The sequence below is a fragment of the Saccoglossus kowalevskii genome, chromosome 13 (assembly GCF_978046115.1).
Source record: "Saccoglossus kowalevskii chromosome 13, keSacKowa6.1, whole genome shotgun sequence".
NCBI classification, from domain to species: Eukaryota; Metazoa; Hemichordata; class Enteropneusta; family Harrimaniidae; genus Saccoglossus; species Saccoglossus kowalevskii.
Window position 1 is genome coordinate 22,928,528 of NC_140653.1, and position 144,179 is coordinate 23,072,706.

At 36.6% G+C, this 144,179-nt stretch overlaps 5 protein-coding genes, 2 long non-coding RNA genes and 2 other non-coding genes across 11 annotated transcripts in view; 4 read left to right on the plus strand and 5 right to left on the minus strand.

The window, feature by feature from the left end:
• The window catches only part of LOC144352342 (uncharacterized), a 17,734-nt gene extending 17,586 nt beyond the window's left edge, over nucleotides 1–148 (plus strand). The window contains exon 4 of the mRNA XM_078009413.2: nucleotides 1–148. This exon is cut by the window's left edge and continues 664 nt beyond it. Within this exon, the coding sequence (XP_077865539.2) occupies nucleotides 1–148 (148 nt within the window).
• Nucleotides 149–2,569: 2,421 nt separating this feature from the next.
• Nucleotides 2,570–45,188, minus strand: NEDD4L (neural precursor cell expressed, developmentally down-regulated 4-like). Its single transcript, NM_001171236.1, is given in 26 exon segments — nucleotides 2,570–5,094; nucleotides 5,452–5,621; nucleotides 7,975–8,082; nucleotides 8,317–8,376; nucleotides 8,485–8,545; nucleotides 9,216–9,289; nucleotides 10,589–10,684; nucleotides 12,119–12,189; nucleotides 12,365–12,486; nucleotides 12,799–12,867; nucleotides 13,339–13,499; nucleotides 13,813–13,878; nucleotides 14,404–14,462; nucleotides 14,784–14,838; nucleotides 15,337–15,420; nucleotides 17,516–17,710; nucleotides 18,928–19,057; nucleotides 24,978–25,138; nucleotides 25,610–25,715; nucleotides 26,350–26,405; nucleotides 26,872–26,922; nucleotides 30,444–30,497; nucleotides 34,430–34,468; nucleotides 35,530–35,614; nucleotides 44,929–45,014; nucleotides 45,111–45,188. Coding segments are annotated over 26 exon segments (2,355 nt in total). The 5' UTR covers nucleotides 45,144–45,188; the 3' UTR covers nucleotides 2,570–4,991.
• A 7,448-nt stretch (nucleotides 45,189–52,636) lies between these two features.
• Nucleotides 52,637–53,870, minus strand: LOC144359908 (uncharacterized). The gene is made up of 2 exons (XR_014931324.1): nucleotides 53,295–53,870; nucleotides 52,637–52,954 (listed from the first exon to the last, which is right to left on the minus strand). It is a non-coding gene; the product is annotated as an uncharacterized LOC144359908 (long non-coding RNA).
• A 100-nt stretch (nucleotides 53,871–53,970) lies between these two features.
• Nucleotides 53,971–60,080, minus strand: LOC146735085 (uncharacterized). Its single transcript, XM_085507361.1, has 4 exons — nucleotides 59,901–60,080; nucleotides 59,476–59,560; nucleotides 54,007–59,321; nucleotides 53,971–53,978 (listed from the first exon to the last, which is right to left on the minus strand). The coding sequence occupies exons 3-4, from the start codon at nucleotides 59,144–59,146 to the stop codon at nucleotides 53,971–53,973; spliced, it is 5,148 nt and encodes a 1,715-aa protein (XP_085363487.1). The 5' UTR covers nucleotides 59,147–59,321; nucleotides 59,476–59,560; nucleotides 59,901–60,080.
• A 1,765-nt stretch (nucleotides 60,081–61,845) lies between these two features.
• Nucleotides 61,846–88,426, plus strand: LOC102806091 (E3 ubiquitin-protein ligase MARCHF2-like). Its single transcript, XM_006816691.3, has 5 exons — nucleotides 61,846–61,970; nucleotides 62,991–63,238; nucleotides 77,105–77,318; nucleotides 83,344–83,556; nucleotides 85,383–88,426. The coding sequence occupies exons 2-5, from the start codon at nucleotides 63,033–63,035 to the stop codon at nucleotides 85,551–85,553; spliced, it is 804 nt and encodes a 267-aa protein (XP_006816754.1). The 5' UTR covers nucleotides 61,846–61,970; nucleotides 62,991–63,032; the 3' UTR covers nucleotides 85,554–88,426.
• A 4,230-nt stretch (nucleotides 88,427–92,656) lies between these two features.
• On the minus strand, nucleotides 92,657–108,209 carry LOC100378219 (prelamin-A/C). Of its 3 annotated transcripts, none has more exons than XM_085507081.1 (10): nucleotides 107,698–108,209; nucleotides 102,130–102,412; nucleotides 100,508–100,678; nucleotides 99,915–100,040; nucleotides 99,497–99,717; nucleotides 98,399–98,612; nucleotides 97,898–98,125; nucleotides 97,484–97,555; nucleotides 96,428–96,472; nucleotides 92,657–94,954 (listed from the first exon to the last, which is right to left on the minus strand). In XM_085507081.1, the coding sequence occupies exons 1-9, from the start codon at nucleotides 108,075–108,077 to the stop codon at nucleotides 96,440–96,442; spliced, it is 1,728 nt and encodes a 575-aa protein (XP_085363207.1). In that variant the 5' UTR covers nucleotides 108,078–108,209; the 3' UTR covers nucleotides 92,657–94,954; nucleotides 96,428–96,439. The 3 variants fall into 3 exon arrangements, with proteins under 3 accessions (XP_085363207.1, XP_085363206.1, XP_002734960.2); XM_085507080.1 differs by having other exon boundaries at nucleotides 97,454–97,555; XM_002734914.4 differs by lacking the exon at nucleotides 96,428–96,472.
• Nucleotides 108,210–116,655: 8,446 nt separating this feature from the next.
• Nucleotides 116,656–118,076, minus strand: LOC144352343 (uncharacterized). The gene is made up of 2 exons (XR_013420576.1): nucleotides 117,959–118,076; nucleotides 116,656–116,978 (listed from the first exon to the last, which is right to left on the minus strand). It is a non-coding gene; the product is annotated as an uncharacterized LOC144352343 (long non-coding RNA).
• A 2,296-nt stretch (nucleotides 118,077–120,372) lies between these two features.
• On the plus strand, nucleotides 120,373–120,473 carry sko-mir-79 (microRNA 79). Its single transcript, NR_037534.1, has one exon. It is a non-coding gene; the product is annotated as a microRNA 79 (primary transcript).
• Mir9 (microRNA mir-9) lies at nucleotides 120,385–120,463 on the plus strand. The gene has a single exon (NR_037526.1). It is a non-coding gene; the product is annotated as a microRNA mir-9 (primary transcript).
• Nucleotides 120,474–144,179: the final 23,706 nt, after the last annotated feature.

Sequence of the window (144,179 nt, forward strand, 5' to 3'; positions counted from 1 at the left end):
TAAGCAGTATCGTGAAGAAAAGTATGATCTCGACAAAACGCGGTACCATGATTCAGCACAGAGTAAAGATGCTTTCAGTGTGCTTATGACCAGTAGAAGCAAGGAAAAAGCATCTTTGTGGAAAAAACAAAAAGTCGGAAGAAACTGATGGGAGGTCTTTGTTGTGTGAACTGAGGCACATTTTCAAGTGACGATACAAGATTTGATATTAAGCCAAGGTTCCCCCAAAATTTTATAAGGTTTACTACTTTATAATCGTGAAAAATTTGTATCATTACATTAAATACAATAGAGATGATTAACATATTCTATTGTAGAGCTGAGGGGAACCATTATAACTTACGATATTGATAATGATTTTTTTAACCAACAAACCCAAAGAACATAACTGTGCAATTATATACTAGTATATATTGTTTCTATTCATTTTGCAAAGCCCAAGATGACTCTGCAACTATACTTTCTAATTTCATCTCCTTAGTTTTAACTTAACTAGAGATAACTTATAATCTATTCTATAGTATTTAAGTAACTTGTATAAAATTGATCATATAATCTGTGTTCATCAGACAACTGCTGATATTTGATTACAGATCTCAAAATCAACAGTAAACCAAGTTGTATACAGACATCCAAATCTCGTCCAAGGATACCATTTGCCAAAAACAGTAGCCCAAATGGACTAATGGTTTATTTAACCAGATTTGTCTTCTAAGATATGGCTGTCCTACAAAAAGTTACAAGATCAAGTTGGCCAATGCACACACCCCTCCTGGTACCTTGATTTAGATCTTTTTACTGTTTGTTTTGAAGTTGTGATTATCTAGATAAAGTGAGATTTTCAACTTGACTTGATTATAAATGCAAATAATTATTTTCAACTCTTGTATGTTCAGTTTTCAGTGCTTTCAGTTATAATTAATTTGACACTTTAGATCATTTTTCTACCTCATACCTATTACTGCGAAATACAACAGTACCCGGTATCAATTATTTTGTTGTTTTTTTCAAAAATTAGATTGCAGCAACTACCATACTTTAAAATACTTAATTTTAGCTGGAATTAATTTTTGGGTGTTTCATATGAAATTTATTTTTTACTGATTTTTGACAAGTTTGATGTAAAATATCGGAAAAAAGGTATATTCGCTGGATTTTATTTTCACTGAATCATTTCTTCAGCGAAAATTAATTCCAAGTGAAAATAAGGTATTCTACAGTATGCTGCTATCTTGTATAGCGCCCTCATATGTTGGTATAGAGTCCTGTACATTTTAAACTATTGTATATATATATATACACACACACACAGATAGGTGTGTTTTCAAGTGCGTGGCTTGTTCCAGCGTTTCTATTACTGTCAAAGCAATTTATTTTTATTTAAGCTTAAGTCACAACATTGTGACATTGCTAGCTAGTTCTTACTCATTCACATGTATCAATTTACAAGTTTGTTTTTTAACTAAGCCATTTTAAAATGTTAATCACCTGTTTTATGAACAATTCTTTTATCTGTAACTTTATGCTATTTATTTTAAATAAATGCATGTATAAAAACAGTAAATTCTATGCAGTGACAAAGTTCTCTGTGGCATTGTTTTCATTACTAGCTACAAATGTCAATACAAACAAGCGTCTACCCATGAGCCTTTGCGTTCTTAGCGTGTGTTATCGCTTAGGTCTCGATTCCCGCGTGTGCACAGGTGACATCCTTCCTACTTTAATAATCCAGATATGCATTTCACTACTTTAAGCCATACTCGCCTAACACCAATCAATTATTTCTAATATTCTGTAAAATACTTTATTTTAGCTGGAATTAATTCTTGCTGAAAAGACTTTTGTGGTGTTTTGCATGGAATTTATTTTTACTGATTTTTGACTAATTGATTGTAAAATAAAATAAAAAAATGTATATTCTTGGATTTTATTTTCACTTCAAAAACCGGTAGAATGCAAGTTTTGTAAGTGTGAACAAGCATCGTACGAATTGCACGATTTTGCTAAAGCTGGCTATTCATAACCAGCCCACGAATGTCTAGGCTTTGACTGAATAAATGGTCCTTGCCTAGCGAAGATGGTGAACAAATAGAACGAACCGTTAAAAACACTATTTTTAAGCAAAGTAATTGAAATCAGTATAGAATGAAAAGATTGCTGTTTGCACGTTTTACCCATGATGTGCAATACAGAAAATGTGCTTACAATACTTTAATATATGTACTTTGGACAACTTGTACTGGCTCTGCTCTATGAGAAAGCCAACCATATTTATAATATTTGGGAAGTTAAATACACTGTATTTAGAAATGAAAACTGCATTTCGGAGGGTTGGGGATGTTAAATGGAGAGACTACATTTGTTGTGCTCAAGTCTTAAGTTGTGGCTGGTCTGTCCGAGTTTGAAGATCAGCTACTCAATTGGTCAAAATCCTGTTTGAATAGTCCCCCTGAGACTTTTTCTTGCAACCAGAACCCGCCATGGAGGTAAAAGACAGACTTTTACCTCCATGAACCAGCCAATATGACTAGAGCAAATTTCTTTTGTGGATTTAAAGAAAACCAACTTATTTTTTTACTTGAGTTTTTATTTACACATTAGTAAAATTGAAAATAATGCAAGTATTGTTCACAATGAAAATAGTAAATATAGATACAACCATAAGTAGGCAATTCATTCTAAAATCATAGCTACCGGTAAATAACTAATGGAAAAGATTAGTAAAAAAAACAGAAATATACAATAATGCAGTTGTGACATTTGATACTTGCTGGGCAAGTTTATTTTTTTTTTATAAAAAAAAAATGATCAATCCAGTAAATGATTGATTATAGTTTACATATTATTACCCAGCCCAAAACTCGTCCCAAGTGGCTCATGATATCTAATAACAGTACACTATTCAGAGTATTTCTCTCCCTCCCCCCTCCAAGATGATTGAAAGGGGCGCATTTTGTAATCTTTCATTGTGTGCATATTTTACAGACGTTTTTAAGTTCAATTAAAGTTGTACTCTAATCATTCTTGTTGAAATTTTGGAACCACTATGTGAAATATTTGATGGAAATGTGAAATTTTCTGCATATCTCATTGTTGGTAATCATTAGGCCTGCCATTTGATTAATTCAAATCCTGTATTCGATTGGTGTTTCAATGTATGTGGATTTGCAAATTTTGGCTCTCTTACGAATTACTGTGACACAAAGTAATTTGAAATCATAATGAATCTGGAACATCTTCGGATAATGTTTGCTATTTGTACATTCAAGTGAATATTCCACACAACTGCCGCAAATGAAGCTCTAAAAATGATCATGCTGTGTAAATTAGAATACACATTTATTCTAATCGTACTAAATTTGCATTAACATCAAGTCATCACAGTTCAATATTAAATCAAAAAATATCTAGAAAACAGCATTTTAAAAGTGAATTCTAGGCTGAAAGCATGATACTCCCAGAGAAAAGAGTTCCATAAATATAGAGGAAAATACTGCTAGTACAAAAAATGAGCATTTGGTAGAAAAATGAATATTTTCAGTTCTATTGTCATTTTCCATGTATGGTTGACACCAGTATGCTACCATGTTCTAAACATTAATGCAATTTAAGGTAATACATGAAATCATTTTCTAATTTTTTCACAACAGTGGCTGTTATGTCTTGCTTTACCCATAATCCTTTGCTGGAGAATCAAGATGGCTGCCTACATATACCGATAAGCAGTTGAATGAATATCTAGAGGATGATATAAAAAAAACCTGTAAATTGCATTTCCCTGCATTCAGTGTTGAGCTCTTTCATCTGGAGCACCTATCAGCCTGGACTTCCCATTTAATAATGGAAGAAAACCATGATTTCTGCATACTGTTAAAACTAATTTAATTTCACTATTTTGAGCATATTCACTGTATTAATTTCACAAATTTATTGAAGAAACAATGAATTACATTGTTATTTTACTTGTTCACGTAGATTTAATTTAGTGGTAGTGGTGTGGGATTTACATCTATTCATTACGACATAAAACAATGTGTATTTAGAAGCACAATTTTTTTTTTGTAGAAAATTATTAAAAGTAGATAATCAACAAATACAGTTAAGCCTAAAAAAACTAAACTCCAAAAAGTCTTGAAAAAATGCTTAGTTTACAGTGTTGAGTTGTAAAGGCCTTCCACATACAGCTCTGATTTTGTTACCTGGATAATTATTCTGGAGTTGGCCATTAACAGATGGAGCAATTTATTTATTGGGACTAAAATTCAAAATACATCCACAGTAATTCAGAATGAGTAAATCAGCAATCTCGTATCAAATACTGTGATATACTTTATTTTAGCTGGAATCAATTTTTCGATGAAAAGACTTTTTGGGTGTTTTGTATGGAATTTATTTTCACCGGTTTTTGCAGAGTTGAATGTAAAATATAGGAAAAAAGGTATTTTCGCTGGATTTTTTTTTCACTGAATCATTCCTTCAGCGAAAATTAATTCCAGCTAAAATAAAGTATTCTACAGTAGTCCCAAGACCCCAATAAAGTTTTAGAAATGATGTCACAGAGAAACTATACATGATCATCAGCACCTGCCCCTTCAAATCTTTGTGGGTAATATTGACATATTTTTTTTAAGAAGTTCTTACATTGCCCATGTCAATTAATTTTTGACATTAGTCTCACTCACACAGCTTTGTATATTGTAAATATAGAGCACTTTCCCTACATTCAAATGTTGGGAGATTGTTTAACCACTGAATAAAAATGAATATTCGAAACCTCCACAAAATCCTGTGAGCCAACCCGAATTTGAAAAAAACCAGAGGAAACTCCTATAAGTGCATCAGTTTACCCTTGAATTTGAAATAAAGGCAAGACACAATCTGCAGTATGCAAAAAGCTGAACCTTTTTTTCGTTTTTAGGAAAAGTTCAAGTAATCTGGACACGTATAAAAATGTGATAAATGTATTTGCACCAGGATACCATAGTAACTAACTAATCAACTCCTTCAAATCCTTCGGTATTTTCTATTGCAATCAAAAGTTTATCGTGTAATTCTTGGTACGTTGAATAAAGTGGTAGATCCAATCTGTTGAAGCTGTGAAAGAAATAGCAATTAGAAATCTCTTTTGCATTTTCTAGCAAAGGTATGTGTACTACTAGCACAAGTATTATACATCTTTCTAAAAGTTACAATGTGCTTTCATTTTGAAGTATTGAACAGAGTATTTACATCTTAACTCATGGAATGCATTTCACAGACTAAGTAATGTCAAAGACTGTATTACCCACAAACAAAACACGAGAGAATGAACTACCCCCATGTACGTTAGAAAAAAAATAAACATCCGCACAAGACAGCGGTAACAGTATGTGATCTTACAAAATAGAGATCTCCCAGAGCCAATTTGTTCCTTTATTTTTCGAATATTGAATGACTTTGAGAGTGCCTTACCATGTATGTGCCCTTGGTAATGACGATGTGGTGCCCCATTTCTCAATACAGAACTTCTGTTGCCCGTTACTACCATACAACTCGGCAAATCCATTCATGGGAACTCTGGACGTTCCCGTCACAAACTGCAATACACGAGCTCTTTTCTCATTGTCAAATGACAATATTGCCTTAAAAAAAATTGTTGTAACATGAGTCCACATAAAACTCAAAATTGTCTCTTAAGGCTTTTTTTATTCCTTGTTTCTTGAGTTTTCATAAGGGAATTTTTTTGAGGAGGGCGAAAAATAAAATAAAATTAATTCTTTTTTTCCATTAGATTTGTGTGATTCTCAAAGAATTGTAAGTGAGATCATTGATTGGAGAGAAGAAATGAAATAAAATTTTATTCCATGTATAACCTTGTTTCTCATCTGCGCGAGACTTCGGTACTTTTGATCATGATACTCCCACGAAAATGCAACTTGGGTTTGTTATGCGGCGGGCGGTAAAAATACTTACAAGTCGGCGGGCGCAAGAAATTACGCTGTTCATTCTGCGGGTTCACGAAACAAGGGATAATAAAAGTCTGGCCTAATGAAGAGTAAAAATTATGTTTTCAGCTTCTTGGTTTGATACATCCAGAAGTTGTTCAGATGTAACATCATAGCTTGGATGAAACTTAATTAGCTAGGAAAACTCCAGTAAATTGAACAGAACTTGTATATACAAATTTTGCTTTCTATGTATGTGGTGTAATGGTTAGCATGTCCACCTATCATTGTTTGACTCTGCCTCGCAATACTTGTTCAACTTAATTTGAAATTTTCAGGGTTACAGATATCAGATGTGTACCAATAGGCAACCTCAGAAATTAAGAGATGTGACAAAAACATTTTCACTGCTGGAATCATCGCCTCACAACAGGCAAGTCACTAGTTACTAGGTTACTGACAACTGCAGTAATCAGTCTCACCTAGGATTCATAAGATGAGGATATAAACAATACACGGAAACTGAACAACAAGCCTGAATTTCTAGAAATACTAAGCAAATGAGTAAGTCTGTCAAAGACAAACAAAACATTATTCAAGATGAACCCTCCCATTGTGGAGTCTGATCTTTGTACTTTCTGTTCATCATGCTCTGAATCTCTTATCCATTTGTTTTACCAATGTGAATGCACCCAAGATTTTTGGGAAGCACTGTACATGCTTTTGGGTGGGTGGGGGGGGGGGAAGCTTAGTCTGAGGGCATTCCCGAATGCACAACAAATCCTTCTTGGGGATGAAAACTTTACATGTTTTGTCAACTTCCTCTTTCTGGTAACAAAACAATATATTTACTTGTATAGAAATAAAAATCAAAAGCCAGAATTCATGGCATACAAAAGATATGTAAAATATTTCCTGGAGATAGAGTACTTCATTGCTGTCCGACGGAATAAGTTGACTTCTCATAACAAGAAATGGGGATATTTCATGAAAAATTTTACCCAGACCACTTCACAATATGTAGATTAATTGCAACTTGTAATGTACAAACCTGGTATATAAGATGTTAATTTCAGTGCAAACTCCAATAAAAGTTTATAAATACAAAAAAAAAAGTCTGTCAAAGAACTGGTTTGTGTTCATTTTAACCATTTTGGATAGTGTCCTTGCTTATTCACAACATCTTGCTTAATTCTGCTAACCCAATCAAACCATTTCAAGTGCCAAATACATTCTGTGATACCGTTGTCTGGCGCCCTCACAGTTTCCTTTGAGGTGAACTCAGAAAGAGGCTTCTCGGTGAAACAATGACTCTTCCAAATACAAAAGAATTGCTGTTTCTTTTTAATTTAACCAATCAGTGTGTTCAGCTATGATGTAAGTTTATTAAAGCAGATTTTATTAGTAGTATTTCAGAAATTTTGAAAATGTTATAACATTAATTTACCATGGAAAACAGCCCCTTCAGTTGTGAAATCAACACTGGCTTGTGTGCTAAGGGACAACATCAATTAATTCCTTTAGTTTTTTTCCCAAACCCCCACACACCACCCCCCAATGAAACTTAATTGACAAATATTGATCATGGCGTCTTACCAACGCCCAAAAAACCCAGCAACCAAACCTTCAGCCGTTCAAGAGGAAATAATGAAGGGGAATATACACATGCGCAAACTATATTTCTGGGTTCTGTGCATGTTCTAGGTCCATGCCCTGAAATTGACCTCATTTGACGCACATATTTACAACACTTGGACCAAACCATTTGCTCGTCTTGGATGTGTTTTTCCATTTTTTGTTATTTTTGTCCATGATTGGATAGAAAAAAAAAAAAACTGCAAATACTCAAAAATTTTTTTTACTTCATTCAAAAATATAATCGTTTTTGTAGGATGGAAAGTTTTTGAGGTCAAAATCCCCCCACTCCCAAACTGAGGCAAATAATTTTGTTATCTGACATTGGTCTTTTGACGTCGTCCCTAAGTAACACAGCAACCAGAATAATCAATACTCATCAATCAAGTCCTACAAAATGTAGTTATGTTCTTACCCTCCAAAAGAATTGTATTACAAGATGGTTAGCATGGTATTCTCCGCGATAAACGGTGTTCTTCCTCCAGTCATTGACGTCGATATCACCAAGACCTGACAATAACAACTAGAATGAGATGGATTCAGTTAGTTTTCCAGAAACACAAATCCACAAAAAAATCACTTCCACTTTAAACTCTGCAATGAATTAAATTACCCACAACGCACCATGAATCACATTACCCACAATGCACCATGAATCACTTACCCATAATGCACTGTGAATCACATTTACCCACAATGCACTGTGAACCACATTTACCCACAATGTAACATGGAAACAGAATAATGGCATACTTACTTCAATCTCGTTCTCATCAAATATTTTCAGAAGATCTAGTGGAATAAGTTCCTGAAATCCCTACAAGAGAAGACCAAAAAATAATTAATATTATTATTTCCTGTCCAGTTATTCAGATTACCAATGACTTGGATATGGTACTGTAAGAGACTTAAAAGTTAAACTCACACTTGTAAATGCTGCCATCTGGTTTTGTACTCGATATGCAAACCTCCATTTAATCACCAAACTGAAATAAAATCATATTAATTATTAATTAGGTAATCAATTATATCATTACAACAGTCCCATCAACATACTGAGTTTATAATTCAGATTTAATGCATAAGCAAAAATGCTCATCTGTTAACCGTTCAGTTTTTGTACCAATTTCATTTTAAAAAGGTTTATCACACTTTTGGAAATCCCCCCCCCCAAAAAAAGAACTTCCTTGTTTGGTTTTATGTACAAGCTACACAGCAACTTTAATCTTTGTTTAGAGGGGGTCAGGGGTCAGATGTGTTATAATTACTCTGCACTGTGTATATAGTAAGTTACATTTATTTTGGTTAATAAAGAGACTACCAGTATGTTGGGCAAGTGGGAATGCATTTTTTAGCTTAAAGTATCCTAAATGTCTCAAGTTATCATATTTGATATAAATACAGTATAATTTGAAGTACTGAAAGAAATAATTTTGGGTATTCAATCTTTTTCAAGTTGGAGCATAGATCTTTCTCTAGAGCCTAGTTTTTTACCAATTTGTATTCAAAATTGTCACTATTTGGGGCTTAAATACAATGGGGAATAGTCTAAAAACAGTTTCCATGGAAACAAGTTGGGTGGTCCATCCATGTCAATTTTCAAAACCTACTTGACACAAAAAAAGTCAAGTCAGTAAAAGTCAAAGATATACTCACTCTACATATTTGCTCTTGTTATCATTTGTGACTTTTATATTGTTACCATTGGATATCAGCTCCTTTGTTAATGTCTAAGAAAAAGCAAAATAAATGAAAATGTCACATGCTTCATAAAACTAACCATTTGATGTCACATGCCTCCCTAACAAACTGGATATTCATATTTACCATAGGCCTGATAGGATAAAACTAACCATGTGATGTCACATGCCTCCCTAACACACTGGATATTAATACTTACCATAGGCCTGATAGGATAAAACTAACCATGTGATGTCACATGCCTCCCTTACACACTGGATATTAATATTTACCATAGGCCTGATAGGATAAAACTAACCATGTGATGTCACATGCCTCCCTAACAAACTGGATATTAATATTTACCATAGGCCTGATAGGATAAAACTAACCATGTGATGTCACATGCCTCCCTAACAAACTGGATATTAATACTTACCATAGGCCTGATAGGATAAAACTAACCATGTGATGTCACATGCCTCCCTAACAAACTGGATATTAATATTTACCAGATGCCTGATAGGATAAAACTAACCATGTGATGTCACATGCCTCCCTAAGAAACTGGATATTAATATTTACCATAGGCCTGATAGGATAAAACTAACCATGTGATGTCACATGCCTCCCTAACAAACTGGATATTAATACTTACCATAGGCCTGATAGGATAAAACTAACCATGTGATGTCACATGCCTCCCTAACAAACTGGATATTAATATTTACCATAGGCCTGATAGTATAAAACTAACCATGTGATGTCACATGCCTCCCTAACAAACTGGATATTAATATTTACCATAGGCCTGATAGGATAAAACTAACCATGTGATGTCACATGCCTCCCTAACAAACTGGATATTAATATTTACCAGATGCCTGATAGGATAAAACTAACCATGTGATGTCACATGCCTCCCTAACACACTGGATATTAATATTTACCATAGGCCAGATAGGATAAAACTAACCATGTGATGTCACATGCCTCCCTAGCACACTGGATATTAATACTTACCATGGCCTGATAGGATAAAACTAACCATGTGATGTCACATGCCTCCCTAACACACTGGATATTAATATTTACCATAGGCCTGATAGGATAAAACTAACCATGTGATGTCACATGCCTCCCTAACAAACTGGATATTAATATTTACCATAAGACTGATAGGATAAAACTAACCATGTGATGTCACATGCCTCCCTAACACACTGGATATTAATATTTACCATAGGCCTGATAGGATAAAACTAACCATGTGATGTCACATGCCTCCCTAACACAATGATTATTCATAAATACTATAAACACTGTTACAGAAAATTGAATTTTCTCACCTGACCATAAAGTTCTTCATCTACACAGAATGTCAAATCCAAATCCTCTGGATCATTTTCCATAATCCAATTCAAGGAATTATAATACTCAGAATCCTACGAAAATAAAAATATGATTTTCATATAAGACCATATTATATATTAGTTAGGAAGGCAATATATTAGTATATGCCCAGTGACCTAGCAAATTTTTTTCTTCTCTCTAAAGGAACTTATGAGCACTAAAGGTCTGATATCCTACCATTTTTTTAAGTTAGTGGCCATATTTTTTTAGTTTACAGTCACACTAACATATTTGTGCTGTGAACTAATGCAAATCGGCATTGAGTGAAATGTTTTGAGTCTCCAACACACCAAAATATTTCATTCCAAAGAAATGTAGTCAACAAAATGTAATGAAGAATTTGAATGCTTTTACTAGCTGTATTCCTGAATGAGTATTTAAATTAAACATTGATAAACCTGAGGTCAGTTGAGTCAAAGCATACAAGGCAGAATTTGTTACATCAAAAAAACTTGTCAACATGTAAGCTGCTCTCTGATTGATCTGACTGTTAGATTTTGGAATTGGGTAGCCAATCAGACACAATCTTGTAAATATCTTCGTTTTGACTTAACATTTACTAGGTATAGGCATGTTCTTAGCAATACAATGCTGATAAATAAAATAACACACTGAGGAATGTTAAAAAATAACAAATTAACAAACAAACAAATCGTATATACTTCATAACAAACAAATCGCATACTTCATAACAAACAAATCGTATACTTCATAACAAACAAATCGTATACTTTATAACAAACAAATCGTATACTTCATAACAAACAAATTGTATACTTTATAACAAACAAATCGTATACTTCATAACAAACAAATCGTATACTTTATAACAAACAAATCGTATACTTTATAACAAACAAATCGTATACTTCATAACAAACAAATCATATACTTCATAACAAACAAATCGTATACTTTATAACAAACAAATCGTATACTTTATAACAAACAAATCGTATACTTCATAACAAACAAATCGTATACTTCATAACAAACAAATCGTATACTTTATAACAAACAAATCGTATACTTCATAACAAACAAATCGTATACTTTATAACAAACAAATTGTATACTTTATAACAAACAAATTGTATACTTCATAACAAACAAATTGTATACTTCAAAACAAACAAATCGTATACTTTATAACAAACAAATCGTATACTTCATAACAAACAAATCGTATACTTTATAACAAACAAATCGTATACTTCATAACAAACAAATCGTATACTTCATAACAAACAAATCGTATACTTCATAACAAACAAATCGTATACTTTATAACAAACAAATCGTATACTTTATAACAAACAAATCGTATACTTCATAACAAACAATCCAGATGAATTTTTCTGCATGAAACCAAAATGTTTCTTATTGCCCATTCGTGTGATCATCAAGACATGGTGAACAAAAAGAAAAAGAAAAATAATAACAAAAGGAACAGTTCAATCACCTACCACTGACTCCATATCGTTAAGAGTTATGTTCTTGGAAATCATCATTTTGTAAAAAGGACGAATAAAAAAGCCTGAAAAAACAAACAAATTCAAATTATTTAGGTTCATTTGTCTAGCATTGTTGAACAAAAAAATATACCGTAGTCTTCGTCAAAAAATCGACAAACTCTTAGACAACTAGATTTACTCAGTCTTTTTTGTGACAGTGTAGCTAACAAAACAATTCATATATAGTGACTGACTTACCATCTAATAATTTACCATGATAGACCGCCATTGCAGCTACTCTACCAACAAACTTGAAATAAGATAAATGGTCTTCGTTACAGAGGCCGGAATTGGGGTTTATTTGTAAAGTATAGTTGTCCCTGTCAAATAAAAACTTTAGTAATAAAACTCTAAGCACATAAACCATCAATGCAATTATTATTAGTGCATACCCCTGTGAACACCATCATTTTCTCACCACAATGTTGGTGCAACTTTTTGCACATTTTTATAAACTTTTCCATAATTTCATTGTTAATTTTGAGTCAAATGGACAAAAATTTTCATAGTTTACAGAATTTTAAGAATTACAATATTATTTACAGATTTGTAAGCACAGAATTTGAATTTGGATATTTTGTGCTGATAGTTGGTAATACAATTGTATTTATGACGAAATAAAAATTACTTACGTTGCAGAATACTCAAACAGACCATAGTAAGGATTAAACATCTCATGTGAAAGTAAATAAAAAAACTCCCTGCAACAGATGATAAGATACATAAGACAACCATGTAGAATTTCAGTAAATAGCGCCCTCTGTGAAAGCCAAAGTATTTATAAATCAAAATCTGCTTCTGGGGGCGCTGTTTCAATTTTTCAATTTGTCAAAAACAAAAAGTTATGATGTGCACCTACCGGTATTAACATCAGTGATAAGGTCAAAACGCAAACATTTGAATAATCGTCTGGCCATGAGGTCATTAGCATATAACTACCCCCAAGAGACTGTAAGAACATATGCAGACAGAGGCTTTCCACACATAAGACAGTGATGTTTTTCCTATTTGATCTGAATTATATTATTTGATTAGAGTGACTCACAATACAAAATTTGAATTTTTAGATTGATTTGAAACATAAATTTTTGCACAAACCAAGCTGGTGAATGTTAATAATAGACTCACATAATGAAGGATTGAATTCTAATATAAAACTATCAGATACATACCGAGCAACACCACCGTAGTCAAGTCCTGTTTCTCCACTAAATTCAATCCATAACCTAGCTTTTAATATATCTGCATTTTTCACAGCCATGATTCCTCTATATGAATCCTCCAATAAGTTATTCCTGGAAACCTTTAATTCAAATCTATTTGGCACGCCAGTCTGGGAGAAAGATAAAACTTAAGGCTATTTTATCTGATTATATAAATCTGTTTTAAATTTTCAGCTAAGTCTGATGTCGGATTAAACAAATATAATTGAACTTTAGTGCCAGATTAATCAGACCGTGTGTCAAAATCTGATGATTGATCAGATGTTTTAAAATTCAAATGTGTTAATGTCCATCAGATCAATCCGTTCATATCAATACATATATTTGTATCTGGTAAATCAGAAGCAGTCAGATAAACCTGATTTAGTCATCCCGAATATCTGAAGTGAATAAACACAGGTTCAGAACTATTGAGTGACTTACTGGGGCACGAAGTCTTGATCGGAAATATTCATATTTTCTTTTGTAATCCCTTGAATATGGCACCGCCTGTAAAAAAAAACAGAAAAAACATGGACAATAGTAACATTGACAGCATGATACAAAATTTGGTGAAGTTGTCTGAAACTAACCAAGCAATGATAGTAATCCTATAACTTGAATTTCCATCATAAACATGACTAGGTTTTAAGTAGAATTCCTAAAATAAATCACAAGGTCCTCCCCCAAATATTTTTGTTTCTCATCATCGCATGCATCAGTTTAAAACCTGATCTAATTTTGTCACTTTTGCATATCAGTGAAGTACAAAATGAACAGTAGATTGAGAAAATGTTTATTTTCCGTTTCAGTGGATGTTTTGTCCATTCAAATTAATCTTTAATGTTGAACATGTAACTTTTTGTTGTGGTATATAATAATTTCAATACTAAAACTAATTTTAAGCCACGTCAATTTTCCTTGGGACAAGAAGTCAGGAAAAAAATTCACTTTTCATATGATTAAGATAAGGAAATGAGATGGTGAGGAGTTTTCTTTTTCAAAAGAAGAGAGAAATTATAACAAACAACTCACAGGACCAGCTATCTTTGGATTCTGTAACCGAGGATCTTCCCACTGGGTTGTTCTTCTGTCTAAATGGTTAAAAAAAAGCAATAAATTACATTTATTAATATTAACAGGTAATATAACGTAATGTTTTTGTTAATCTGGGACCAACTATATTTGAAAAACTATGACAAACTGTGTTGCACGTTTAAGAAAGATGTCAATGACATGCCTGTAAATATGACATACAGTTTCGAAGAAGTAATCAAAGAAGTAAAAGCTAATGGACCCAGGATGGACAAACAGTAATAAGAACAGTTCCACTACGTCAACTTTGTTGATGTGATATTATGATTTGCCACCTGACATGTGTACTCTTACATAACCCTGTTTGTTATGCCACTTACTGTGATCAATGTAAAATATTCTCCCATCAGCATGTACTCTTTCTTCCCAGCCAGCCTGCAAGTAAGAATACAACAATATAAACATGACAAGGTAACAGTACCATGACATGACAATGTAGTGATCACTGATATCGAAGTGATCACTGACCGTGTAGTGATCGCCGATAGCGTAGTGATCGCCGATAGCGTAGTGATCACTGATGGCATAGTGATCGCTAATAGCGTAATGATCACTGATATCGAAGTGACCACTGATATCGAAGTGATCACTGATCACGTAGTGATCGCCGATAGCGTAGTGATCACTGATAGCGCAGTGGTCGCTGATAGCATAGTCGGTCCTGGGTTGAACACCAAAGAAAGGGTTCAACCAAAATCCAGGAAGCATGTGCCATCGACTGAGTGGGAAGGCCCCTGCCATAGGCTGAATTGCAAGATGCTAGAGTTTGACAACGCCAGGTAGACACTGTGCTAGCACATTGGAGAGATGGCTACATAGCCATGTAACATAGTGCTATAAAGAGACTGTGCGCTTACAGTAATTGCTACTTACAGGTAACGGCCCTAATTCTGGGTTGGTCGTTGGTCTGTGTATAGCTGCTCTTGGATGTTGTCTATTGGAAACTCTAGGATCCGTCTGTTATAATAATAATAATAATAAGATATACTTTATTGCTTCGTTGTAAAAAAGTTTAACCATTTAACCAAACAGAGAAGAGATTCATTTGTTATATTATTGGTTCCATAATTGATTACAGAGAAACTGTTGACGAACAGTGGTTCCATGGAATGCTCATTTGAAGAAGCACTACCGTAATACCATAGAATATTTACGTTAGTTTGAAGAGTAGGACTGATACCATAGAATATTTACATTAGTTTGAAGAGTAGGACTGATACCATAGAATATTTACATTAGTTTGAAGAGTAAGACTGATACCATAGAATATTTACATTAGTTTGAAGAGTAGGACTGATACCATAGAATATTTACATTAGTTTGAAGAGTAAGACTGATACCATAGAATATTTACATTAGTTTGAATAGTAAGACTGATACCATAGAATATTTACATTAGTTTGAAGAGTAAGACTGATACCATAGAATATTTACATTAGTTTGAAGAGTAGGACTGATACCATAGAATATTTACATTAGTTTGAAGAGTAAGACTGATACCATAGAATATTTACATTAGTTTGAAGAGTAGGACTGATACCATAGAATATTTACATTAGTTTGAAGAGTAGGACTGATACCATAGAATATTTACATTAGTTTGAAGAGTAGGACTGATACCATAGAATATTTACATTAGTTTGAAGAGTAAGACTGATACCATAGAATATTTACATTAGTTTGAAGAGTAGGACTGATACCATAGAATATTTACATTAGTTTGAAGAGTAAGACTGATACCATAGAATATTTACATTAGTTTGAAGAGTAGGACTGATACCATAGAATATTTACGTTAGTTTGAAGAGTAGGACTGATACCATAGAATATTTACATTAGTTTGAAGAGTAGGACTGATACCATAGAATATTTACATTAGTTTGAAGAGTAGGACTGATACCATAGAATATTTACATTAGTTTGAAGAGTAGGACTGATACCATAGAATATTTACATTAGTTTGAAGAGTAGGACTGATACCATAGAATATTTACATTAGTTTGAAGAGTAGGACTGATACCATAGAATATTTACATTAGTTTGAAGAGTAGGACTGATACCATAGAATATTTACATTAGTTTGAAGAGTAGGACTGATACCATAGAATATTTACATTAGTTTGAAGAGTAGGACTGATACCATAGAATATTTACATTAGTTTGAAGAGTAGGACTGATACCATAGAATATTTACATTAATTTGAAGAGTAGGACTGATACCATAGAATATTTACATTAGTTTGAAGAGTAGGACTGATACCATAGAATATTTACATTAGTTTGAAGAGTAGGACTGATACCATAGAATATTTACATTAGTTTGAAGAGTAGGACTGATACCATAGAATATTTACATTAGTTTGAAAAGTAGGACTGATACCATAGAATATTTACATTAGTTTGAAGAGTAGGACTGATACCATAGAATATTTACATTAGTTTGAAGAGTAGGACTGATACCATAGAATATTTACATTAATTTGAAGAGTAGGACTGATACCATAGAATATTTACATTAGTTTGAAGAGTAGGACTGATACCATAGAATATTTACATTAGTTTGAAGAGTAGGACTGATACCATAGAATATTTACATTAGTTTGAAGAGTAGGACTGATACCATAGAATATTTACATTAGTTTGAAGAGTAGGACTGATACCATAGAATATTTACGTTAGTTTGAAGAGTAGGACTGATACCATAGAATATTTACGTTAGTTTGAAGAGTAGGACTGATACCATAGAATATTTACGTTAGTTTGAAGAGTAGGACTGATACCATAGAATATTTACATTAGTTTGAAGAGTAGAACTGATACCATAGAATATTTACATTAGTTTGAAGAGTAGGACTGATACCATAGAATATTTACGTTAGTTTGAAGAGTAGGACTGATACTGTAAAATATTTACGTTAATTCGAAAAGTAGCACTGATACCACTAAATTAAATTTTTTCTTTTACAATTTTCTTTGACTCAAATGGCAAATCAGCAAAAATGAAATCCAGATATGTATGGATCTCAAAGTACACACCAATAATTATACATACCCAGACGGTGACTCTTGTATTATGATCAATAAAAAACCATCGACCATTTGGAGCCTTCTGTGCCTCCCAACCTGGCGGCAGTGGACCAAGAGAACTGTTTGGTAACTGATCCAGCGATTGAGTTATAGGTGGGGATGCTTGAGAACTGTACGGTGTTGTGTTGGATACCTGAGTGGTATCTGAACGCTCTGTTATCTGAAACAAACAACATAAATACATTATATTAAATTGGAAACTAACAAAGTTTGTTACTGTCAAAAAGTTTTTGATTAACTGAGTGCTGTAATAATACACCCACCACCACCACCCCCACCAACACCCCCACCACCACCACCACCACCACCACCACCACCACCACCACCACCACCACCACAAATGAAAGGCAAAAGAATGTGTTTCCTGTCAAGCAACTTTTTAAATGAAAACATCCAAGTTGAGGCACAAAAATCAAATAGTTCAGGTAACCGGTTTATTTAAGCTGCACCAACCTATGGTTTTGGCTTTATTATCAAAACAAGTCATTGTCAATGACAGGAGCATCATTCTTTGAAAAAAAAATGCCCTCCAACGCCCATTTTTAACCAAATCACAAATTATAGCACAACTGAGATCCAGTCCCGGAATGGTAAAAATGTGTGATTTTGATGCAATTTTGGCCTTAAAATGGCTGTCAATTGGCCATCTTGAACAAATGTATTGCACATGTCTGATATAATGTCCGTGGTATGTGTGAAGTTTGAACTTCATTGTTCCAAGCATGTGTGAAATCTAACTATATACGGAGCATGCATGTACGCATGTCAAGTGCCCATTTTAGAACTGCCAAGGGAACTAACAAAGGCAACAAACACCATAAGAAATATAGAATTTAACACAGAACATCACTGAGATTATTTTTCATTTATGTTGATTATAGAATATGTTTGTAGAATACCGGTAGAGACAAAACAAGAGTAACAAATTACACAGTTCATCCATCCATGCCTCAATAAATTATCATTTGAATAGGAATAGTATTATTGATTTAACTTCTTCATCACTTTTTTTTCATCACAAATTCACAAAGTAGTCCCATTTATATTCTGCACTTTGCTTCAGAACATTGGGACACAAATAGCCAATTGTTTGGGGTACAAACCGAATCAAATTTTGTCTGTTGGCTGCAAAATTAGGGTTCATTTCCAGAAATATTGAAGAATATAAGAAAAAAAGTGCAGAAAAATTTAGGCAAAAAAGTCTGCTGGTGAAGAGAGTAAGGTAAAGTCAATGATGTCGCTGTCAGTGCTGTCGACCAGACAGTCAGAATCCAACACGCTTTAGAAACATACATGCTTAACAGGTGCCACAATGGACAGAGAAATCTTTATTCAGAACCGCCATCATAAATTTGTCGCTACCTTTAATAAACTCACCTGAGCTGCTTCTTCTAAATGAGAACTAAGACTATTTTCATCTTCACTGATCAAACGTCTCAACCGGAAATTGTCAAATTCATTGTTGGCTTGCTGTCGTGATTGCTCTTCACCTCCAGACTGAGTTGCACTGAAATGTACAAGAAATATTGGCTAATTACGTACAGAACAACCAGCAAGTAGCCTTTCATCCAAGTCACTAGACTGATTTTAACCAATCTCTCCAAAACATAAGCAGACTGAAATTGATAATAGAAAGTAATTAAATGACTAGGCTACTGCGAACAGAAGAAAAGACAGCATCAATGACAATAATGGTAAATTCTATATATTGTCATCTTCATCTTTAGATTTGTAATTCCTGTTTTAAAAAGGCAATGTGCACTAATGAGCATTTTCAAGCTTGTAGGAATAATTATGTTTCTACATTGATTGGAGAAATAGAGTATTTACTATAGAATAAAACAGTTGTCTAGGCAACAAAAATAATGGTATTCATTATATAAAGAAAACACTTGTATATGTGTTGCCTAGATTTACCTCTACATACAGGTAATTGGAAGTAATCACCAACTGCAGTGTTTGTTGCTAAGCAACACTTTTATTTTATCAAATTATATTCATGTATTATCATATCAAATTAATTATTTATGACGCAGACACTGTAGTACAATGAAAAAATATATTTATTGCCAATAAGGGGGGGCTCACCGAATCCCACCTAAGCTGCACTAAAGCAACGAATAACTAACAGTGAAATGCGAAAAAGCGGTGAGCCCCCCCAAAAACGTATCAGAATAGTAAAATGCATAAACAAAAGTATAACCATCAACACTGTATAAAAATGGGTTAAAATTAGTAAATGAGATGTCCTGGTAGATGTAGCATGACTACAACTACAATGATATATGGTAGAAGCAGCCTGAGTGCAACTACAGAGTAACGGTAGAAGCAGCGTGACTGCGACTACAAGGTAGTTACCGAATAACTGTAACTACAGGAATGTTAGATGGTAGAGGTAGCTCTACTGGTAGATACATTGGTATTGTACTACAAAGAATTTATTAGTATATGTAGGTAGCAAAGCTACAAGGTAGAAATGGCGAGCACCATAACTACAATGGTAAATGAAGTGATGGTGAAAAGTAGGTATTTAAAAAACAGTACTAAAGAAACTATAAAAACAATACAATAAAAATATGCATAAATTAAACCTGTTATCTTGGGGGGAAAATTGCCTTAAATAATAAGGCAAAGCCCCCAAAACTATGCCAATTAAATATGAAATTGGCATAGTGACCCCCAAGATAATAAAAAAAAAAAAAAATCTTGAATTATCACTACTTATTTTGTACAACAATGAGCAATTTTTTTTTTTTTTTTTTATATCTACTTCTATAACATACACTTATTGAGCAGATTAAAAACTACATATCTAAAAAAACAAAAATAACCCTGGCACTTGCCAAAATACAAAGTTCATTAAGATAACTTATATCTCTAAAAACCTGACGCTCCTGCCATGGTAGATTGTGCATTACCCAAAGACCCCTTAGAAACATGAATATAACGATTGTATGAATCCGATGTCCATCGCCCTAACGTCTTGATCATGTGATCTTGAACATCTGCCTGGGCAGCTGAGGATGCTGCTCCTATGCGAAAAGAGTGACCAGTATACAGTGATGGATCTAAGTGCAGTAATGTCAACAGATGACGCAAATACTGGAGGAAAGTTACACGTGTCAAAGGACAATTGTCAATTGAAAATAGCGGATCAGTAGACCTGGGGGTTGGCTTGCAAGCTAAACGTTTACCCAAGTACACACGAAGAGCAGTAACAGGGCACATTCGGCTGTTAGAACATAGTGTAATAGTAGTGCCATGTCGAACTAGGTCTGTCTTAGAAGTTTTCAGTCGTAAATGGGCATCCCCGTTTGACATGAAAGATACATCTTCAATACACAGATTGAAATTGGAGTCAAATTTGGAGTTATAAACAGTGAATTCTCCACAACGTAAGAAACCAAAAAATGCTACAAGAATAGCGGCTTCCAAAAGACTATCTGTATAGGGAGTGAAAACACCCTTCTTTAAAGTTGAGATTAACTGAAATGCCAAATCGGCAGTAATGGGGAGCCTCTTTTGAGTCTCACGTGCAAGATCACGTTTGATTGCTTTCATGAAAAGATTTAAACGAACCATGGGTCCTTCTTTGGATTGCCATGGATTAGGTAAGTCTGCCTGTAAGTAAGCAAAGCGTATACCAGCTAAATATAACTGTATTGTAGATGCACTCAAGTTTAATCGTTTGAAACAGTGTGTGACAAAAAGTAATAGAAGATTCTCTGAAATATTTGGTAAAGCTGAAACAGAACAATTAACATTATGCATTATGTTGAATCTAATGAAATGAGTAAGTCCGGTATGGTATGCCTTTCTAGTCTTCTCTGATATAGTTAACTTCCACAACAACCTTGTATCCTCAACTAGATGTGGATTACCGTTGAGTATGGTGGACACGGCATATTGCGACTGTGTGCTGTAGGTACTAAGGGACGGAACTTCTGTAATTGAGATCGAGAGAGGGCATCAGCAATATCATTATGTATTCCAGGTAAATATCGTGCTAAAACTACAAAGTTATTCTTCATAGCTGTCAAGGTTAAATGTCGCATCAGTTTGTTAATGACATGGCACCGTGCCGATGCCCTTCCCTTCTTGATTATCTGTACTGTCGCTTGATTGTCACAATTGAAACGAATACGTTTCTTAGACCAATATTTACCCCATAGCATTGCTGCAATCACTATAGGATATAACTCCAGAAGGGCCATAGAGAGTTCATCAGTCTGCATACCATTTAACTCTACTGGCCACGACTGACTGAACCAACTACCCTGAAAGAAACCACCAAAACCAACAGTAGATGATGCATCCGTGAAAATTTGCAAATCCGTGGCTTCTACAATATCTACATTCATGAACAGGTGAATACCATTCCAAGACTGCAGGAAATCTTTCCACATGGTCAATTCCATTCGACAGTCTTTGTTCAAAGTAACATGATGGTGTAATTTATGTACAGATGCTGCTAATTTTAGCATATGGGATACAAAAGAACGGCCCGGAAGAACTACTCTGGCAGCAAAATTCAAATGACCCAATAGAGATAGCATTTCCCGTTTAGTGACAGTGGTCTTAGAAGTCATGTCTGCTATCTTAGAAGTAATTCTTTCTTTCTTAACATCCGGCAAGAAAGCTACCATATCCTTTGAATTTAGCATGATCCCTAAATACTCTAATTGATGTGTTGGACCAACAGTTTTGTGTTTGGCCAGCGGTATGTTATAAGACGCAAAAAGCATAGTCATTATGGCCATGGTACGAAGTGCATCCTCTTCCTGTGCATCAATCGTCAGGAAATCATCCAGTAAATGGATAATAAAATTCACAGAAAGTCTAAATTCTGCAACCCAGCAAATTGCCTGTGACACCATATCAAATATTTTCGGGCTGGATCTGCTACCAAATACAAGTCGAACAAAGAAATAGTACTGATTGTCCCATTTTACCCCATGCAGATGCCAAATTGAAGGATGTAAAGGAACTTGTTTGAATGCATCTGTAATGTCAAATTTCGACATAAAAGCATTTGCACCAAGTTTCTTTAACTGTACAATAGCATCATCCACGCGAATGTACGATAAAGAATACAGCTCCTTATCAATGAGGTCATTCAAACTAGCCACCTCCGGGTTATCATGAGGAGCTGACAAGTCTATAATGAGACGTTTCTTTTTTGAATATTTCCCTTCTGCTATACCAAGTGGACTGACTCTGTATACCGGAAATGGGGATGTAACAAAGAGTCCAATCATATACCCCTTGTCCAATTCAGTTTGAAGTAATGCAGCAACTGCCTCCGGGTCTCTTCTTGCCGAAAGGTTGTTTCTACATTCAAAACTAACTGATGGAGAATTCTCAATAGCTGTTAAAAAACCATGGCGTAGCCCTGAGCATAGATTTGTAACAAAGTTCCTGTCAGGGTGCGTAATCAAGTCATGTTCAAGTTTATCCACATTCACTGAAGCTCCAGAAGTCTTAGGCAGTCATTGTACAGGTTTGTTAACAGATGGAGATTTAGGACATTTGTTTGCTGGATGTTTATCTTTGCAATTGTAACATATATGTAGCAAAGAACAGAAATTCCTTGTACAACCTTTATCCATGTTAAAATTGTTACAAATCTCCCTGCCACCTTGGTATACACGTGGTTGACCCCTAACATCTGTAATGCCCCGACCAGTATATTCCCGCGTATACTGATTGCGTGGACAGAAATCGTGGGAGTGCAAGGTACTCTGACATCTGAAACATGAGACAACATTTCTGCCAGCAGATAATCTTGAGAAAATTTCACTATCCCGTATTGACCAGTCTATTTTAATCTCACGCTGCAACCAATCCGCAGCACGAGTAGCAAATTCTTGGTGATATTCATAGAACATTGAACTCCCAAAACTGTTAGACATGCTAATAATATCAGTGGTATATAATTCAAGTTCCTCGCGCCTAGCCGGGAAAGCCTCACACATGATTGCTTTGTACTTTCCAAAAGCAGTCAAAAAATTCGCTTAAAGTTAAAATCTTATTTAAGCGATGATCAACGTTACCCCTAATTCTGATCTCATTGCCAAGTGAATCAGAAATTAGCTTGCTGCCCAACAACTCGTGTGACGGTATAAGCAAAGCCGCAAGATTGACATATTTCCCTTCAATAATGTTCTTTCTCAAAGACGATGAGACTGATATAAGACGCGGCAGATCGTTCGATGATTTTCCAAATTTATTTATCTCAGTAGAAAAACCTGAAGACTGACCTGAGATATTTGCTTGGGTGGTGTTGCCTGTTGTTAATCGATCCTCCGGTTGAAAATTCAAACGTTCGGGGGCCGTAACTATAGGCACACTACAAGATGATGCCACCGCCATATTGGAATTACGTTGTTGACACAGAAAGTCTAATCTTTCGTGTATACCATGCATGGACTGTTGTAACGCAACTATTTCGCGGCGATTGTCCATTTCGGTTGCCGATGCACTAGTAGTACCAGTATCTCTTTCCAAAGGCCGATTCCCAGACAAAATATCTTCATGTGGACACGTTTCCGTGCTAGCGATCCCATGCAAATTACTTGCACGCGGACGTATCTCTGTACTAGTTGATTGTGTTTGTTCATTGGGCTCAGGAATGTTGGCATTATTCGTCGATATAGAGGGAGCATTCCGTCTCTTATTCATGTTATATGTCTGAATCAGTACTTTCCTGGACGACGTGTGATGCATAATTATGCCTACCCCTTCTAATTTCTGTCTCAAAACCGCAGCCGACCAATTATTAGGATTATCTTGGTCCAAAACTCGAGGACGCCGCTGCCTTGCTAATGAGCGAGTCGAGGGCCCCGGACGACTTGGGGTAACTTCGACTCTTTCTTGACGAGAGTTTGCTACTTGTGGCTCTTGTTCACCGGCCGTGCGTCGCTTCCTGCCTCTTCTTCTAACGTTAGTAGTGTTCTCCATGACGTGGAATGAGGAATTAAAATTGTGATAAATTCCTGAAGAGTAGCGCGAACAAACTAGTGTTACAAGATGGCGAAACAACAAACTAATGACGTCATGTAATCAATTAGTCACGCGAGTCTATGAGATATAACGCGAGATAAACGTCACAAATAATGTTCAACGTACTTCGTACATTAAACACACAATTAAAAATGCCCAAAAATATCAAATGATATCTCTTTAAATATTTTAAGAATCATTCAATTTCACAGTTATTATATTTGACATTCGACCAATCAAAATCAAAGCTAAGAATGACACATGACACAAGGCATGACACATGCCCTCCACAGTGGCAAACCAGAAAACTATGATTGGGTAAAAAAAAATGTTTTTAAAAAATGATTTTTCTTTCTTTGTGAAAATGGCAAAACTTAATATCAATATTCATTTCACAGGCATGACATGTTGCCATAGCGACTTACCCTGTAGGTCTTACCCACTGTGTCGTTCTAAGATTATGATTAACAAAAAATACCCTGCCGTTGTTGTCCACTCTCTCTTCCCATCCTGCAGGTAGCGGTGGTTGTGTAGAATTCTGTTGTACCTCATTTTCGTTTTCTATTTCTAGCACCTCCCAACCAGGCTACTTCAACAAAAATAAATTATATCAGAATAGTAATTTCAAGAATTTTATTTGCTTCTGTTCAACTCTAGCATTATGCTTTATTTTACTTATTGATATTACAAATGCTTTATGGATATTTGAACTGGCTGTCACCTGACACTACTGGCTGTCACCTGACACTACTGGCTGTCACCTGACACTGCTGTCTGTCACCTGACACTACTGGCTGTCACCTGACACTACTGGCTGTCACCTGACACTACTGGCTGTCACCTGACACTGCTGTCTGTCACCTGACACTGCTGTCTGTCACCTGACACTGCTGGCTGTCACCTGACACTACTGGCTGTCACCTGACACTACTGAATGTCACCTGACACTGATGGTGCCCAGATGTAACAGTCAAATTTTCACTTCAATAATCAAATTGATGGTATCCATAATTCAAAATAATACAAGTTCAGTACAAAAATTAAAACATTTGTTTACCTCTTCAATTTGCGTTGATGTTTCAGAAATGTTATCATCTTGCGTACTCTCATCACGTGTGTACCCAATCACAATTCGCAGATGACCTTTCACCCTTGACCTTGCACTTGGGAAAGGAAAAAAATTACTCTGTAAATATCATGAAAATAATCAAACTATGGACATTCTACATAGTGAAAGACAGACTTTCTACCGTGTCAGTGTTTTATATATTCATATTTCAAATTTTTCACAAATTTATTTAAATGGGAGAAAAAAAAAATAAATGATCGCTATCAATCGCTTCTCTACCACAGTAGTGGAGCTTAGATCACATCCAATAGTAACTTCTCTGCAAAACGCCTCTCATATTTTTATTGGAAATTAAATCATTTAATTTTCATAACTACATTTCAGTAGAAAATTGCTGTGAAAACTAGAGCAACAAAAACACAAAATTGACTTGTATCATTTTAATTTTCACTATACCGAATAATGTTTTCGACTCCTTACCAAACTGTAATATTTAAAGCAGGGGAGCTGTCACCTGCGCATGCGACAGATGGCCATAGCGTGTCATTGTTTACAAACAAGCATCTACCCATGAGCCTTTGCGTTTTTAGCGTGTGTTGTTATCGTCGCTTGGGACCCAATTCCCACGCATGCGCAGGTGATCACCATCCCGCTTCAATCATCTACTTGGAACAATTCTTCAACAAAAACAAGAAAGAAAGCAATAAGAACATTCTACCGGTACCTACCTCCTGGGTCGAAGTATGTAATCCTTATATGGGAGTTCACCTGCTCTATTCTCAGTCTGCAAAGAAAGACAAAGTGCATCTGACAAATTAAATAACCCAGATTGGATTAAATTTACCAGATGCTATAAAACTAGTATCTGTCATTTGTTGTATTGAATTCACTTTGACCCAGGGTCACTGAAATTTTGACCTATGACCTGAAATCTAACCAATCAGATGCTAAGGTACATTTATGAAAATGAATATTTAATTTTTTCAATCTCCGAGACTGAGAACATGTCATTATGCTTCCTACCTCTATAAATTTAATAATGCGTTGACAAAATGAAATGAAAATATATCGATATCAGTCAAATCAAGTGTGAGACATTAATGCAGATATGATTTTATGGAAAATTTTACTTGTCACTCATAACTGATCAAGACATCAATCATGTTGGCAAGTGACCTCGCACTCATATCACAAATAAATGGAATGGTTAGTCTCAAATAAGGAATAATTCTCTACATTGATGGACTTACTGGTAAAGTCTGCAAGGGCATCTCAACTTGACCTAAGAAATCATCCCTCGTCTATAAAGATAAAATAAGTAGATATTAATTTTCTGTTGCTTTCTAGTTTTAATAAGCGATATCTTAGTTCAATACCACATAATAGCCTATCACTACGTTACTGTTGCTCAAAACACCAAAACATCATTGCCGGCCAAGTTGCGGACTGGATTGCTATGCGCGCCTGGAGATTGTATGGGATTAGAACAAGTTGGGTCATACCAACCTCAACAGGAGATGACAAACTAATAGTGGCGGACATGTTGAATATTTTTTACCGGTATAATTTATTTCATTCATTCGTATAAATTGCTAATATAGTAAAATTATCAAAACAAAATGTATGTACTGACACAGTATGAAATGTTAGTACACAGTCGCCTGTGAATCCGGTGTGTGTCATATTTTGCTCGTAAATTCACGCATTCAGCCAGACAGCGCACTTGGTTAACCAGTCATAATCATAATTGCAAATCAGTCAGCAACTTAACTGGCAATGTTGCTGTTTTGGTGTTCATTACAATATGGTGTTGACAGTAAATACTTGTATTGTCAGTCAGTTATCAAGTACGGTTATCGAGTACCGAGAATTAGTTTCATTGGCTGATTTAAATACTACATGCATAAATCACACAATCTCAAATAATTGCAGTATTTTAAATCAATCAATCATATTTACAGTCAATAGATGACCGTGCGATTGAATATTTGCTACTACAATCAAACCTATGTATAGCGACCACTAAAGGGACTTCATTTCCATGACGATTGGATATTTTTTTATGAATATATGAATTGCCAACTTGTACATTTGACATAATATTTGTCTAAGCAATAGTAAGGTGGTACTTCTGAAACAAAAATTCTTTTATTCAAATTAATCAAAATCAAAAGTTTGATGATTTGGGGGTAACTAGCATTCCAAAAAGAAGCGGCCGAAACAGTTCTTAATGAGACCAAAAGCTGATGAGACCTGGGAATGTCCCAGGAGCGCTGACAGAAGAAACTTCTCCGCACAAATCTGTAGCCGAGACTGCTCTATCGCCTATGCGCAGGGATCCCTGTGGTCGTCCGGGCTGGGTCAATAATCAAAGTCTGACCCGTGACGACAGGACCCACCCTAAAAAGACCTTCCTCAATGGACTGCGCGTCTCTTAGGTAATAATTGATAAAGAGGTTTTGCGTTCTCCATAAGCCTGCTCAAGGGGGCACCTGACGCAAGAGCTAATGAGTTAGCAATTGCACGAACCTCATGCGCTCGTATTTGGTATCTCTGTAAACCCTGTGCCGAGGGTGCCTGTTGGTAGTAAACCTCAAACACTGTCAAAGTGATCCACCTAGGAATGGAAGTCTTGGAGGCTGGCCTATCCTGCTTACTCTGGCTATAACACATAAACATGTGCTTGTTGCCTTGCCTCGACTCCCCAGTATGTCTCTCATAGCAACTCAAAGCTCGAAACGGGCATAGAAGCAACTCTTCCTGATCCTCTGGGCGAACAATATTGGCCAAGCAGGGGATGACGACTGTGGATCGAGTCTTGGGATTTGGTTCTTGGCAAGAAACCTGATTCGTGTCTTTAGCACAGCCTGATTGTCCATAAAGGCGACACAACCTCCCCAAAAGGACAAGGCCCCTAACTCGGAGCAACACCTACCAGAGGCGAGAGCTAGAAGGAAGATGGTTTTCCACGTCAAACATTTCAGTAGTGCTAATTCCAGCAGTTCAAAGGGTTGTTCACTTAGAGCTGACAACACAACCGACAAATCCCAAATAGTGGAAACCAGGCCTTGGTTGGTCAGTTGGGCGACACCAGCGTCAAGATGCAGGTGTGCCCTCGTCGAACACTTACCCATCCCTCTTGTCGCAGACAGAAATGTCAAACTCACCTCCCCTGCGACATGGGGAGGGAGGGCCACCCGAGAAAGAGGTCCCTTCTTCCTGAGGGGTGCACCGTCCCTTGTCCCTCCCCCGAGAGAATAGGGGCACTCACCTATGCTTCTGGCTAGTGGGTGCCAACTTCAGCCGTTATGTTTTCTCCGCTTGGGGTCCCGTTCGCAGCTAACTGGCTCGCGGTGGCTTCCCGAACTCCGAGACTGCACCCTCCATCTCCCCATCAAAGAGGGCGGAGAAGGTCCAGTCTGCAAAACTGAGGGGGTGGCGCACCCCGTGACTCAGTTCGCCGGCGAAAACACAAGCTGCCAAAACAGCATCCTGCTGCACAGAGGTAGCCCCTGCTAAAAGCCAGATGACACTGCAGGATATCACACATAGCCATGCGATGTTCCTCCAACAATTGTGTCTGCTGGTCTAGGAGGCTGGTGCGTTCTGCCTCTGAGACTTCAGAGTCCTGGAGAAGCACTGTGATGCGTTCAAGTGTGCTGGCCACAAAAATTTAATGGGTCGCAGCTCTGCTCTCAGGGCGTGGTGGACTGTTTCTGACTGAGATGCCAAGAAACTCCACAGAACGCAGCCACCTCCCTTTACCCACCCCGCCAAACAAAAGTTTGTGGTACCTGGGTCATGGAAAGAAACCAAGGGATCCCGTCGGGAGCATGAGGTTTGGCTTCAGACTCTGCTGGTTTCGGTACCGGACAACACACCAATCAGATATTGCTTGGTCCAGCGGAAAGAGCTAGTCATAAAGTTACCCCACCCTGGGGTCTTAGGGCAGGGGACCAACGCCCACCCATCAACACCGCCTCTGTGCCCTCTGCCACGTTCAGCAATCTGCTGGACCCAGGGAGCCGCGCAGTTGGTGTTGCTATCAAGAGTGAATGGTTCAGGATCAAGGCTGAGGGTATGAACATCGGGTCACTAGGACTAATGACCTCCCACATTTTCCCACGGCGTGCTTCTCGGAGTCTTTTCGGAGGTTATACCCAAAGAATCAGACATCACCGAACACTCCTTCACTTTACAGAGGTTCTGAGAATTATTCGGACAGTCAGTTAGCAATATATCTTGGAACTTTGCAAAACATCTGGGTGTTTGTCCAATCTAGACTTGATGGCGCCCACAATTGGGATCATTACATTATCTTGCTAGATGCGGGTAACTATACATACACAGGTTATATGTTGTATAGGCATTCAAAGTGTTAAGTGTTTAGTAATCCCAGGTATTAATGAACTCGTCGTTGGCGGGAAGGCTCAAAGTAAAGTTTTCTTAGCATTGGATGCGCTGCAGTTTCACTACAGTTTTGGTCCAAACTAAAAGTTGTTTTTACATTACTGGTGCATTATGTATCAAATTCAGATTTTATACCGCGGTGGGAGAGTACGTCAGGGATACACAGACGGAAAACTTGATTATAACGGTTTGATAGACTTTGTCAAATCAAAAGTGTCTTCCTTGAGCGAATCACTTTTTCAACTGCAGTTTGAAAATGACGACCATTTATGTCTAGTCCATTTTTGTACTGAACCACACTGTTTTGCTACGATGCACACTCAGTGCAGAGAAAACAGGGAGTGAACATAAGGCTGATTGAGTTACTGAGATTGCACCCAATAAGATACAGTATTTAAAAACAAATACTTACAACTCGATTTTCATCAAATACTTCAAATAAAACTCGATTGTCTCTTGGGTTTACCTAGAATAATAAACAGGAATTATAACATTCAAACAATGCAACTCAATAAGGACATCATGTATTGGGAAACAATGTTCTAACACCATCCAAACTAAGATGGAATTCAGATGTTATGTTATATGTTATGTTATGTTATGTTATGTTATGTTCTAACACCATCCAAACTAAGATGGAATTCAGATGTAATGTTATGTTATGTTATGTTATGTTATGTTATGTTATGTTATGTTATGTTATGTTATGTTATGTTACGTTACGTTACGTTATGTTATGTTATGTTATGTTCTAACACCATCCAAACTAAGATGGAATTCAGATGTGATGTTATGTTATGTTATGTTATGTTATGTTATGTTATGTTATGTTATGTTATGTTATGTTATGTTATGTTATGTTATGTTATGTTATGTTATGTTAGTTTTACAAATAAGGTCCTTTTATTCAGCCATCCCCTCCAGACTGTACCACGGCATGACAAGGAATATGTTTACATCAAATTCCCAAAACCATGGAATGAAAATTTGGGTGAGTTTTTTGCTATTTTCTGAATATTTCAAACTACAAGAATTAAATCCATTTCACGCTGAATCAAGCAACAAAATTTAGATCATCAATGACAGGTTGAAATCATATCTAAATATAGCTTGTATAATCATACCAAATCATGCCCTCATTTAATCTGTCAGTTTTACAGACTGTTCATATAACCACACTGGGTGCAAGAGAACTGACACTGGTTTTGCAACAGTTCACCCCCAATAATGGGTTCGTCTATTTCCTGCAATTTACATAACAGCCGTAATGCATGATAATATTGTTGTTTGGAATTATGCAAATAAAATGCAATTACCACGCTACGAATGTCAATTTTTAAAAAATATCACGTACAGCCTTAGCATTTATAGACATAAATTATTATGTTTATTTGCTTCAACCTTTTCAACATCAGACTTTCTCTCCCAAATTATTCTGCACTTTTTTGTTATATTTTTGAATTATTTCTGGAAATGAACCCTACTTTTGGAGCCAACTGGCAAAATTTGAGGCAATTTTCAGTTTTTACTCAAAATATTTCACTATTTTCGTCCCAATACTCTGAAGCAAAGTGCAGACTATAAACAGGACTATTTTGCGAATTTGTGATTAAAAGAGAGAACTGGTGGTGAAATGTTAAATATTTGGGTACATTCTGATATGTAAAAACGTGAAAAAATTATGTTTTAATTTTCAGGTGAAACGTTTTTTCAAAATCTAGACCTTAACTGGCCTATGTACTATGTTTGCTTTATTAGAAGAGCATCCTTAACCACCAGAAATTGTTGACAATCTTAGGGGGTCTAAAACCAAACAATACACAAATATGTATATCTTAGAACTAATTGTAATAAAAATTTCTAATGATTACTCGTGTAAGTGTTTTCCTTGAAAACCTAGTCAAAGTAGAGAATCAAGTAAAAAAAAGAAAAAAAAAATTTAAATAAGTCATATACATGTGAATAAAACCGATGCTGGAAATTCCCTTTGAGCAAAGATTATGTAAACAAAGTTTTGAGCATCATCAGCCAGTCATTACTACCAAGAACTTGAAGTCTCCAAAAAAGAATGAATAAATCCTTCTGAAAGCTTATAAAGGTGGTTATTATTTTGGAGCTATCAGTTACTCATTAATAAATCGAACCACATCTAATTATTACATTGTCATACAGAGTAAATCATGTATGACCTGAATCTGAATGTCTGCTGCGTAACCCATGCATGTATAAAATAACATCCATTTTATAAAGTCCGAGCTGGTGTCACCTCTGACCGGATCTATTTTTATTGGCATATTTATTAATTCACATTCATTTTATAAAGTCCGAGCTGGTGTCACCTCTGACCGGATCTATTTTTATTGGCATATTTATTAATTCACATTCATTTTATAAAGTCCGAGCTGGTGTCACCTCTGACCGGATCTATTTTTATTGGCATATTTATTAATTTACCAAAATGACCTCATGCTAGCCGATACATTACTGTAAACCACATTGGAATAGCTGCATATCATTTTAGTGAACGAGACTCAATGCATGAAATAACTGAATTTTAAGTTAGCTATTAAAAGAACAGACAATCTCATTGTGGGAATTTACTTTCACCTAAATTAGCTATATATTAAATAACCAAAATTACAGATTAGCTAATATAACTAAAACAAGTCATTGAAAATGACACAGTCCCCGTTAAATTTTGTTAAGTTCTCTTTGTGCTTGTCATTTTAAAGCAGAGGGGTTGTCGCGAGCCTGTCCTTGAAACTTGAGTTCCAAGTGGCGTATACAACAGATTGTTTATTTACATCAAAACACGTGTTCCGTGTAGTAGTAATATGGCCAAAAATAAAAACAGCCGTTATTCGTCCATCTTTGATCTGATTATGAAACACACTGATATGTATGATGTATGTGCCAATACGAATGAAAATGGTACATAAATTGTGCAAATATAGTAGTAAGGCCAAAAAGTCAGATGGCTGTCAATCGGCCATCCTTGACCAGATTTTGAAACAAATTGTCATGGACATGCATCCTAACATGTATAAAGTACATGTATGTGCCAAATTTGAATGAAAACTGACAGAGCACGCATAAAGAGATACCGCATAAAAAAACAAAAAACAAGATGCCTGCCAGTTGACCATCTTTGATCCAATTGCGAAATAAATCATCATGAACATGTATCCTAACTGACAAAGCATGTCCAAACTACAACATTTTCAAAAAAACAAGATGGCTGCTAGTCGGCCATTTTGAATCGAATGACTAAACCACTGCATGTGCATATGTCCCACATAAGGTACTAGGCACATGCAAAGAATGAACGGAATCGGTCCACAGGATTCTGAAATATGACTCTGGACAGACTGACGCATTGACGGAGGGACGGACACAGGGACGGACGGACAGACTCAGGAACTCACGGACTGCCGGGGACATGTATCCTAACATGTATGATCTATGTACTAAATTTGAATGAAAACTGACAAAGCATGTCCAAAATACGACATTTTCAAAAAACAAGATGGCTGCCAGTCGGCCATCTTTGATCCAATTGTGAAATAAATCGTCATGGACATGTATCCTAACATGTATAATCTATGTACCAAGTTTAAAAGAAAACTGCCAAAGCATGTCCAAAATACACTATTTTCAAAAAACAAGATGGCTGCCAATCGGCCATTTTGAATCAAATCGCTAAACCACTGCATGTGCATATGTCCCACAAAAAGTACTAGGCACATGCAAAGAATGAACGGAATCGGCCCAAGGGATTCTGAGATACGACTCCGGACGGACGCATGGACGCACAGACGCACGGACGAAGACCGAATTCTAAGTCCTCGTTTTCGGACTTCGTTCGAACAGGGACTAATAACATGCTAGATAGCATTTGCTTAAGAGAAGTAATTTAAGTAAGGCCCTTATTTAATTTCACCATCATGAGGCTCGTTTACATTCTCATTGTACCGTAAATATTGTATTGTCATTTTTCTTAGCATTCTGGCTAAGACCAGAATAGAACTATATAACGCCACCTGCGCCAACAAAAATATGGGACCCATCACAAACGTGAAACGGTCGGTACAATGACAGTGACACTTAAAATAAATTTGCATCAGGAACCCAGGCAGCAACATTCAAGAGAACTCGAATAACATTTACATTCTTACTATCTTGATGAGTACTGACCCTCAGATACTGATCATATAAATGACACATGTTTTTAGAAAATTTTACAAAACTCAACCATAGCATGGCTGCTGAAATGAAGAAACTGATGTAATTCGTCTGCAAAAGATTAAACATTTTGGCATGTGCCGAGATCCTGTAACGTGAACGTAGTATAAAATGGCCTCAGTTGAGGAGGAAGCTATAAAGCACAATAATACTCACCCTGAATAGAAACTGTTCATCCCATTTTGGATTCAGAGTCTGAAATAGAAACAGTAAAGACAGGTGAAGGCCATAATTCTATAAACCAATCCCACTATTTCTCTCGCCATAATCTGGAAGCAACATTTTACTCATTTTTCTATATATCTCTATACCGTAATATCTTTGTTGAATTTTGACCAAATGGAAGAATTTTTGATGCCTTACAGTCCTTGGGTCTAAATTGTTGAAAATTATGTGGCGTTATTTTGTGGAGCGTGTTAAAAATTTACTTCTAGGAGCTAACAACAATGGTGCCATGGTCCAAGATTGTCTAGCATTGTTGATGAAGGACTAAAGGGCTTCTAGTTTAGTTCAACTTTGAAAAATCAATGAAAGAAATATAGTTATCATTGTGATAATTATGTACAGTAACTACACAAGGAATAGAAGACTCTTAGTACAAGACATTTTGCACCACAAATTAGCACAATTTCAATATACTATCCAAAAATACTTTATTTTTGCTTGGAATTTATTTTCAGTACTTTCGATGAAAGGATAATTCAATTAAAATAAAATCAAGCAAATATACTATTTTTTCTATTTTTTACATTCATCTTAACAAAAATCAGTGAAAATAAATTCCGTACAAAACACTCAAAAAGTCTTTTCAGCGAAAATTAATTCCAGCTAAAATAAAGTATTTTACAGCAGTGCCTCTTTGTTCATAAGCATGAATACGTAAATTTCACTTTGCACCTTTAAACAGTAAGAATTGAAAAATCATGGATTTAGTTATGCAAAGCTCTCCAGATAAAAATCTGCTAGCTTATAGGTTTTTTTTTTTACTAGAAATGCTCATTATAAAAAGTAGTTGTCTATTCAACGTATGACAATATCAGAATGACATTCAATACAGATGTTTGTTTGTTGTGTTCTTGCCCATTCACGCCTCCAGGCTTTTAATCAATCCAAGCTTTCAAATTCAAGGAAGTTTATTGTACGCTACACAAAGTTGGAAATGATGAATTGGATTTTTTTTTTAAATTTTTCAAAGATTAGATAGATGAAATAAAAAAATAACTCATGCTATTGAATAGAAAAACAGACAGTTTTACCTTTTTTATGGTTTTGGTGTTTACAGAACAAATCAAGCCTTCTTCACGGTCACCTCGAAATAAGTGTATTTTCACATACGGATCACTGAAAGAAAGTAAAAGATAAACTTTTAAATTTTTGTCATGGGAAATTACTATGATTTAATAATTATAAGGACTTTACAGGGTTCAATGTCCCCAGCCAAAGAATTTACAGCCACAGTAAATCACGATTCCCCCTCCCAGTCAAATTTTAAGAAAATTTGTGAAATCAAAGCAGTATCTTATATTCCATATTCTCTCTGTTAGAAGCATTTGTGGTCACAAACATGAATGAAACTTTTAATGAATATGAATCAGTGTTGGTATTACTGAAACTTCCAACAAAATTGTTGACTCGTATCGCACCTTTGTTGGCTTTAAATACCAGTATATATATTGTCTGCAAGATCATTAAAATATGACTAATTTTGAGTATAAGTATAAGTGTGTGCGCTACTAATAAAGCAAATACTGTACCGGAAATATAGTATTACATTTTAAAATGTCATTCAAGGACACAACATGTCTGCCTATGAATATTCTGAACATTTGGTTTACAATACATACGAAAAGTCTGTATTAGAATCTGTCCAGTGAAAGATCACATTAAATATTGAATTATGTTAGTACAACTGTGAAATTACAGCACAATGTTATCGGAAATCAATGCATATATATATATATATATAAAAGCACTCAAGTCAAAAGCATGTCTAATATCCTCGGCCTGAGCTCTCCTCTACGTCATTCAGTGTGCTTGTCAGTAAACATCTTACATCATAAGACAAGTCAAGTGATTGTTTCCGGAGTGATAAATAATTAGTTATTATTATACATCTTTCATTGTAACACCATAAGTTATAGCGTGATGTAATTTTTTTTGCAGTATTTTACAATTTGCAAATTCCAAATATGGAACAATTACGCGCATAAGAGTCCTCTAATAATAAAAACAAACATGGCAGCCCCCAGGGTTTGACCGGACCCCATACTAAGAAGTTTGCTCAATCTGTTCTAAACTTTTTGTATTTTGGCATTCCCATGCTGTATCCCTGGGAGAAAAAGATGTATAATAATAAGGTTATTATGAGAATACCGAAAAGTATGCACTCAGACAGTATGTGGTCGCATCGATACGCTGGCCGATACTCTTGCTGTACTGTCTTTGTGCATACTTTTCGGTATCCACGTAATAACCTTATAATATTACAGCTACATGTATCCAAGCCAAGTAAACTGCCTAGAAATTAAGCTGCACTGTAATCTCCCATGGAGTTATAAAGGAGTAGTGTCAATTCCTGGGACTGTACTATATGGAACCCCATTGGCTACATTGTTAATAATACTGCGCATGTCTTTTTTGTTTTACACTGTTATTTTAACCTTGACTGTGACATAACAACTCATCACAAGATTCATAGAGGGCCATAGAGGGCATGCTTTTTTGAGTTGCCATAGAGGGCATGCTTTAAGTGAGTTGAAATAGACCACTTTCCTGGAAGTAGCAATACTGGGGTGTAAAAATACTCCTGCTTTGTCATGGTGGAAAATACAAACATGTCAGTTTGCTGATAGTCGGTAGAAGGGAATTTTATTTTTGTTACAGCAGCACCATGCTGCTGAACGTAACTTACATAAAACGTATATTGCAAATGACCTCACTGTGATGACGCATTGGTTGTGGAATATGGAAAAAGGGACCAAAGCATGCGCACTGCATACACAATATGCTCATAACCTTTAACGAGGTTATGACGAAGACATATCTCATGAATATTATTTGAAAGTGCAATTATTAAATTATTAATAGAAAGCATTTATTATGAAACGCCAGAATCATGTATATTCGGTCTTGACCCCACTTGTCTATTGTGGTAATTTGAATACTGTACACGCTTTCTATCATACTAAACTGGTCACCAAATTTAACAAGTGTTTATGGCTTGTACACTGTAGTCTGCATGAGCGTAAGCAAGCCTAAATAGGTTTTAATTGTATACAGCGCCACCAGTGGCTGTTCCTGGCGCCATGCATCTGGGGGGGGGGGGGGGGTTGCCATATAAGAAATGCTTTATTTGAACTAGGATTGCTGTGACACAAGATATTAATATTTTACAAACATAATAAATGTAAAAACAAAGAAAATCAGGGAACGGAAAATATTTGTTAGTGCCACAAGTCACCTATACAATCATCACATAAAATTTTATTTTTTTCTTAAAAGACGAACCACATCCCACCCCACCCCACCCCCCAAACCCAGCAGTCGACAAGCTGACTTAATTTGATTGTGGAGGATTTCATTTTGACTTAGGGTTCCTACAAAATCAGTAGTTACAGGGCACAATGATTTGAATGGAACATTTTCTGTATCCACCAAAAAAGTTGCTACATTCTAGACATATGAAGAATTCAGAACAAACATAACCATTCGATTCAAACAACTTATTGTTTCGACATTACGTTTCCAAGCATTGAGGACAAAAACAACCAATTTTCCATCTAACTTCGAAGAATTTTTGATAAGAGCATGAATTCAGCCGAGCGGTTTGATAAATTATTAGAAACACACATGGAAAACAAAAATTGGAATGCAAATCACTGCGGTGACAAAAAATCAAACCTTACAGACAAGTGGACGAGAAACTGCATTTCAATGCATATATTATATATATATGTAATGTACGGTGTATAATAACTATCATAAATACACATGCAGATAATATTGGTAAGCTGATATACAGATGAACATGTACAGAATATTAATTATGATAACGTTATATTTATAAAACACGACATGATGTATTTGACGAATTCAATCAATGACAATTTATAAATAAATATAGCATCTATCCTCTATGGATTGGTAGTTATAACACTAATGAAATGTCAACAGATAATACAGTCTATTTTGTAATCATTTATCGTGCTTTAAGGAAGTTGCGAAAATATTAGCATGTTTTGGCAGTTTGTACATGATAATTACACTAAACCACATCTCAGACGATAAAAAGCATACCATATTTGCTTTCATATTAGTAGTGCATTTACAATAAGGCCAGACTTTTATTATCCCTTGTTTCGCGAACCCGTCGAATGAACAGGAGCTGAAAATGATATAAAAATATAATTTTATTTCGGCGTAATTTCTCGCGCCTGCCGGCTTGTACGAGCAAAAAAATGCTAAAAAACTATTATTTTTATCTTCATTTGTTTACCGCCCGCCGCATAACAAATCCAAGTTGCATTTTCGTATCATGATCAAATTATTGAAGTCTCGTGCAGATGAGAAACAATAACATGGAATAAAATTTTATTTCATTTCTTCTCTCTGATCAATGATCACACTTACATTTTTTGCGAATTACACAAATCTAATGGAAAAAAGGAATTAATTTTATTTTTTTTCCGCCCTCCTCAAAAAAATTGTCTTATAAAAACTTGCAAAACAAGGAATAAAAAAAGTCTGGCCTAAGTACAAATATAAAAAAAATTTGACCATATACACCTCTATCATTTAATGTAAGCATATACGCTACTCATTCAACAAATATGATATGCCTATCATGTTTTGGAAGTATTTACATAAACCTCAGCGCACAAAAAACAAGCAGCCTCTCGGCTGAGATAGCTCCGCTGTTAGCAATGCACATTTCAATTAAAGAACAGAAGATATCATTAGAAAATGAACAATATGCATAGTATCAATGCAATGGGACTTGCTGTTTTCAACAAGAATTCAAAAATATCATTTTTCACCATAAATGATTGTGGTTCTTAACAAGAAGTTGAAAATATCACTTTTTACCAAAAATGACAAAAATATTCATTAAAGCTAGAGAACTAAAGATATCATTACAAAATGAACAAATCTGAGAGAGATCCACATGTAGTACCTATATATGTAATATCAAAGCAATTGGACTTGCGTTTTTTAACAAGAAGTCGAAAATATCACTTTTTACCAAAAATGACAAAAATATTCACCAAAATTAGAGAATTAAAGATATCATTACAAAATGAACAAATCTGAGAGAGATACACATGTAGTACCTATATATGTAATATCAAAGCAATTGGACTTGCGGTTCTTAACAAGAAGTTGAAAATATCACTTTTTACCAAAAATGACAAAAATATTCATTAAAGCTAGAGAACTAAAGATATCATTACAAAATGAACAAATCTGAGAGAGATCCACATGTAGTACCTATATATGTAATATCAAAGCAATTGGACTTGCGTTTTTTAACAAGAAGTCGAAAATATCACTTTTTACCAAAAACGACAAAAATATTCACCAAAATTAGGGCACTAAAGATATCATTACAAAATGAACAAATCTGAGAGAGATCCACATGTAGTACCTATATATGTAATATCAAAGCAATTGGACTTGCGGTTCTTAACAAGAAGTTGAAAATATCACTTTTTACCAAAAATGACAAAAATATTCACCAAAATTAGAGAATTGAAGATATGATCATGAAATGAACAAATCTGAGAGAGGTCTACCCAAGGTACATATACACCAAGTATCAAAGCATTCAGGCTTGTAGTTTTCAAGAAGAAGTCGAAAAAGTAAAACATTGACACGGACGACGGACGCCGGACGATGACGGACAATCACTCATATGATAAGCTCCGCTCGACAAAGTCAACAGCAGAGCTAAAAAAAGTTTCTAATACTATTTGAACTAAAAAATTAGGCACTTTTTTGACATGGCCTAAAAGATATTTTGATTAAAATGAGAGAGATTTTCACAGCAGATTATGCTCACATTATTGCCACTAACCTTGACCCTAAAGCTGTCATTGTATCCAATTATATGTATTTTATCTAGTATCACATCCAAGACGGGCTTTTGGGGTGTTGAACAGAGACAAGAATCAAAAATTGATCTAATACTATCAGATCTGTTATTTAAATGATTTTTAATAAGGCATTAGTTGCTAGGTTAACATGGCAGTATTTTACCGAAGTCAAACTATCGCCCCCCCCCCCAATTATTACCTTCCTTACGTTTATTCAATTGAGGCTTAACGTGGTCTGAAGTTCGACCTGATTAGTATAGAGCCCGCCTGAAACTTAACATGGGGTCCTTTCTTCAGACAATCAGGGCCATATCAAAGCTTAGTCCTATCAGGGTTCAACCCTAAGGGTTTATAGAAACTAAAGTCAGCTAAGCAAAGCAAGTTTACACAGTTTACAATTTTCGCTAGCTTAAGCTATTGAGCTCCAATAAAATCCTGTCATGTAAATTAGGTATACAGGTAGTATATAAATAATGTCAATACAGTATAGTATTAAATTAAGTTATAAATAAATACGACAATAACAAATATGGTACAGACATAACGGATAGAGCGTAACTCTGCATGTACGTGATGTATCAAATTGTCTTTAGCAATCATACATCATGATCATCACATCAACAGAAATATTCTACATTTACGTTGTCAAAATTTTTTCACATTATCATGATTTTTTTTTTACTTTTTTTGTTAATTTTGGACCAAAAGGACATAATTTCCCATAAGCTCAAAATCTAAATAAAAAAATTTTGAAAAATGATACTGGTTTATTTGTGAAAGAAGAAAAAAGTAGACTTAGGTGTTCTAAGAATTAAGTACTGTGGAATACTTTATTTTCGCTGGAATAAATTTTCGCTGAAAAGGCTTTTTGGGCGTTTTGCTTGGAATTTATTTTCACTGATTTTTGATGAGTTTAATGTGAAGTATAGGAAAAAAGTAGATTTGCTGGATTTTATTTTCACGGAATCATCCCTTCAGCGAAAATAGCGAAATTAAATTCCAAGCGAAAATATAGTATTCTACAGTATATTCTTTGCATCCAAATCTTCCTCTCATATTGACCTAGATATGAATGAACTTTAATATTTTTATGTATGTTGTTATTGTATGTGTAAAAGGTCAGTGGATCATTGGGAGGTCTAATTCTTGGCAACACACACAGCATGGAAGCAGATACCATAGTTAATACGTAATCAATGTATCTATTAGATTATATTAATTAGTCGTATGCGAATGGCCGATGAATTTGTTGTATTCATGCAAAGAGATCCGTCAAAAACAGGGAGTGAAATTTCACCAGCATACACATTGTACAAGATGGTTTTAAAAACTATACCTGCACCAAAGTACTATAAAGTAATATGCACCAAATATGTCAATTCCTTGTCATCCAACCGTGCAGCGGTTTGTGGACGCGTTTCTCTAGGACAATATATTCTTGTATAGGGTCTTCGATGAATGATCAAAAACCAACCACAGGAATCATTATCATTATCATTATCAGTATGCAGCGGATGTGCGGCGTACTGTCTGAGTGCATATTTTGAGATATCCTTGTAATAACCTTATTATTATATATCTTTTCCCTGAAAGGATACACCATTGGGAATATTGCTTTTGTGTCATTGGTGGCTAGAATAACGTACACATCAGGTTTCAGGCCTATATGTACATGTATAGGCTGAAACACAACATGCACAGTGCAGCGTGCATCCAAGCATTTCAAAACCTAGATTGGTACAAGGAATGCTGTAGGTTCGGCCAGCACACACACATACACCCCCCCCCCTCAATCCAACAATAGAAATCTTGTAATGGAGGAAAGCCTTCTCAGATTACAGTGAAATCTTAGCAACCAAATAAAAGACAAAAATAAAACACTTGAGAACAGTACTTTTAAGGGAGATGTTTATTTCTCAACTATCGGTACTTAACCTGGAACTGAGTCCGGAACCCTCCTGAGATGCAACATACAATGTATCATTATCAGTATGTAAATTGACTAATAATAATGTCACTGCCTCAAATCAAGAATATATATCCTATAGAATGGGGATGATGATAACTCACATGAATAAGTTCAGTTTCAGTACCTTATTTGTGCATCATAACTAGCTTGTTTTGTCCAACAATATGCAAATTTCATAATTGATATGACTGACACAAAATTATAAGACAGTACAGGTGGAGTATCGACCGATGCGCAGCGGATGTGCGGCGTACTGTCTGAGTGCATATTTTGAGATATCCTTGTAATAACCTTATTATTATATATCTTTTCCCTGAAAGGATACACCATTGGGAATGCCGAAATCCAAAATGTTTAGAACAGAATCAGCGAACTTCTTTGTGTTGAGTACGGTCAAACCCTTGTGGCAGCCATGTTTGTTTTTATTATTAGAGGACGTTTACGCACGTAACATTCCATATATGGAATTCGCATTTCCTAATATGGTAGGATGAAAATACCCCGTAAAATACCGTAAAATTACAGCACGCTGTAACTTGTGTCGTTACGGTGACAGATGTATAATAATAATTTATTTGGACCCAGTAGATATAGATATAAATGTGCATATGGTGTTTACATCAGGTTAGCCACAAATGTGAACAATAAACAGTTTTTATAAAATTAATTCCCTCCAGCGAAGGAGCTTTTTTGTGACACAAATGGCCAAGGCATTCACAGCATAGATACTGTTTTGATCTGTCACCATCTGTCAATAGAAAATAGTGTTGTTTTTCTATACTATACCAAAGACATGTTAACAACGTATGAATGGACAGAGCCTTTAGAAAATAAAAACATTTTTAGTCAAATTGGTCAAGTCACTATTTTGACAAAATTCCAGTCTACCGTAGGTAAGTAATACAACAAAGCATATATAACCACTGGTATATTTTTTGACAATAAATTAGAATAAAAGTTACTTCACAGTGAATTTTGCCTCAGAAACCATATTCAAAGTTTGGAGTTTTAAATTTATTTAATGCACTATCGAAAAATAAAATTTAATTGGTTGCACTCGCCATTTTTTCTGAAGGAATGATTCAGTGATAATAAAATGCAGCGAATATACCTTTTTTCCTATATTTCACATTCAACTCATCAAAAATCAGTGAAAATAAATTCCATTCAAAACACCCAAAAAGCCTTTTCAAGCGAAAATTAATTCCAGCGAAAATAAAGTATTTTACAGTACTTAATTACAAACGACTGCTAGATGATAATAAATCCGGAAAGACGGCCTGACAAGTATGACAATTATGCAACTTACTTCTGTGTGAATACATACCACCATGCAGTTGCCAGGGCAACCATTTATAAAAATACAATCTAACCTACAAACAATAATGTTGCTTCTTTCAACACTTCAATGATTTCAGAATTTTGAAATCATCTTTTGTAGACTCCCCAGTGACATAATACGTCATAGATAATACTGCTGTCACATACTAGTACTATATTTGTAGTATTGTATGAGTTTACATAAATGACAATGGTATGTCTATGATCTTTAATCATAATTTAATAATTCAGTTTATGATACATGTCATTTTAAAGTTATGTACACTTCCATTGAATATGCGCTTCTTTAGCTGTAGTACACTTTGTACTGAACTGGGTTTATACAGATATCATTTTTGTAATTACATATAAGAACTAGTTAAATCACTGACATGTTATGGTCATAGCATATAAACTTGAGTGGTTTAACTAAGTCGTTCCAAAGTAGTTTTGAATTGGCGAATTTCAGCCAAGAAAATTGTTTTTGAGATTATATTTAGCTTAATTATTAGCATTGTCAGTACATCTTTTAATTTTAACCCTTATCAGTCTGGTCAAGTCAATGAAAAAGTACAAATGGCTGACAGGATAAGGGTTAATACTGTAGTGTTATTATTCAGAATAAAGACAATTCTATTTTGCCTGATACGAAAAATCAAAGCATTGACCTCCAATTTATGCCAATTAGTGTAATTTTTTTTTTATTTTATTTATTTATTTATTTATTTATTTACAAAGTTGAATTGTATCTGCAACATCAACCAACCATTGAGCAGTGTTTAACCAGATCAGGAGGCTCAGTGAAGATGTAATATATGTATTACTAAAGAGCGTCGGAAATATGTTAAGACTAAAGTGTCAAAGACCTTAATATTTTAATATTGTCAAAACATAGCGAGGTTCGCCTCATTGGTGAGCCTATCGTCGGTATCCGGAAGTGATCAATACATGGAACGCGAAAGGTATTTGCCACACAACTCGCCTGGGCGTCATTTTTGATTTTACTAAAACAGATGTTGTCACGGATCAATATGACAACTAGTGACAGCATAAACGCGCTGCTCATCTACCTAAAAGCCATCCACGCCCGTCATGAATACAGCTTAGAATAATAAACACAACTCAACGCGGCCATCATAAACTCTGCCATCGTTTTGGGCGGCGTTACGCGTAACACCATGTTGTGTACATATCACGTACAGGTGCACGTAACGGTACGAATTGATGACCGCTAGTTTTTTGGGAAGTATTTGAGAAAACAATATTCGAATTACCTTGCTCCGAAAATATCCTTTTTGGCCAAGTTCAGTCCCGCGACCACTTTGACGCGGAGAATCCTTGTGGTGCCTGGGGGATCCCCCTGAAATACAAGGCATTTTTGTTGTGAATTGGCAATGGATCACGCAGTTCGCGTTAAAATACAAATCGACAATGATCAATATATCTTCATATTTACCTCTATCAGTCTTAAACCGTGAACAGTGTCCATAAACAACGAGATTTTATCCACCCTAACAGAGAATATGTACTAAAGTTATCCCGATGAAAGTTGTCGCTTCTGCGCACGCGTATGGTCACGCGGTTTGTTGAATATAATTTGGCTCATTAGCATAGTTCACGATGTCGTTTTCCATGACTTTCCCCATGACGTCAAGAAAACGAGTAGTAGAGTGAATGAGTAGTCGATAGTCCACCCACCTGAAATTGCGAAATATTGGACTACGTGTAATCCACGCTCTATCAATCGGTTATTATTTAGGGATCAATTGAAAACCCGTGGATATGAGTCACTGTTGCTACGGGTTCTGACGTGTGTAGCATGAATGTTTCCTTGCCAAGCTTTTTCATTTTTTTCAAAACTATAGAAAAAAAATAAAAGAAACTATGTCAAATCTACATGAAAAGAAAAATGAAACTACAAGCACAATTTTTATGACAACTTAAAAATGTTATTTAGTTAGTTAGTTAGTTAATTAGTTAGTTAGTTAGTTACTGTAAAATCCTTCATTTTCGCTTGGAATTAATTTTCGCTGAAGGAAATGATTCAGTGAAAATAAAATCCAGCGAATATACATTTTTCCTACATTTTACATTCAACTCGTCAAAAATCAGTGAAAATAAATTCCAAAACAAAACAGCCAAAAAGTCTTTTCAGCAAAAATTAATTCTTACTAAAATAAAGTATTTTACTAGTAGTTAGTTTGATATTTATTTACTCTAGAATTGTTTAACTGTTTTCTGCGTTTGCATGAGAGTGTTATCTCTCGGACCCACCCAAGCTGATGTACAACCACATGATTAATTGACGACTACTACTTTATGCAACGTACTTCCAGTATCTAGAAAGAAAAAGCGCCCACGCACATTGCGGGTCATTTTTAGTAACAGTAAATTGGTTCAATGACCTCTTCAACTTATTACGATCAGAGCAGCCGGTCCAACAGTGATCTCCAGACGCCACACTTGTGTCATTAGAAACTCTGCGTGGGGAGAGATAGTAGAATAGAATAGAATAGAATAGAATAGAATAGAATAGAATAGAATAGAATAGAATAGAATAGAATAGAATAGAATAGAATAGAATAGAATAGAATTATTACAACCTTGATGAAAAATAACATTTCTTCTTTGTTTTTTAGCGTAGTGAAGCTTATTTATAATAAGTACAAAAGTTACGATTGTGAGGTAATAAATTATGAATTCTAAATCACCGTAAAACGTTGCTGCTGACGTCACTACTTATCACTGTAACTTTAAGGCCACCTACTCATAAATGAAAAAAAACAGTTCGAAATGTTTCATCTTGTTTTTGAGCTTGTAATTGTGTGTAAACAAACATTGTGAATCACACGCGCTGTATACGTTGCTATGGGAACGAACGCGTCGCAGAAATTTGAGTTTTAGAACACTACTCAATAGTAAAAATAATGTAATTCACTTCATTTTTACATATGTGACATTTCATGATATAAGGATGAAGAAAGTGAAATAAAAGCAAGGATCCCTTTTGATTACATGAAATAATGTTTTATCAACGAATCCATGGGCCAAGATTGTTTTTGACCGTGAGGGTTACCATGCAGTCGGTGAAAATGCCTGGATGTCTGCCCCTAGAATAAGTCCTGCGCGATATATCCAATGCGAATGAATAACAAAGTTTACACGATGTTTTTAAAAAAAGGAATAAAACACGTTATAATTATCTTAGAATAAAACGCAAACTAACGCAAGTTTGCTGTTAATTGTACTCGATTTGTCACTACTACAACATATCACTAATTAGCGTATTTGGTAACATGACCATCAGCTTGCATTTTGTCAATTTCCGAGGTCATATACACCAATTAAAGCACTCGTATGTAATAATGTATTTTTTTTAATTAACGACATAAAAAGTATATTGTAAGACACTGTATCTAATTTGCCCATGTTGCCATAAACCCTATTGGTCTATGATATCACCAAGAAAAATGTCTATATATTGAAAAAAATGTTGTATGTTCTCAACAATATTTATATACACATGTACTTATTTACCTTACTTCATTTTACATTCGAGCAGATATTAAAATAATTTGAACATAAAGTTTGCGCGTCTGTGTCACAGGCTACATGCATAAGTATGCGAGGGCGCAATAGCTATAGCTGACCAAAGACACTAGAGAATACAGAACAATATTGACTTTGTGGCAATCCTAAACAGCCAAATTTGTTTGTTGTTTTCGGCCTTTGTTTTCACTGGTGATGATTGCCAAGCGGTGAAAATGGTCCGTCCGAAAATACCAATCCTCGGGGGCGGACATCCGGGCATTTTCTACCGCCTGGCAACCCTCGCGGTGAAAACAAAGGCCAAAACTCGCAGAAAACGGTACTTTGGGATGGTTGTTGAGAGTCCCCTGAACAGCGTAACAAGATTGGCCCTACGTGTGTAACATATATAAATTTGGTTGTTCAGGATTACTTCAAAGTTGAGTTTGTGTTGTTTTCTCGAATTTTCACCGGCTCGAACGGCGTTCCACAGCAGCTCGCCCAGAGCCCATAGAAATGCATGTACAGTGGTGCCCGTCTTAGCAACATGGAACGTCTTGTGACGTAGCTCCGCCCCCGAGGATATAATGATATTCCGCGCTGTCTTGTGTCACAATTAATTTGTTTTTATAACGGCATTACCAGTTCTGATGTCTTCACTGCGTCCAAAACGAATAAATTGTTCGAGTCGTTTTAGATTATGGATCTCAGGCGAGAGATCACATACGCACGAATGTACTCCACGGATGCACTTGCAAGACTTGTTAACCATACTTGCCAACTGAAAAAATCAAGACATATCTTTTTTGAGCGCGGTTTTTTTTTTTGAGCCAGACCGGTTTTTAAATTGTATACATCAATGTTTTCAAATGTACATTCAAGTTAGCAGACAGTATACATGTATCATGGTGGTTAACAACAAGTATAGAGCTATTGTATTAAATCACATCTCCAATGTCATGTGTTTTTAATGTTGAAACTAGCTCCAGCATTGATCAATTACTATATGTACATGATGTATATATGGCCCTACTGCTGAGAACCTTAGGCATTCCAGTTCAGGCATTTGTACACACTTGTGCATGCCGTCAATTCTAGTGAATGGTACTATTTCTCGTGGGATGGCGTAAGTTCCTGTAGCCAAGAACAAAGGCGGTGATGTAACGAGCAGAAATAATAACCGTTCAATCGCGATTATTTATGTTAGATCATCGTTTATTATAATTCCCTTGGTAGGGGAGTATGCATTTGTTTTTACGTATCTAAGACGTTCGACTCAGTTAATCACTGGACGCTTTCAATAAGCTTATTAAACGTAAATTTCCAGCATACATTATTCGCTTATTTTGGTGAGCTGCCAATATTACTGCAATAAATTGGGCACTGTTATGTCACGTGGCTTTAATGTGTTGAATGGAGTTTGACAAGGTGCAACAATGTCGCCTATACTCTTTAACATTTACATTGGCGAATTACTATAACTTAAAGTATAAATTTACAGTCAGTATTGTTGATGTAAAGTTGGAGCACGCATTGTCTATAAGAGCGCCCTCTATCGAGGATGTACGTAAACTTATTCGTGTTTGTGAGCATACAGCATACAGCCAATGGACAGAACATCGTTTATAACATTCAGAACACAAGTTTGGCAACTGTGGAATTTTTTTGTGTTACAGCATCTACAGTTGCCAGCTTTGGTGTTACTTTATAAATGAACCAGGGTATTGTAATAACTAGTTGTTGTCATTGTATATTGCCTGAATTTATTCACTCGGTTATTTAGTGTTTTTTTCTAAATGAAGCATAATAATAGTCTTGTTACGCAACCATTTGAGAAAACTTGTTTTAGGGTAAAAGCTCAAAACAAATAGTTAATTTTGAAAAATGTGTAGATGGTATTACAAATAAAAAAAACAGGATTTCTCTGTAAAATTACAAAGTATCGGCGCATTTCTTACCAGTTGAATCTGGGTGACATTCAGATTAAGAGAGAAGAAAGACCACGTAATTCTATGATTGTAACAAGATTGGAGATGAAAAACATTACCCATTTCATTGTCAAAATAGTATTATTAAAAATGTAGACAGAAATTTATCTTAGCTCTCTTTATTTAAGAGTCAATTTTTTTCAAAATTTTAGTATTGATTCATTGAAATTCTCTCCAAATGTGACTAGTTTATCTTTTCCCAACGTTGCTTTTTTGTATTTTAGATCTGTTTAATTTTGTAGTGATATATTTGTGTTTTTTTTACGTAACTTTTGTTTGAGTATTTTCCAAATAAAATACCAGTATAACACAAACAAATGTTGCCCCGCTTGTTACAGACTCAGTTATGAGTACTAGTACTTACAAATACACTCATCAGGTTTATAGCATGACATTCCAGTTACTCCTAATAAATACCGTTGATGGCGGTCTTTATACAATCGGCAGGCAACAAAACTACGGAATGGGAAACAGGGTCGACCAAATCACCGCGCTTATATCAACTACGCTATCTGATAATCAAATAATTGATTGTATAAAAAAAAATCGAAACGGTCACTCTAAGTCAATAAATCACGAGGGCGTACATCGACCTTCAAACCCTATTATTGACTTGTTCCGTCTAATAAATGCTGTGCAGTTTTTTGTGGGTATAACGGTAACTGGGACACTCTGACCTTACAATTAATCTGATAATGCCATTCGTGTTCGGTACTAGGTCATTAAAATAGTTGAAACACTTTGCCCACACTACTAATTGATTGCCGGGGCAACGCGCACATTTTGAACAAATCCACTGGGCATAAGTTAACATAAACATTGCATTAAAATATGTACCGTACGGAACTACATGCACAATAATGTTAAATACCGAATACCTACAAATGCTAATGAAACTGAAGTTGTTTTGAGCCCACTCAGTCACAGTACGGTCACTAACAGTAACCGCGGTCACCGAGAGACATAACACCTATTCCCTGTATTCGTTTGTGCTTCTATGATGTGGATGGGTGTGAGGAGTGGTGAACAAAGTGTCGATATTTAATCGTTTTGTCAATAAAAAAAATACTGTTTTTTTTCCCCAGAGATTGTCTACATTCTAAATGACGATTACTACACCCAAACGAAATTGTGTCAAAGGACATTACTTACACCCACCTACGTCATTTTGACGTCACAAAAGCACGGCGCGACTTTTCCGGGGGAAAAAAGTTTTTAAATGTTCCTCGGTTTAGATAGAAAGTTACGTTTATTGCATGGTAAGAGATGCAACAAATCGCAAGGTTGTGTAATAAGCAGAATTCCAATGGAGCTGACGTGCCTCGTATAAACAGATTGGAACTGGGTTATGGCGACAGATAACGGTTAGGGTCTGTTTAGATAGGCCACAAGACATACTCGCCAATTTACACATGTCCTGGCACGATTTGAAGACATGTTGAGATAGGTTTGTATAATTGTATCTGAATATATGGAACAAATTGTCAACATTTGTCATATTCAAATTGCATATGATATAAAGTGGCTGGATTGGTAAAAGTTCGGACACGGTAGGATATACAATGGAAAACGTCAGGAGAGGTGATAGGATAAGATATGGCCCGGGATACGGTGGGATAAGTTAGGGAGAAGTTTATTCATATCATTCTTCGCCACGTGTCCTGGTGATGTTTTTATTTCATTAACTCCACACTTGGTCTTTCGTCGCGGTCTCTGTGTAGATTTTGTGATCACCACAGTTCGTTTTATATGCGTATCACATGTATAGGAATAACCACAGTTTGGGTTCGTGCCTTTGTAGATTAGTATTTCGCACACTTCTAGGCTTAGGGCTTGGCTAAGTGTCAGGGTTTGCAAGTTTCAGAAAAGTGAATGCGGGTCCTGAACTATAGACACTGGTAGCAATGCGGCGAAGTGGTGTGTCTTTTACTTCGCGTCCCCGTCGGACTGTTTGTGTAATAAGTCGTTAATCGCACGAGTAGCCGTGCTTTTTCCAAATGCAACAGCCGCACTCTATGGTCAGCTGAGTGTTTAATCGCTTAAATCTTTCCACAATAAATGATGCCAGTGTGCTTTCTCCAATATAACTACCAGACAATTATTCCTAAGCTGAGTAAAGATATCACGACCTAATGAAAGCTCTACCTCTAAAGCGTCGCGTAGTGTTCGATCTGGCTCCCATACAACGCATACAATGTGTGTTTGTGTGATTTTCGAACGCGACCAGGCTGCACCCCAGGGGGCATTCTCCGTCGCAGAGACTAAGCTAGGTAGTTGCCAGGGAACGTCCCACTAGTCTCTGCCACAGGACCTACATTTTGGCCCCAAACGACGTGGCAGAAAGTAGATGTATTGGTCCGTTGCTATGCAAGCGAAAATCGTATAAAATGTATAAAATTTATTTTGAAATCACGCCCACTGGCCTTTTATGTTTGAGAAAATTACCTAAACACGTTTGTACTTATCGATTTCCTAGTTCGCTATCTCTTTTCTAACATCGCCCAGTTGTGACGTCATATAGCAGGCGAACGAAAACTGGGCAGGCGCGAGGCGCCCGCGTCACCACCCCGAGGCAACGACGCGAACGCACAGACGATTTGAACTGACGATTCACATCTACGTCTCCTACCGCACGATCTACTTTTTCATTATTTTAACATTTTGAAAAGATTTTAGCACTGAATGTAAAAATATTTGACATATTTATTTTAAATAACACACATTTTTTTCAACAGAAGCTTAGGATAACAGAAACAAATGAATTAAAAAAAACGCGGAATACCAACAATTTTGGTGTAAAATGTCGCCTGTGGCAGAGTCTAGTTGCAGCTTACTGTGGCTCCCTAGGTCAAGAAGACTCTGCAAGGGAGAGTGCCCAGGGGGGTTTCTCTGAATAAAATATGGTACGCAAGCTGAAGCAAACGCGTAAAAAGGGTGTTATTTATTTATTTGACGCGTATATATACGCGTGTTTAGGGTCGAATATTTTAACATATATAAATCAAGTGTGAAAAAAGGAATCTCTTAAATTCATGTTACCTCAACTTGGAAACAGTGTGATTTTAGTACCTGTATGCATGTAGGGTATCTATTTTAATTTTCTGCTCTTGGTAATGGGTATAATTTCACAAAAATAAGTACGTGTTTAGAGACTTTTTTGAAAAGCTATACTTCAGCATGGGTACTGGGTCTGACTTGGAGTACCCCTCCCCCTGGGGGCTGCACGACGATTGTGGGGTTTCTCGCCACAAATTTACAATGAAGGCCCGTTTAGGACAAGCGAGTCACATCTAATACCGATGCGGTGCTCGTGTATGTGGTGGACGAGTGTGTGCTTTCCGTGAATGCACTTCCAAAACTCTAGAACATAACCTAAGACGGAGGGTTTCAATCGTGCTACCCCGCCCCATTGAAGTTGTGGGTCCCTTTCATGCAATGAAATTAAATAACACCATGGAGGCTTGACTTGAGGGTTATATTGTCTTTAATGCGCACCATCTATCACATAACCATGCGTTACATGCGATATGACACGATACGATTAACTGAAAGATACACAAAGAAATCAATAAATACAGTACTCAAATATTCTCAAAATACAAACATATACATGTACAAGTCACACAAGAAAATTTAATCCAATAAAATATAATGCTGTAAAACACAGTAAGTATAATAGCATAAAGAACCATGTCTCACCGAAACAATTTCCCAACACCTCCAATGGAAGGGACTAACATCAGCTTGTGCTAACGGCTTGCTTTACAACAACTGTCCTTCAATACTGGGAAAGCAAATAATAAAATATTGTCTATAAACCAGAAACCACTAGATATCGGTAAAGTTCTATAGAATATAACAAATACAATATTTCTGAAGACATAGAATTACAAAACTATGCATAAATCAATAAATCAGACGTAAAATACAGCAAATACTCTCACTAGTGAAATCAGTCAGCGTAAACATATGCAAATGAGTCGCGAGCGATAACATAACGTACCGAGCAGAAGTCACATAGTTGAAACAATTCAGCAACAAAACCTCTCAGAAATATACAATAATGTCAACTGTATACTAAAAAATGAATTGGAAAACACAGTAGAATAACAAACTGTACATACCAGCGTGCTTTATTTAGCGCCGCTCACTACACAACAAGTTTCTCTGATCAACGAACGGCTGACTCTGCACGAGACCAGGTCAAACAAAAGCCTAATCCCCATCTACCAAAGAGGGCGCTCTACCGCAAACTGAACATAAAGAAATTTGGTCTCAACACTCCCTCCCCTGAATTGCAACTCGCAATTCCAAAACTACAAAGAGAACAAATTTTAACAAAGAGTTTACAACTGTTACTCAACTGAAAATACAACTACTTATTCAGTTCTGCCTCGACTAGTATACATAATTTAGCGACAGGTCTTTCTAAGATTGACGTCTTGGTCCTCACTCTGCAAGATCTTACATCGCCTTTCTTGTCCTTAAAAGTTGTTTCTACTACTCCCATCAACCAACTATTTCTGGGTACCGACTTGTCAACAACAAGCACAATATCTCCAACTTGTACATTGCGTCTTTTTCTCTGCCACTTCGGTCTCTGCTGCAGGGTAACTAAATACTCCTTTCTCCAGCGACACCAAAATACATCTATCAAGTACTGAGATTGACGCCAACGTTTTCTTGCATACATGTCACTCTTCTCGAACACTCCAGGCGAACTAAGTGCACAAGCTCGTGGATTAATCAGCATGTTAGGTGTCAATGGTAGTAAATCATTAGGATCTGATGACGTTGTAGTCAGTGGCCTATTGTTGACAATATTCTCAGCCTCACAGAATAAAGTACTGAGCGTCTCATCATCAACAATTCGGGGTTGTTCTCTCAACAGGCTGTACAAAATCTTCCTTATGCTACGAATCATTCTCTCCCACACTCCGCCAAAGTGAGATGCTGCTGGAGGATTGAAGTGCCACTCTATGCCTTCTGCACACAGAACATCATTCATTCTGGACTGATCCAAACCTTCAAGTGCATGTCTCAACTCCTTTTCTGACCCAACCAAGTTGGTGCCATTGTCAGATCTGATGCTTCTAACAGGACCTCTTCTGGCCATGAACCTGCGTATAGCATTTATGCATGCATCAGTTTCTAACGAGTGCGCGATCTCTAGGTGGACTGCTCGGGAAGAAAAACAAGTGAAAATCACACCATACCGTTTCACCTCAGATCTCCCTCTGCGCACAGTTAAAGGCCCAAAATAATCCATACCACAGAATGTAAATGGTGATACTTCTGCAACAACTCTATCAGCTGGTAATTCAGCCATTACCTGCTCACATGGTGCTGCGTGATACCGTTGACATGTGACACAACTTCTCGCTACTCTTTTCGCCAACTGACTTGCTCCATATATCCAATACTTCTCTCTGACTTTCGCCAAAATACTATTTCTTCCCAAATGACCAACAGTAGAATGAGCATCCCGAACAATCATTACAGATACTTGTGAGTTCTTTGGTAACACAATCGGATGCTTTATCTCATAAAGCAAGTCTGCCTTCTTCAGTCGTCCACCAACACGAATAATACCATCATCTGTCAACACGGGGTCATACTTGAAAAGAGGACTTCTTTTTGTCACTGTCTTGCCTTTGGACAGGACTTCTATCTCTTCTATGTATGCCTTCCTTTGAACATATTTAACAACTGCTACTTCACTTTCATATAACATCTTTGGAGTTAGGCACTGGACAACTTCTTCAAATTGGCATTCCAGTTTTCCTATGAACTTGAGGAACTTGTTCTTAGCAATGATGACCCAGCCCATTACTCTCTTCAATTTCCACCAACCAGAAATTCTCGTCAATAAGGAATCTATAATTGATGTGTCTTCAAACTCAATGGTTGCACAGCTAGTCTTCACTTCTGGGTCATTCTCCTCTATCCGCATGGAAATCACCTGTTCTGGCCATTCCGCTTCCTTCTCCCACAGAAAGCCTGGTCCACAAAACCAATCACTATTATTCAATTCGTTAGTTGTCTTAACACCTCGTGATGCCAAGTCTGCTGGATTTCTCTTGGTATCCACATGATGCCACTGTTCAGGGACTGTAGCTTCTCTTATGACTTGAACACGGTTGGCAACAAAGGTGTGGTATCTTGCTCTGTCATTCCTTATATATCTCAAAACCGCAGTGCTGTCTGTCCAGTAGATTGCTTTGTCAATCTTGAAGTCTAACTCTCTTTGAACAATTGAGACTAATCTCACTGCCAATGTTGCTGCTGTAAGTTCTAATCTTGGTATTGTAATTTTCTTCAAAGGAGTTACTCTTGCCTTCGCGAACACAAATGAACAGTATATATTTTCACTTGAGTTGATTTGTCTGAGGTAGATAACACAACCATATCCAATTTCACTTGCATCAGCGAAAGCATGCAGCTCTCTGTATGTCACGTTTCCGAATTCAGCTGGTACATAGCATCGGGAAATTCTTACTTCTTCCAAATCTTGCATGCTTGTTTTCCACATCTGCCACTTGCCATGTATGTTATCACTTGGTTCATCGTCCCATCCAGCTTCTTGTTTGCACATCTCTTGAAGCACACTCTTTGCTGGAATGAGGAGTGGAGCTATAAAACCCAACGGATCATAAATCGAGCTGACTTCAGACAGCATTGACCTTCTTGTCACCTCTGTCTTCTTGATTTGGCACTTGAATTGGAACTCATCCGTCTCTGCATTCCACAACACACCTAGTGTTCTCTCTGTAGGAAGCTGCGATGATTCCAGATCCAAGTCCATCAGTTCTTTAGCTCGATCATCCAGGGGAATCTCTCTCAAAACTTCTCGTTCATTGCTAGACCACTTGGTGAGGTTGAAGCCTCCTTCTTTGCACAAGGCCTTTAGCTCCTTCACCAGTTGAATGGCTTGTTCAACATTTTCCACTGACTTTAGTCCATCGTCCATGTAGAAATTGTTATGTAGTGTGTTGACTGTTTCTTCTCTTGCATTGCGTATGTTGTCTATACCAGTTCTTCTCAAGCTATAATTAGCACATGATGGTGCAGACACAGCTCCAAACAAATGCACTGCCATACGATAAACCTTGGGCTTCTGGTCTAAGTCTCCCTTTGGTAACCATAAAAATCTCAACAGGTCTCGTTGACTCTCAGGCACCTTCACCTGATAAAACATGCACTCAATATCACTTGCGAAGGCTACAGGAAACTCTCTGAATCTCATGAGTACTCCTTTAAGATCATTCATTAGGTTTGGCCCTGGTAGCAAGACATCATTCAGCGATGTACCATCACACTTCGCTGCACAGTCAAACACCACTCTGATCTTGTTTGGCTTTCTAGGGTGATATACACCATGATGGGGTATATACCATTCTTTCCCCTTCTTAGCCGTCACTCCATCAGGAACCTTTTCCGCATACCCATTTGCAATCACCTTCTCCATGAACTCTATGTAGTCTGCCTTGAATTGTGAATTCTTGTTCATTTTCGCCTGCAGACCCTTTAACCTCTGCTCTGCCATATGCCGATTGTTAGGCAATTTCACATCTGGATTTCTCAGAGGGAGATCCACTTGATAATGACCATTCACCATCTTACAAGAACTGTCCATCACTTCCATAAAGCGCCTGTCTTCCCACGACCATTCTCTTCTGTCATCAACAGTTCTCTCTGGAAAGTCATAGTTCAGACTCTGTCTATATAACTTCTCTAAACTATTGTCAGCAATGACAAAATTACTTGAATACTTCATCTTTCCACCTTTCTTAACACCCCAGGCAACCCATCCTAAAGGCGTCTTTGTAGCATATGGACTCCCTGGTGGTCCTGTCCTTACATCTATAGGTGCATATGCTGCTGGAACATTGTTACCAATAAGCAAATCGATATTGCTACTGATTTGCAACCTTGGCAACTCAATATCTCCCAAATGTTCCCATGTGGATACATCTTTCTGGGTAGGTATATGCCACTTCTCTACGGGCAAGCTTGACTTCGTAAATACAGGAGGCAGTTGCACTGGAACCCCGTTACCACTGATGGCTTCTATTCTCAGACCGGTTATCACCTTCGTTGGCATACTACATGAAGCACCCATTGTCTTCATAGTAAGTTTCATTCCAGTACCAGTTGCCTGCAACTTCTCTGCCAAACCATCAGTGCAAAATGATACATTACTGCCAGGATCTAAGAATGCGTAACATTCTGCTGTCTGGGACCCCATGGTCACCTTCACTGGAATGATAGGCATCGTACAACCACTAGTATTGACCCTTGTTGGCTGGTCAGCAGTTGTTGCACTACTGGTAAGCTGGTTGTCGCTATTCTGCTTCTTTTGTCGGGCAAAATCATGCAAGAGGGTGTTGTGATTGCCTCTGCACACATCACAAGTTATCTTCAGGTTGCATCCAGTGGAAAAATGTCCTTTTCCAAAGCAAAGAAAACACACCTTTAATTTTCTCACAAGATTTCTTCTATTTTCTAGAGACATTGCTTCAACTTCTGGACAGGTAGCTAGTCGATGTGGTCCATCACAACTCCAACATTTTAGTCCACTACTGCCAATATTTGTAGCAGCAGACACCTTACGCTGTACATTGTCTCTTCTCTGTCTTCCATCAGAAGTCATGCTATCTCTGCCATAAATTGGATCATTCAGCTTAGTTGCTTCTGATTGGATAAAATCTACCAGGTTACTAAAACCAATTCTCTTCTCATTTCTACGAAGACCTTGAACAATACTTCTCCACCTCTCATGCATACTAGGAGGCAACTTCTGAACAATGCGTATCAAGTTCTCTGAATATTCCAGTACACCCAAACTACCGACACAGTGGGTTGCAGCCTTGCATTCCCTCAGGAACACAGCAAACTCATCCAGGGCCTTTGCATCATCACCTCGGATATGTGGCCAAGACAGCACCTTCTTTATGTAAGAATTAGCAATCACCTCTGGATCACCATATCTTCTCTTTAGTTCCTTCATGGCAGCTGGGTAACCAACATCAGAATCCAGGTACGAGAAACCAACTACAATACGGTGTGCTTCACCTGTTGTGAACTGCTCCAGATAAGCTATTTTCTCATCATTGGCACAGGAACTTTCTATTCTTGATTTGAACTGTCTCATGAACTTATTGTAGCTTAAACAGTCACCACCAAACTTTGTTATCTCAAGTTTAGGCTTCTGCATCTCAATCAACACATCACTGAAGTTCTTGTTAGAAATCTTCGAACTGTCAGGCAACAATATTTTGTTTGATACTGATTTACCATCTTCAAGCTCACTTAGCTGACCTTCATTCTCAGCACCATTCATACTGTCACATTCACTGCCCAAAGACTGGCTGTCAGTATCATTTTCAAGCTCCTCTATCAGCTGACTTCTGGCTCTGGACACTGCTAACTTTGTTTGGATCTTGTGTGTTTCTGCTTGGTGCTGCATTTGTATTTCCAATAATTTCAGCTTCATCTCTAGTGCTTGCTTATCTCTGACCAACTTCTCCTTTTCTATTAACTCCGATTCCTTTACTCTTTCAATAGACTTTATTGAAGATCTCTTACTTCTCATTGAACTCACTGTAGACCGTGATCCAGTGACAGCTTTGACATTTTTTGACATAGATGAAAACCAGCTCTCTATTTGGGACTTTAAATTTGTGACCCAAACATCTTTCTCATCATACCATTTCTCAAAATGTTCAGCACGATCATGTTCACTTAACAAGGCACAGTACTTATCATTGGACTTCAGAAACTGTTCATATTTATTCATCCACTCAGTATGAATATCTTTAACACTTTCAATCAGAGGGTTTTCTGCCATCAGGGACTTTATTTTCTCAGATACAGACTTCACACTCCTCCATGCTTCCCCAAGAGCCTTAAACTTTACCTCTTCAGCATATGTCTGTCCTTGAGGGGTTAACTTCCGGTTTCTATCTTCATCCATTTTGACGAATATCCCTTCACCAATAGAATGTTTCGTTAATGAGAGATGTGGGTCCCTTTCATGCAATGAAATTAAATAACACCATGGAGGCTTGACTTGAGGGTTATATTGTCTTTAATGCGCACCATCTATCACATAACCATGCGTTACATGCGATATGACACGATACGATTAACTGAAAGATACACAAAGAAATCAATAAATACAGTACTCAAATATTCTCAAAATACAAACATATACATGTACAAGTCACACAAGAAAATTTAATCCAATAAAATATAATGCTGTAAAACACAGTAAGTATAATAGCATAAAGAACCATGTCTCACCGAAACAATTTCCCAACACCTCCAATGGAAGGGACTAACATCAGCTTGTGCTAACGGCTTGCTTTACAACAACTGTCCTTCAATACTGGGAAAGCAAATAATAAAATATTGTCTATAAACCAGAAACCACTAGATATCGGTAAAGTTCTATAGAATATAACAAATACAATATTTCTGAAGACATAGAATTACAAAACTATGCATAAATCAATAAATCAGACGTAAAATACAGCAAATACTCTCACTAGTGAAATCAGTCAGCGTAAACATATGCAAATGAGTCGCGAGCGATAACATAACGTACCGAGCAGAAGTCACATAGTTGAAACAATTCAGCAACAAAACCTCTCAGAAATATACAATAATGTCAACTGTATACTAAAAAATGAATTGGAAAACACAGTAGAATAACAAACTGTACATACCAGCGTGCTTTATTTAGCGCCGCTCACTACACAACAAGTTTCTCTGATCAACGAACGGCTGACTCTGCACGAGACCAGGTCAAACAAAAGCCTAATCCCCATCTACCAAAGAGGGCGCTCTACCGCAAACTGAACATAAAGAAATTTGGTCTCAACAGAAGTATTTCAAGAGAAATTCATTCCATTAGTATCGGCGCCATAAACAATGTATAGGAATCCATTAACAATGATCGGAATCCATTGTTTTGCACATCTGTGCGTATTGTCGAGTAAGTTCGAAGTGGGCGAGCGATACTTGGACTGAAACGCGACGCTGGAATAATTGACGGTGTTGACAAAGACGTCATACGATATACCACACACAGTTCTATGGAAGGGTCGTACCGTTTAGAATCGTGGTAATATTCAAATATACTTCCCAGAATAAAAAAAAAAAAAATAACAGGTACATCGCATTGACTGGAAAGAGTGCGTGGGATTTTGTTCCATTAATATTTCTTTTCTGTAATTTTTTTTAAAACTTTCTCTGTGTACATTTTTTAAAAATAAAATCCACCATCTTCCTAGAGTCTCTAATTAGTCAAACCTTAAATCACGTGTATACGCTTCCCCTATAAATTTAGCAATTATAAAGCACATCCATGGGTAACTTGAAACCATTGTAGTAGTGCCTTTCAAAGTGTCTTCAATATTCATTAAAAAAACACACAAGAATTTTTTCAACTTTTGAATATATGATATATATGACACGTGTGTACGGTAATCTCAAGATCAAATGTTACGCGGCTGGGCGAATTGGGAAAAATCAAACTTCACTGAAGTTTGTGCTATCACTATAGCAACAGTGACTGACAACACACAATATCCGTGGTTACATTTCTTTTTAGCGTTACCCCTCCCCCCAAATTAGATATGCACATGTCATAGAATAGTAAAATGCTATGGTAACGCCAACATCATTGAAATGTCACATACATGCTAAGAAAATTACATCATTTTTACTTTTTCATTAGTGTTACCCAATATGGGTAAAACATGCGATATGTGCAAGGGCTGTGAAGAGTTCATTCTAGGTCGTAATTTTCAGTTTTTGTCGCAAATAAATCATTTTGTAGCATTTATCATAAACGTTGGCGACCCACATGACATTTTAAAACAAGCAATAAATAAAACATGCGGCCAACATGATTCTTCATTTTTCAAATCAGTTTCCATTATGATAGTCCAAAAGGTCATCAGCTACAGCAAGTGCGTCATGACATGTACATTTTTTGCACGTATCATGCGCACAGTTATAAATATTGTTTAATAATAAATACTCAAAATCTTTGCGAGATAAATATTCTATTTTGAAGTGAGTACTTTGTACCAAAAACAAAAATAATATGCAGACAACATGGGAAAAATAATAGTAACAGACATACACATTTAAATAAATGATTACTCAGTGAATATAAATATACCTAGTCTAAAACCCGATCACGCTCAACATTAAAAATGGGTCACCCCTAAAACAAACTGGAGCAGCACGTGTTCTGGTACAAAAGTTCTCTGACCGATGTACTAACTGTATATTCTCGACTGTCACTCGGGATTGTCTTCACCCTGGTCTGTCAACGTCCTATTACAGTTTTTACTAATCTATAGTGTTGGCAAACAACAAACTTTTGTTTTTATGTTTGCATAGTCGTATACAATGTACATTGCGATCTTCTGTCGAGTAACATATTGAATCACAGCCCCCGGTCACAGCCCTTCGGATCGAAACAACAATTCTACGTGCTACTGGTACAAATATCAAATACATGTGCTAATATAAGAAATGTAGGATTTTAGCGCGTTCCTGTTTGAAACATTTGCGTCGGGTTTCGATTGGCGCGGAAATTGACGCCGATATAAGATGACGTAATGTCATTGGTCAGAGGTTGTTATGAAATACTTCCACGTGCGGTGACTGTCGTTCGACTGCGAAGGTGTGCGTCTCAACGGTCGAAGGAATTCGCCCCATCCATGTCTGGTTCAACTGCAAAGAAGCTGTCTCATTGCCGAAACAGTCCACGTGTAGACGAGGTAAAGTCACACAATTTTTGGATACATGCATATTCACATTGTTATTGTTTTTGACCTTTTATTTATGGAGTTGTCACTGTGTCTCGACTACGTCGTCCACAACTGGAGTAGCTATGATTCAGCTTTCCTTTTATACAATATTCGACTGTGAAGTAGGTCACATAGTCTAGCCGATCAGCCGTTTATTCTCATCTATAGTCCCCCGTCGTCTGCGAGCAGGAAACAAAACGCATTTATTTCGTTTTTGTATGACACACGCCTGCCGTTACTGGAACGATTGTTTTGTTTTTGATAACCTACATTTAATTGGTAAAGTTTGCTATATTAATTTCATATAATTTTTATTATTAAAATATTGTGCATATATTGATCATGAAAATTCAGAAGTCAGTTTAATATTGAATGTTTTGGCCCCACGTATATACTCCATCTTGTCTCCGCCGTATACGTGACGCGACACCCGAGTGCATCGCATCAGACATCAGCTCTGCAGTGTACTTCGTCCCGTCAGCATACCCAACAACAACTTGTTTGGACGACTGCCAAATGTTGATCAATACAACTCGTGTATTCATGTAAATTTGCGTGTTATTTGAAATGGAAAGTCTGCTGGTATTACCGTATACCATGTCTCTCTCTTTTCAGTAAGATGTTTTTTTTTTATTTTTCCACCATTTCGAAAGTTGGTCGTAACCACGTCATTTATTGCAGAAGACTCGCTATTGAATAATTAGGAAAATTTAAGTAACGATTATAAAGTGGCCATGCATAGAGACTTTTCTTCGGCCCTTCCACGTTAGATTCATTGTGCTTTAACGATTTTATGCGTGTCTGTGCTGCACCACGGCGCATTATAACCCGCTATTGATCACGTCTGGCGGTGATACAGTTTTACACTTTGTGTTTTGTCTGCAAAGTTCCTTTTATCTATGTTTATGTTTTCTCGTGTTTTCTACTAACTGGTATTTCTAATCGTGAATCAAAACCGTTTACAAACATATTCCTGTAATATCAATTTAGTTAACAGAAATACTGTTTTAATGGACTGAACAAAGTTTGAGAATGGAGACTGCTCAGTCAACCGTTCCTGCCAGCAATGCAAACGATAACGCAGTATACACATCTTCTCCACTGGGAAGTTCATCACCGAGGTGTTTTCTGACAGAACCATCATCACCTATACCCACAGTCTCATCTCCTAGGTTACTATCACCACGGGGATCACTTTCACCACTACCACCAGTGAGAGCTTGCCTAAGTATTACAAGGTAAGAGAATTGTTATTTTGCAAGTTGCATTTATTAGTAGTGCTTGACATGCATACATATATAAATAACCTGTGTAAACTTCAAAAAAATATTTGCAGCTGAAATTCAATGAAAAAAAAAACTTGACATGCCACTTATAAAACATGTTTTGAAAGAGAAAAAAAATATCTCTTTGTTCAAACTGTATTCGAAGCTGGTATAAATTTACAGTGAATATGTAAATACTGACCTGTATGCCATTTCTCATAGATTAGAGTTGCATTCTAAGGTAAATTATAAAGTCTTGAGACTATAATAAAAGGTATTTCATGGTTTGACTTTGTGGCCTCGCATGTGATTTTGTTTTTGAATGTCATCTGCGTATGCTTTTAAATAGTATTTCAACACACATGGATTTACAGAGATTTGGCTCTGTTTAAAATTACTGCGGGCTGCAGTGCAAATCTGAACGAATTTGTTCATATTTTCCGTCTAGCAAACATGTCACATAATAGTCCCAAGACTATAGTAAAGCAATAGGAATGAAGTTACTAGACGATGCTTAACTAGTTAAATACTGTAGAATACTTTATTTTCGCTTAGAATTTATTTTCGCTATTTTCGCTGAAAGGATGATTCCGTGAAAATAAAATCCAGTGAATATACTTTTTTCCCTATATTTCACATTCAACTTGTTAAAAATCAGTGAAAATAAATTCCATACAAAACACCCTAAGTGCCTTTTCAGTGAAAATTAATTCCAGCTAAAATAAAGTATTTCACAGTATAATGCAAGGGGACCTACACACCACAGAAAGCAGTGAATATTAAAAATTCATAAATAATATGCATAATTTTGTTTTTATAATATACCAGTGTAGGAAAGACGCACTAATACAATATACATATTGTCTAATTCTATTTTTTAGTTCCCTGTTCCCCCTTGCATTAATTTTACTGTTATTGCTCATTCTGTTGGGTGCTACATACTATCAAAAATGGATAAAAATTATCATCCAATTGATGCAAAAACAGTGATACCTGAGCTTGTTTCTATGGATACAAGAATTGTGATTTACACTCATGTAGCATAATGTCATCTGTAGTCTGGTGGCCATTTTGAATTGACAATTGATCAAATGTCATACACTGTTCATTGTTCAAAAATTAGTTTGAGTGTTTAAATTGTGTTTCAGTGTTTCAAGGAATAACATCCAGAATTCTGTCTGCTGTTTTTTTTCTTGTCTGAAACGTTTTCCATGTTATTTTGAATTCAAATACTGTAAAAACATTCCTTTTTTTTTTTTTACTGGCAATTATTTTTACTTTCACTAGTTTTTTTAACTTCACAAATTTGTGAGGGAAACAATATTATTTTGCATATTCATGTGGATATACCGCACATTGCCTGCTGATGTCGTTTGACATATTTTACTTATCAGCAAAATTAAAACCCAGTGAATAACAATGGACGCTAATAATACAACTGGATTTTGATGAAAGATCTTAACTGTTTTCTCAGTTTAAAATGAGTATGTGATAATTACAGTGTTACCATGATCAAGCGACCTTTGACCTTTGAAATGGTTTTGTATTAAGACCAGATGCTTGGCCCCTAAAGTGCCAATCATAAAACAAAGACAGCAATATTTACATAAAGCTATAGCAATAATTCAGTACCTATAAGCTAGTGTATGAATAATATGCAGACATTAGTTTCAAGCCAGCCATGTCACTAAACTTAATTAACCAGTGTTTGTCTGGCTACCTTTCTCAGATCCACTGTCAGCTGACACACGGTTTTTAACCCTTTGAGCACCAAAATCAACTTCTGTCAACAAATTGAAAACCATGTATTTCTTGTTTTTCATTTTTGTTTTCAGCCAGTAGGAAATGATGTTCCTTTAGTCCAAAATTATTAAAAAAATATCACCAAAAAATAGGCAAAATGTTATACCGAAATATTGACGGGAACAAAATTCAGCATTCAATTCAGTAGTCTGTTGTCTTGCTTTAAATTTTCTGACAAAAAAAATATTTAGTTTGCTTTTATATTTGTTGTCCCTTGATTTATTTATTCTGAGACATTTTTATATTGTTTTTTATATTGTTGACAAATATTCAGAAAGCCAGTATTGGCAGTACCTTTTTTAGGTCTGCATCCCTGAGAGGCATGGCCCTAAAAATATTTCTCCTACCTGCCTAAACTTAAGAACACTGTTGCAATGTACCAAAATTAATGCGAAATTAGTGTCAAAATGTCAGTATGGTTTCTCACTGTTGTTGTTCATTTTCCTGATTTTGACTAAAAAAGTTTGTCATTTTTGATTCAGACTGGTATAAATATGGCTGCACTCTGAGATCATTTCTACTTCTTCCTTAAGTGAAATATTGGATAGTTTGAATTTACGTGAATACCATTCAATTTTTCATTGATTTTCAGCAGATATCTGAATGTTTCCGACAATTTTAATGTTTTACCATGTTTTGCTTGGCTATTAGAATTTCATTTGCTAATGCTTTTGGATGGAGTAAATAAAGGGGAATTAAATTACACAACCTACAGAGCATTAACCAATTTTTATCATTCGTGTAGGTGAAACTGTCAGCTAATTATATCCATTATCACATCCATTATTTTTCAGATTTTTTCTGGAAATTGGCCAACTGGCAGCCATTTTCTTCATCAAACATCTCATTTTTTGTTAATTTTTGCTTGTAATTCAATTACTAAGCTCATTCAGATTTGGCACAGAGGCAGTATACTATTTCACAAAGCAAGTTGATTTTTATCAAGATTCTATGCAATATGGCTGACCAGTTTCCATGGTTGTTGATCAATATTGCTGAATTTTGGCTTGGGGAAATGTTATAATATATATATAAGTAAACAACTATGAGTAATATAGCGTATTTGAAAAAAAAAAGCGTAATCCTTTGGATTGAAATGTAAAATGTCGCCTGTGGTAGAGACCGATTCTGGACTCTCTAGCACGCCACCAGGAGCGGAAATCAGTAAAGGCTTAAAGAAATTGCGACAACAAGACCTTTGTTTGTTGTGTTTTTGACTCCCATGTGCGAAGCACAAAATGGGAGTCTTTGCAGTTAGTGTGTCTGTATGTGTGTGTGTATGTGTGTATGTGTGTATGTGTGTATGTGTGTATGTGTGTATGTGTGTATGTGTGTGTGTGTGTATGTGTGTCCGACTGTTCCACTGCTATCTCAAGAACCATACATCGGTTTTTGATGAAACTTGGTGCATAGATGCTCTGGGCCAATGCGCAGATTTGATTAGGTTTTGGTAAAAATCCATGCTCGTTAATTACCTAATTTGCATGATAATTAGCTAATTTTTAGCTGTTCTATGACTGTTCCACTGATATCTAAAGAACCACTCATTGGATTTTGATGAAACTTGGTACATAGATGCTCTGAACATATGCGCAGATTTGATTAATTTTTGGTAAAAATCCGTGCATATTAATTACCTAATTTGCATGATAATTAGCTATTTTTTAGTGGTTCCATGACTGTTCCACTGATATCTAAACAACCACTCATTGGATTTTGATGAAACTTGGTACATAGATGCTCTGAACTAATGCTAGGTTTTGATTAGTTTTTGGTAATAATCCGTGGATACTAATTACCTAATTTGCATAATGATTAGTCAATCTTCGGTTTTTCCACTGATATCTCAAGTACTAATCATCACATTTCAATGAAACTTGGTACATAGATGTCATACGACACTGCACAGACCTGATAGTTTTTAAGGTAATATCAGTACATATTAATTACCTAATTTGCATAATTAATTAATTTTCAGCATTTGATATAAGTAGTTAGCATTACATTTCAATGAAACTTGGTACTTACATACTCAAGGACTATGCAGAGATTGATTGTTTTCGATAAATATTTGTGCATATTAATCACCTAATTTGCATAATTAGTTAATTTTCAGCTTTTCCACAGGTATCTCAAGTACTAATCATCGCATTTCAATGAAACTTGGTACATAGATCCTTTAGGACTATGCAAAGACCTGATTTGTTTTAGGGTAAATAATTGTGCATATTAATTACCTAATTTGCATAATTAATTTTCAGCTTTTCTACTGATATCTAAAGTACTAATCATCACATTTCAATGAATCTAGAATTATGCAGACCCAATTAGTTTCCGGTAAATATTTGTGCATATTAATCACCTAATTTGCATAATTAACCAACTTTCACACTGATATCTCAGGTACTATACATCACATATCAATGAATGTACATGGATGCTGTAGGACAATAGACAGACCTGAATAATTGTGGGTTAAAATCTGTACATATTAATTACCTAATTTGCATAATTAACCAATTTTAAGCTTTCACACTGATATCTAAAGTACCGTAAAAACTCCAAAATTTCGACCGGTTTTAAATAATTGGTGTTCGATATGTGACGTGTTTTTATAGTCAAAATTAAGGTGCATTTTCGGACGGTCGAATTTTTCAGAATAGAAATCAGCAAATGAAAAAATGGGGATGATAGACAGTGTGCTTCATTAGTTTTTAAAAAATGCAATGTCCGTCAATTGACGTAAACTTCCTCATGTTTCACGGTAAAAGCAAAGGTCGTGGCCGAGTTGTAACTCAAAATCTAAACAAAGTCATCAATCAGTGAGTATTATGACAAGCAAAACAAAACATCAAGACGCGGAGAAGAGGTCAGCACAAAACTAATAGGTCAAAAGACAAAGCTGTCTCGCACTACCTAGAAAAACTTGCGAATGTTCGAAGTACAGGTACCCATTGGACAAAAGATGCATGGAAGTTTAGCAAACTATCTCCCCGACCCAGTGCAATGTATCCGGTTAGAATCAAAGCTCACGTGTCCCTTATTTGAGGGACCAAATTCTGCCGTAAATTCGCCCTTGGATTAAAAAATAAAATGGGATTTAAGAAAATAAAATGGGACTTTTAAGGTGTATTTTGGCGTCATTTTTCGGACATTTCAATCAATCCTGCCGGCTAAAATAGAGTCTAAGTTTTACCGTAGTCATTGACGTTTGTCTATTCAAGAGTACACGTGTATGATTTTTATCGTGACTAGCGTGAGCGGGTAAGCTTCCTTTCGAGAATGAGCTGTTATCACTGTGAACAATGTTAAATTATTCTTCAGATGACCAGTTTATTTTTTAAAAACAACTAATTTTTTTATTTAAAAAAAATCATGCCGTTTTCGCATCAAAATCCAAGCCAAAATATCGTACTACAACACCAATTTCTTCCGCATTGCGTTCAATAACATTAACATATTTAAATAAGCTATGGTAATTTGAACACGTTGGCATCATCCAGCTTTTTGATTGGTTAATTAGCGATTTGACCTATTTGACCTAAGAGAACATGGCGGATATCCTACAGCATCAAACGTTTATACGAGACCGGAATCATTCGCTTACGATGAAACTAAGTTGACTTTTATTTGTATTTCATAACCATTCAACAAATTTATTTTGTGTACATTATTATAATCACTACTGAGTACAGTAATAATCAACAATTCAGAAACGCAGCATGCCGAGATTTTTGTGTTCGTTTTTATTTGAAACTTCGTTTATTTAGAATATATTTTCGTTACCAATAAAATAAAAATCTCTCAGTCAATCAGAAACCCGGATTCATGCCTTCGAGGAAGGTCCCGTTTGAACGCTCACATCGTTTTTTTTTCGTTTGGGGGAAAACTAAAACTGGTCGCAATTTTCGAATAAGAATGAGTCGGCAATTTTTAGTGGAGTCGAAAATTTGTAGGTAAATAAAACACAGAAACCGGCAAATAAATAGGCGACCGAATTTTTAGAGGGGTCGAAATTTTGGAGTTTTCACGGTACTAATTATTCCATTTCAATGAAACTTAGTATAAAGATGCTCTAGGACAATGTACAAACCTAATTAGTTTTGGGTAAAAATCTGTTCATATTAATTCCCTAATAAGCATAATAATTCATAATTTTTTGGTTCTAATCACATTTCAATTAAACTTGGAGACATAGATTTTCTGTTACATTGCGCAGAACTCATTAGTTTTACACTCAAATCTGGTCATATTAATTTTCTGATTTGCATAATTAGTTTTCAGCTAAATAATTTCGAATTATATTTAATGTGTCTCCAATACTCTCAGCACATGGGAGTTCTTTCTAAGCTTTCTTTGATTACATTTGATTTAACACATAACGCAAGATCTTGCAGTAAACAAAAAAATGGTCTATTGTATTCTAGCACATCAATGAAAGCTAGTCTTTGTTACAATCCAATTTTGTTAATAACAAAAATATGGAGTTTTCATCATATTTTTGTTCAATTTTGCTCATATCTCAAATTTTTACTTCTTTTTAGCACATCAATGAAATTTTGTCTGTCATAATCTATTCAAAGGTAATCAACTGGCAGCCTTCTTTTTAAATGAACGTTTTTTGGACATGCTTGTTTCAAACTTGGTACGATGGTTTTATATGTTGGGCACCAAATTTATGTCCTGTTATTGTTTTTTGCATTCCGACTCAAAATGGCTGACCGGTGGCCAATTTTTATTATGGTTTTGACAGATTTGTTTCAAACGTGATCAATGCATTGTGACATTCTCAATGGTTTGTTAAAACTGTCGACCAACTATATTTGGTATAATTATAATTTCACCTTTATGGCGCACAAAGATAACAAATATTTATACAACAAATATTACACCTATTCTTGTGATTAAATATGCACATAATAAATAAAGCTTGATGTGACTACTGCGTTATCATTTGCATTGCAGAGTAGAATATGCGGTTACTGCACACATATATGTTAAAGCGCGGTGGTCGTCGCGTGTTCGAATTTTACGTAAATAAACAATGTATTTTACACGCGTTCTATACGTCGCTATGAGTCCCATATCGAACAGGACGCGGCACGACGACTGCCGCCCTTTAATTATATAAAAATTCACTATTTTGTGCCATATCTACAAACGATTTTCCTAAAACTCTTGACATATATTAGTAGTCATGCCTACTAACTGGTAAACTGATGATGATGAAATAATGAGAGGTGATTGATAACTACATGCATGCATTACTGCAGTTGTGTCAACTGAATGCATACAAGGTGTGTAATTTGTGGTTACTCTTCTTGTGTACTGACCTAAACTCGTACAGCTTTTATAATGTGTCTGGAAGCTGTCAACCTAATAATACTAAAGCTTATATTTATATGCTATATAGTCATGTCTATATGTTCAATAATGTGATATTGTTTCAGCTTAACATCCTGCCCATGTCTTACCATGTTGATACATGATTATATATGTTATGTCACTGAATATTATGAGGTTCAAACCAATTTATGTCACAGGACATTATGAGGTTCAAACCAATTTATGTCGTAGGGCATTATACAGTTCAAACCAATTCATGTCACAGGACATTATGAGGTTAAAACCAATTCTTGTCACAGGACATTATAAGGTTAAAACCAATTCATGTCACAAGACATTATGAAGTTAAAACCAATTCATGTCACAGGACATTATAAGGTTCAAACTAATTTATGTCGCAGGACATTATGAGGTTAAAACCAATTTATGTCATAGGGCATTATACGGTTCAAACCAATTCATGTCACAGGACATTATAAGGTTCAAACCAATTCATGTCATGTCACAGGATATAAGGTTCAAACCAATTCATTTCACAGGACATTATGAGGTTAAAACCAATTCATGTCACAGGACATTATAAGGTTAAAACCAATTCATGTCACAGGACATTATGAGGTTAAAACCAATTCATGTCACAGGACATTATAAGGTTAAAACTAATTCATGTCACAAAACATAAAGTTCAAACCAATTCATGTCACAAGACATTATAAGGTTAAAACCAATTCATGTCATGTCGCAGGATATAAGGTTCAAACCAATTCATTTCACAGGAAATTATGAGGTTAAAACCAATTCATGTCACAGGACATTATGAGGTTAAAACCAATTCATGTCACAGGACATTATAAGGTTCAAACCAATTCATGTCACAGGACATTATAAGGTTAAAACCAATTCATTTCACAGGACATTATGAGGTTAAAACCAATTCATGTCACAGGACATTATAAGGTTCAAACCAATTCATGTCACAGGACATTATAAGGTTAAAACCAATTCATTTCACAGGACATTATGAGGTTAAAACCAATTCATGTCACAAAACATAAGGTTAAAACCAATTCATGTCACTGAACATTATAAACTCTGAAAACACCAAAAAGAAAATCTTCATAACTTCAACCACTATAACCATATTTAAGTTTCACAGGTACATGGTACTTAATGAGGACTACAACTTTTTATTCGACCACTTTACCACCGAAGATTAAAGGTCAAATCATTTAACATTGCATTATTGTGTTTGTCTATTCTCATTCTCTAGTCTCTATTCTGTGCTTTTCGATGACACACATTTGCTTTTATGTTTATGGAATCTGTGTCTTAGACATAATTATGAAAGCTATGTCACTCCTTCACAGTGAGTCAATTAATCTACGGCTTATAACGCATACATTATGCTATTCCATTTGTTACGTAAATGCATGTTAATTTGTGATTCCGTCTGAATGGGACTTATATCACATCTGTCAATCACTGAGCATGTGCTTGTTTATAATAGTTTGGTTCGCAATTTATTCACAAGAGCTTAGGGAGTTCATTACAGCAGCCGTTACCTTGTTCCGTCATATTGTAATATCGAGACACAGGTGATAATCAGCGTATCCAGACAGACTTACAGATCGATACGGTTTTGCAAGATTTGTCGTGTATATCTTTAGTCCAAAAAATCTAGAGACTTGTATGATTTTGAACCATCAGATTTAGTGTAGTAAATAGTATGGTATTATTTTGCGTGATAAAGGTCACTGACCTCTCATGTTTCGTAGACACTGATGAAAAGGTTATTTTCTAGATGGTACAACAAAATAGGCCAATGCACTTTTGTGCCTTGGCGCCATACATATGACTTGATAAAGTAAAAATTAAATTTTTGAATTGGATATTTTGGTTTTCTGTCGGGAATTATATTGATTTCCAACATAAATAAATGGCAACTAATTCAAATGTCAGATATTACCAACGGAAATGCGTATTTTACTTTAGCTGTAACAGGTGTTTTAATCACCCAGACGTCTAGACTCAAATCAATATAGATAGAATGAATGTTTAATGAGTGAACATCTGTTACGAGATTGACTTTTTTCTTGAATTAGTGTGATTGTTATATATTTAATCGCAATATTTTGACGTGGGTTTTGTCGTGCATACTAGACAGGAAACATTATATGTAGTTCGTGGAATTAACTAATGAATACATGTTTGACACTGCTTATGTTATGCAAATTTTGTAGCCAAAAATGGTGTGTAATTGCAGTCGGTTTGAACACGTTTGATGCTACATTTTAGACATTTTTATGTATTTTTCTAGAATTTCTTTGTTGATTTTGAACCAAATAGATCTAATTTTATGTTTCCATAATTTTAAGTGTTAATTGTTGAAAGACAAGTCATGTAAAGATGACACAACCCCCTACTTGTCAGATGTGATTATAGTTGGCTATGAATTATAAAGTTTGAATGTATGTGTATATGTACATAAAACCAGGTAGGAAGATTAAGTTGAAAATCAAAAGTATGTCACTCAAAGTTAACAGCTAGGACATCTTTATTAAATCTGGTAAAATTTGCATCAATTTTAACAAAAATTCACAACCAATTGAATATGGAAATTCAATTGAGTCAATATTAAATAGCAAATACATGAACTTTTTAGTTCACAACATATTAACAAAAATTCAAAATTAATCAAATATTCAAATTAGCTCATTAATTAAGTTGAAAGTCAATATTTGCATAGCGTACATCTTATATGAACAGATCAAGTAAGTCTATAACAAGTTTGGTCTCATTCGTACAATTAGTTCACAAGATATTAAGAAAAATTCAAAATTAGTTAAATATGCAAATGAGCTCATTAATTAAATTGAAACTCAATATTGCATAGCATACATCTTATATTGACAATTCAAGTCTCTACAAAGTTTGGTCTGATTTGGACTAGTCACAAAATATTAACAAGAATTCAAATTAATAATTAAATATGCAAATGAGCTCATTAATTGATTTCTTGAAAAAATAAATAAATGTGCATCTGTACCAGTAGTCACTCTGTCTTTGGTATGGTCCAGGCATCTCGGATTTTACAGGATTTTGACATTCAAAATGGCCGCCAGGCAGCCATATTTGATCAAATCAGGAAATAAATCCATGTGAATATGTATACCTCCTCACTGTGTTTTGTATACCTCATCACTGTGTCTTTGTACCTAGTATCATTGAAATCAGTCAAGGCATCTCTGAGCAATATCAATTGACAGACAAAAGCCATGATTAACAATAAAAATGGCTGCTAGTCGGCCATATTTGATCATTTCAAAAAAGTAAAACAATGTGCATCTGTATAGGTGGTCCCTTTGTCTTTGTAACAAGTCTCAACAAAATCAGTCAAGCCATCTCCGAGAAATGACGATAGACACACAAGGACCAAATTTGACTGAATTTTGGCATTAAAAATGGCCGCCAGTCGGCCATATTTGATGGAATCGGATAATAATACACATGTATGGTTGACCACTATGTCTTTGCACTAAGTTTCAAAAAAATTGGTCCAGCCATCTGAGAAATCACTCCGGACGGACTGACGAAGTCAAAACTACATGCCCCCTCCCGGACTTTGTCCGGAAGTGGGCTAAAAATGAATAAAATTATGTGGCTTTATTTTGTGAATGGTGACAAAAGTTGACTTTGGTGCTCAAAGGGTTAATTATATGCAAATTATCTAATTAATATGTACATACATTATATAGAACTATTTTGTGAATAGTGACAAAAGTTGACTTTGGTGCTCAGAGGGTTAATTATATGCAAATTACCTAATTAATATGCACATATGGTATATAGAACTATTTTGTGAATGGTGACAAAGTTGACCTTGGTGCTCAAAGGGTTAATGATATGCAAATTACCTAATTAATATGCACATACGGATATAGAACTATTTTGTGAATGGTGACAAAGTTGACTTTGGTGCTCAAAGGGTTAATGATATGCAAATTACTTAATTAATATGCAAATATGGTATATAGAGAATATTTTGTAAATGGTGACAAAAGTTGACTTTGGTACTCAAAAGGTTAACACGAAAAAATATGGCAGAAAATGTTGATGACATAATATTTACATTATGCGCTTCAAGGTTTTTTTATTGATATGATTATGTATGGCTGATACCTGATTGATAGCCATAATACATGCCACCTATATAACATAACTGTTTCATAAATATGACTTGTTGATCGTGCAAACATTTGAGATTTGTATTTACAGACCAATCAAATATGGCGACTTGTGGTGGTTATGGTCAGTACGTGGTTATTAGTCCCCATTCGAACACCTTCCAAAAATGGGGACTTGTGGATTGACCTCTGTCTGTGTTTGTGTTCGTGCATCTGGATCGACCTATAACTTTATTATGCCTGGACATATTACATTCGACCTTCACATATACGTCATAGATAATATTATACATATAATATTATACACAGTTGTTTCACGATCTGATTAAAGATGGCCGAATGGCGACCATTTTTGTGCTTAAAAATCATCGAAATCAATCATTTCCAGCATTCCGGGGACTGTGCCAAGCATAGCTTGTTTTATTACATTTAATTGCTTTAAAACATGTCACAATTGTAAGAGTAGGTGAAGCATTTTTAGTAACTGGCAAATTTAAGGTAGAAGCTTAGTCATAATTTTTGACAAAATTGGTCATAAATCACATGACTATGTTCATTAGTTTATTTAGTTTATTATGTACAAGTTAATGTCTCGTGGTACAATGAAATAGCATTATTTTGTGAATTACAGTTAAGCTTTTTGAGAAACGTGTCCTAATATTTCTTAAAAATTGCTATTTTAAAACCTAGATTTTTTAAATAATTCAGAACAAAAAATACCCTATCATTAACAATATATGATTTATTGGCTAGATTTTGAGATATTGCATAATATATCTCTGTCATAGGAACCAATGGTAATATTTCTTGAAAATCGCAATTCCATAGAACACAATGTTATAAAAAAATTGCATTTTTTGACACTTTTTAAAACCTAGATCTTTTAAATAATTTTGAACAAAAAGTACTCTATCATTAACAATATATGATGTCACCAGGCTAGATTTTGAGATATTGCATAATATCTCTGCCATAGGAATCTGTAGTAAAAGTGTTATAATAGTGTCAAAATGGCGACTTTCCACTAAAATACAACCATCAATTTCTCAAAAAAAAGGCTGGTGACCCCCAACTTTTTTTTTAAGTCAATATCCTTGTATTGCCTTAGAGTACAGTTTATTGCAAAATGAATAAATTCTGGGTATTTTAATTTATGAGTAGGCTTCTACCTACTAGTATACAAAACTGTCTAGGAGTTTTTTTTTTTAATTTTACAGATTATTTATTTACCTGTACATTTATTTATTAACTACGGTAGTTTGCTTCAAGATTGCTAGTTGCAATATGAAAGTCATTGACCAAAGCACACACTGCTCTCCAGAGGTCAATGACATATATATGAAATGAGCAGTAAAGCAAACAACTGTATTTATTTTATTTAGACTTGCTTATTGTTTTTTTCGACGATAAAAAAGATGATAGTTAAGGGTTGGTGAGTGATCGTGAAAAATCAAAAGCCCCTTGCTATTAATGTTCATGAGCTGCAATTTGCATATCACTTGGCCAGTTTGTACCGGTATATGGAACACTGTGCATGCCAGGTGCACGGTACAATCAGATGCATTTATCCCTGGTATGTATCGCATCTAACACGCAGCCTATTCTTTCCAATGTCAGCTGTATGATACAGTCACCCTATGACATCGTAAACGCTGAACAATAAAAGTTGTAACGGGAAATATAATAACAAAGCAGACGATATTTGTTTTTCCATAAATGTCATTTGCATATTATGCAAATCTGGTTTAATCTGGTTATTCCAGAAATAGATCCTAGTTACGAAAATGATATTGCTGGTTAGAAACTGAGCCCATGCTGCTAAAGGAACATGCGAGGGATACATATCGTCGTTTTTTTTTTCATAATCATTCCATTATTTCCCATTTTTGCTGTTTTTAGGAATTTTTTTTTAAAATCAAAATTGTTGCTATTTAAAAAAAAAAGAAGCTATTTATGGTGTTATTATTTTTCCATGTGACCTTATAATATATAGGATAAAACACGTGAATAGACGATTAAAGGTCATCTTTAAAGGACAAAGGTCGTAGTGTTGTAGTACGTGGCGTCCAAACATCATGTGGGAATCAACAAACACAAAAAGTATTTTTTGGTATGCTCAATTTTGATGAAGTATCTTAATGCTATATTGCCTCTCTGAAGGATCAATATTTGACATTGGGCTATACAAAAAAGTTTATTCAGTTTTTTTGCAACATAATACATTCTGCGCCTTGCATGCAATACAAGAGATCTTAGCGATGTGAATCAATATGTCTCATGAGAGTAAAAAATCTGGCAGATAAAATTTTACCATGGCGCAAATGTTTCGTGTCTTGTGTCTAGTGAGAACACCGACAACCTCAACATTTGATGTGATGGTATGTAGAATTTGTAAATGAGAATGCAACTTCAAACGAATTCTTATGGTGTATTCTGTATATATGAAACCCGCAAATTCTTTTAAATTCAAGTTCATTGTACACTAAGAGTAATGATTGACTTATAGTTTCAGCACAGTGTTGAGTGAAGGACCAATATGTCGAATCTGCCACGAGGGGGAGAAATTGGGAGAGGCACTGATATCACCTTGTCACTGTACTGGTACAATGTGTTACCATCGTAGATGTATTGAACAATGGCTAGCCACTGCCAACTCAAATAATTGTGATGTGTGCCAGTTTGAATACAGAACCCAGAGAAAACCAAGACCGCTCTTAGAGGTAATATATTAGTTATGTGTTACATATTAGTTGACATTATAGCGCAGATGTTGTACAATTTTTAGAAATGTGATATGATAACACAATAGATGCGGTGATTTAAAATGCTGATAGGAATGTATTGTTGACAGCATATGAGTAATTGGTGAGGACACACCCTATCATATTGAGAAGTCCTGCCACATCGGTGAAATGCAGACAAGTATTACCATAAACGCACCATTAATTACCCAGAATTATGTCATCTTTGATTTAGTGCATTGTGGGTATACGGTTATAAACAGATCATCAGGTTACCAAAGGGTTGTCAAGCCAATACATTGTGGGATAGTAAAATTGACATACATCAATAGTATACTAGATTACCCAGGGTTATGTTATCTTTGATTTAGTGCATTGTGGGTATACGGTTATAAACAGATCATCAGGTTACCAAAAGGTTGTCAAGCCAATACATTGTAGGATAGTAATATTGACATACATCAACAGTATACTAGATTACCCAGGGTTATGTTATCTTTGATTTAGTGCATTGTGGGTATATGGTTATAAACAGATCAGGTTACCAACAGATTGTCAAGCCAATACATTGTGGGATAGTAATATTGACATACATCAATAGTATACTAGATTACCCAGGGTTATCTTATCTCTGATTCAGTGCATTGTGGGTATACAGTTATATACAGATCATCAGGTTACCAAAGGGTTGTCAAGCCAATACATTGTGGGATAGTAATATTGACATACATCAATAGTATACTAGATTACCCAGGGTTATATTATCTTTGATTTAATGCATTGTGGGTATACGGTTATAAACAGATCATCAGGTTACCAAAGGGTTGTCAAGCCAATACATTGTGGGATAGTAATATTGACATACATCAATAGTATACTAGATTACCCAGGGTTATATTATCTTTGATTTAGTGCATTGTGGGTATACGGTTATAAACAGATCATCAGGTTACCAAAAGGTTGTCAAGCCAATACATTGTGGGATAGTAATATTGACATACATTAACAGTATACTGGATTACCCAGGGTTATGCTATCTCTGATTCAGTGCATTGTGGGTATACGATTATAAACAGATCATCAGGTTACCAAAGGGTTGTCAAGCCAATACATTGTGGGATAGTAATATTTACATACATCAATAGTATACTAGATTACCCAGGGTTATGTTATCTTTGATTTAGTGCATTTTGGGTATACGGTTATAAACAGATCATCAGGTTACCAAAGGGTTGTCAAGCCAATACATTGTGGGATAGTAATATTTACATACATCAATAGTATACTAGATTACCCATGGTTATGTTATCTTTGATTTAGTGCATTGTGGGTATACAGTTATAAACAGATCATCAGGTTACCAAAGGGTTGTCAAGCCAATACATTGTGGGATAGTAATATTTACATACATCAATAGTATACTAGATTACCCATGGTTATGTTATCTTTGATTTAGTGCATTTTGGGTATACGGTTATAAACAGATCATCAGGTTACCAAAGGGTTGTCAAGCCAATACATTGTGGGATAGTAATATTGACATACATCAATAGTATACTAGATTACCCATGGTTATGTTATCTTTGATTTAGTGCATTTTGGGTATACGGTTATAAACAGATCATCAGGTTACCAAAGGGTTGTCAAGCCAATACATTGTGGGATAGTAATATTGACATACATCAACAGTATACTAGATTACCCAGGGTTATGTTATCTTTGATTTAGTGCATTGTGGGTATACGGTTATAAACAGATCATCAGGTTACCAAAAGGTTGTCAAGCCAATACATTGTGGGATAGTAATATTGACATACATCAATAGTATACTAGATTACCCAGGGTTATGTTATCTCTGATTCAGTGCATTGTGGGTATACGGTTATAAACAGATCATCAGGTTACCAAAGGGTTTTCAAGCCAATACATTGTGGGATAGTAATATTGACATACATCAATAGTATACTAGATTACCCAGGGTTATGTTATCTTTGATTTAATGCATTGTGGGTATACGGTTATAAACAGATCATCAGGTTACCAAAGGGTTGTCAAGCCAATACATTGTGGGATAGTAATATTGACATACATTAACAGTATACTGGATTACCCAGGGTTATGTTATCTCTGATTTAGTGCATTGTGGGTATACAGTTATAAACAGATCATCAGGTTACCAAAGGGTTGTCAAGCCAATACATTGTGGGATAGTAATATTGACATACATCAATAGTATACTAGATTACCCAGGGTTATGTTATCTTTGATTTAGTGCATTGTGGGTATACAGTTATAAACAGATCATCAGGTTACCAAAGGGTTGTCAAGCCAATACATTGTGGGATAGTAATATTGACATACATTAACAGTATACTGGATTACCCAGGGTTATGTTATCTCTGATTTAGTGCATTGTGGGTATACAGTTATAAACAGATCATCAGGTTACCAAAGGGTTGTCAAGCCAATACATTGTGGGATAGTAATATTGACATACATTAACAGTATACTAGATTACCCAGGGTTATGTTATCTTTGATTCAGTACATTTTTGGGTGTACAGTTTTAATGGACAGCAATAATTGATCATTACATTACCCAGGGTAATGTCAAGTCAGTGCATTATGGGACAGTAATGTTGACATGCACCAATAGTATACTAGATTACCCAGGGTTATGTTATCTTTGATTTAGTGCATTGCAGGTGTATGGACAGCAACTAATAGATCATTACATTACCCAGGGTAATGTCAATTCAGTGCATTGTGGGACAGTAATGTTGACATGCGGTATACTAGATTACCCAGGGTTATGTAATTTTATTGTGAGTGTATACACTTAAACTAACATATCATTATGTTAGGGTTGTGTAATGAAGTCAATGCCATGTGGGATAGTAGTATGGACATAAATCAACAACATAGCTAGATTACCCAGGGTTATGTCATCTTTAATTCAATGCTTTAAATATGAGATAATAATATAGACATAAACCTATGGTATACCTATATTACCCACAGTTATGAAATCTTTATTTCAATGCTTTTAAAATGGGATAATAGACATATCCCTATGGTATAGCTAGACTACCCAGGATTATGAAATCTTTATTTCAATGATTTTAATATGAGATAATAATATAGACATAAACCTATGGTATAGCTAGATTACCCAGGGTTATGAAATCTTTAATTCAGTGCTTTTAATATGGGATTATAATATAGACATAAACCTATGGTATAGCTAAAAAAAAAAAAGATTAGGGTTAAGTCATCTTTGTTCTTACGTTCCTATGTTCTACCTGTACGTAATTACACTTTCTTCTATGCTATCGATAAAGAACCATTGCTCGAAACGTCTAGCTATTTTTAATAGTTATTTAGGACTACGATTACCAAATATTATCTTCTATATATGGTATAGCTAAATTACCCAGGGTTATGAAATCTTTAATTCAATGCTTTTAATATGGGATAATAATATAGACATAAACCTATGGTATAGCTAGATTACCCAGGGCTATGTCATCTTTAATTCAATGCTTTTAATATGGGATAATAATATAGACATAAACCTATGGTATAGCTAGATTACCCAGGGTTATGAAATCTTTAATTCAATGCTTTTAATACGGGATAATAATATAGACATAAACCTATGGTATAGCTAGATTACCCAGGGTTATGAAATCTTTAATTCAATGCTTTTAATACGGGATAATAATATAGACATAAACCTATGGTATAGCTAGATTACCCAGGGCTATGCCATCTTTAATTCAATGCTTTTAATATGAGATAATAATATAGACATAAACCTATGGTATACCTAGATTACCCAGGGTTATGAAATCTTTAATTCAATGCTTTTAATACGGGATAATAATATAGACATAAACCTATGGTATAGCTAGATTACCCAGGGTTATGAAATCTTTAATTCAATGCTTTAAATATGAGATAATAATATAGACATAAACCTATGGTATACCTATATTACCCACAGTTATGAAATCTTTATTTCAATGCTTTTAAAATGGGATAATAGACATATCCCTATGGTATAGCTAGACTACCCAGGATTATGAAATCTTTATTTCAATGATTTTAATATGAGATAATAATATAGACATAAACCTATGGTATAGCTAGATTACCCAGGGTTATGAAATCTTTAATTCAGTGCTTTTAATATGGGATTATAATATAGACATAAACCTATGGTATAGCTAAAAAAAAAAAAGATTAGGGTTAAGTCATCTTTGTTCTTACGTTCCTATGTTCTACCTGTACGTAATTACACTTTCTTCTATGCTATCGATAAAGAACCATTGCTCGAAACGTCTAGCTATTTTTAATAGTTATTTAGGACTACGATTACCAAATATTATCTTCTATATATGGTATAGCTAAATTACCCAGGGTTATGAAATCTTTAATTCAATGCTTTTAATATGGGATAATAATATAGACATAAACCTATGGTATAGCTAGATTACCCAGGGCTATGTCATCTTTAATTCAATGCTTTTAATATGGGATAATAATATAGACATAAACCTATGGTATAGCTAGATTACCCAGGGTTATGAAATCTTTAATTCAATGCTTTTAATACGGGATAATAATATAGACATAAACCTATGGTATAGCTAGATTACCCAGGGTTATGAAATCTTTAATTCAATGCTTTTAATACGGGATAATAATATAGACATAAACCTATGGTATAGCTAGATTACCCAGGGCTATGCCATCTTTAATTCAATGCTTTTAATATGAGATAATAATATAGACATAAACCTATGGTATACCTAGATTACCCAGGGTTATGAAATCTTTAATTCAATGCTTTTAATACGGGATAATAATATAGACATAAACCTATGGTATAGCTAGATTACCCAGGGTTATGAAATCTTTAATTCAATGCTTTTAATACGGGATAATAATATAGACATAAACCTATGGTATAGCTAGATTACCCAGGGTTATGAAATCTTTATTTCAATGCTTTTAAAATGGGATAATAATAGACATAAACCTATGGTATAGCTAGATTATCCAGGGCTATGTCATCTTTAATTCAATGCTTTTAATACGGGATAATAATATAGACATAAACCTATGGTATAGCTAGATTACCCAGGGCTATGCCATCTTTAATTCAATGCTTTTAATACGGGATAATAATATAGACATAAACCTATGGTATAGCTAGATTACCCAGGGCTATGCCATCTTTAATTCAATGCTTTTAATACGGGATAATAATATAGACATAAACCTATGGTATAGCTAGATTACCCAGGGTTATGAAATCTTTATTTCAATGCTTTTAATATGAGATAATAATAGACATAAACCTATGGTTTAGCTAGATTATCCAGGGCTATGTCATCTTTAAGTCAATGCTTTTAATACGGGATAATAATATAGACATAAACCTATGGTATAGCTAGATTACCCAGGGTTATGAAATCTTTAATTCAATGCTTTTAATATGGGATAATAATAGACATAAACCTATGGTATAGCTAGATTATCCAGGATTAAGTCATCTTTATTCAATGCTTTTAATATGAGATAATAATATAGACATAAACCTATGGTATAGCTAGATTACCCAGGGTTATGAAATCTTTAATTCAATGCTTTTAATATGGGATAATAATAGACATAAACCTATGGTATAGCTAGATTATCCAGGATTAAGTCATCTTTATTCAATGCTTTTAATATGAGATAATAATATAGACATAAACCTATGGTATAGCTAGATTACCCAGGGTTATGAAATCTTTAATTCAGTGCATTTAAATAGGGATTGTAATAAGTTCAAAGGTAAATAATATAATATAAGGTTATGTCATCTTTAACATCAAAAATTACAATTTGTCAAAAATGTAGTACAGTGTAATTAAAGTTTACTGCAATATTTACATCTAATACAATAAACCATTTCCTAGCGAAGCAACTGTATCTCTTGATTGCTTATTCTGCAGTGGTTACGCCGACCGTCGCAATCCAATGACCGAAGAAACCTGTTGGGAGATTTTTTCTGCTTTCTCATACTGACTCCATTAGTCAGTGTCAGCTCGTGGCTTTGTTTGAATGGTGCCCAACATTACATAGCTCACAGGGGACATGGCTGGGAAGCTACAGGACTCATTGGGCTTACGGTTATCTTGTTGATGATTTATGCTTTCTGGGCTGTGGTAAGTTGCATCTTCTTTATTTCCAATGTTTATATGATTGTTTTCTTAGCATAGCAATATATCTTTTTTCTGTTTCAGGTCAGAATTTCACACATATGCACGTTTCATGATGAAATTCAATATGGCCTAATGGTGGCCATTTTAAAGCTAAAAATACATAAAGAATTTTTGCCATTCTGGAATCAAATCTAGGTCATGCATGGACAGATTTCCAATTCTATATGTATATTGAAAATAAATTAGCCTTTTAATGTACCTCATTTTGTTTTCAAAACAGATAAAAAATGGCCAACTATTCTGTAGCCTATTTTAGGCATCCCTTGACTCATTGCGATTAAACTTTACACATCTGTTAAAAATGGCTGACATAATTTCTGTTTTGTTTCCTATTGCACGACGACGTCTAGCTGTGGGTCCATAGCTCTTGTGTTGGTCTTTGTAATGGTAATTTTAGACGTATTAGGATTTTTATCGACACAGTAAAACCTATGCGTAACACAAACTTGCAACGCCAAATGGCATCGCAAATAAAAGACTACAAAAGCAGAATATTTTTTTTGCATCACACCATCAAAACTATCGTCAATCGATAATGTTTATTTAGCTCTCAGCAAAGCCGTAACTGGTATTTGGTGTTCCGGACCACGCGTAAAACTACGGTGGTAGCCATTTTCTGCAGGTCGAACGAGGACAATATGACGTCACTGGAGAAGGTGATTCCGATAACTTGTTGGATACTCCCGTAAAGCGAATATGTCGCCTACCTCAGCAGATGCATGTATATGTCCATTGTTTTTTTTAAGAGAAATGTACAAATATAAATGTCTTTCCATGCATGTTAGGATGCAGGGAAAATAGACAACAACAGTAAATACCACAAAGTCCATAGCAAAATACTCACAGTAGCAGTCAACCATTTCCCGGCGTTTTAGCTGTTTAACTTTCCAAAGCAAGTTCTAATACAGTGACATCATTTATCAAAATAATATCGTCCTCGTTCGACTTAAAGAAAATGGCTGTCACTAGAGTTGTGTACGATTTAGCAAACTAAATCCTGTTAAAAAACAACTTTCAAACAGATAAATTTTGTCACGGTTTTCGCGCTGGTGAGTGTTTAATAATCATTCTATCAATTGGTAATAGTTTTGGATGTATGATGTATGGAAATGGTGTACTTTTATATTTTGCTATTTGCCGTTGCAAGTTTGTGTTATGCAAGTCTATGGGAGAAGTCAGAGCTCTTCTGTGTCGAAAAAAATCTGAATATTTGAAAATAACAAATTTAATGACACCAAAGTATCAGAAATGACTAAAATACCATCAAAGGGCTAAAGGCCGACACAAAAAAAGCTATGGACCTACAGCTAGACAATGTCATGTCAGTGACTGGCTTATTCTCGGGGATGACATCCGGGCATTTTCATTCATTTTGTTCTGATGTGCGAAAAATAACACAGAATTACTGCAATTCACAAACATTCGTATCATTGGATCTGTCACACATTGGTTGAAAAAAAACAACACAATAATGTCGTGTCAAATAAAGATCAATATTTGACAAAAATTCTCAAAACATTACACACTGAAATAATTTCTGTTATATTGAAGCTATAACGTGAAATATCAGTAAGGGTCACTAAGGGTCAGTAAGGGTCAGTAGATTCAGCAAGTCGGGAAGAATAATAATGGATGCCATCAGTTGGGAATCGCCAATATCGAAAAACAGTAAATAAAAAAAATCATCCAGACTGTGGGCAATAATAACTCAACTTGAAGACATTAATGTTCTCTCAGCACTTTTCACAAACCAATCTTGTTACTTTCAGTTATCGCTTCGTTACCATGTCTATGTATGGAAAATGTGGAAAACTGAGAACCAAATTGTACGACTTGAATATTCACAAAGAAATCCACACCAATCTGAGCAACCGGCTGACCAATCAATGTGCATGATTGATGAAATTTACATCACAGATGGGAGAGAAACGCAAGTGTGAAGATAATTTATCAGAAATACTTAAAAAAAAAAAAAATATTTAAAAATAAGATTTTGTTGCCATGGTTACAATATTTGCTCTAATTATACTGTGTGCCAAAGAGAATTCTAATCATTCCAAATATTGCAAAAATCAAATTTTATGTACATATATGTTTATTGTTCACCGATATTTTATTATTAAAAGTTGTTTATATGTGGTTAAAACACGCTTAACACTGTTACTGGCTTTCTGGCAAATATTTTACACTATGTTTTTCAGTGTAACACCTTGCAGAAAGTTTCTTCACCTTTGTAAACAGAAACAAAACTGTTTCTAGCACTAAGGCATTTCATAATCAAAAACAATTTCTCACTGAAGTTAATTTATAGTGGACATTGGAAAATGTATAACAACTTGTGCAAATTATAATGTGTTTTTTTTTTTTGGGTTGTTTAAAGTTAACATTTTCTTACACGTAGTGGGTTGTAAAACAAATTAGAGCCCAAGGGTGAGCATCTTCAGGATTAGTAATTACCCGCAGTTGGGTTGATGAGGTGAGGATACGATACAAATCATATCCAGTTCATGGAGCCCAAAGTACAAGTTACAATAATCAGCTTAAAGCTCAGCAATGTGAGTACCGGTAAATGGTGGCAGTGTTTAAAATTTTGCAGTCATTATTCATTTTTTCACGCCATCAAGAAACGTACATCTGCATTTATTTAGCGCCCTTGTTATACGTATTAGTGAATCTGTTGCTCCCTAGCGAATTCAAATTAATTTGTCAAATTGGATGTCATAACTTTTTGCTAAGTCCTGTGCACGTCATTCGACTCTATGCGAAAATACTTACAAGACTGTACCTGATTAGTTAACAGTCAGACCAATCATAGAGCAGCTTGTTTTTTTTTGTTTTCTTCTCTATCAAATTCTGCACTGTACAGTTCCATCATACTACGATGTGCTGATTTTGATATAGTGTGTATTCTAAATTCAGAACATCCTACCTTGCCCTACCGTAGATCAAATATCAACAGGTAGCGTGTAGACTTGATTTAGTTGCGTCACCCCTAACGCACAACATTGTACCTGAAACAGAGTTGAAAATCAAAAGTATTCAAAGATAAAGTTTCTATTGTTTACTCACTGCCTATATATATATATATATAGAAATCAAAAATCTAGGTTATTATATTTTCCAATGTCGGTAACACTGAAACAAAAATCATTTACAAAATCCTTTTGGAGTAAAACAGAAAAAGTAGCTTCTTGTGCCTTTATTGTTGATGTTAAGACAAATCTTATTTTGTCTATTTTGGGAGGCGGGCAATTTACATTTTTTGTGTGTGTGAACTAATTAATGTGAATATAAACAGAGTACAACTGGAATAGAATTCCTGTTCATATTTTCTGCAAATTTTTCTGAAGGATAAAATAAGAGTACATTGTTATTTTTTTTTAAAGGAATGCAATTCCTCTTTTATGAAGTGCATCTTATTTACTAACAGACCGTGTCAGTATTTCATTGCTGAATATTTTGTGTTTTACCATATTCAGTTTTTTCTGTAAAGTTGAGCTAAAAAGTTGTAGGAAAAGAAGTAGACATTTAACTCAAAGCAAAAGAGTAAAATACCAATGAACTGTGCTTTATCAGTCTGCATAAAGAATACTTAAAAAATCTTTTACAAATGTTGTGTTATTTATTTGTTATCTGTTCACATTACTCTTATAAATTTTTTGAAAAGTAGATGAGATTTATCATGCTCTTTCAACTAAATTTCCAAAAGTAATCAACTTCTGTATCATTTTACAAATGTAGTTGAAGTAAAAGTTGATTTCCATTCAGGTTTTGTTTCAGTACTTGTATAATTGCTCATAGGTATTAGAGAGGAGAGTCAGTCTATTTGGTGCCACTGTAAAGGTAAACCTTTTTCATAATCTTTTGTATTTTACTTGGAAGAATATATAACATGCTTTCGCATACCGTTGTGAAATTAGTTAAATATTTGATCGGGAGATAAGGTTTGTTTTCTTTCAGCCAACGTTCATGGTGGTTCTTTTGTTCTAGCAGGATAATGATCTTTAAAGGGCGGTGGTCGTCGCACAGCATGTGTTCATGTAAACAAACATTGCATATTACACGCGTTGTACACGTCGCTACGAGTCCCATATCAAACAGAACGCGACCATTGCCTTTTAAGTGTTATAATTATGCATAAGAACATTGTACAACACACATACTGATTTTTATTGCTATGTGCTTTTGTTTCTTCACTAGGATCTATCATCTGCCATAAATTCCTTGATATGAGTCTTCAATATGGAAATACATGTGGTATATAATACATAATGTTCAAATGCGCCTGAAAGTAGCCAAGGAGGAAGAGAGTGTGTGAACAATTGATCTGTTATTCAGACATTCCCTAAAAGTTACTTAGAATGCTAGTATAATACCGGTAACCTATATATCATTAGTCTGACAAGTTGGCGTAGGTGGCGCCCTGGACTGCTGCGATCCCCACCTACACCAACTTGTCAGGCTAATATATCATTTGAAAGCTTAGATATATGCAAATATGGTAGTGCATATTCTGTAATAATGTTTGTACAAGGGATTACCCAACAACCAATAACTGGTGAATTGCATGAACAAATTTTAATGCTGCAGACTGGAAGACTTTTCGTGTTTTTTTTTCTGTCTTTGTTTTCTAGCTATGAAAACAATAACTAGACATGCGCTACAGACAATTCATTAGAGAGTTTTAAAAGGCTGTAACTAATAGATAGAATGAAAGGACTCGATGTGCTGAGGTAGTGGAGATGCATGAATCAGAATTAAAGAATATTTAAAATTTGTATTTTAATTCAGCTCTACAATGTGAAAAAACAAACATTAAAGCAAAAGTAATAAATGTGATTGTATACATTTCTGGCTTGGTTTCTGTGAGTTATTCCACAGCATTTATACATCAAGATTTAATTAAAATTAATTAAAAGTGTTTTCTATGAATATATGTTGGCATAATTAATGGTCACATGACCATATATGGTCATTTGATATATTACCCGTAATCACGTTGGTTGTTTGATACCCTTATAATAGCATTGGGATATTATGATTTTGCATATTAATGTGGTCACATGACCAAGCGCGGTCATGTAATGTGCTGGTCATATTAAACCAGTTTTGAACACTTCATTGAATAGGCATGTATCGTATCTCATTTGTTTACCGTAGTATTTGAGATATTGGTGGAAAACCCAAAAACTGGCTATTTTTTATGCAAATTAGGTGATTAGTTTGTACGATTTTCATCACAAAACTAATCTGTTTTGTGCATTGTCCCAGAGTATCTATATACCAAGTTTCATTGAAATGTGATGATTGGTTATTGAAATAATTGTGAAACACGTACATGCACACACACTAACCGTGAAGACTCTCATTGTGTGCAAACAAAGTCAAAAACAAAAGCATAAATTGAAAAAAAATATAAGAAACTTGGGTTTCTTGTACTTTGTCACAAATACTTCCTACGAAAAAACAACACTTCTGACTGAATATTGAGCCAAAAATCTTGCAAATCCACTTTTAGATTCAGCTTCCAAGTAATCGCTTAGATAAACATTGGTACAGTATATACACTGCTGTATCAACCAATATCTGAGCTTTCAGACAATTATGCTCCATGTCAGTTTGGACCCTTTTGTTTTTCTTCTGCCTTTTTTCATCAAGGAATCTTGAGAAAACAGCTGAACAGAATTTGTTTGAAATGATAGACCCTAATGTGACTTAGTTTACTTGAATTTCAGAATTTTGGTTTGGCACTTGGCAGCCATCTTGAATTTAATTTAAACGAGAAGTGGCCATTTTGAACCCTTTCTGAGACTCTAGGCATTTTTCCTTTGGCGTCGCTAATGTTTTCCAATATCACGAATAAAAACTTGGCTTCCCCCCCCCCCCAAAAAAAAACATCAAAAATATGCCTAAAAATTTTCTTCACAAGATATTGATGTAAAAGTTGAATTTTTAACAGGAGCGTTTTGCCAGTGGAAGGGTTAATTAAAATCCGATGTAGGTATGAGACTCCAATTTTTTTTTTTATATAACCCTTTATATTATATTTATTTGTATTTTAGTTGAGTATGTCGATTTTTGTGTTTTTTCTTGCCGTTAATCAGTTAGAAAATTGTGTCCCAGTCGCCTCTTGACACAATTTTCTAAGAACTGATTAACGGCAAGAAAAACCACAAAAATCGACATATTCAAACTAAAATACAAATAAATATAATATAGTTATATAGAAAAAAAAAAAATTGAAGCCTCATACCTACATCGGATTTTAATCAGATTGGGTTGGATTGATTTCTTGTAAAGAGGAAGTGTTTTTTTACTTGTGCTTCAGTTATCCTATATCTTCGAAATTTGCTATGTTGCAAGTGGATTTCTTTGCATGACTTTGATATCTTTGTTACCACTGCTGTGTCTGGGCAAACTATAAACATTGAGCATTGCATACTTCATAGGTTAGTTGTGTTTATCACACACCAGGAATAATTCAAAACAGCGATGCACGACAGGATTTATTGAAGCGAAGACAATAATGACTTAGTCGACAAAAAATGTTTTTGATCAGGATAGCATGCAAACTATAACTTTAAGATTTGTTGTTAAATTAATGGACTTTCAACAAAATGTTAGCCACAATACAACATTTGTAAGAAGCAGGGCAACAACAAACGGCGTGACCGTCCTTTACTCAAATATGCTCGACCTTCATACCGAAAAAAAAAACATGTTATGCACCAGCAGTTGAGAACAAAATATGGCTGAAACAAAACAAAATGCCATTAATCAGTTATTATTACTAACTCCACTGTGGAAAAAAAAATTTGTTTTTCATTCGTGTGATAATATTTTTGATTTGTCGGTATCAGATACATATTTTGTGCTATAAAATTGTGACTGATGGCCACGTAGTAAAAATAAATTCACTGGTCAGGCATAGACGAAAATGTCATTTCTGCATCTTTTCAAACCAAACTATATTGTCTGCAATTATTGTATAATACAAATTCAACCATAGATGCACCGCTGTCATTTCATAATTTGGGACTACATGACAGGGCTGTGTGGCCACTTTCCTATCATAATTTGGGACTACGTGACAGGGCTGTGTGGCCACCTTCCTATCATAATTTGGGACTAAGTGACAGGGCTGTGTGGCCACCTTCCTATCATCATTTGGGACTAAGTGACAGGGCTGTGTGGCCACCTTCCTATGATAATTTGGGACTACGTGACAGGGCTGTGTGGCCACCTTCCCATGATAATTTGGGACTACGTGACAGGGCTGTGTGGCCACCTTCCTATCATAATGGCCTAACAATTATTGGTACGTCATGGCATGTACTAAACACACACCTGCAACTATGTTTTTACAAGTCTATCTTCGGGGCGGAGCTACATCACAAGATGTTCCACCTGGCTAAGACGCGCACCACTGTACCATGCATTTCTATGGGCTCTGCACGCGCTTCTGTGGAACGCCAGTCGAGCCGGTGAAAATTCAAGAAAACACAAACTCAACTTTGAAGTAATCTTGAACAACCGAATTTATATATGTTACACACGTGGGGCTAAACTTGTTGCACTGTTCAGGGGAGTCTCAACAACCATCCCAAAGTACCGTTTTCTGCGAAGGTTGCCAGGCGATGAAAATGCCCAGCAGGGCAACAACAAACGGCGCGACCGTCCTTTACTCGACAAAAATGCTCGACCTTCATACCGAAAAAAACAAACATGTTATGCACCAGCAGTTGAAAACAAAATATGGCTGAAACAAAACAAAATGCCATTAATCAGTTATTGCCAGGCGGTGAAAATGCCCAGATGTCCGCTGCCCTGTGGATTCAACAATAGAGCTCAGAAAACTGGGATAGGGACTGCCAGAGTCAAATGATAATTTAACTTGCTTTGTGCAACAGTTAATCCATTAATGCATTATGGATAAAACTGCATCACGAAACACTGTGCCAACATTCATATTTATAACAGGTTCTAAATATTATACAACAAATCCACTTGTTCGATATCAATACAAGTTTGACAGTTTTCGTTTCATTGTGGGGAAAATTATCCTTATGTTACCCTTTTCTGTAAAAACTATTACCATCCCAATTTTTAGTTGCGTATATCGTTAAAAAGTACTTGGCTGTTTAGTTTTACTAAATAGTTGTTACCGGTAACAGTAATTCTGATTTTGTTTTGCTGCACCCTGGCATCCATGTCAATCCAGTTTCATGTCCATTTTCTAAGGTTTATGATTTACGAGATTGGTTCCTGTCACATGTGTAGAGCTGGCAATGTTGCAGCTGAAGTACACATTTCATGCAAATTCAGAACATCACACATTTTTAGCTCTGCTGCTGACTTTGTTGAGCAGAGCTTATCATACGAGCGATTGTCAGTCGTCATCCATGTCAGCTTTTTACTCTTAAGACTTCTTGAAAACTACAAGTCCAGTTTGCTTTGATATTGCATATATATATATATATATATATATGTAGTATAGGGTGGACCTCTCATATATGTTCATTTCATGATATCTTCAATAATCTAATTTCAATGAATATTTTTGGTTTCTTGTTGAAAACAGCAAGTCCAATTGCTTTGATACTATACATATAGGGACCTCTGGTAGACCTCTCAAATTTGTTCAGTTCTTTATTTGAAATGTGCATTGCTAACAGTAGAACTATCTCAGCTGAGAGGCTGCTTGTTTGTAAATTACATGTACATTCATTTTGGAAAAACTGGCATATTTTGACCTTTGAGATTTTTGGAGAATGCCCAACATTTGATGTTGTTTTGACCATACTGATTTTAAAGCATGTTATGACTGAAATGGCAGGCAAAATATTGTTGGGATTATGTAACAAAAAACACTGACCTAAGGGGTCCATGTCCAATCTACAGCAAAAGATGGTCTTGTAAACTACATAGAGCTATAGATCGTTGCCGTTGGTTACATTTATACATACATTTCAGGGTACATTTTCATCTTATATGTACCTGCAAATTTGCACAAGAGACACAAAAATCTACAAATACAAGCATCTTTGTGAACAGAGAAAATTTTAATGCAAACTGAATTACAATAACAAGATACATTGTGATGACAATCACCAAATTCTCATGAATGAATCTCTACAGTTATTCAGGGATATGCAAAAGAGGGCGCCATTTCATATCAAGCTGGCAATTCAACACTGACCAAAGTTACACTTGTTTATAAACAAAGCATGTTCACAGGTACAAAACATAATTTAAAATATACTACATATTTAAAGTAGTGACAAAACCCACTAAATTTGGGTCATTGGCAATTTTGCTAACACGATTTATTTTTAGCCAGAAAACGTATGGCACTCGAGTGCACAAGTAAAGACGTAAATATTGGGATATTTTTGAAGTGGAACGGACGTCCCATAATGGATAAAACATGTTTAGATGAAATAAGAGGGTAGGACTTCAAAGGAATGCAAATTGCACAAGTGTATTTCAATTTGGTACCTATGTAACTAAACTAACGTAATACTGCAAAATTAAAATACATGTAAAATAAAAAAATAACATTTCGGTAATTCAAGCAAACTTCTGGAGACTTCTTTTTCCCAATGACAAAAAAGAAGCACCCACGAATAGGGCCTTACAGAAAATTAAATAAGCATTCTGGTAACATGGGTCATACTTTAAAGATTTGACACTCCACGTGTATGGGTTTTTAACATACAAAGATAAAAATACAAGATTACACAATTTGTACTGGTCAAATTCACTTTAAAGGGCAGTGGTTGTCACAAAGAACATGCATTTTACAAGAGATGTGTACGTCACCGAGTCTAATGTTGATTACTGTAACAACCACTGCACTTTAACGTTGGGTTACTAAAATGACATCACATAATAATATGGTGACATCATAGGTTCAACAGTAATTATGACATCATAGTCCACTGGTTACTAAGACTTCCAAGATCTGTGTGCCCCAGCTATATCACCGATTACAATTTGGTGCCCCTAACACACTCCACTTCAGTCCACTGCTCATGTATATATACACACCGTATTTGCACTAACAGAAAAAGATGTTAACTCAAAATTGCCTTTACTGTATACTGATCATTTAAATGCAACTTGTGTTACCATGGACACGTCTGTTATTTACGTAGACGCATGCGACACAAAGAGGAAATACAGCAGGAAGCAGTATCTTTAACAATTCAGACATTGCTCATTACAGTGTACGAGTGAACTTAAAGGGGAACCGCTCAATCCCATGGATTGCACCAAAAAATCACGGGACACTATTGTTTATGTTGTTTACAATGTTAATCTATCTTTTGTTATCCATTGTGACTTTAACCCAGAAAGTAAATTTGTTGTGAGATTAGGCTTAACTGGAAGGTGCCCCTTTAATTGTGAACTAAACCTTTATTGAAATCTTAATGGATTACCTATAGTTTGGATCAATAATAGCAGGACACACAAATCAATATTAATAGCACCATAAAAATAATGTCTGTCAAATTGAGGTGTGACGGTTCATAAACGGCCAAAGATAAACTAGTATGTTGACTTGAAAAGCATGACCTGAAAAAAGGGGTCACTAGAAAACGTTTAAAATCTGTATTTCATGTACACTCAGCTGTACAAATATACTGAAACTGACAATAATTGTACTGAAGCGAGAAGACAAAGTTGATAAAAAAAACGTCAACATGCTACGACAGTTACTTTATACCCTACCTGAAACTATTCAACGCTATCTATCAAATTCATAATGAAATTTAACAGAAAATTATTAAAAATGAGACAATAAATTGGAATATTGAGTAGGAATCCTAAAATGTGAAACAATACATCAAATTTGAGTTTGGATACACCACAATTAATTGCTTCACAAACACGCCCAGTAAAAGCAGTGGAAGGGTTCTCAAGTTTTGTGGGCTTGTTCGTCTTACCACATAAAAACGCTCAGTCGTCAAGGATGAATTAAAGACGATTCCTATTCAAATGGTCAAAAACACAGCCTCCATGGTTTACTGGTAGTTGAGCGGTATGATCGGAATTCCTTAGACGTGTACATCACAAATAGTTTGACCACATGCTTGGCATCATCTATACAAGACTTTCCTCTATACGCAACGACGATATCAGAATATAGAACAATTGAATGTATTACAATTATATAAAAATAATAATTATAATAAAAATAAAAGCTAACTTGTGCTGATCTGTATAAAATCCATCTAAATCATGCTGAATGATTATAATATGGACATGACTAAAGTCCATTAAATTCCATGGCAACGGCTTACATGACAACACATCCAGTCTTCTGTTGTGGGTCACCCTGAAAAGGGAAAAAACAAAGCGAGGTTTAATTTCAATGAACAGCAATTTAATCAAAATAGGCAACTACTAGGATAAGAATTTGTAAACAGTTGAATTGCTAGAAATTTTCACAATTTTTTTTTAAAACATGAGAAGACAAAACCTTGTAAAGTCACTGACACTGTCATTGGATCTCAGAAAAATGATGACTGCTACAAAAATCAGTAACTACTTTACTACATAAGTTATATAATCACCACATTTCCTATATTAGAAATGCCTGTTTATTTTAATTTTTAGAGATGCACTATTAAACCAGGTACCATGGAGACAGAACATTGATTTGGAGTGCAAAGATGATCAAAATATTGATTAGCGTAAACCATAAAGCACTTTAATTGGCAAGTCAGGAAATGACCATTTTTATATGTTTAATTTGGCATTTGTTTGAGAATTGTCAGGCTCAAAATACCGTTTTTCTCTATTAATAGAAGCGAACACCAACCAAAAAATAACATTCATTGTATGCTAGATCATTAAAATATGACTTATTATGATCATAGACACCTCAAAAGGATGTGCCACTCATAAAGCAAATATGGTAATCTAATTTGCTTTTATCATGCCGCGACTTCTACGGACCAATGCTTTCCATGCCTCGATTCAAGCCCACTGCAATGACATCAATACGTTTAGTTAATGTGAAAATGAGGCTTGGGATGCAAATAGTCAGCTACGGCCGCGGCACGATAAAAGTGAATAGCAGCAGTCTTAGTAATCAGGCAACATAGTACAGCTTACTCATGAATTCAATATGAGACACAATACACAGGCAAATAGGATGGTATGTCAGGTTTTACCAACAACCTGTGTATCTGAACAGGTAGCCATACAAGAAGACAACAAGCAGACACCGAATTGTCATGCAGTCATACCAAGTGATAACACCTAGCAGACACTTTGTCATGCAGGCAGATTAATTGTGGAAAATGTGATCGGTTCTCTATCCAGCTTTGGTTGCAATATCGTCTGGATACGTACTGGCGCCAGATGCACTATGCTGAGTTAAAGATCCGAAATACATTCTCCATTTGTTGTGCATCAACAAAATGTTGCGTTAAACATGGAAATCAGCATCATTTTTCATGCACCAAAATTAATAAATTCGACATGTGCGTCATACTACAGCCAATGCAGGGAGATTCAAATGGTTTCTAAATTGATATTTTGCAAGCCAATAGTGAACTAAAGTGACTATTTAGACGAAATAGTGTTCCATGGACATTTCTCCCCCATATGTAAAAAGCCAATCAAATCAATCATTACTAATAAATGCCAGGTCATCTTTTTACAGAATAAAGATATTAGGTTTTAATCGTAATTCTAGGGGTAAAATATCATTTAACGATTAATTCGGTTTTAATTATAAAGTTCTCAAAGCAGCACAGATAAAAGCAAAGCAGAGCAAATATTTAACGGGACGATAACCTACTAGAGGTTGACGTTAATTGCTGTCCCCAGAACCATGTGAATCCGACTGTGAACAGGCAAGAAAGAAACATACTCAGTAAATCAATTTAACAAATAATAATATCAACTTTGTTTGCCTGAAAAGTTGATATTAAAAGATGCGCTTAGAGACCAGTCTGAGTTCTCTGCTTGCTACATTTTTGAATATTTATAAGTGTTGATTTCACATGCGAAAACATTTTTGACTTTTGTCATTTTTACAATTTACACAAGAATGATTTGTCCCTATTTTTTATCAGGACCCGTAGCCGATGAGAAATTATGCTAAATATTGCAGAAAAAAACCCACAAAATTGTGCAAAAATGTTGATCAAAATGTTCATACTACCAACCCAACTGCCCAATCAACTTTATCTACTTCTACATGTCTGGATTCTAATTTGATGCCTAATCTGGAAGATGATGTTTCTCGTATTTATGAAACCAAGTTTAAACATAGGATAGAGGAACTTATTAGCCTAAAGTGAAAATCACACGTGATCAATCAACACAGTCACAAATGAAATCAACACTGTCGCATGTGAAACGAACACTGTCACATGTGAAATCAACACTGTCACAAGTGAAATCAACACTATCACATGTTAAGCAACATTTCAATACTGTAATTTTCCCCCTTTTAAGTACAACAACATCAACGTCAGTGGCATTATGAGTGAACAGATTATCTGACAGAAATCATAAAAGAGATTAACCCTTTGAACTCCAAAGTCAACTTTTGTCACCGCGTTTCACGAAGTAAACAGTGTGAGCCAATCAGGAATCATGACCATCTGGTCCACAGAAATTTTAGAAAATACATAAAACATTCAAAATGCTGGACCAAAATATCCACAGTTAAAGGTGTGGTGTTCAAAGGGTTACTCATACTATATTTTAGAAAACCAAAATAAAAATGAATATTTTAAATTTACTTTTATCATAAAAACATGTATTTATTTATGTTTATTCATGTCAGCATAATTTGCAACCCTGACTATCTAACCACCTGTTGGTGAAAGAGCTCTTCACTGCCCACCTCACTTAATCTGCTGCCCTCCGAGTATTCCAAGTATGTGACACGACGAGACAGAGTACGAGTAGCCATGGCCTATAAAACAAAAAAACAAATTCAGTTATAAATAAATCAGTGGTGATTAATAACATCAACTTTTTCTATTAAGATTATGTTTTATCAAAACAAACGAAATGTTTACCACACATACTACGGCAGAGAGATTCCTTTGAGTATTCTTACAACACTGTACATGGCAAACTCAGGGTTAACCAGTGACTGAAAGGACAATTTGAGGTCAACTCCGCGAACAGACTAAATTGAGTTTAATATTGTAAGGCAAGGTGAACATCAAAGGTTAATGATCAAAGTTCAACTTAATGTCCATATCACTAGTCAATACGCAGTCAACTTTTAAAACAACATTAATATTCCTACCTCGCCGCTGCTATCAACCAATACGGTTTGGACTTTTTCACCAGTGCCAAAGTTTTTCTGATTCTTCCACAACAAGTCGCTAGGTGGGTTGTGACCTTGTCCAGCTTCCTGACACCACACAGTTACTGTAGCACCAGCCTTCAGCACAAAACGGTTTGTAAACTTGAAAGTGACTTCCTCGTTGTCATCTGCCTTAACTTTCAGCTGCCAGCTGCCCATGGCTTGGTCCTAGAGGTAAATTGTAAAGCAACTAAAGGTTACTTGCTTGCATGATGCAAACTTCCTAATTGCGAGATAAACTAGGGAGTCTTATTGATTTGATTTCCACGAAACATATATAAAAACTTAATTTGAAAGATTAAGAAGGTAACAAATTCAAGCAGCAGTACTATATACATTTTTGATTGCCAAATAAGATGCTTAAAAAAAAACGTACATTATGCATTAACATGCATAAAACCAAAACTGAAATAGATTAAATGTCAAGCATTCCACCGTTACCTTTTCTGCTGTATTCTGTAACTTGATAAATTTGCCTTCTGTGTCAGTCTCTGTGATCGCCACTCCACCAGTTGCTGTAGCAGTCTGTGATATGCTTGAACTTTCATCAATGCGACGTCGCTTCGTGCCACGTACTTGACGCATGGGTGTACTACGAAGCTGCGAGGATTCTCTAGTTTTTTTGGTTTGACGAGGCGAGGGACTCATGTTCAACCTGTGTGAAAGAGGAATGGTTTGCATACAAGTGTAATCCATGTGAATGCACAGCTTAGTGTACAAGGGATAACAAAATGCATAACAGCCACAATTCAGCAAGGATTGTAAAGTAATCAAAGAAAACTCCGAAAAAAAACTGCGCGAGTATTTGAGGCGTAATGAAAATTAATTCAAAATTTAAGATTAGCCTTTCAAAATAGAAGCTTGGCAACTAATATTTGGACTGCTATTTGAGATGTACAACATAAAATGTGATCCTCAAGACTAATGATTATAATACTTACCAAAAAAAAAATTTGATTGTACATTTGTGGTTTAAATCTGATTTATTCCAGAGCACCTTCAAGTTCAATTTAAATCTGATTTTTGAGATACCAGAAATGGGCAAATACTAATTAGATAATCATTATTTATGTTTTTTAACATTAAACTAATCATGTCCGTGGATTATCTCCAGAGTATCTATGTGATTATTATGCACATTATTCAATTTAAGTAAGCTTTAATTTCAATCCAAAACTTATCAGGTCTTTAGCATTGTACCCAGGTATATCAAGTCTTATTGAAATGCAATAATTGGTTTTTGAGATAATATTGCAACATTTCACACACAGTCGTTTCGATCAAGCCAAAACTAAAATTAGTCGGGAAAAAAATTACAGAACACCTCAAACAAATTTAGACTAAGTTGTGCCTTAGCTTTTGCAAAACGGCTCGTGAAAATGTACAATGTGCAAAATTAAAAAGGGTAGTTTTTTTAGCACACCAGGACAAAATTTGGTGTAAATTAATAATTGCGATAACTTGACTTAAATTGAAAGGTCAACAGGATTGTTGTCATTATGAAGACAAGGAGTTGGCTCATCATTAATTAACACCTACCTGAATTCCTCCCCTTCCAGTAGTTTTCTATAAGCTGCTATCTCCATATCAAGCGCAATCTTTATACCCATGAGTTCTTCATACTCTCTCAGTTGAATCGCCATAGAATCTCTCATGTTTTGTAGTTCTGCATCTCTCTCTTTTAACGCATTGGCTGATGCCTCTTGTTCGTCTGCTAATTGCTTCTCTAAGTCTTTCACACGATCTGATAATGCATTGTTCTGTCGGGAATAGAAAATAATGTAGTCACACCTACATGTATAAGTACATGTTTTTATTATACCACATACAAAGTGTACTTTTATTTGACACAAACTACAACGGATGCCCATGCCCCACACAGAATCATCGCATCATCAAGAGCATATGACGTTGATTTTATGTGGCCATCAATGTGTTCACGCTTTGCGAAACCTACCTGTGCCTTCAATGTATTAACTTGCGACTGCAGACCGTCTAACTTTGTGCGACCCATTCTCATTTCATCTTTAGCGGTAGCAGCTTCACCACTCTGCTTTTCAAGGAGAAGTTTCATTTCTGCGATCTGGAAAATAACGAATAATATCAATTACCATGATTGACGACAGCCCTGAACATGTCTCCAACTCAAAAAGATAATCACCATTTTACATCATGTGTACAAAGTACGGCTTCAATCAGGCAGTATTATTGCGCCCTACTTCTTTTCAATGAACACACTTCGTTGTCAAAGGTCATGACTTGTATATCAATTATAGCTCAAATCAGGTTACATTACCCTCCAACAATCAGACCGATGAAAGCACAGAAGTCACATACATTGTATTATTATTGTGATGAGTATCGAGTTTGACATCGCGCTGAAATTTTAATCCAAAAATTTTAGGTTTTCAACTGGTGGTCGAGTGAGTGCAAAGCCAGACATGTACAATACTTGGCAATGCAGCAGTCTGTGTCATCAAAGTTTGAAAATCGGTAACAAGACAAGATCAAAGGTTAACTATCATCCAATAATATCATTTATTACAATACCTTAGAATGAAACATAGATTCGGATTCCTGTTTCATGAACTTGGTGTGGTCCTCATACTCTTCCCTCAACTCCTGCAGACTGATCTGCAGACGACTCTCGTAGTCTTCTCTTGCACGGTTATCGACTTCAGTGATACTGATCTCCTTTTGAGTTCTCACTTCCTCGACTTCCTGTTAAAATATTATTAATAATTACTGACACTATGCACATGATAGGGATTAAAATCAACTCTGGGAATGAACTGTAAAGATTATGATAAACACTACTAAACTAATGTTTCACCAAGTATTTGACTAATTTGCATACTAATAGCATAAAATTTACATGATGATGAGCATGTTATTTTCATTAGACCTTGGGACTATTATTGCATGTACATTGTCAGGTTTTTCATAATTTATAATTAATGTAATTGTATTAATTTAATAATTCCCTATAGAAAACACACAAATGTAGTTACCACTACATTAGTTAGTTATTTGATGAATGGCGACAGAAAGTATGCTTTTAACGGTAAACCTTTCTGCGTGTCATTTAATCATTTCTCATCAATAGTCAGTTACTTACACTTCCACAAGCAATATATACACTCCACTGTTATAGAGTTAGTAAAGTTATTAATCACATTCTTAGCTGTTGTGTTTCATGTGCAATATTTTGTAAAAGTTTCCAAGATGCTGATCATAAAATAGCTTTTAACTTGAATTTACTGCTGTGTCATTCCATGAATTTCTCCCATGTAAAATATTTTTTACATCACGCCGGTTGGCTCAGTCCAGTAGTTATCAATACTTCATTTCTGAATTTTATTTAAAGTTAATGGTTCAGACTTGCGGGAAAGATCACAATATTGTTTGTTTTCTGTGACAGACTTGCAATGCACTTGGAGTTGACTTATGAAGATCCCTCTGTTTCCTTAGCAACATAACGTATCATTGTCATATATTTATTTATTTATTCACATATGTGCTCTATCAACATTACTAACCCAAATTATATTTGCAAAGTTTTTGCTACCACTCACTTGCCTGAATCAAAGCATCACGAACAGTTTGAAGCAACGCGAGTGGAAGCAAAACAATGCAGCTTGTGGCCCAAGTTGCATTACACTTGAAAAACCTGAGGTGAACACTCGTCTTGCTTAGGACTCAATCCAGGGCACTCATCGGGCACCTGGAGAGAATTGCAGCAAGAAACCAGTAAACTTGATCATAAGTGACCCTCACGTTAGAAACAAATGGATACAATTTCAATGTAGAAATTATTATTATCACCATATGCATATAATTTTCCATGTATTGGCCAAATAACAGATCAATGAATAAGGTCACGATTTCGGCATGAGCCAAGTGGGTCCCGATGTGATTCTGACTAACGTGAACACAACTGCTGTAATCTCTCTCCAAACAGGCACATGCCAAAGTTTTTGACAAATGATAACTAAAACGACTATGACTGGAGTTACAAAAAATTCTGTTAATTACCGGTCCGAAATTTGGGCTGGTACAAACCACCAAGTTTCTCCAGTCTATACCATGTATATAAATAATAAGTACCATTGCAAGAAGTATACCAGTTACGAACAAAAAAATGCTGGCATGGAAATCAAGTCAAGTCTTACCTGTTTGTATATTGATTCTTTAAAGGCCAATTCTTCTTTCAAACTCTGGCATCTATTTTCCAAATCCACACGAAGAACCGTCTCTTCTTCAAGCTGCTTTTTTGAAACATCCAACTGTTTCTCTTTGTTCGCATAGTCCCGTTTGAGACGATTGTACTCATCTTCAAAATGTTGTCTTTCGTTCAGAGCAGTCTTAAGCTTGGCGTCTTTATCGGACAGTTGGGCTTCAAGATTAAGTAAACGCTTCTCAGCACTGGCAAGGTCTTTTTCTAATTTGCCAAATCTACGCAAAAATAAAGAGATGCCTTTTGAACGTCACTTTTCTCAAAACACCACCACTGTTTTGTAAACAATGGAAAATAACATTGTTTTAGTTTGTGTTAGTGGCATTCACTATACTGAGTAAGTATATAATGGGGAACAAAATTCAACACTGCCACTATTTTACCAATAAAGCTGATTATTAGAAAGTCAACTATTTTACATCCATGGTTTATATAGAACTTTAATTTTTTTATTGTAATAAAAATAGATATGCAATTAAGGTGGCATTGTTATGCAAATTAACCTGCATTTACCGGAGAAAGAACGGTCTACAATATATCCCTATAGAATTTATACCTAAAATATTTAAATATATTTTTATAATCCCAATTAAACAAAATGTTATTTCTTTTGTTCTTTCCATTATCATTAATTTAAACACTTCGGCTGTTGACAGCTTCAACAAATATGAATATTATATAATGTCCTCAGCACATGATGAGTTAAAATTTTAATTTCTCGCACGTAAATTCGCTCACATTTTACCAAGAAACCCTCACCTCCCCCCCCCCCCCCCCACCACCACCAGACTTTCTCGCCTAAATTTGTCTGGACCTTTTTCTTATATTCTTCAATATTTCTAGGAATTAACCATAATTTTTGTGGCGACTATTTTTGTCCCAATCGGCTGAAGTAAAGTGTAGTGGAAATTTTGCCCCAGTTTATAACTATGACGAGAATTCATTACTATTGAAATTATAAAAGTTGGTATTCTAGCAAACCATGTTCTATTTCTTTCTACAGTAACAATGATACCAAGCAACCATGCACAATATACCATATTTGCTTTATTAGAAGCATATCGGATAAAAAAACACAAACGCTGAATCGTAAAAATATGACTTATATTTTCATCACACATTTTTTATGTAAGAAAATATGCTACTAGAATAGAACTAATACAGCAGTGTAGTACCACAGTTTGGTACAGGAAAATAAAAGCACAAACTTGTATATATAATACAAATAACTGTGTATGTCTATTTCAGCCAACTCTATTATTAAATTAAGCATTGGCCATCGGGTCTACGAGTTAACATTTGCCTGCCGAAAGCCTCCATGGATTGTCAAAATGAATAGGAAAAAACAGCGTCGGCAGGCAATGAGTTAAAGACCTTCGGTTTTCTTTATTTAACAAATTGTAACATAGTGACCAGGCATGTGGAATACGTGGAGCGGTTGTAAAGAAAAACGACCGGTGTTTGTAACTGAGGCAATTGACCATGAATATACTACTCAATGACTTTACATTGTTGTACACTATAGCATCAGAAAGGCAACACTTCATCATTGACACAATGGTAATGTAACCTTCTGACCTACTGACCAAAATGAGGTTACTTCAGTAATCTGCACCTCCCAATCGATAACAACATTCCTTTCATTCCTTCAGAGGGCAGGGACACGCCCTTTTGCTGAAGGCAATGAGGCTTTGTTATGAAGCTGACAAATCAACCGCACAGATTTGTCATGTAATGGTGCAGTCAGTTTGTCGTAACATTGATTATCTTACCTACATTTGGGAAAATAAACAAATTAAAAAATGATCTGTTGTAGTTTCTCACCATAATCTATACATTATCTGAAATTTTAGATACTGTAAATACTGCAGTGCATACATGTCAAATCATTGTTTATCTAAGGAATTACCTGAGCAGTTTTCCAACACAATGTACAAAGAATCTGTGCCTCAATTTTTTTATTTTGTTAATTACAGTAAGTCCAAACTACTGATTTTTTGTAGTTATTTTATGGAAAACTAAAACAGAAGAAGCTACAATCTTACAAACATTCCTGGCAATTTCTTTTGCGCAAATTAATAATAAATGGAGTTTTCAAAAACAACAATAGCAAAATTGGAAGACTGTAAACACTTACGCAAACATCAGTACAGCGTATACACTATAGTATTCGCTATAGTACACTATAGTAAACCCACTGAATATGCCTGAAATGGTAAATAAGCGAAATTTAAACCCAGTGAAAATTAGTCATTTTACAGTATATCAAAAACTTTCAGATGATGTTTAGGTCAATACAGTAACATGCTAATAGTGAATTCTTGAGTCTGAATTACAGATCAATTTTTAACTTGTTTACCCCTGTTACTTCAAGTAGTTCTGCCTCAATTGTACAAATAATTAAAATGCTATTGTACTTGCCTATACCTATAAATCTATGGCTTATGTTGTCATAGTTGTTATTTTAGACTCGTAAAACTACTGTTTTTATTTTTAAGACTTATTTAATAGCTACTGTATGACCTCTGCAACAACAAAACAAAAAAAGGTCACACAATACGAGAAAGCCAAGACTACCTACTAATTTTATACATCACCCTTCCTTTCCTCCTACCTATGTCGTTAATATTAAATAGCCTTGTATTTACCATCTCCTTGGAAAGACAAATTTCAATTGAGAATTCCAATGCTTTATTAGCCAAAAAAAAAAAAAAAAGATTTTTTTCTGGTCCCAAAATGTTTCGTTTACTGTTAACTTTTTTTTCTATTTTACAGTATTTTGGCAAATATATTTTTTTAGAATTATTTTCAATAAGCTTGCACACCAGATGTATAGAAAACAATGAGGTCACATGTTGATTGTTCCCTTTAAAAAAAAATGCTGAACTTCGAGCTTAGTTGTCATAAGCAATGTACACAGTGGCCTTGCTTTCACTTTGAAACCCAACAACTAAACACAGGCTGTGTCATGTTATTTAACTACATCAAGGAGCACCATTGTTATCCAGCATAAATGCAGCTCCATCTATTGCCTATTTACTAAAAGAGGGGCTACCCTACCCCATGCCAATTGAAGTCTTGCTATAAATATCGTGGATGCTTATCCACGCGTGTTTCTCGATTCAATTATATTTGTTGTTTAATTATAGTTATTATTTTTCATTCGTATTTAGTTTGTATCGATAGACAATCATTTTCTGTATTTGTTTTCATTTCATTCGATTCCAAGCATTATTCTCTGATTCCAAGCATTATTTGCTTCATTTCACCTCACAATACATGTATTCCTATGAAGCACAAATCAATTTATTGTAAGCCATTTACGTAATGTTCACAAACATGCCTTTATCACAGCGAACGCAAGAGAAGTCGCAACTTTGTAGCAGATTAAGCTGAAATGTTTATTCTATAGTGACCTTCTCACATGGCACACCAATCATAGCGTTTTTCCTCCAATTTTAAAATCTGCAGTGTAATCCTATTTAACCCTATATAAAGGGTGTTTTAGTGCATATTTAGTGTGGATTGCTCTAATTGTACTTTGATGCCAGTCTTTCCTTCCGAAATAAACAATTATTACAGTATTACAAGTATTACAGTCGACCGTAGTCTCTTACTTGTGTTACCATTACACAATCACAGTGCTCAGTTTTTTTGGACCTGATCGAATGTGTGCGATAGACAGCCACAATAGAAGCCAATAGAATGTAATATAATATTAGCGAAGTTTTTTAAGGTTGAATGGCTAAAAATGATTAAATCATAGGCATGGCAACATCTTACAACTGTCAATACTACAAAAAAATATGGAAAGAGATTTTTTTTGTACACCACTCCTAACACAGCATTCTACAATTTAATTGGATATGCCTGTCCTAAGGACACCTATAGTTATCCACTGTTGGCATATACCGTACTCGACCGCGTTAGCGCTCATGCCCGGTCACATTCGGCAAAGCGCCCACTCCTTCAAAATGCAACTAATTTAAAACTTGGTCTTGCGTAACAAATCTTGGTAATCGTTTTTATATGATACAGCGTGGATATCGATCGCTGTAAACATGTTGAGAATGCGTAGAACACGGTAACCGTGCGTAACCTACGCTTCGACAATGACCTGTTAATACAAGTAAAATGCGGTAAATATTTCATGCCATATTCACTTTACCTCTCAAAAATGGCTAGTTACTAGTTTTTTGGAAAAACTATGTTGTTTATTCGCTGAAATCAATTCCAACAGATCGTACTTCGACATCGATAATTCACTTCCGCATTGCGTTACCGGAAAGTCTTCGGGAATTTCCGAAGAATTGCGTCAGTACAACACAGCATTGTGATTGGTTAATAACCAACTTCACCCATTAGGTCAAAGGACGCCGCTGCAGGTGAAATCTGCAAATGCATCATGGTGGAAAGTGATTTTCATCGAGAGTTTGCGTACGATCCAACATGCAACACCTTCGTCAGTGGAGATAATATGACAATTTTGACTTCGACTGTGTTCCAACAGACTCAAATTTTTTTAATTTCGTAAATTCTGGTGGTACGTAATTAATATTGTAATAAAATGTGCATATTTTCTGTGATCATCTCTGTTCCTTCATTGTGAAAATTAATGACGACTCAACTAATTTCGTAATTTGATTTCCCTCATTTGCACTCTTTTTCGAGGGGGGTGCTCGGGTAAGCGCCCACCCCTAAATAATAGTGATTTTCTGAGTTGAGGCCCCTGGGCGCTAACGCGGTAGAGTACGGTACTGTTGAGTTAATTTAGAAGGTTAGGGGTGGGGTACAAAAGGAACTCAAGGAGCCAAAATTACTGTTCATGAATTACTATATTATAAACTACATGTGTTCATACAAGTTGAAGATAGACTTTTTATATACTGTAAAACACTGGTTAAAGTTAAACAGTAAAAGTTGACATTGGCACGACCTGCAAGATTTGTTTTTTTTAAACTGACTTCTAACAATAGAACAGTGATGGCCATGTTAATTGTACAAAATAAATCATCAGACAAGCCATTCATTGAAGGCCTTCTCTCCACACACAGTGCATTCACCCATTGGTAAATTATGCTTGGTATTTTAGTCCTACTGGGGTCATTACCATTCCATTACAATGGGAGGGGCAAAAAATGCACAAACAGATGGAGCACTGATGTTTATGAGAAACAAAAGAAAATTAATTTCTATAAATACATAGATAAATTACAGCTTTTGTAACACTGTTGTATTACATCACAACAGCTGTTCATATCGAATGTTGAACATACTGATATACCATCTAAATAGCCTCCCACCCCTATGACCTCTAGTTTCCCGGAAGTTGACAAGTCCAAAATGGCAGCCAACAGCATAATGTAGCGTGGGTTTTCGACGCAGATGCAACAGACCCAGCCCTTATGCACAATACATTCCCTATTTAATCAGGAAAGCTCGCAAAATTAAATAAAATTGAAATTAAAGATAAAGGTTATAATAGATCTACCAAATTACTAACCTGGATTGCAGTTCCAGTGCTTGCGTTTTCCATTTATCGTGCTCAATTTGCAAACGAGCCTTCTCTTTCGAAGTGCTGTCTAATAAACGCCTGGTTTCAGACAATTCAGACTCGTACAAAGACTTCAAGTTGGTTACTTCCCTCGACTGTGTCTCCTCGATCTTCGTGACTTTTGTAGTGAGACGACTGTTCTCAGTTTCAAGCTGCCGCACTCTTTCGATGTATGCAGCAAGTCGGTCATTGAGATCGATCATATCATTTTTTTCCTGCAAACGAGATATCCTCGTCGGGCTCAATGGAGACGTATGTGAGCGTCCACCACTTGACTTTGAAGATGTATACTCTGTGCGAGTTGTCTGTCGTCTTGTCTGGGTCGCCATTGCTGTCAAATCAGTTGTCAAAACTAAGGATAAACCAGGTGACTGTATACAAAAACTTCGCGGCAAAAACCTTCCCAACCGGATGTGACCAAGAGCACGCTGTAATGAGCGTCGTCATGTGATCCAATCGTCCAATTAGAGCAGACTTTGACTTAACCAGTTTCCCGCGAAAACACAGCGATAGAGGGACTCCGACTCGGCGAAATGACATGCACGGTAACTGTACCGTTATTGTCTGCAGATCACATGTCTTTTAGTGATCGTGTTTTTATCGGGGATTGTGTTACAATTTATACAAATAATAGCATAATTTAAAATATGCCAAAGAAAAATAATCAGTGGTGGGGTGGGGTGGTAGAGAGAGCGGTGGCAGAAATTTCGAAAAAAATGTTGGGGGGCGTCGCCCATCAAAAAACCAAGCTGAACCCCTTTGTGCCAGCAAAATCTGCCCCTCAAAATACAGGAAATAGCTCTTCAGAGGGTCTATATTTCAAAATTTCGCAAGGTCGGGGGGCACTTAATGTAAAACACATTATGGAGACGTACCGCCCTTTGGGGTCGTAAATTTTAGCTGTTTGGTCTAGAATGGGGCATAGATTTGCTTGCCTTTAGGTCCAATCCTCGGGGGCGGAGCTACGTCACAGACGTTCTACGTTGCTAAGACGCGCATCACTGTACCACGTATTTCTGTGTGCGCTACTGTGCAGTGGAACGCCGGTGGAGCCGGTGAAAATTCGAGAAAACAACACAAACTCAACTTTAAAGTAATCCTGAACAACCAAATTCATATATGTTACACACGTAGGGCTAATCTTGTTACACTGTTCAGGGGACTCTCAACAACCATCGCAAAGTACCGTTTTCTGCGAGTTTTTGATCTTTGTTTTCACCGCGAGGGTTGCCAGGCGGTAGAAAATGCCCGGATGTCCGCCCCCGAGGATATTAGGATGGCCTGTCCAGGATGGGCTCTGATTTTTAATATCCATGTATTTACCCGAGTACATTTTAGTACTTTTATTGGTGAGTCCGGGTGATGTAGATAAAACCTAGTATAAATGAATAAATTTAGTGAAAATTTGGATTCTAATGGATATACAAAATCACTATTTGGTTTATAATGGGGTATGGTTTTTGAGTTGAAAATGGTCTATGGTGCACGTTGGGTTTGGGGTCGGCACTTCCCGGCCGCACACCCCCACCAATCTGGCCCAAACTGGAAGGCCAGTGACCCCCGGTCGCGCATTCGGCACAAGGTTGGTGAGCAGACACCACCCCCACCCCCACACCCCCACCCCACCCCACCACCCCCATGCACAATTTCTTTCCGCCGCCTCTCTTTAAATTATTTAGACATCTAAATTGTTTTTGAAAGCTTATTTTTTTGAAAATTTAATCCAACTTTAGTGATTAAATGATTTCGTATCGAATCTGAAAAGAAGATGGTTACAATTATGTAATATTACTGTCACGTAATCATTTCTAATCCCGGTTTCTAATAAACTACAAGTACGTCATAATACAGATGTCACCATAGAAACTTGTAATCAGAGGTTGTTGTCGCCCAGTCCTAGCACGTCACATGTCAGTGAAATAAGTGCGCATCATAAACACGGTGAACTCCGAACGACTTCATTCTAACCTGGAGTCCAGCCATTTCGTAGATTATTAGTCGTCCCGTGACCATACAGTGTACGTGGCATCTAGTTTAAGGTAGCGGGACTATTATTTGCATACTTGTTTTCATCTTCTAAATGTGACCAAATGACTACAAATAGACCCATGATAATTTCTTGCACATATAATTGAAATAGAATGATAAATTTATACAGTTGACACAACAAACCCACTTTCTCCATTTTTATAAATACATGTACTAGTATTTATAAATTTCAATGGCAGTTGTGATTCTGACCAATCAAGAAACGCAGAGCGCAATGACGTCGTTTGAAAATGTCCTAGACTTCTTTTTTGTTTAACAAAAAATAATTAATTAATTGGCCTTTTTAGTTTGATCCCGAAAACTAGCCTGACCGCGAAAGAAATCCCCGACGGGGTGATTTCGCGGCGAGTGGGGAACATTTTTTTTAAATTAAAAATTACACCTATGTTTGAAAAAATCTAAAAAAAACAAAAAAACTTTAGAAATGCAAATTTATGTATTCATTAATTAGAACGCGGTGCCCATTTAAAATCAGCAGGTGAGACAAAAATCACAAAATGGACCAGACAGAGGCTGTGCTGTGATCAAATATCTCTATAAAAAGGGGACGACCACGAAGACATGGTCACGACACTTGGTGAGGACTTCCCCTTCTTACTCACTGTAAAAAAAATGGGTTGCTAACTTTAAGGAGGGGGGGGCAAGGGTTATTTTCGTTCAACGTAATTGCAATATTTTTTTGTTCGTACAACGTAAATTGAAAAAATAAATTCCGTAATTCTGTAATCACAGGCTAGACGTACAGCGTAATCAATCAAATATTTTTTTCGTACACTGTAAAAATGTGTAATTTTTCTCGATACGTACAAGAATTTACATGCAAATAAAAAAATCGTAAAGAATAATCCAGGGAAATTACATTTTTAAATCTGTAAAACGACTACATGGCACAATTCACTACAAAATTGAATGTCAAGACGTAAAAGGCCCTCTAACCGAATGAAGAGCACACGCACACACACGGCGCAGTAATGGCGGAGAATTTGAGTCGGAGAGCTCTTCAGATCATTCAATATTCCATTTTTTAACACTGTAAACTGTAAAAACGTATTTTTTTTCCTTGTAAATTGCAAAAAGCCCTTTTTATTTCCCGTAAAACTGTACCAGCTACCCCCCTTGCCTCCTCTCTTTAAGCGGGGCAAAATATGCCACCACGGACAATCAGGTTGAGGCCATCCATCGCATGGTAATGAATGACAGATGTGTCACTATCCGACATATCAGGCATTGACTGGACCACAGTCCCTCTATAGAGGCACTGTGACTGGACATAAGTTATGGTGCAGTTCAAAATGTTTTGTCGAACATCTTGGGTATGAGCAAGCTGTCTACATGGTGGGTGCCCCGAATGTTGACTCCACATTAGAAGTTGAACAGGTTGGAAGTTCACAGGACGCGTTTGGCCCGTTTCCAGTCAAATCCTGGCAACTTCCTCAAAAGATTTGTGACCCAAGATGAGACACTGGTTCACCACTTTGAAGTTCAAGCCAGTGACATCAGTCGGCAAGGTAGTGGTGGCATCTGTGTTTTGGAACAGTAAAAGAGTCATCATGATCGATTACTTGCAAAAGGGTCAAACAATCAATGCTTCAGAACTGCGACAGTTAAGAGCAGCAATCAAGAAGAAAAGGAAAGGAAAGCTTTGAGCTGGTGTGCTGTTGCTCAAGGACAATGCACAGGTGACAGTGGCAGCAGCAACCTCACACTTCCTACTCACCTGACCTGGCACCGTCCGGCTTCTACCTGTTTACTAAACTGAAGCCCCACTTGCGTAGTCACTGTTTTGAGACTGATGATGACGTCATCCAAGCTGTTGAGGCCTATCTAAAGGGTCAAGATGAAACCTTCTTTCAGCAGGGAATAGAAAAACTGGAACATCGATGGACAAAGTGAACTTAGAGGGGACTCTGTTGAAAAATCGTGTAGGAAAAATCTTCCTTCTGTAACGTTTTATGAGGAAGGCCGAGAACTAATTGATCACCCCCTCGTAGTCCCAAATCATAAGTAAAGATCTAAATCCAGCTTCAAATTACAGAGGAATAGCAATCTCAAATTATTTGAAAAACTATATAGAAGCATTTTAAATAACCGGTATTTTGGCTTTAGAAAAAAATCACCCAACAACGGTGAATCCCTGTGTTCTATAAACTATCGAATAAATACATATTTCTTAGTGAAGAAAATACTTACTTGACCTGTGCAAGGTTTTTGATTGTAAAGCGTCAATTTATATCTATAGTCACTGTGTTAGAATCAGTAAGTTTGTTGAATCTTGACCGTACCAGTGATCAAGGTTTAGAATTGCACATAACCATATCTGAAAATGGCCACCAGTCAGCCATTTTGAATCCGATCTATCCACGCGCACGCATAGAGGGGAGCGGGGGAGAACACCTGGACATGGAATCTCTAGTACGTCCATGCTCTAGCATTCTGTCCTAGGATTGGGGGTCATAACCTTCTGGAAGTTGGCTGGTAATTAGCCAAATCAGATTAATAGAGGCAGATACCAGGTTCACCCAGGTTTGTTATCTCGACTTAGTCGAGTAAACTTTAAACTATTATTATTATTGAATAAATCAAGACTGGCCAAAAGACTTGAGATGTATTGATATCCACATGTTAAATTAGTATAAGACGATTCCACAGAATGCTGGTACAAATAACTACAACAATTTTTATAATGTAGTTGTAATCTTCTCGATAGTTACAGCATAAATCTACTGATTTAAATTTTAAGCTTTCTGATTAGGTTCTGGGTGATAAAGGTGGGGATGGATTAGCCAGGTGTTTGCGAATGTGCAAACGGTTTAAACATGTTGTGTTGTGCATTGTTATCACTAGCGTTCTTTATATCGGTGACGATCTCGAGATAACTACTAGTATATAGTTAGCATGCAGTATATCTGGAGCTTATCGTTGAGGGTGGAGTATCGGTAAGCTATCAGGCACTTTTCTACATTCAATATTTTGTCTAAAATGAGAGTGAAAGTTCTTTATTTTGTAAAAAAAAATGAAGCAGTGCTGAGTGAATGTACTAAATCAAATCAAAAGTTATGTAAAATAAGATGTCGAAATTCCACTGGCCCAGATTAATTCACTAACGAATGCGACATTGGGGGAAACCTAGTTTAGGTCCGCAGGTGCTCGTGTTCAACCGAGCTTGGTTGACGCTAGGATAGCGCATTAAATTGCCATTTGATAGAGAGATGGCCACACAGCCCTGACATGTAGTCCCAAATATGAATATGACTTCTGTGACAAAAAATGCTCTATGTGTCAGCACTGGCACTTGCAATTTGCACATACAAAAAAAAGTCAAGAGAGACAACAGTGACATTCAATGCCCGGAACTGTCGCCTGGCACAAAAAAATAAGAGGTCAAAGTAGCATTTTGAAGACAAGATTCGCCACAAACGGTTCTCATCGCGTAGCTCTTAGTTTCGATTCAATGGTTCCTCATTTTATAAATATGTATAAATATGTTTAAATATTTCCAAAGATAGAATCAGAGAAAACATGTATGAAAACATGATCCTGAAAGGAGTGGCCATGCCTCTATGTGATAACCCTGAAGAACTTCCAGTTCAACAGAATACTGAAAAGTTGAGGGGTGGGTTACTGTATATTCTCTTAGTTGCGAGTACCACAGACGGCTGTTCCGCCAGAACTCAGGCGACATTTATCGTTGAGGGCAGCACACATGTAACGTATAAGCATAAGAACACCAATATGTATACATAATATTATAGCATATCTTATTGGCAGAATGTTCAATGTTCAGCGGAATATTGTACTGGACAAATGTTGTCGATGGATCCAGACAGATCTACTTGACCACGAGGTTAACAGTGATTTGGCTTCTGTAGACTAAATCTAATATTAACTAATCTACCTTAAATTTCTCCTGAATTGAACTGATGAAATACATATCAAAATTGCAGCTGCATGTGAACACGAAGTTGATTAAACGACCTAAGTATGACTGTCATAGCAACAACAACCAACAATTTTCGCCTGTCCAATACAATACATGTATACTCAATAGGTAAAAGCGCGCGCATCACGTTGAAGCGCCGCCAACGATACTATTGGGCTTTGATCCTAGTCTCAAGACGCCACCACACGATTATATACCAATGCCGGCAATGGCCTCAAGTTCAAAACCATGGCCATAAATCGTAAGTCGGTGAATCACAAATGAATCTGCAAACGGCCACTGGAAGCATTGCGTACTGGTAATGTGTTAGTATCGTAAGCCATGGTTGCTCAAGTATGTCACCAAAACAATCCCTGGCTATGGACAACGTACGTACAAAGTACGTCCTTGCCCTGGCATTCTAAATGCGAAAGTGATACCATAACCGTATCATGGATGTTTTTACTGTCCGAAACTCACCATATTCGACATCTTGGAAAGAGTTGACAAGAGACAGCTAGGGTTTGCGATGAGAGAACCATCACTTCATTATTAATTAGTGAACGTCTGAGGGATGAAATGCAAGAGGGGATCTGTATAACCTTAAAACTATCGTTTTAATCTTGAATTCCATGCTGAATGCCCTCGTTTACCTAAAAATAAACTTGACATTGGTTTTAATGACCTTCTGTACCATTGTTCTTGAAAAAAAAGGAACAAGCTGAATTATTTCCATAGAGGGCGCAATTGCCGGCGGAAGTTAACTGGGAATTGCGACAAGGGAGACAATTCACCTAAGTTTAATACCAAGACTTAGTCACGCTATCGTAAACTTGAAACTGTTATTATCTAAAAAAAGAAATACATAGCCCGTACTAGTCACAGGAGTAACTATCCATATCCAAATATTAGGTTAGTACAATTCCAAAGAATGGCTATAAAAGACAAAAAATGTCTATCGTTACGGATTGAATTCATAGTTTTATATTTTAGTATTCAGAAAGGCTATGGCATACTGTGAATAGATTTGATTCACAATGTGTCGTATGTAAAGATGTAGGATGTTCGGACGACGGGCGGCTTTTTCTAAATTTAACATTATGCAAACACTTATTTCAATGACCTACACCCTAATAGCCGATACCCTGAGAATAAACGGTTGGATGCCAAATTCAGACGCTGCCAAAATGCCATGTCGACACTGGCCTCACCTGGGTTTTCTGGGGTCAAAGGTCATACACTAATGATACATATGACATTGGTACATAATCATTATCATCGAAGGCAGCGACTCCTGGCGAGCAAGTTGACTGGCAATACTTCCCGGTAAGTAATCAACAGAGAAATTGTTGTGTTTTAGTACACGTATTTGTTTTTATCTTTAGTCATTTCAAAGCCCGGTGACTACAATATTCACGCATTCACCGTGAGTGTCATCGGGCGAGATTACGCCAAGTTACCCATACGCGTGGTGTCTGGCTTCCATCGCGTTGTTGCTTTTGAATTCTGCTCGCCAGGGAAACGCCATAGACGTTAAATTTCCAGGATACTACGTAATGCTTAGAATTCCACATGTTAATGTCGTCCTGGTCCAATGCACCACACTTCGACACAGTCTCTATTTTATTCTAATATGCAACTGTCTGGAAAGCATTCTATAATGTGCACGCATTTCGCAATTGTCTGTAGTAATACATAACAAATGTATAGATTTGTATAATCATTGGTGTTAATATCATAAAATGTGAACTGTATACCCCGGCATAGGATGATATGTGTCCATTGAATGACCGGCTACACCCTATGTCGACGGACCCTGGCCGGTCTTCACTTAAGTATGCACACTTCGTAGTACAAAGCGTGGAGTTTTACATATGAAGACCTCGGTTACAAAGAGTGTTTGTGAATTAGGGAGAGGCAAAAAATATGCCCGGGTGTCTGAAAGCCATTGATTGAACTCACCGACCAATCGGGGAGCATACACTCGAAGCTATTGACAAAAAAAACACTGTATTTGCGCATGCTGACCGCGGGGACTACTTAATTTTTTTTTTTTGTATAACAGTAAAGTTTCCTGGCATTCAATCGCTAGTTCCCATGCGTCCAGCAGAGTAACGCTAACCGTAGCCTGGTCGTCTTAAATTTACAAAATGTGTCCAACACGACCTGTATTATGTGAATGCCAGATGTAACTGACCATCCACCAGCGTCGTGTATATCGTGGAACTTGTAACTCACTCTAATTGGCAGATATTTGGAGACTGGCGCAACATACCAAGCCGGACGACGAGGGTCAGTATAAACTTTGACACAATTGTCGATTTCGAGTTATCCTTTTTTAAATGATATAATGGTATATGATTGATTCCGTTTTTAGTTCAGTTGTAGACGCGCGACTTTTGGATGCAGCACAATGTATGGGAATTTATAACCAGTCATTTTAAGGGTCCTGGATTTAAAAAGCCTACCCATTGTAAGTTTGTGTTTAATTATACATAATTAAGGGGCCTGCAAGGCCAATCTACAAAAGGATCTCCTAACTATAGATGAATGGGTCGATAAAATGTGTCCAGCGTCCAGCGCATAGTAGCTCACGGGGCCACTACCGTGTCCCGATTCACCAATGCCACCGTGTCCCGGTTCACCAATGTTGTCCATATTTGAATTGGGACATATAGAAAGTTATTTTCATACATGGTTTGTAAATATGACGTCTGGGTGGCCATTTTGTAGTTCGCGCCATGGGATTTCTCTCATCACATTTGGCAAGCACGTACTGTAAACTGCACTTTGGTCTTTAGAACTTTTCGAACAATCCATCAACTTTTTTTTTTCAAAAGGGGTCCTCTCCATGCTAACAAACACAACCTTCACGAAAAATCCATACATGACACAAAGCACAGTGTGTGTACACGCTTTTTTCCCCGATTCTGCTCCATTTCTACCACATGTTGCTTTTCTTTTTATTGTATATGTATTCATATAAAGCACAGGGGGTCTCCATTTGATTGAATGGAATAATCGAGGTATGCTTTTAAAAGTACACTCTCCAACCTACTGCGCACAGATACATAAGCAGGTCAGTGATGTGATATATTTTTCGGTTTACCGGTCGTGTCGTGCCAATATTCATTATCGCTACAATACTATCAAGTGTTCGTAGGCAGTAAGTAGTGCTGTCATTTGGTTGCTTCGATGGTACTGTATAGTCATTAATCTCCCTAAGTTTGCTGAAGGACGCCGGTCTACATGTATTCCCATGCTAGAAAAATAAAGATTTGCTAATATTAAAAAAAAGTTATTAAAATTGTCAATGAGATTTGATTGTTGACGGATCGACTTTGTATGTGTCTACATCTTTCCGAATCCCGGGTCATTTAGCTCTGGACTACGTGCGTGACCTGGATACATATATTGCACCTCTTCGTAGTTTGACAACCGGGTCTTTTTGCACAATCGACTTTAATGACACAATGGCACGCCTTAATATTTAACCTAAAGATAGCATGGTTTATATTTTAACGGAATCACTTTCGTTATCCTTCTCGTGTTTTATAGTCACTACTTAAAGAAGCGGTGTTGTCTGTAGGCCAGTATGAAAAAAATATTTTTTCATATAGTCTCTTAGGGACTGACATGATTTAATATTTCCTCCCTAGCGCCCCATTGCAGCGTGTAGCACAAGGCGCAGAGAGGAATAAAATACACCAGGTAACTTTCAAGAATTCAAACAAATTATCTAAGACTCCCTGCGCATGCGCGGATATGAAAACAAAAGATTATTCGATGTTCCACTCCCTCCTCACCGCTGGCGTCGTCTTAATTTCTGCTGGGTGCAGTTTAGCTGTTAAACAATTAAGAGTCCCGACCACACCAGTTTCTAATAGCTGGCCGCAGAATCCCCGCGAGAATTCACCCCTCTGACCCCATCGCAGATTTTTTTTTAGTGTTGATTGTTTTCCATTGAGGCGTCATCCATTGATTTGATGGCGTCTCTGCCCATTTATATAAGACCTTTGAAAGCTGTCTAATTTCAACACTAATTACACCCAGTTCCATCAGCGTTGGCTTTCCTATACGCACACCGCGACTATTGAATTACATAATTGACTACCCTAGCATTGATGGTAGTTTTTCTTGAATAAAAAAGATTATTCATACCTAAAACCTTGCACTACTTACATCTGATTGTTGTGACATTTTTTAAAGAAAATATCGCCGATGTAATGTATACAAACTCACCCGGAGTGGAAAACAAGTTTTCCTTTGCTGCAAGGTTCAGTCTGGAAAAAAAGAACGATTTCCATGGCAACAATAGTACTGATAAGTACCATTCTACTAGAGGTGGTAGAAATGCCACCACAATAGTAAAAACAAAAATTCAATAGAGAGGTAACGTTGGGATACTGAAAAGACCCACTCAGCTGGATATAATGTTGATCACGTGGTGCCGGCGACCAATTCATCGAGACTCTGAGCCATTTGACGGCTAATTCCGCCCATACTCCTATCGAGCCTCTCATCACGTTTTAAGCACAACTTGGGGGTAAATACGCATAGTGGTGTTTCGTTTAGTTCCTTTAATATAAAGTTTGAAACACTCCAAAAGTTGACCGTCCGGCGTTTGTCGTGCGTCGTCGAGGGATAGTCACAATTCGTATAATAAGAGAGTTGAACAGGACCACGCAAGCGAACAGCCTTTTGAACTTCAGTGTAAGGATTAGGGATACATTTCTCGCTTGGATAACTTAACTGAAGGAGGCAGTTTGCAGGACAAACACTTCGTTCTATGCCCGGCATTTTCCTCGGTGAGGTTTGGATTTTTTGCTTGGCGTTCCGTTGCGCTGGTATACTCGGCACAATAGGGGTCTAGTGGGCACCATTGACTCACACTCAAAGAGTTCAGTAGTTAGTTTTATCAAATGTTTTTATTTTAAACATCGGCGAGAATACTATAATCATATTATAGAGAGGAGGTTTTGAAAAAAAAAACTAACCACAAAGACGTCATTGAAGAGAAGGACGCCCGTCAACGTAAAGGTATGCTGCATATATTTGTTAGGGCGTCTGTGACTAGAGGCGATTTTCCGGCATTAACCGGGGATGTTGCATATCCAATTAGGCCACATCTACTGGAACTAATGGCTCCGGTGAAAAGATCCTGACCACGTATTGCACTGAAGGTCATGACCTGGCACTTTCGCCGCTTGTATTTAAGACGTATGCATTTCACACTGGTACTTGTGTTAGAGCAGGCTGGCCAAGGACCCCACTTGGGATCACGCCATCCTACGGGGTAATTTGATAAGACAAACAAACACAGGTAAACACAAATCGACTGTTTTTTCATGTCCAAACAAGGTGTTCCAGTGTAAAATTTCAGAATTTACTCGTGGGTACGCTGTTGAAATTACAAGCGAATTCTAATTGGACGGAAGTTCTAAATGCATCGCCATCTTGTCTTTACCTGACGATTACTATCGGCCTCCCATCGGGCAAGAGGTACGTATATAAGATTATAACATTAGTTTTTATACAAATTACGTAACTATTGAGTAAATATTACTTAATTTTATTTCATTATTACTCGTAATTGCACTTATACTAATTGAAAAATCTATAAAACACTATGTGACGGTGTTTGTTTGTTTGTGTGTTCTATTGTCTGTAGGTAACATATCATTTTCATCGCTGTGTCGTTATGTCGCAAAAGGTATTGTGCAAGTGCAGCATGGAACTTTTAAAATGGACCCTATTCAAATAATATACATTCGTTTAAATATGTGGTATACGGGTACACAGGTGTTAGGTGTGGTGAGTCCCTTTGAACCTGGAACAAATCACGAACAAACCCTTTGGGACTGGCATACCGCAATCGAAGTGTCTATCGTTACATTTGTAGTACGTTGTTTCACACTCACTTTATATCGAATGTCACTATTAAAGCACGCTTTGCACACAGCCAGTGACATTTCTACTCGCCAAGACGTGCATGGCGTGTACTACAAATAAAAAAAAAGCTTGTTATAAGAAACAACGAAATGAAGCGAAATGTAACAGATACGAGGACTTCGACGACAGATCCTGGAACAATAAAAGGTTTTCCAGATCGTTACGTAGATGACCACTTTATGATACAACACTACATTACATGTAGGAGTGTGACTAATTACACACCTCTTCAACACTATATGTGACGTCACGACCTGCCCACTTCAAAGTGGCAACACGGCATTCCATTGCAAGCGCGCACAGTGTTGGGAGGTATTTGGCATCACATCGAGTTCCTCACGTTGTATATTCAGTGTATTTATATAAGGGTCTCGAATTGCAGACCAGGCTTAATTCCACTATGTGATAACGTAACACTATTCTGAATTCTATATTCGAAGTCGAATTGTACTTTTTTTTTTTAAATATCATTACTTTAATTTTATGGTTTCTGCATCAGGGGTTATTTAGTTCGTGCCTCTCGGTGGCATTGTAATGTTTGATTGTTTGTTTTCAGTGAAGCGCGGAGTCCAGATTGTTACCTCTGAATTGGTCATTTTGGTAGTCTCTGTTCGATGAACGAAAGAGAGGGGCCCTGGGTAGGTCTCAGAGAATGCAGATTCACACTTCAGGTTGTTTTCTTGAATTCCAGCAATGTTTGAATTCCGAATTTTTGGCTCTCGTTTTCTCTTTGGTTATCTAGCTGTATGAGTGTACATGACATTATAAAGCTAGGTTACCAAAGACAAAAACAGATGCCAGTGATCACCGATGCCGGGATGAGAACAACCTCGTTCCAGACTCAAATCAAATGTCTGCACTCAACGCGGCGGCGCGGCAGCCACGGATTTATACCAATTCCGATTTCTAGTGTCGTCACTTAAAATATAATTTTGCTTAACAGAACACGATGCAAACGTGTATTTTCTTTTTCAATCCATCATCGCCCATTCAATTCACTGTACCCGTCCCTAAACAGTGGCGGCGGCACGGGGGAGGGGATGCGCGACCACTCGCGATGGGTGGTGATCAGAATGCAAAATTTCGTGCCGCTACCTCTGCTAAAGACAAAAGACCGCGCTACCTGATATTCCTCTGCCCGGAATCTTTGCAATAGTAAAAGACTCAGTCCCAGAAAGTTGTTCTATTATTATTTGAGGGTATGTAAAATACTACAAAATACCTTCGGTAATTGTATGAATTGTCTCACAAGGGAATTCATGGGTGAACGGAAACTGGCATTTGACACCCTCGTGGGGTATTCTGGCATAATGTGGTTGGATTGTACCATTTACTGGAGGGGTGGAAAGCGTGGGCACTTCATTACCTGTCTTTTGAGATTGGACAACTGATAGAGTGAGCTATAAATAACAATAAGGTTTCTGGTGAAAAATTCTATTGAATTGCCCGTATCAGAGTTGTTACAAATATAATTGACGGGAATCTCGCCATCATTCAAAGTTACACGACTCTGACTATAATTTGTTATAAGATAACCAAATAACTATGCTCATCTCAAGTTAGTTTCGTTTTCGCCTTCAAATTCAATTAAGGTAAAATGCAACTCGAAATTGAAAGTACTCAAAATTTCTTCCAACCAAAATGTTAATATTGAAGCTATTAAGTTAATATTATATATTAAGTTATATGTTCAGCAATAGTATGGGAGGGAGAAGGGTAAGGGGACTATAGTTTAGCAATGGTGACCATTTTTTCGAAACTGTTTTATCGTTAACTCCTGGCCTACACATACATATCGTTACCAATACTTACTTTAATTATTTCTTTTAAAACATGCGATCGATGAAAACTGTGCTTAATATTCGGCCAATTGTTCATAATTAAGTTTGTAACATACTATGGAATACTAGTATTTCTATATCTTGTTGTCATGCGATTTCTCAATATTCAATTGGTTACTACTAATACTACTACTACTATTACGCGATCGCGAATTATATAAATACACATAAATTGTTATATAGAATTGGTTCAAAAAATTTCACAAGATTACCCACTGTTGTTTTGTAAATTTAACAGCAATCGGTACATAGTACCATAGCGTGATATCTATCTAGTATTAATACAACTATGTTGCTGGGGTTTATGATAAGTCTATTTTAATCCAGGATCGACACCAACCGTACCATATGATTATTTATTATTGTTCCATAGTTCTAGCGTGGTTAACTGCTACTGTGTTTTAAAGTATCGAGGGGTGTGATACGCGAGGGCCATCGTTTCAAATTACAATCTCATCCAATAGGATTTACTCGTTTATAACACGCCCAGCATGAAATGACACATCACAAGTACTCGTTTTCGTCATTGTTCTAAAATAAAACAGAAAAACCACCTGAATGAAAAGATTCCTTCACACTCTCCTGCACTCATAACAAGAGTGGTATAGGTAATAGTGACTAAGGGGAAAACAAGCGACAAGAAACATTATCTATGGTTCAGCGCTCTTACTTAGACCTATTCAAATTGTATTCCTTCTTCCGCTCGGCAATGAATCGAGATGGACCGGCCCACCTTTCCCACGCTCTGCACCCAGCCGCAATTAGCATATTGGAGTTATAGCCGGCTATTGTGTCTGTTCCTTTTTGCTTGATGAGTGGGCGCGTTGGGGAGCAAACAATTCAACGAAATCTTTGAAGGCGAGACCGTCTTTTCTGTATTTTAGACAGACAGTAGAAACAATAGGATGACATACACCGTGTTTAAATAAGTGTATCATCATCATTCTCTGTTCATTCAACAGTAGGGCGACGCTAATGAGAAACGGTGCCTCGCCCGTCACTCACTTCACCTCTGACCATAGAATCTACAAGTTACTTTTGCAGCAAACAGCTGGGCAATAGAGAATACGCGCCATGAATGGTCCATTTGGCGAACAAAAACATCACATAGAATCATATCAAGAGTTTCATTTTGAAATAAATCACAAAACAAAACAGTAAAAAGTTGAAAATCTGTATTACAACTTGAAAATGTGACTTATTTTACAATGGCACTGTTTTTCTGAAAAGGTAAGAATGTTAATGGCTAATGTTTATAACGTTGTCTGTTGTCTGTTTACGATAATGGATAGCATTTGGTGTTTAAGTAAGTTTCACAAAAAATACAAAAATTCTTGTAATATTATTGTTGTTGTTTCTTGTTCAGCTCGCGACTCCCATGGGAATTGTGATAACTGGTTCGTTGCTTTTACAACTACCAACTGAACGATGCCAGCTCAATTTAACGACCTTATAACCCGAAGTTTGAACAATCTGTAGAAGTGATTCTAACAAAGACGAGCCGGGAAATTTATGGCGCAATGTCATATTGTTACACAAAACAGAAGCCGAAATGTAATTGCTTGCTGGCCTAGGTTGTTATCATGGTGCCATATTGATAATTTATGGAGTTACGTGTCGAAATGCGAATCTCCGTCTGCAAAATAGTGCATCGGTAATAACAATATAATACGATATAATATATTACATTATGATGATTGAATAGTATATGTGTTACAATTTATTAATTAAAGTAATTTCCAATAAAGTGCACAGTATGTCACGATTTCCGATTTCGTTAGTATGTCTGAGATTTTGATATGGTCTATTGAATTGACAAGCCCCGGGATATCACGGCTACACCCCTCGCGTACAGTAGTCAGGCTGCAGGGATGTACGTTTCTGACAGTGTTATTGTTGACCATCTCTCAAATCGCCGGATAGCGAGAGTTTTTATATTATTTGCTCGTATAGACAAATATTATTATTGTTCCATTTATGTTTGCTATAAATGACAATCTATTCTGCGTCCAGCCCGATGACACAAGACTCGTTCATCACATTCAAAATATATGCAAACAGGAACAAATTCAGATGATAATGCTCTGTTTGTTTTATCCCATCTACCCATTGTTTGCGGTAACCTATTTGTAATCTGGGGGAGAAGTCGGGGGAGTTTCGGATTGAAAAAATACGTGGGATAAATCAAGAAAAACCAATTCTACAGGTTCAACATTCTTACTCAAAAAAAGTTAAAAAAAAAAAACTTTTATTGACATGGAGCCAGGAAAAAAACGGCAATTTTATGCAATTGACCAATTTCGTCTAGCCTCTTCCCATATTTCAATTGCACCAGCCTTTCGTTCAACTGCAAGAGAGGAGCCAACAACTAGGGTTTAGCATATTAGCATAGCATTTACTACGACTCATTACATCATATTATCGTATGACATTCAACGAAAAAAAGTCTAGTCTAACTTGACAGGTTGATATTGATGACATGGCAAGACACGTCCATATTGCATTCTCGAGTATATTTTGATGACATGGCAGGACACGCCCATATTGCATTCTCAGGTTGATATTGATGACACGGCAGGACACGTCCATATTGCATTCTCGAGTATATTTTGATGACATGGCAGGACACTCCCATATTGCATTCTCCGGTTTATATTGATAACATGGCAGGACAATCCCACATTGCATTGTCGGGTTTATATTGATGACATGGCAGGACACTCCCATATTACATTCTCAGGTTTATATTGATGACATGGCAAGACACGCCCATATTGCATTCTCAGGTTTATATTGATGACATGACAGGACACGTCCACATTGCATTCTCAGGTTTATATTGATGACATGGCAAGACACGCCCATATTGCATTCTCAGGTTTATATTGATGACATGGCAGGACACTCCCATATTGCATCCTCAGGTTTATATTGATGACATGGCAAGACACGCCCATATTGCATTCTCAGGTTTATATTGATGACATGACTGGACACGTCCACATTGCATTCTCAGGTTTATATTGATTACATGGCAGAACACGCCCATATTGCATTCTGAGGTTTATATTGATGACATGGCAGGACACGCCCGTATTCCATTCTTAGGTTTATATTGCTGACATGGCAGGACACTACCATATTGCATTCTCAGGTTTTTATAGATGACATAACAGGACACGCCCACATTGCATTCTCAGGTTTACATTGATTACATGACAGGACACTCCTATATTGCATTCTCAGGTTTATTTTGATGACATGACAGGACACTCCCACATTGCATTCTTAGGTTAATATTGATGACATTGCAGGACACTCCCACATTGCATTCTCAGGTTTATATTGATGACATGACAAGACACTCCCATATTGCATTCTCAGGTTTATATTGATGACATGACAGGACACTCCCACATTGTATTCTCAGGTTTATATTGATGACATGACAGGACACGTCCACATTGAATTCTCGGGTTTATATTTATGACATGGCAGGACACTCCCATATTGCATCCTCAGGTTTATATTTATGACATGACAGGACACTCCCACATTGCATTCTTAGGTTAATATTGATGACATGGCAGGACACTCCCACATTGCATTCTCAGGTTTATATTGATGACATGACAAGACACTCCCATATTGCATTCTCAGGTTTATATTGATGACATTAAAAGACACGTCCACATTGCATTCTCAGGTTTATATTGATGACATGGCAGGGCACTCCCATATTGCATTCTCAGGTTTATATTTATGACATGGCAGGACACGCCCATATTGCATTCTCAGGTTTATATTGATGACATGACAGGACACTCCCACATTGCATTCTCAGATTTATATTGATGACATGACAGGACACTCCCACATTGCATTCTCAGGTTTATATTGATGACATTACAAGACACGTCCAAATTGCATTCTCAGGTTTATGTTGATGACATGGCAGGGCACTCCCATATTGCATTCTCAGGTTTATATTGATGACATGGCAGGACACGCCCATATTGAATTCTCAGGTTTATATTGATGACATGACAGGACACTCCCACATTGCATTCTCAGGTTTATATTGATGGCATGACAAGACACTCCCATATTGGATTCTCAGGTTTATGTTGATGAAATGACAGGACACGTCCACTTTGCATTCTCATGTTTATATTGATGACATGGCAGGACACTCCCATATTACATTCTCAGGTTTATATTGATGACATGACAAGACACTCCCATAATGCATTCTCAGGTTTATATTGATGACATGGCAGGACACTCCCATATTGCATTCTCAGGCTTATATTGATGACATGGCAGGACACGCCCATATTGCATTTCTAGGTTTATATTGATGACATGGCATGACACTCCCATATTGCATTCTCAGGTTTATATTGATGATATGACAGGACACTTTCATATTGCATTCTCAGGTTTATATTGATGACATGGCAGGACACGCCCATATTGCATTCTCAGGTTTATATTGATGACAGGACACTCCCGTATTGCATTCTCAGGTTCATATTGATGACATGACAGGACACGTCCACATTGCATTCTCAGGTTTATATTGATGACATGACAGGACACTCCCACATTGTATTCTCAGGTTTATATTGATGACATGACAGGACACTCCCACATTGCATTCTCAGGTTTATATTGATGACATGGCAGGACACTCCCATATTACATTCTCAGGTTTATATTGATGACATGACAAGACACTCCCATAATGCATTCTCAGGTTTATATTGATGACATGGCAGGACACGCCCATATTGCATTCTCAGGTTTATATTGATGACATTACAAGACACGTCCACATTGCATTCTCAGGTTTATATTGATGACATGGCAGGGCACTCCCATATTGCATTCTCAGGTTTATATTGATGACATGGCAGGACACGCCCATATTGCATTCTCAGGTTTATATTGATGACATGACAGGACACTCCCACATTGCATTCTCAGATTTATATTGATGACATGACAGGACACGCCCACATTGCATTCTCAGGTTTATATTGATGACATTACAAGACACGTCCAAATTGCATTCTCAGGTTTATGTTGATGACATGGCAGGGCACTCCCATATTGCATTCTCAGGTTTATATTGATGACATGGCAGGACACGCCCATATTGAATTCTCAGGTTTATATTGATGACATGACAGGACACTCCCACATTGCATTCTCAGGTTTATATTGATGGCATGACAAGACACTCCCATATTGCATTCTCAGGTTTATGTTGATGAAATGACAGGACACGTCCACTTTTCATTCTCATGTTTATATTGATGACATGGCAGGACACTCCCATATTACATTCTCAGGTTTATATTGATGACATGACAAGACACTCCCATAATGCATTCTCAGGTTTATATTGATGACATGGCAGGACACTCCCATATTGCATTCTCAGGCTTATATTGATGACATGGCAGGACACGCCCATATTGCATTTCTAGGTTTATATTGATGACATGGCATGACACTCCCATATTGCATTCTCAGGTTTATATTGATGATATGACAGGACACTTTCATATTGCATTCTCAGGTTTATATTGATGACATGGCAGGACACGCCCATATTGCATTCTCAGGTTTATATTGATGACAGGACACTCCCATATTGCATTCTCAGGTTCATATTGATGACATGACAGGACACGTCCACATTGCATTCTCAGGTTTATATTGATGACATGACAGGACACTCCCACATTGTATTCTCAGGTTTATATTGATGACATGACAGGACACTCCCACATTGCATTCTCAGGTTTATATTGATGACATGGCAGGACACTCCCATATTACATTCTCAGGTTTATATTGATGACATGACAAGACACTCCCATAATGCATTCTCAGGTTTATATTGATGACATGGCAGGACACGCCCATATTGCATTCTCAGGTTTATATTGATGACATTACAAGACACGTCCACATTGCATTCTCAGGTTTATATTGATGACATGGCAGGGCACTCCCATATTGCATTCTCAGGTTTATATTGATGACATGGCAGGACACGCCCATATTGCATTCTCAGGTTTATATTGATGACATGACAGGACACTCCCACATTGCATTCTCAGATTTATATTGATGACATGACAGGACACTCCCACATTGCATTCTCAGGTTTATATTGATGACATTACAAGACACGTTCACATTGCATTCTCAGGTTTATATTGATGACATGGCAGGGCACTCCCATATTGCATTCTCAGGTTTATATTGATGACATGACAGGACACTCCCACATTGCATTCTCAGATTTATATTGATGACATGACAGGACACTCCCACATTGCATTCTCAGGTTTATATTGATGGCATGACAAGACACTCCCATATTGCATTCTCAGGTTTATGTTGATGAAATGACAGGACACGTCCACTTTGCATTCTCATGTTTATATTGATGACATGGCAGGACACTCCCATAATGCGTTCTCAGGTTTATATTGATGACATGGCAGGACACTCCCATATTGCATTCTCAGGCTTATATTGATGACATGGCAGGACACGCCCATATTGCATTTCTAGGTTTATATTGATGACATGACATGACACTCCCATATTGCATTCTCAGGTTTATATTGATGATATGACAGGACACTCCCATATTGCATTCTCAGGTTTATATTGATGACATGGCAGGACACGCCCATATTGCATTCTCAGGTTTATATTGATGACAGGACACTCCCATATTGCATTCTCATGTTTATATTGATGACATGACAGGACACTCCCACATTGCATTCTCAGGTTTATATTGATGACATGACAAGACACTCCCATATTGCATTCTCAGGTTTATATTGATGACATGGCAGGACACGCCCATATTGCATTCTCAGGTTTATATTGATAACATGACAGGACACTCCCACATTGCATTCTCAGGTTTATATTGATGACATTACAAGACACGTTCACATTGCATTCTCAGGTTTATATTGATGACATGGCAGGGCACTCCCATATTGCATTCTCAGGTTTTTATAGATGACATAACAGGACACGCCCACATTGCATTCTCAGGTTTACATTGATTACATGACAGGACACTCCTATATTGCATTCTCAGGTTTATTTTGATGACATGACAGGACACTCCCACATTGCATTCTTAGGTTAATATTGATGACATGGCAGGACACTCCCACATTGCATTCTCAGGTTTATATTGATGACATGACAAGACACTCCCATATTGCATTCTCAGGTTTATATTGATGACATGACAGGACACTCCCACATTGTATTCTCAGGTTTATATTGATGACATGACAGGACACGTCCACATTGAATTCTCGGGTTTATATTTATGACATGGCAGGACACTCCCATATTGCATCCTCAGGTTTATATTTATGACATGACAGGACACTCCCACATTGCATTCTTAGGTTAATATTGATGACATGGCAGGACACTCCCACATTGCATTCTCAGGTTTATATTGATGACATGACAAGACACTCCCATATTGCATTCTCAGGTTTATATTGATGACATTAAAAGACACGTCCACATTGCATTCTCAGGTTTATATTGATGACATGGCAGGGCACTCCCATATTGCATTCTCAGGTTTATATTTATGACATGGCAGGACACGCCCATATTGCATTCTCAGGTTTATATTGATGACATGACAGGACACTCCCACATTGCATTCTCAGATTTATATTGATGACATGACAGGACACTCCCACATTGCATTCTCAGGTTTATATTGATGACATTACAAGACACGTCCAAATTGCATTCTCAGGTTTATGTTGATGACATGGCAGGGCACTCCCATATTGCATTCTCAGGTTTATATTGATGACATGGCAGGACACGCCCATATTGAATTCTCAGGTTTATATTGATGACATGACAGGACACTCCCACATTGCATTCTCAGGTTTATATTGATGGCATGACAAGACACTCCCATATTGCATTCTCAGGTTTATGTTGATGAAATGACAGGACACGTCCACTTTGCATTCTCATGTTTATATTGATGACATGGCAGGACACTCCCATATTACATTCTCAGGTTTATATTGATGACATGACAAGACACTCCCATAATGCATTCTCAGGTTTATATTGATGACATGGCAGGACAGTCCCATATTGCATTCTCAGGCTTATATTGATGACATGGCAGGACACGCCCATATTGCATTTCTAGGTTTATATTGATGACATGGCATGACACTCCCATATTGCATTCTCAGGTTTATATTGATGATATGACAGGACACTTTCATATTGCATTCTCAGGTTTATATTGATGACATGGCAGGACACGCCCATATTGCATTCTCAGGTTTATATTGATGACAGGACACTCCCATATTGCATTCTCAGGTTCATATTGATGACATGACAGGACACGTCCACATTGCATTCTCAGGTTTATATTGATGACATGACAGGACACTCCCACATTGTATTCTCAGGTTTATATTGATGACATGACAGGACACTCCCACATTGCATTCTCAGGTTTATATTGATGACATGGCAGGACACTCCCATATTACATTCTCAGGTTTATATTGATGACATGACAAGACACTCCCATAATGCATTCTCAGGTTTATATTGATGACATGGCAGGACACGCCCATATTGCATTCTCAGGTTTATATTGATGACATTACAAGACACGTCCACATTGCATTCTCAGGTTTATATTGATGACATGGCAGGGCACTCCCATATTGCATTCTCAGGTTTATATTGATGACATGGCAGGACACGCCCATATTGCATTCTCAGGTTTATATTGATGACATGACAGGACACTCCCACATTGCATTCTCAGATTTATATTGATGACATGACAGGACACGCCCACATTGCATTCTCAGGTTTATATTGATGACATTACAAGACACGTCCAAATTGCATTCTCAGGTTTATGTTGATGACATGGCAGGGCACTCCCATATTGCATTCTCAGGTTTATATTGATGACATGGCAGGACACGCCCATATTGAATTCTCAGGTTTATATTGATGACATGACAGGACACTCCCACATAGCATTCTCAGGTTTATATTGATGGCATGACAAGACACTCCCATATTGCATTCTCAGGTTTATGTTGATGAAATGACAGGACACGTCCACTTTTCATTCTCATGTTTATATTGATGACATGGCAGGACACTCCCATATTACATTCTCAGGTTTATATTGATGACATGACAAGACACTCCCATAATGCATTCTCAGGTTTATATTGATGACATGGCAGGACACTCCCATATTGCATTCTCAGGCTTATATTTATGACATGGCAGGACACGCCCATATTGCATTTCTAGGTTTATATTGATGACATGGCATGACACTCCCATATTGCATTCTCAGGTTTATATTGATGATATGACAGGACACTTTCATATTGCATTCTCAGGTTTATATTGATGACATGGCAGGACACGCCCATATTGCATTCTCAGGTTTATATTGATGACAGGACACTCCCATATTGCATTCTCAGGTTCATATTGATGACATGACAGGACACGTCCACATTGCATTCTCAGGTTTATATTGATGACATGACAGGACACTCCCACATTGTATTCTCAGGTTTATATTGATGACATGACAGGACACTCCCACATTGCATTCTCAGGTTTATATTGATGACATGGCAGGACACTCCCATATTACATTCTCAGGTTTATATTGATGACATGACAAGACACTCCCATAATGCATTCTCAGGTTTATATTGATGACATGGCAGGACACGCCCATATTGCATTCTCAGGTTTATATTGATGACATTACAAGACACGTCCACATTGCATTCTCAGGTTTATATTGATGACATGGCAGGGCACTCCCATATTGCATTCTCAGGTTTATATTGATGACATGGCAGGACACGCCCATATTGCATTCTCAGGTTTATATTGATGACATGACAGGACACTCCCACATTGCATTCTCAGATTTATATTGATGACATGACAGGACACTCCCACATTGCATTCTCAGGTTTATATTGATGACATTACAAGACACGTTCACATTGCATTCTCAGGTTTATATTGATGACATGGCAGGGCACTCCCATATTGCATTCTCAGGTTTATATTGATGACATGACAGGACACTCCCACATTGCATTCTCAGATTTATATTGATGACATGACAGGACACTCCCACATTGCATTCTCAGGTTTATATTGATGGCATGACAAGACACTCCCATATTGCATTCTCAGGTTTATGTTGATGAAATGACAGGACACGTCCACTTTGCATTCTCATGTTTATATTGATGACATGGCAGGACACTCCCATAATGCGTTCTCAGGTTTATATTGATGACATGGCAGGACACTCCCATATTGCATTCTCAGGCTTATATTGATGACATGGCAGGACACGCCCATATTGCATTTCTAGGTTTATATTGATGACATGACATGACACTCCCATATTGCATTCTCAGGTTTATATTGATGATATGACAGGACACTCCCATATTGCATTCTCAGGTTTATATTGATGACATGGCAGGACACGCCCATATTGCATTCTCAGGTTTATATTGATGACAGGACACTCCCATATTGCATTCTCATGTTTATATTGATGACATGACAGGACACTCCCACATTGCATTCTCAGGTTTATATTGATGACATGACAAGACACTCCCATATTGCATTCTCAGGTTTATATTGATGACATGGCAGGACACGCCCATATTGCATTCTCAGGTTTATATTGATGACATGACAGGACACTCCCACATTGCATTCTCAGGTTTATATTGATGACATTACAAGACACGTTCACATTGCATTCTCAGGTTTATATTGATGACATGGCAGGGCACTCCCATATTGCATTCTCAGGTTTATATTGATGACATGGCAGGACTCGCCCATATTGCATTCTCAGGTTTATATTGATGACATGACAGGAGACTCCCACATTGCATTCTCAGATTTATATTGATGACATGACAGGACACTCCCACATTGCATTCTCAGGTTTATATTGATGGCATGACAACACACTCCCATATTGCATTCTCAGGTTTATGTTGATGAAATGACAGGACACGTCCACTTTGCATTCTCATGTTTATATTGATGACATGGCAGGACACTCCCATATTACATTCTCAGGTTTATATTGATGACATGACAAGACACTCCCATAATGCATTCTCAGGTTTATATTGATGACATGGCAGGACACTCCCATATTGCATTCTCAGGCTTATAATGATGACATGGCAGGACACGCCCATATTGCATTTCTAGGTTTACATTGATGACATGACATGACACTCCCATATTGCATTCTCAGGTTTATATTGATGATATGACAGGACACTCCCATATTGCATTCTCAGGTTTATATTGATGACATGGCAGGACACGCCCATATTGCATTCTCAGGTTTATATTGATGACAGGACACTCCCATATTGCATTCTCAGGTTCATATTGATGACATGACAGGACACGTCCACATTGCATTCTCAGGTTTATATTGATGACATGACAAGACACTCCCATATTGCATTCTCAGGTTTATATTGATGACATGGCAGGACACGCCCATATTGCATTCTCAGGTTTATATTGATGACATGACAGGACACTCCCACATTGTATTCTCAGGTTTATATTGATGACATGACAGGACACTCCCACATTGCATTCTCAGGTTTATATTGATGACATGACAGGACACTCCCTCATTGTATTCTCAGGTTTATATTGATGACATGACAAGACACTCCCATATTGCATTCTCAGGTTTATGTTGATGAAATGACCGGACACGTCCACATTGCATTTTCAGGTTTATATTGATGACATGGCAGGACAATCCCATATTACATTCTCAGGTTTATATTGATGACATGACAATACACTCCCATAATGCATTCTCAGGTTTATATTGATGACATGACAGGAGACTCCCACATTGCATTCTCAGATTTATATTGATGACATGACAGGACACTCCCACATTGCATTCTCAGGTTTATATTGATGGCATGACAAGACACTCCCATATTGCATTCTCAGGTTTATGTTGATGAAATGACAGGACACGTCCACTTTGCATTCTCATGTTTATATTGATGACATGGCAGGACACTCCCATATTACATTCTCAGGTTTATATTGATGACATGACAAGACACTCCCATAATGCATTCTCAGGTTTATATTGATGACATGACAGGACACTCCCATATTGCATTCTCAGGCTTATATTGATGACATGGCAGGACACGCCCATATTGCATTTCTAGGTTTATATTGATGACATGACATGACACTCCCATATTGCATTCTCAGGTTTATATTGATGATATGACAGGACACTCCCATATTGCATTCTCAGGTTTATATTGATGACATGGCAGGACACGCCCATATTGCATTCTCAGGTTTATATTGATGACATGACAGGACACGTCCACATTGCATTCTCAGGTTTATATTGATGACATGGCAGAACACGCCCACATTGCGTTCTCAGGTTTATATTGATGACATGGCAGGGCACTCCCATATTGCATTCTCAGGTTTATATTGATGACATGGCAGGACACGCCCATATTGCATTCTCAGGTTTATATTGATGACATGACAGGACACTCCCACATTGCATTCTCAGATTTATATTGATGACAGGACAGGACACTCCCACATTGCATTCTCAGGTTTATATTGATGGCATGACAAGACACTCCCATATTGCATTCTCAGGTTTATGTTGATGAAATGACAGGACACGTCCACTTTGCATTCTCATGTTTATATTGATGACATGGCAGGACACTCCCATATTACATTCTCAGGTTTATATTGATGACATGACAAGACACTCCCATAATGCATTCTCAGGTTTATATTGATGACATGGCAGGACACTCCCATATTGCATTCTCAGGCTTATATTGATGACATGACAGGACACGCCCATATTGCATTTCTAGGTTTATATTGATGACATGACATGACACTCCCATATTGCATTCTCAGGGTTATATTGATGATATGACAGGACACTCCCATATTGCATTCTCAGGTTTATATTGATGACATGGCAGGACACGCCCATATTGCATTCTCAGGTTTATATTGATGACAGGACACTCCCATATTGCATTCTCAGGTTTATATTGATGACATGACAGGACACTCCCACATTGCATTCTCAGGTTTATATTGATGACATGACAAGACACTCCCATATTGCATTCTCAGGTTTATATTGATGACATGGCAGGACACGCCCATATTGCATTCTCAGGTTTATATTGATGACATGACAGGACACTCCCACATTGCATTCTCAGGTTTATATTGATGACATTACAAGACACGTTCACATTGCATTCTCAGGTTTATATTGATGACATGGCAGGGCACTCCCATTTTGCATTCTCAGGTTTATATTGATGACATGGCAGGACACGCCCATATTGCATTCTCAGGTTTATATTGATGACATGACAGGAGACTCCCACATTGCATTCTCAGATTTATATTGATGACATGACAGGACACTCCCACATTGCATTCTCAGGTTTATATTGATGGCATGACAAGACACTCCCATATTGCATTCTCAGGTTTATGTTGATGAAATGACAGGACACGTCCACTTTGCATTCTCATGTTTATATTGATGACATGGCAGGACACTCCCATATTACATTCTCAGGTTTATATTGATGACATGACAAGACACTCCCATAATGCATTCTCAGGTTTATATTGATGACATGGCAGGACACTCCCATATTGCATTCTCAGGCTTATATTGATGACATGGCAGGACATGCCCATATTGCATTTCTAGGTTTACATTGATGACATGACATGACACTCCCATATTGCATTCTCAGGTTTATATTGATGATATGACAGGACACTCCCATATTGCATTCTCAGGTTTATATTGATGACATGGCAGGACACGCCCATATTGCATTCTCAGGTTTATATTGATGACAGGACACTCCCATATTGCATTCTCAGGTTCATATTGATGACATGACAGGACACGTCCACATTGCATTCTCAGGTTTATATTGATGACATGACAGGACACTCCCACATTGCATTCTCAGGTTTATATTGATGACATGACACTCCCACATTGCATTCTCAGGTTTATATTGATGACATGACAAGACACTCCCATATTGCATTCTCAGGTTTATATTGATGACATGGCAGGACACGCCCATATTGCATTCTCAGGTTTATATTGATGACATGACAGGACACTCCCACATTGTATTCTCAGGTTTATATTGATGACATGACAGGACACTCCCACATTGCATTCTCAGGTTTATATTGATGACATGACAGGACACTCCCACATTGTATTCTCAGGTTTATATTGATGACATGACAAGACACTCCCATATTGCATTCTCAGGTTTATGTTGATGAAATGACCGGACACGTCCACATTGCATTTTCAGGTTTATATTGATGACATGGCAGGACAATCCCATATTACATTCTCAGGTTTATATTGATGACATGACAATACACTCCCATAATGCATTCTCAGGTTTATATTGATGACATGACAGGAGACTCCCACATTGCATTCTCAGATTTATATTGATGACATGACAGGACACTCCCACATTGCATTCTCAGGTTTATATTGATGGCATGACAAGACACTCCCATATTGCATTCTCAGGTTTATGTTGATGAAATGACAGGACACGTCCACTTTGCATTCTCATGTTTATATTGATGACATGGCAGGACACTCCCATATTACATTCTCAGGTTTATATTGATGACATGACAAGACACTCCCATAATGCATTCTCAGGTTTATATTGATGACATGGCAGGACACTCCCATATTGCATTCTCAGGCTTATATTGATGACATGGCAGGACACGCCCATATTGCATTTCTAGGTTTATATTGATGACATGACATGACACTCCCATATTGCATTCTCAGGTTTATATTGATGATATGACAGGACACTCCCATATTGCATTCTCAGGTTTATATTGATGACATGGCAGGACACGCCCATATTGCATTCTCAGGTTTATATTGATGACATGACAGGACACGTCCACATTGCATTCTCAGGTTTATATTGATGACATGGCAGAACACGCCCACATTGCGTTCTCAGGTTTATATTGATGACATGACAGGGCACTCCCATATTGCATTCTCAGGTTTATATTGATGACATGGCAGGACACGCCCATATTGCATTCTCAGGTTTATATTGATGACATGACAGGACACTCCCACATTGCATTCTCAGATTTATATTGATGACAGGACAGGACACTCCCACATTGCATTCTCAGGTTTATATTGATGGCATGACAAGACACTCCCATATTGCATTCTCAGGTTTATGTTGATGAAATGACAGGACACGTCCACTTTGCATTCTCATGTTTATATTGATGACATGGCAGGACACTCCCATATTACATTCTCAGGTTTATATTGATGACATGACAAGACACTCCCATAATGCATTCTCAGGTTTATATTGATGACATGGCAGGACACTCCCATATTGCATTCTCAGGCTTATATTGATGACATGACAGGACACGCCCATATTGCATTTCTAGGTTTATATTGATGACATGACATGACACTCCCATATTGCATTCTCAGGTTTATATTGATGATATGACAGGACACTCCCATATTGCATTCTCAGGTTTATATTGATGACATGGCAGGACACGCCCATATTGCATTCTCAGGTTTATATTGATGACAGGACACTCCCATATTGCATTCTCAGGTTCATATTGATGACATGACAGGACACGCCCACATTTCATTCCCAGGTTTACATTGATGACATGACATGACACTCCCACATTGCATTCTCAGGTTTATATTGATGACATGACAGGACACTCCCACATTGCATTCTCAGGTTTATATTGATGACATGACAAGACACTCCCATATTGCATTCTCAGGTTTATATTGATGACATGGCAGGACACGCCCATATTGCATTCTCAGGTTTATATTGATGACATGACAGGACACTCCCACATTGCATTCTCAGGTTTATATTGATGACATGACAGGACACTCCCACATTGCATTCTCAGGTTTATATTGATGACATGACAAGACACTCCCATATTGCATTCTCAGGTGTATATTGATGACATGGCAGGAGACGTCCATATTGCATTCTCAGGTTTATATTGATGACATGACAGGACACTCCCACATTGCATTCTCAGGTTTATATTGATGACATGACAGGACACTCCCACATTGTATTCTCAGGTTCATATTGATGACATGACAGGACACGTCCACATTTCATTCCCAGGTTTACATTGATGACATGACATGACACTCCCACATTGCATTCTCAGGTTTATATTGATGACATGACAGGACACTTCCACATTGCATTCTCAGGTTTATATTGATGACATGACAAGACACTCCCATATTGCATTCTCAGGTTTATATTGATGACATGGCACGACACGCCCATATTGCATTCTCAGGTTTATATTGATGACATGACAGGACACTCCCACATTGCATTCTCAGGTTTATATTGATGACATGACAGGACACTCCCACATTGCATTCTCAGGTTTATATTGATGACATGACAAGACACTCCCATATTGCATTCTCAGGTGTATATTGATGACATGGCAGGAGACGTCCATATTGCATTCTCAGGTTTATATTGATGACATGACAGGACACTCCCACTTTGCATTCTCAGGTTTATATTGATGACATGACAGGACACTCCCACATTGTATTCTCAGGTTTATATTGATGACATGACAAGACACTCCCACATTGCATTCTCAGGTTTATATTGATGACATGACAGGACACGTCCACATTGCATTCTCAGGTTTATATTGATGACATGGCAGAACACGCCCACATTGCGTTCTCAGGTTTATATTGATGACATGGCAGGACACGCCCATATTGCATTTCCAGGTTTATATTGATGACATGACAGGACACTCTCATATTGCATTCTCAGGTTTATATTGATGACATGGCAGGACATGCCTATATTGCATTTCCAGGTTTATATTGATGACATGACAGGACACTCTCATATTGCATTTTCAGGTTTATATTGATGACATGACAGGACAATCCCATATTGCATTCTCAGGTTTATATTGATGACATGACAGGACACTCCCATATTGCATTCTCAGGTTTATATTGATGACATGGCAGGACACTCCCATATTACATTCTCAAGTTTATATTGATGACATGACACGACACTCCCATATTGCATTCTCAGGTTTATATTGATGACATGACAGGACACTCCCATTTTGCATTCTCAGGTGTATATTGATAACATGGCAGGACACGCCCACATTGCATTCTCAGATTTATATTGATCATATTGCATTCTCAGGTTTATATTGATGACATGACAGGACACGTCCACATTGCATTTATCAGGAACATTTAGTCACAGTTATTGATTCGTATTTACTCATATTCTTTCCACATATATACACATCCTTTTAGTGTTAGTTCAATGTGTTTCTGTTTGATATTGCATGTAAAGCTATGGAAAACTAGCACAACCTTGACTGCTTTAAGCCATTTTAATGATCAATGCCACTTATACTAACGTAATAGGAAACGTCCTGTACATTTCTGTATATGCGCCCGTACATATCTCAATTTGTGCCCTGTACATTTCTCAATATGCGTCCCGTACATGTCTCAATATGCGTCCTGTACATTTCTCAATATGCGTCACGTACATGTCCTAATATGCGTCACGTACATGTCCCAATATGCGTCCCGTACATGTCTCAATATGCGTCCCGTACATATCTCATTATGCGCCCCGTACATATCTCAATATGCGTCCCGTGCATTTCTCAATATGCGCCCCGTACATTTCTGTATATGCGCCCGTACATATCTCAATTTGTGCCCTGTACATTTCTCAATATGCACCCATACATGTCTCAATATGCGCCCTGTACATTTCTCAATATGCGCCCCGTACATTTCTGTATATGCGCCCGTACATATCTCAATTTGCGCCCTGTACATTTCTCAATATGCACCCATACATGTCTCAATATGCGCCCTGTACATTTCTCAATATGCGTCCCGTACATGTCTCAATATGCGTCCTGTACATTTCTCAATATGCTTCACGTACATGTCCCAAAATGCGTCACGTACATGTCTCAATATGTGCCCCGTACATTTCTCAATATGCTTCACGTACATGTCCCAATATGCGTCACGTACATATCTCAATATGCGCCCTGTACATTTCTCAATATGCGTCCCGTACATGTCTCAATATGCGTCCTGTACATTTCTCAATATGCTTCACGTACATGTCCCAAAATGCTTCACGTACATGTCCCAATATGCGTCACGTACATATCTCAATATGCGCCCCGTACATATCTCAATATGCGCCCCTTACATGTCCCAAAATGCGTCACGTACATGTCTCAATATACGCACGTGCATGTCTCAATATGCGCCCCGTACATATCTCAATATGCGTCACGTACATGTCTTAATATGCGCCTCGTACATGTCTCAATATGCGTCACGTACATGTCTTAATATGCGCCTCGTACATGTCTTAATATGCGCCTCGTACATTTCTCAATATGTGTCCCGTACGTGTCTCAATATGCGTCCTGTACTTTTCTCAATATGCGTCCATTACATTTCTCAATATGCGTCTCGTACATGTCTCAATATGCGTTCCGTACATTTCTCAATATGTGTCCCGTATTGGTCTCAATATGCGTCACGTGCAAGTCTCAAAATGCGTCATATGCGTGACGTACATATCTCAATATGCCCCCGTACATGTCTCAATATGCGTCACGTACATGTCTTAATATGCGTCACGTACATGTCACAATATGCACCCTGTACATTTCTCAATATGCGCCCCGTACATATCTCAATATGCGTTTCGTACATTTCTCAATATTTGTCCCGTACTCGTCTCAATATGCGTCACGTGCATGTCTCAATAGGAGCCTGTACATTTCTCAATATGCGTCCCGTACATTTCTCAATATGCGTCCCGTACATGTCTCAATATGCGCCCCGTACATTTCTCAATATGCGTCCCGTACAAGTCGCAATATGCGCCCCGTACATTTCTCAATTTGCGCCCTGTACATTTTTGAATATGCGCCCCGTACATTTCTGAATATGCGCCTCGTACATGTCTCAATATGCGCCCGTGCATGTCTCAATTTGCGCCCTGTACATTTCTCAATTTGCGCTCTGCACATTTCTCAATTTGCGCTCTGTACATTTCTCAATTTGCGCCCTGTACATTTCTCAATATGCGCCCGTACATTTCTCAATATTCGTCACGTACATGTCTCAATATGCGTCCAGTACATTTCTCAATATGCGTCCCGTACATATTTCTATATGCGTCCTGTACATGTCTCAATATGCGTCACGTACATGTCTCAATATGCGTTCCGTACAAGTCTCAATATGCGCCCTGTACATTTCTGAATATGCGCCCCGTACATTTCTGAATATGCGCCTCGTACATTTCTGTATATGCGCACGTGCATGTCTCAATATGCGTCCCGTACATGTCTCAATATGCGCCCCGTACATTTCTCAATATGCGCCCCGTACATTTCTCAATATGCGTCCTGTACATTTCTCAATATGCTTCACGTACATGTCCCAATATGCGTCACGTACATATCTCAATATGCGCCCCGTACATATCTCAATATGCGCCCCATACATGTCTCAATATGCGTCACGTACATGTCTCAATATGCGCCCCGTACATTTCTCAATATGCACCCATACATTTCTCAATATGCGCCCCGTACATGTCTCACAATGCGCCCGTACATGTCTCAATTTGCGCTCTGCACATTTCTCAATATGCGCCCGTACATTTCTCAATATTCGTCACGTACATGTCTCAATATGCGTCACGTACATGTCTCAATGTGCGCCCTGTACATTTCTCAATATGCGTCCCGTACATATCTCAATATGCGTCCTGTACATGTCTCAATATGAGTCCATTACATGTCTCAATATGCGTCCCGTACATGTCTCAATATGCGTCCAGTACATTTTTCAATATGTGTCCCGTACGTGTCTCAATATGCGTCCTGTAAATATCTCAATATGCGTCACGTACATGTCTTAATATGCGCCTCGTACATTTCTCAATATGCGTCAGGTACATGTCTCAATATGCGTCCCGTACATGTCTCAATATGCGTCCATTACATTTCTCAATATGCGTCCCGTACATGTCTCAATATGCGTCCACTACATATTTCAATATGTGTCCCGTACGTGTCTCAATATGCGTCCTGTAAATATCTCAATATGCGTCACGTACATGTCTTAATATGCGCCTCGTACATGTCTCAATATGCGTCCTGTACTTTTCTCAATATGCCTCCATTACATTTCTCAATATGCGTCCCGTACATATCTCAATATGTGACCCGTACATTTCTCAATATGCGCCCCGTATATTTCTCAATATGAGTCACTTACATCTCTCAATATACGTCTCGTACGGGTCTCAAATGCACCACGAGGTGGGGCTATACATTCCCGTTTTATGGATCTGTTGACTACATTTATTTGAGTAATCAATAATAACAATGATTCCCTGAGTCACGTTGCATTATATTTGATCGATCGGCGACAGGCCTTGGAAAAGTACTACAGCGATAAAAGCAATAACGCACCATAAAAAGAATGAGTGAATACAGTTTGAATTCTACTCGGTTGGCGCCGTCCAATAGTGTTTTATACTGGTCGGTCAAAAGCCTGTAACCCATTTCAAAAGACACACAAGCAGGGGAGAGGTTTCACTGTCCAATTATAACATTAACTACCTGTTCACGAACTTTGTATAATCTTGAAAAGATAATACTCACATCGCCAATGCTGTCTGATCGAAATTAACAATATGTCTATGGAATTTGTGTCACAAGTTAAAACATGCAAGGCTAGGCCCAGCGGTGTGACATACAGGAAAAGTGTATGCTACAGTATATTTATAAGATTTTTGTTTTGTTTTGGAAACATGCCATTTTGATGTTTCCGTGTGAGTTCCAATTTACATATTATTGTTACAATTTTGGCAATGTTTATAAGAAAAAAACTATGGAAACAAATAATATACATATATCGTTTACATAAATGGAAGTAATAAATCCTGACACCGCTAAGTGTGGTATATACGCCCACTGAAACCCGTAAAGTAAACAATGACTTATGATGAATGCAATTATAATACACCCCATGTTGCGTAGATATCATTACACTTATACTATATATGTGGATGTGTTGTACCATGCCGTGTCTACCCTTCATTTGGCACGTCAGGATCACCTCAATGGCCGAGACTGAACAACACTGTATGAGTGAGAGTGGACTGTAATTGAAAAATAAATATAATTCCATAGAAAGAGAATGATTTATGCGGAAAGTAACATGCGGACAAATAATTGTAGCGATTCTAATGATTCGCCAATAAAGGGTCTTAGGAGGTAACCAGCAACTGTAATAATATTGCTCATGACCCGAAAACAGTAACGGGTATAATAATGCTTGTAACATTTTCGCGAATATTCGTTGGTAAAACAAATAATCAGTACCGGCAGGTTACTTAAGTAAATAATGACTTATAAAGTAATAATTTCAACTTCTCTGAAAGAACCCAATTGATGCATCATTTCCATTCAACAATATATCAATTGACCCCAAACGGAGTCTGTTTTTATTATATTTTTTCTTCTAGATTGAAGAACTTTAAATAACTGTACAATAATTTAACCATAATATGCCTTTGTTGAGTCGTCGACCCTACATGGTCTATGGTTGAGCCAAGATGCATTTGAATTACCGCTTTCTCATTAGCGAGAACTGGGGCGCATCTATTGTTCTGGAATAAGGAGTCGGACGCCAAATACATTGAGTAAGTGTAATCTTCTTACTAAGTCACCTAGCAACTATTGTACTATCTCATTCAATGTCAGAACTAAGCACCATCACTAATTCGAAGATCACGACTGTTAAGAAGAATTTATTTGCCGATCAAGCAAAGTCACGAAGATAACTGTCATGGAATTTCAACACGTCAACTAATCGATCCACTTATCTGTTGTCGTTGTTGTTGGTGGTGGTGTATTGTACCAGTCTCGCCAGATTGGTGAAATATAGAAAGAGAGTGGAAAAGTTAGAATAGTTGCAAACCTATTGTCCGACGATTCAAGAAAATCACAGATTTATTCCCAATACATGCCCACACGCCACATACCTACACACAAGCTTTGTTCAACAGTGTAGTACGACAGTGAGCAAAAAAACGAAAACGAAGAAGTGACTGAACGATATTTTCTTCGCTTTGAAAATATGAATGTATTTTCCATCAAACTCTGTGAAACAAAGATGTAAGAGCCATTATCCAACGATCCATCGACGACGGAAGATGTTGCTAGGTGATTGGCGTCTTTAGCAGCGGGCGGCCATTTTGTTTTAACATTTGTATCGT

What these genes read in the sequence shown, in the direction of transcription:
- LOC102806091 (XM_006816691.3), top strand. Translation starts at nt 63,033, where the DNA reads ATGGAGACTGCTCAGTCAACCGTTCCTGCCAGCAATGCAAACGATAAC. An exon ending in GCTTGCCTAAGTATTACAAG is followed by an intron (nt 63,239 to 77,104) that starts GTAAGAGAATTG and finishes ATTGACTTATAG; the next exon opens with TTTCAGCACAGTGTTGAGTG. An exon ending in TTTATGCTTTCTGGGCTGTG is followed by an intron (nt 83,557 to 85,382) that starts GTAAGTTGCATC and finishes TGTTACTTTCAG; the next exon opens with TTATCGCTTCGTTACCATGT.
- LOC100378219 (XM_085507080.1), bottom strand. Translation starts at nt 108,077, where the DNA reads ATGGCGACCCAGACAAGACGACAGACAACTCGCACAGAGTATACATCT. An exon ending in GCACTGGAACTGCAATCCAG is followed by an intron (nt 102,413 to 107,697) that starts GTTAGTAATTTG and finishes ATTTTTGCGTAG; the next exon opens with ATTTGGCAAATTAGAAAAAG. An exon ending in TTAATACATTGAAGGCACAG is followed by an intron (nt 99,718 to 99,914) that starts GTAGGTTTCGCA and finishes TATTCCCGACAG; the next exon opens with AACAATGCATTATCAGATCG.
- LOC146735085 (XM_085507361.1), bottom strand. Translation starts at nt 59,146, where the DNA reads ATGGATGAAGATAGAAACCGGAAGTTAACCCCTCAAGGACAGACATAT.